This window comes from Amblyraja radiata, chromosome 30 (assembly GCF_010909765.2).
Source record: "Amblyraja radiata isolate CabotCenter1 chromosome 30, sAmbRad1.1.pri, whole genome shotgun sequence".
In the NCBI taxonomy this organism is placed as follows: Eukaryota; Metazoa; Chordata; class Chondrichthyes; order Rajiformes; family Rajidae; genus Amblyraja; species Amblyraja radiata.
Genome location: NC_045985.1, coordinates 5,010,826 through 5,132,674, shown reverse-complemented (window position 1 = coordinate 5,132,674; position 121,849 = coordinate 5,010,826). Strand labels below are relative to the sequence as shown.

Here is a 121,849-nt window from a genome sequence, read left to right as displayed (position 1 = left end):
CCCACACTCCCTCTCCCGATGCCCCGGGCCCCGCACTCCCTCTCCCCGCTGCCCCGGGCCCCGCACTCCCTCTCCCCGCTGCCCCGCACTCCCTCTCCCCGCTGCCCCGGGCCCCACACTCCCTCTCCCGCTGCCCGCATCTCACTCTCCCCGCTGCCCCGGGCCCCGCACTCCCTCTCCCCGCTGCCCGGGCCCCCGCACCCCCTCTCCCCGCTGCCCCGGGCCACGCACACCTTCTCCCCGCTGCCCCGCACTCCTTCTCCCCGCTGCCCCGGGCCCCACACTCCCTCTCCCTGCTTCCCCGGGCCACGCACCCCTTCTCCCCGCTGCCCCGGGCCCCGCACTCTCTCTCCCCGCTGCGGATCCAATCTTTGGCCGGAAGCAAGAGGGCGGGGGCAGGTTGCTAAAATGGGTCATAAAATCGCCCATGAATCCGCCCATGAGCGGACTACACGTTTGCGTGAGAGTAATCCATCTTGCTCCACTGTAGGATCTTTGGGTAGAACCTCAGCAGGTAGTGGCACTTGGCTCTACACTCCGCCTGATGCAGCCACACACAAAGGTGGCCATCAGGATGAGGGCGACGTTGGGCACGCTTTTACCCCCGTTGTCTGCCGACTTGTACATTGTGACCCGTCGCACCCGGTCCATCCTCGACCCCCAGATGAACTTGAAGACGGCCCGGGTGATCCCCGTGGCGTAGGAGGGAGGGACAGGCCACACTTGTGCCAAGTACAGCAGCCCCGAGAGCACCTCACACCTGATGACCAAATTTTTCCCGGTTATGGAGAGGGAGCGTTGCCTCCACAGCTCCAGCTTCCTCCCCACCTCGGCTATCCGCTCCAGCCAATTCTTGTTACTCGACTCAGCCCCCCGAACCAGATCCCCAGCACCTTCAAGAAGTCAGGCTTGATGGTGAAGGGGATGGAAGATCGGTCGGGCCAGTTGCCAAAGAGCATGTTCGAGACGTACCAGGGCCCCATCCCCGACCTCTACCTCCGTTACATTGACGACTGCTTTGGTGCCACCTCCTGCACCCACACACAACTGACTGACTTCATCCACTTCACCACCAACTTCCATCCGGCACTCCAATACACCTGGACGATTTCCGACACTTCCCTACCATTCCTTGACCTCACCATCTCCATCGCAGGGGACAGACTCCTGACCGACATACATTACAAACCCACTGACTCACATGGCTATCTGGACTACATGTCTTCCCACCCTGCCCCCTGTAAAGACTCCATCCCCTACTCCCAATTCCTCCGCCTACGCCGCATCTGTTCCCAGGATGAGACATTTCATACCAGGGCATCGGAAATGTCCTCGTTCTTCAGGGAACGGGGATTCCCCTCCGCCACCATAGATGAGGCTCACACCAGGGTCTCATCCATACCCCGTAACACTGCTCTCTCCCCATCCCCGCACACGCAACAAGGGCAGAGTCCCTCTGGTCCTCACCTTTCACCCCACCAGCCGGCAAATACAACACATAATCCTCCGCCATTTCCGCCACCTCCAACGTGACCCCACCACTCGCCACATCTTCCCATCTCCCCCCATGTCTGCCTTCCGCAAAGACCGCTCCCTCCGCAACTCCCTCGTCAATTCTTCCCTTCCCTCCCGCACCACCCCCTCCCCGGGCACTTTCCGTTGCAACCACAAGAAATGCAACACCTGTCCCTTCACCTCCCCTCTCGACTCCATTCAAGGTCCCAAGCAGTCGTTCCAGGTGCGACAAAGGTTCACCTGTATCTCCTCCAACCTCATCTACTGCATCCGCTGCTCTAGATGTCAGCTGATTTACATCGGAGAAACCAAGCGTAGGTTGGGCGATCGTTTCGCCGAACACCTCCGCTCAGTCCGCAATAACCTACCTGACCTCCCGGTGGCTCAGCACTTCAACTCCACCTCCCATTCCCAATCCGACCTCTCTGTCCTGGGTCTCCTCCATTGCCAGAGTGAGCAACAGCGGAAATTGGAGGAACAGCACCTCATATTCCGTCTGGGGACCTTGCGTCCTTATGGCATTAACATTGAATTCTCCCAATTTGGCTAGCCCGTGCTGTCTCCTCCCCTTCCTTAACCCTCTAGCTTTCTCATCCGCCCGCCCTCGGGCTCCTCCTCCTCCTCCCCTTTTCCTTCTTTCTTTCCCCACCCCCCATCAGTCTGAAGAAGGGTTTCGGCCCGAAACGTCGCCTATTTCCTTCGCTCCATAGATGCTGCTGCACCCGCTGAATTTCCCCAGCAATTTTGTGTACCTGCCAAAGAGCATGGCCTCGCTCTTCCTGCGGTTCACCTTGGCTCCCGTGGCCCATTCAAGGTCGCAGATGCTGATCAATCTGCGGACCGACCTTGGATACGACCAGAAGACGGCGACATCGTCCATGTACAGGGAGGTCTTGACCTGAATGCCCCCACTGCCCGGCAATGTCACTCCTCTTATGCTCGCATCCTTCCTGATGGACTCGGCAAAAGGTTCAATACAGCAGACAAACAAGACAGGAGATAACTGGCGTGGGATACCTTCCGTTGATTTAATTTGAGGAATGTCTCCACCATGCCGTACCGCCCGTCGTCGCTCTCTCCCACTGAACCTCTACCAGTACTCTCACAAGTCAGTACGAGCCAATATTGCAACATCTTATACTGCACTTGTTTGCCGAGAACAGGAACATCGACATATTGTCGCCTTTCATTTCTCGTTTAACACCTGATCTTTATCACATTTGACCGCTTTTCCTCGCTGCTGGCTACATTTGCATTTCTTCCTTAAAAGGAAGCAGCCACTTTGCCGAATTGCTGCCGACTTGCAGTTACTGAGCATCGCCTCTGTGTGGCGCTGCTCCACCACCGACGTTTCATTCACCGAAGTTGGATACAAAATGCTGGAGTAACTCAGCTGGTTAACTCAGGCAACATCTCTGGAGAGAAGGAATACCTGTACTGAGAGTCAGTGGAACGGGAAACGAGAGATATCCTCGTAGTGGCTATCCCTCGAGGTCGAGGATGATGGTTCTGTTGTTTTTATGGAGATATAGGCGGTACATAGAGCAAATGAATGAAAGATTCGCAAAAGCGGGAGGAATCACAGAGGCAGCGAGAGAGGGTGTTGCAGAACTCTCATTGGAGAGAGGAGGATGTCGCGGCGAATCCAATCCATCGCTCCTGCCCGCTCCGTGCCTCGGCACCCCAACAGGACCCACAGAACCAAGGCCCTTAACGCCACCAGTAACGCGAGGTCACAGACTGTGCAACAGGTCTCATCCAGTTAAAACAAGGAACTTGGTTCTTGGTTCTTGGTCCTCCAAAATATTCCAAATGGAAGTTAAACTGGAGGTGGCGGAAGGTGGACTTCAGGGCGACTACGGGCATCAGTCGTTGACGTTCGCAGTCGCCGAAATAAATCGCAAAGTGGGACAGGCCCTTTAAGCAAATAAAGATTCTTGGAAAAGAAGAGCTACCTTAAATTTAGTTGAGTCGGGTTAGGTAACTAGGGTGTTGGGGGGGGGGGGGGGGAGAATGAATTGCTGTACACATCTGTATTAGTAGCTGGTATCTCAAATTGGATCGAATGCCCTCTTCTGCTCCTAATAGGTCTGGTGTAGGTTTGGTATATCGAGCTGACCATGTAACATTTGTAAAAACGGGTCAAATGGTGAGCTTTACTTTTGTCTTCGAGAGGGTTCCAGCCCGACCAGTTAATTCATAAGTTTGGTAACACTCGCTTCTCTCTCATAGGTATTTGCAACAAATCAAACTGCCTGTGCATATTATTAGTAGAAACTAAGAACTGCAAATAAAATGTGTAAGAAGGAACTGCAGATGTTGGTTTACACCGAAGATAGACACAAAATGCGGGAGTAACTCAGCGGTTCAGGCAGCGTCTCTGGTGAAATGGAATAGGTGACATTTCAGGTCGAGATACTTCATCCGGCTGAGAGTCGGGGAAGGGGAAACTAGAGGTATGGGAAGGTGCAGAACAATCAGAGCCTGCGTCGATGATTCAGGATAGGTGGAGCCCATAGTGGACTGGGGACGCGGTGATATCCAAGGAATACAAATGGTGAAATTAGTAAGAGGGTTAGGGTGGAGATGGGGAGAGAGGGGATGCTCTATCATCTTTGGTTTGTACGGTACCTGAAAGGGGGTGGACAAATATAATCGCTGCCTTCAATTCCTTGCGAGTGGTGGCACTGAATGCGGACCTGGGGGTGACATGACCTCCACTTGCATGGAGACAGACAGTCTGAAGGCGGATCTGGGTGGAAAATGCAGCTCTTGCTTACTGCCCCCCACAACCCACTTGCCAGATACAAAACTCGAGGGTTTAGAGGAGGTCACTCGAAAGTCAAGTCAAGTCAAGTCACATTTATTTATATAGCACATTTAAAAAACAACTCTCGTTGGCCAAAGTGCTTTACATTCGTTATAAGAATAGTATAAACAAACAAACTACATATATACATACATGTAGTCCTCGCTCAGTGGACGTCACGAAAGGCTCGGGAGTACAGATAAGTTTTTAGTCTGGACTTAAAGGAGTCGATGGAGGGGGCAGCTCTAATGGGAAGAGGGATGCTGTTCCACAGTCTAGGAGCTGCAACCGCAAAGGCGCGGTCGCCCCTGAGCTTATGCCTGGACCGCGGGATGTTCAGTAACCTGAAGTCGGCCGATCTGAGGGAACTGGAAGTGGTGTGGTGGGTGAGCAGACGTTTAATGTAGGTGGGGGCAAGCCGATTGAGGGTTCTGTAGACATAGAGGAGAAGGGCGAAAGGGAAGAAGTTGCAGACTTGAAGAGTCACCGTCTATCTGGAACGCGGGGGACGCAAGGAGAATCGCTGCTTTCATTTCTTTAGGATTGGTGGCAACAATGGGACCTGCCAGACAGGTCATTTAATTGATCCTGGTCTCCTGGTCCATTCTCACTCCCAGATATTCATCCCCCACCCCCCCCCCTCCTCCTCACCCCCACCCTCGCCCCCCCCCCCCCCCCCCCCACCGAAGAAGGCATTGCTGGAATGAAAGTAATTAACAAACAAAAAACGAGGAATGCCAGAAAGGGCTTTTGTTTTCCTTTTACACAGCGATTGTTTTTGCTTTGGAGAAGAAGAAAAGGCCGGTGCACGCAGAGGTCACAATGTCATTCAAAAGTCAAGGGGATCTCTACTTTAAAGCGAGAATAATGAATTTCTAGAGGGAGATGGTTTGTACAATACTCGAAAGGGGGTGGACAAATATAATCGCTGCCTTCAATTCCTTGCGAGTGGTGGCCCTGAATGCGGACCTGGGGGTGACATGACCTCCACTTACATGGAGACAGACAGTCTGAATGCGGACCTGGGGGAAAATGCAGCTCTTGCTTCCATCGCTACCCCCCCCCCCCCCCCCCCCCCCCCCCCGCAACCCACTTGCCAGATACACAACCAGAACTTCTCCCTTATACCTCTCTCTGCAAGACCAAGTAAATAGAGTCGCTTTTATTATCAGCAATTATGTCACTGTTAAAATGTAGAAGTCGGCTCTCGACCCGAAACATGATCTGTGCATATTCTCCAGAAATGCTGCCTGACCCGCTGAGTTACACCAGCACTTAGTGTCTATCTTTTGTGTAAACCAGCATCTGCCATTCCTTCTTATCTCAACCTTTTGCCTGGCCCGCTGTCTTACTCCATCACTTCGTGTTTTGATTTATAAATCTTAGGACATTTTATAATCAATTAGGGAGTTCAAAACAGTGAAGGAATAGCCTACATATCTGTGGTTGTTAAATATTTAAAATAGGTATGTGCTGTACTCGAAAGGGAAGAAGTTGCAGACGTGTAGAGTCACCGTATATCTGGAGTGGGGGTGGGGAGACAAGGAGAATCGCTGCTTTCATTTCTTTGGGATTGGTGGCCACCAAATGCGGACCTGGGAGAAACACGACCTTCACTTACATGAGAACAATGAGTTTAAGAGTTTAGGATAGTCCCATTTCAGTTTAAGGGAGTCATAGTAACCCCCGCCTAGAACGAGAAGTCACTTGTACTTACATCCCCCCCCCCTCTTCTTTCTCGTGTAACCAGTTCCACAGTTCTCCACATTGTTTGTCTTTTGAGATCACACCTTCCCGAGCCAACAATGGGACCTTCCAGACAGGTCATTTAATTGATCCTGGTCTCCTGGTCTTTTCTCACCCCCAGCTCTTCACCCCCCCCCCCCCTCCCCACCACCACCACCCCACCCAAAGAAGGCATTGCTGGAATGAAAGGAATTGACAAACAAAAAACAAAGAAAGCCATAAAGAGCTTTTGATTTCCTTTCACACAGCGATTGTGAACACTAAGCACACTACAAAAAAGAGCTATTCGTATAGTAAACAATGTAGGATATCATGAACACACCAATATACTGTATTTAAAATTACACACCTTAAAGATTAAGGATCTGGTAGAATTTTAGACTGCACAAATAATTTATAAAGCAAAAAATAAACTGCTACCTGTAAACATACAAAAACTGTTCAAAGACAGAGAGGGGGGTTATAACTTTAGAGGGAAACTAAACTTGAAACAGCATTATGCTCGGACCAATTTAAAAAGTATGTGTATTTCCATTTGTGGGGTGGTTTTGTGGAATGGTCTTGACGAAACGATTAAACAAAGTATGAATATAATGCAATTAAAAAAAATGTACAAAAGATATATCTTTGAAAAGTACAGTAATGGGGAAGGAGAATGTAAATCTCACAGATGTTAATGGTGCTTGTTCTGATTGTTCATTTTTTCTTAATAGCTTGATTGGAGTAGTTTTATTTGAATTGTCTGTTTAGTTTATTTTATTGAATTTTGCATTTGTTAATGGTGAAGAATGGGGGTAGGACTTGACAAGCATAGGCTTCTTCCTATCCCTTTTCGAACGAGTCTAATATGTATTATGTTGAAATTGGCTTTTGATTTTTTAATTTATGTATGTACATATATGTTATGTATATGTGTATGTGTGTATATGTGTATATGTATGTATGTATATATGTACATGTATATGTATGTATGTATGCATGTATGTATGTGTGTATGTATTTATGTATATATATATGTATATATATAATTTTCCTTTTATTTATCCATTTTCATCTTTTCTTTTCTTCTTCTTTTTTTCTTTTTTTTTAATCGTTCGAAATAAAGATAAAGAAAGATATCATTGTTGTGCTTTGGAGAAACAAAAATGCCGGTGCACGCAGAGGTCACAATGTCTTTCAGAAGTCAACGGGATCTCTACTTTAAAGCGAAAATAATGAATTTCCAGAGGGGGGTGGTTTGTACGGTACTCGAAAGGGGGTGGACAAATATAATCGCTGCCTTCAATTCCTTGCGAGTGGTGGCCCTGAATGTGGACCTGGGGGTGACATGACGGCTACTTACATGGAGACAGACAGTCTGAATGCGGACCTGGGGGAAAATGCAGCTCTGCTTACAGCCCCGGCTCCAACGCCCCCTCCCTCCCACTACCCACTTGCCAGATACAAAACCACAACCAAAGATCATTGACCATAACATCTCCCTTGTCCTACTCTCTGCGAGACCAAGTCAACAGAGTGGCTGAAGAAGGGTTTCGGCCGTAACGTTGCCTATTTCCTTCGCTCCATAAATAATGTAGAGAGCATAGGAACTGGTAAAATGACAAGGAGGGGGGGAGGGAGAGGGGGAAGTGTAAGAAATTATTTAAAGTTAGAGAATTCAATGTTTAAAAAAAACCCAAATTAAACTTTATTCAAGGAAGAAAATATGTACAATACCGAAACCCTGCAAGAAATTCGTCCGACATTCTCGGTGGCTATACGTACATTCAATACTGTTTACACAAACTTCACTCCCTCCTCCTTCTTTCTCGTGTAACCAGTTTCACAGTTCTCCACATTGTTTGTCTCTTGAGATCACCTTCCCACATTCAACAATGGGACCTGCCAGATAGGTCATTTAATTGATCAAAAGGGAACTGCAGATGCTGGAATATCGAAGGTACACAACCTTGCTGGGGAAACTCAGCGGATGCAGCAGCATCTATGGAGCGAAGGAAATAGGCGACGTTTCGGGCCGAAACCCTTCTTCAGACTGATGGGGGGTGGGGGGGGAGAAAGAAGGAAAAGGGGAGGAGGGGGAGGAGCCCGAGGGCGGGCAGATGGGAGGGTGGGAGGAGACAGCTAGAGGGTTAAGGAAGGGGAGGAGACAGCAAGGGCTAGCAAAATTGGGAGAATTCAATGTTAATGCCATACGGACGCAAGGTCCCCAGACGGAATATGAGGTGCTGTTCCTCCAATTTCCGCTGTTGCTCACTCTGGCAATGGAGAAGACCCAGGACAGAGAGGTCGGATTGGGAATGGGAGGGGGAGTTGAAGTGCTGAGCCACTGGGAGTTCAGGTAGGTTATTGCGGACTGAGCGGAGGTGTTCGGCGAAACGATCGCCCAACCTACGCTTGGTCTACCCGATGTAAATCAGCTGACATCTAGAGCAGCGGATGCAGTAGATGAGGTTGGAGGAGATACAGGTGAACCTTTGTCGCACCTGGAACGACTGCTTGGGTCCTTGAATGGAGTCGAGGGGGGAGGTGAAGGGACATGTGTTGCATTTCTTGCGGTGCTGTCTCCTCCCACCCTCCCATCTGCCCGCCCTCGGGCTCCTCCTCCTCCTCCCCTTTTCCTTCTTTCTCCCCCCCCCCCACCCCCCATCAGTCTGAAGAAGGGTTTCGGCCCGAAACGTCGCCTATTTCCTTCGCTCCATAGATGCTGCTGCACCCGCTGAGTTTCCCCAGCAATTTTGTGTACCTAGGTCATTTAATTGATCCTGGTCTTCTGGTCTTTTCTCACTGCCAGCTCTTCACCCTCCCCCCTCACCCCCAACCACCACCCCACCCAAAGAAGACATTGCTGGAATGAAAGGAATTGACAAACAAAAAACGACGAATGCCAGAAAGGGCTTTTGATATCCTTTCACACAGCGATTGTTTCTGCTTTGGAGAAACAAAAATGCCGGTGCACGCAGAGGTCACAATGTCGTTCAGAAGTCAATGGGATCTCTACTTTAAAGCAAAAATAATGAATTTCCAGAGGGGGGTGGTTTGTACGGTACTCGAAAAGGCGTGGACAAATATAATCGCTGTCTTCAATTCCTTGCGAGTGGTGGCACTGGTTGTGGACCTGGGGGTGACATGACCTCCACTTACATGGAGACAGACAGTCTGAATGCGGACCTGGGGGAAATTGCAGCTCTTGCTTACAGCCCCGCCCCTCGCAACCCACTTGCCAGGTACACAACCAGAACTTCTCCCTATCCCTCTCTCTGCAAGATCAAGTAAATAGAGTCGCTTCTTCCTATCAGCAATTCTGAAGATCTTTCCTGGTCCGAGAACACTACCACAATTATCAAAAAAGCTCATCAGCGCCTCTACTTCCTGAGAAGATTATGGAGAGTCGGTTTGTCAAGGAAGACTCTCTCTAACTTCTACAGGTGCACAGTCGAGAGCATACTGACCGGTTGCATCGTGGCTTGGTTCGGCAATTTGAGCGCCCTGGAGAGGAAAGGACTACAAAAAGTAGTAAACACTGCCCAGTACATCATCGGCTCTGACCTTCCTTCCATCGAGGGGATTTATAGCAGTCGCTGCCTCAAAAAGGCTGGCAGTATCATCAAAGACCCACACCATCCTGGTCACACTCATCTCCCTGCTACCTTCAGGTAGAAGGTACAGCAGCCTGAAATCTGCAACGTCCAGGTTCAGGAATAGCTACTTCCCCACAGCCATCAGGCTATTAAACCTGGCTCGGACAAATGTCTGATTATTAATAACCACTTTCTGTTATTTTCACTTTACCAGTTTATTTATTCATGTGTGTATATATTTATATCATGGTACATGGTCACATTTATCTGTTTTGTAGTAAATGCCTACTATTTACTGTGTGCTTAAGCAAAGCAAGAATTTCATTGTCCTATACAGGGACACATGACAATAAACTCACTTGAACTTGAACTTGAACTATGTCACTGTCAAAATGTAGAAGTCGGCTCTCGACCCGAAACATGATCTGTGCATATTCTCCAGAAATGCTGCCTGACCCGCTGAGTAACTCCAGCACTTAGTGTCTATCTCTTGTATAAACCAGCATCTGCCCTTCTCTCTTACCTCAACCTGTTGCCTGGCCCGCTGTCTTACTCCGTCACTTTGTGTTTTGATTTATAAATCTTAGGTCATTTTATAATCAGATAGGGAGTTCAAAACAGTGAATAGACAATAGACAATAGGTGCAGGAGTAGGCCATTCGGCCCTTCGAGCCAGCACCGCCATTCAATGTGATCGTGGCTGATCATCCCCAATCAGTACCCCGTTCCTGCCTTCCCCCCATATCCCCTGACTCCGCTATTTTTAAGAGCGTCAGGAACATGTTTTCTGGAGTCGACTAGTTGCTATCAGCAGTTTTTCACTTTCAAAATTTGGATATAAACATTAAGAATTTCACATACAGGAGCAACTCCGCAAATGTTTCAACTTCTGAAATATATTTTCAAGAGATTTTTATAATATTCTCCAATTTCAGGTAGTCCCTGCTTTCTCCCTCCTTCCCCTCCCCTTCCCAACCCTCCCACAGCCCACTGTCTCCGCCTCTTCCTTTCTTCTTCCCGCCCCCCCGCCCCCACCTCCACCCCAACCGAAGATCATAGAGCGGTGCTTTTTCCCAGACGTCAGTCTGAAGAAGGGTCTCGACCTGAAAAGTCTCCCATTCCTTCGCTCCACAGATGCTCCTCGAGGTGTCTGAGGATCGGAAGATGGTGAGATTTACCGGGATCCCGAGGAATCTCCCTGAAACCGGGAAGAGGTTTACAGTGCGGCAGTGTGTGCTGGGATCGGAGGGATTCACATCGGGGAGACATTACTGGGAGGTGGAGGTGGCGGGGAGTCGGGGCTGGGGTCTGGGAGTCGCCGCAGACTCCGTGGAGAGGAAGAGACGGGTCACACTGACCCCGGAGACTGGAGTCTGGTGCATCGGGCGGGCACAGGATGACGAGTTCAGTGCATTCACCTCCCCTCTATCCCGTCTCCCCTCCCGTCCCATCCCCGGGAGGGTGGGAGTTTATCTCAGATACGAGTTCGGGAGAGTTTCATTTTACGACGCGGACACCAAGTCCCATCTCTACCCCTTCACTGGGAATAAATTCACGGAGAAACTTTATCCTTTCTTTGGGCCTTGGGATGAAAACCAGTGGCTGAAAATCTGCTCCGGTTCCGCTCCGGGTGTGTAAAAGGGTCGGGTCCCGGGACCGGCGTCAGGAGCGGGGCTCAGGGGCTGTGAGGCAGAAACCTGGTGGCCTTCAGAGAGCCTTTGCTTTCTCTCTCCATCCCCTTCCCCTTCCCAGTTCTCCCACTAGTCTTACTATCTCCGCCTACATTCAATCTTTGTCTCGCCCACTCCCCTAACATAATCTGAAGAAGGGTTTCAACGCGAAACGTCGCCCATTCCTTCTCTCCAGAGATGCTGCCTCACCCGCTGAGTTACTCCAGCATTTTGCTTCTACCTCCGGTGGACAACAGGTCGGCGCTGAACGAACGACTCCCATTTAATCCCCAAATTCCGCGTCGTGAAACCCCAGTGAGCGCAGAAATAAAACCAGGGGGAATGTAAATGTGGGAAGAGTGAAATAAACAGCAACTGAAATCAGAGCTGTCTGTCTGTCGATCCGTTCATTTTAACGCGTTAACCGCGTCTGGCTGCCGAACATAAATTATTTTCGTGTAAATATAAAGATTGAAACAATCTCCCTTCCCGCGGGTTCAGCAGCAGCCGCGGGCGGCGGGTCCTGAGCTCCGGGCTCCCCCGGGTCCCAGTCATCAGATTGAGAATGGTGTAACGGACATCTGTAAGAATGCGAACACGGGTTATATGTATGAGTGAAATTAGTTATTACTGGACCAAGTGGGATCCGTTTGACCCTGTTGGGCCCCCGTCCCCCAAGGCGGGAGTTGTGGGGTGTGTGGCGTCAGCGTTCACCCCAGGAATGGGGGGAGGGTTGGGTGGGGGGTTTGGGGGGTGGTGGGTGCGATGAGAGTCCCCCCCCCCCGGATCGGCCCTCTCCATTCCCTGCCTTGTGCCCGAACACAAGGATCGTGGGACCAAAATGCAACCAGAACTTGATGAGCAGCCCCTTCAGATATTGGTAGAGGGGCAGCAACCTCGTTACCGTTGGCAACATCCCATTGTGATGTAAAATGTGCCCAACGTTTGTAAGAAGGTGGAATTTATCAGATTGGCACACACACACACACACACACACACACACACACACACACACACACGCTCGCTCTGGCCCCACACACACACACACACACACACACACACACATACACTCACACACACACACACACACACACACACACACACGCACGCACGCACGCACACACACACACACACACACACACACACACACACGCACGCACACACACACCCACACACACACACACACACACACGCACGCACACACTCGCACACACACACACACACACACCTGCACACACACACACACACACACACACACACACACACACACACACACACACACACAGCTACACACACATATCAAAAGTATATTGAATTCTGAAGTTGTACTTTGCCCCGTTATTTGATAATGTGCTGTTGCTCCAGTTTGTGTTCATACAGTAAGCTCATAAGATCGTAAGTTATAGGAGCAAAATTAGGCAATACGTTTCATCATGTCTACTCCGCTACTCATTCCTGGCTATCTATATTTCCCTCTGAATCCCATTCTCATGCTTCACCCCCCCCCCCCCCCCCTATAATCGCTGACACCCTTACCAGTCAAATTACTAATGTTGACCCTGGCTGGAATACTTCATGGCCAGACATGAAGAAGCGGGTGGGGATGAAATGGTGAATGTATAATAGGTACGTGCAAGCTCAGGGTCACTCTTAAAGATAGAACAGGTATCTTGTTCCGCGCAGTCACCCCACAGCATTGTTATTCCACATAGGTAAAGAGAACAGCCATGGGCACTGAATGCAACACAATGAATGGAATAACACGGTGGCGCGGCGCTAGAGTTACTGCCTCACAGCCCCAGAGACTCAGGCTCGACCCTGAGTACGTCATGATCGTGATATCCATGAATTTGCGTCTCTGGGTGTGCCTCTGGATTCCTCGTTCAGTAACATCATCTCTGCCTCGCCACCGCACCTGTTGGTGCCACAGATAGGCCCCTGACCCGCTACGTTCGTCCAGCAGTTTGCATCTGCAGTCCCGTGTGTCTCAACTCGCAGCCGTCTCTGATTGAATACCAATTCTGCCCACCGCCGCCCTAATTCCCCTGTTCCTTATCCTCTCACTCTTAACGTGCACCTACTCTCACATCACCCACCCCCCCCCCCCCCCCCCCCTCACCCCCTCACCCCCTCATCACCCGCACCTATTTCGGATGAGGGGAGACTTGATGGAAGTCTATCGAATTATGAGAGGGGTGGGCAGGTTACACAATCAGAACCTTTTACTGAGGGGGAAATATTTAATAGTACAGAGCATAGCGATAGGGTGAGAGGGGCAAAGTTTAAAGGGGATGTGTGAGGCAGGTTTTCTACCCCAATGATGGTGAGTTTCTGGAACGCGCTGCCAGGGATGGTGGTGGAGGCTGATACGAGACAGGCGGTGAAGAGATGTTTGGATAGGCACGTGAGTATGCAGGTAATTGAAGGATATAGATTATGTTCAAGCAGGTAAGAGTTGGTCTTGGCATCATATTCAGCACAGACACTGTGGGCCGAAGGGCTGCTCCTATGCGTACTGTTCTTTGTTCCATACGGATTGTGTCTTCGTATTGTGTATATTCCTGGATATAACCTGATACTTGAAGAAACCTCCACATCAGCGCTGTAGAATGTATCCTGACTGTTCGCATCATGGCCTGGTGCGGCATTTCCAACGCACACGAGTTGCACTACCGCCTGCACTGGCCATGGTCGTGTTTATATTAAATTGTGTTTTGTATTAATGCCTCGTCTTTGGAGCAGTTTTTAATTTAGTTTTTACTAACTTGCAGGATTTATGTGTAATGTGGTTGTAATTTGCGTTTAATTAATATTGTGTGAAGCACTGACTATGTGTGCGTGTGATGCTGCTGAAACGGCGATGTGGTTTTCATCGCAGTTGTTCATCGCAGTACTTGTACAGATGACAATAAATCCGACTTGATTTCACTCTAAGTTTATATTTAACCATCGTTTTACACCCCAGTTAGTTTCTTTTTTGGCCGTGTCATTTTCTTTCCTGCTCTAAACTGTCCCATAACATTCCCTGCGTTATATTTATATACCGGTCAGTTTAACATCTCACTAAACCCTCCATGGGTATTTGAGGCCAGGACACGTTCACCCTGAAAACCTACAGCAAACCTGGAGACGGCAGCGTGCGCGGCAACGTGCGCGGTACAGAGGGATCACAAGGGATCAGCAGCTCCCAATCAGTGAAAGCAGTTTCAAACCAGGAAGTGGCAGGAGTTAAAATGGCTTCTAAAGAGCAGGTCGTGAATTTAACCGAGGAGGCAATATGTCCCATCTGCCTGGATTTCTTCACCGATCCTGTTATCCTGGAGTGTGGGCACAACTTCTGCCGCTCCTGTATCACACAGAGTTGTGATACAGGAGTTGTGATACAGAGTTTTTCTCCTCCCTGTCCGGGAGGAGAAAAACTCCTGCCCGGAATGTAGAGATGAGTTTACAGACCGCGCCCTCAAAGTTAATCGGGCCTTGGCGAGACTGTCTGAGAAAGCTCGAACACTGAGCCTGAATACGGAAGAGAAGGAAAGTAAACTTCACTGCGAGGAACATCAGGAAGAACTGAAGCTGTTTTGTGAAACTGACAAGAAACTGATCTGCCTGGTTTGTCGAGTTGCGCGGGAACACAAGTCTCACAGCTTCATACCGATTAAAGAAGCTGTTGCAATCTACAAGGTAAAAGCAAACCGACTACGATCACTTGCTTGAATGTATAGTTGAATGTTTATTGTCTAACCCCCTTTCTCTCTGATTCCCAGGATCAGGTTAAATCATCCATACAATCTCTGACAACAAATAAATCAGCCATCCAGGAAATGGAAGAGCAACAGAAGCAGAAGATTTCCCAAGTCCGGGTGAGGCCTTGCTATGTGGCATTTCTGATCGTGTCGTGTAGTTTTGTATTTTGGTTAATGCACTACAGCGTAGCGTGGCAGCAGTTAGTTGCGCTGTTTCACTGCTCCGGTGAATTCGGTTCGACCCTGACTTCTGGTATTGTCCACGTGACGCTTCCATGTCCCCTTCCCCCCGCTCTCTACCCCTCCCCCAGTACAACACTCCCCTTACCCCCCTCCCCCCTCCCGACACACACACTCCCTCCCCTGGTTCAAATCTCCCCCCTCGGTACAACTCTGACCAGGGTGGGTTCCGCCCACATCCCCCAGACATGTTGGTTTAATTGTTTGCTGTAATGAATCTGCCGAAGGCGGGTGATCTGTGAGTCGGTGGGAGTTAATGTGGACGTGAGAGCCATTGTGTTTCAGGGAAATGGGAGGAAATGAGATTAATGGGATTATTCTAAGGAACAGCATAGATATCGATGTGCCAAATGGTCACCTTCTACTTCACAACGAAATAGAATACAGAAATATATTCGATCAATCTTCACCTTTCATTTGACAGGAGCAGTCACAAAGCCTCAAGTCTCACGTCACATCTCAGTTTGCTGAACTGCACCAGATTCTCGTGAAGAAAGAGCAGCGCATTCTCGGAGAGATCAAGGAGGATGAGGAGAAGATTCTAAGTCCAATGGAGAAAAATCTTCAAGACATTCAAGAGAATTTAAACTCTATTGAGGAGGAACTCTCAAAGCTGCAGGGGCGAATGGAACAAACAGACATCGTGTCATTTTTGAAGGTCAGGGGTTATGTTTCAATCTCGTTCAATGAAACTGCAGTCCCAATATTGGGAGCGATATATTTGTGCAAATGTAACTTTTATCAATTCCTATATTTATCCAACATCCCTCGTACAAACATGCTGTGCTATCTCATAATTCATTGTAGACGAAAAAGACCATTCGGCCCATCAAGTCTACTCCGCCATTCAAGCATAGCTGATCTTGCTCACATTTTCAACTACATGCTCCTGCCTTCTCCCCAGGGCCTGATGGTCTGCATCCCAGGGTACTTAAGGAAGTGGCTCTAGAAATCGTGGGCGCATTGGTGATAATTTTCCAATGTTCTATAATTTCAGGATCAGTTGCTGTAGATAGGAGGGTAGCTCATGTTATCCCACTTTTTAAGAAAGGAGGGAGAGAGAAAACAGGTAATTATAGATCAGTTAGCCTGACATCAGTTGTGGGGAAGATGCTGGAGTCAATTATAAAAGATGAAATAGTGGCACATTTGGATAGCAGTAACAGGATCTGTCCGAGTCAGCATGGATATTTACGAAGGGGAAATCATGCCTGACTAATCTTCTGAAATTTTTTGAGGATGTAACTAGGAAAATGGAGATGGGAGAGTCAGTGGATGTAGTGTACCTGCACTTTCAGAAAGCCTTTAAGGTCCCACATGGGAGATTAGTGGGCAAAATTAGAGCACATGGTATTAGGAGTAGTGTACTGACATGGACAGTGAATGTGAGTGGAGGGTGAATGAGTGGGAATTAATGGGCATGTGAAATAGAATAGGGTACAAGGAATTGGATTGTGGGAATAGAAAGGAGGATAATGCAGATTACTTTCACAACATTCCAGTAGCTTTCAGACAAGCCCTGAATTGCCAGGATAATGAAAGCTACGGATTAAATGCAAGCAAATGGGAGCGATGTAGGTAGGTACAGTGGCAAGCATGGGCATTGTGGGCCAAAGGGCCTTTGTCTACACTCCATGTCTCGAGATTGGGTTGCCTATGCGACCTTCCATTTCGTGAAGATATGCAGGAGAATGACATAATCTATTGATCTTCACCTTTCATCTGACAGGATCAGTCACACAACAACTTTCAGTCACAGATCACAACCCAGTTTGCTGAACTGCACCAGATTCTCACTAAAATAGAGCAGCGTTTACTCGTTCCTTCTCTCCAGAGATGCTGCCTAACCCGCTGATTTACTCCACATTCTGATCACTGAATTTCTGACAGGATTTGCTCCAGGCCACTTTGAATTTTACATTTGTGTTTTGGTATCTGCAGAACCGGTGATACATTCTCCATCCACACACAATCTAATCCATCGTTAATCTTAAATCCCTCCAACCAATCATGATTAACAGCTTATTATTGGGTAACATATGATAAGCATTTTTCGACACTGGGCTTGTACTCGCTGGGGTTTAGAGAAATGAGCGGTGACATCATTGAAACTGACTGAAGAATGAAAGGCTTGGATAGAGTGGATGTGGAGAGGCTGTTTCCACTAGTTGGAGAGTCTAGGACAAGAGGTCAGAGCTTCAGAAGTAAAGGACGTTCCTCGAAGAAGATAAGGAGGAATTTTAGTCAGAGGATGGTGAATCTGTGGAATTTATTTTCAACAGATGGCTATGGAGGCCAAGTCAGTGGATATTTTTAAGGCAGATATATTTCGATTCTAGAATACCACGCATGTCAGAGGTTAAGGGGACACGACAGGAGAATGCGGATAGGAGGAGAGAGAGAGATGGGTCAGCCATGATTGAATAATAGAGTAGACTTGATGGGCCGAATGGTATAATACTGTTCCTATCACTTATGACCTCATGACATTGTTCAGCAGAAAATTCAAAACACGTCCAGACTTTCCTGCACATTTCGTCCTCTGAGTTATAGCATAAATGTCACAAAGATTCATCATACCTCCTGCATTGGTTCCATCAGTGTAATGTCCTCTGTGTGACAACGTGAGCGCGAGTCAGAAAATGGAAATTTTCAACAATGTGAAATAACTTGCGTGAAGTTGCTGTTCCCTCCGTCAATTTCTGCTTTATTTATTTCAGGAGGAAGCTGGTCGCAAGAGGAGGTAGGACATGTTCTTCAGTTAAACTCTGCACAGATCTGTAAAGTCACATAAACATGTCGACGCGCAGGTTATAACCGGTTATTTAATATTTGCAGAATTAGTGATGAATCCCAGACATTGTCACTGAGAGATGGTGCCATACTGGATGAAAGATTCAAACACCTCTTCTGGTTGAACGCAGTGTTGAGAGAACCCATTGTTGCGATTCATCAAGGTAAAACATTTGGATTCCTTACTTCTTATGTGGGTGACATATTTAAGTTGTAAATAGATGCAAAGATTGACTGTAATGATGAACTGAAGGGGAACTAAAGTTTTATACCAGCACCAATCTCACCTGTTGGGAAGCTTCACATTCAAGTGGTCAGCTGGAGATGTCAGAACCCTGAACACATCCAACACAGGAGCACAATACAACCAAGACACAGACTGCTAGATGAACTAAAACATCTTAACCCCATCCGCACAGACACGTCACGATACGAGTTTGAATTCTACAAGGTAGCCAGCAAAGTAAACGTGACTTAATTAAATCAGAGGTATTGAAAACTTGTAGGAATTTGATGACCAAGATTGTCATAAAAAATGCGAGTTCCATCAGAGAAGGATATATGTGTCACTGGTCCTGCTTGTCCTGTCAGTGACTACTGACTTTGGTTAACTCAGCTCTGCCCCCTGCTGGAGATACGGACTTCATTGTCATTAATTCTCCACTACATTGAAGCATTGTATGAATGAGTCGTGTCAGACAAACTAGTATTGTCCTCAGCCAGGAATTTTGTCTCAGACGAAAACACCCAGTTACTTGTTCAGTTGATATTAAATGGATTTAACTGAATCCAGTTAGAAATTTGTCCCAAAAAGTTAATCTTCAAGTGGAATTGGTAGTAAAGAAAGCAAAGTCAAGAGGGCTTGTATACAAAAACCTGAACGCAATGCTGAGATTCTATAAGGCGCTGGTAAGACCGCATTTGGAATACTGTGAGCAATTTTGGACACCATAACTGAGATTAAAGGATGTGCTGGCTCTGGAGAAGGGCCTGAGGAGGTTTACAAGAATGATCCCAGGAATGAAGAGGTTAACCTATGATGAGCTTTTGTCGGCACTGGGCCTGTTCTCGCTGGCGTTTAGAAGAATGAGGGGGGACTGCAATGAAACATACAGAATAGTAAAAGGCTTGGATAGAGTGGATGTGGAGAGGACGTTTCCACTAGTGGGAGAGTTTAGGACTAGAGGTCACAGCCTCAGAATTAAAGGACTTTCTTTAGGAAGGAGATGAGGATACATTTTTTGAGTAAAAATATCCACTGACGTAGGCTCCACAGCCTTCTCTGACAAAGAATTTCACAGATTCACCACCATCTCAGTGGATATTTTTAAGGCAGTGATAGATAGATAGATAGATTTTTGATTAGTACAGGTGTCAGAAGTTTTGAGGAGAAGTTTGGAGAATGGATTTAGGAGGGAGAGGTTGATCAGCCATTATTGAATGGCAGAGTTCTTGATAGAAACATAGAAATTAGGTGCAGGAGTAGGCCATTCGGCCTTTCGAGCCTGCACCGCCATTCAATATGATCATGGCTGATCATCCAACTCAGTATCCTGTTCCTGCCATCTCTCCATACCCCCTGATCCCTTTAGCCACAAGGGCCACATCCAACTCCCTCTTAAATATAGCCAATGAACTGGCCTCAACTACCTTCTGCGGGAGAGAATTCCAGAGATTCACCACTGTGTGAAAAAAGTTTTCCTCATCTCGGTCTTAAAAGATTTCCCCATTACCTTAAACTGTGACCCCTTGTTCTGGACTTCCCCAACATTGGGAACAATCTTCCTGCATCTAGCCTGTCCAACCCCTTAAGAATTTTGTACGTTTCTATAAGATCCCCCCTCAACCTTCTAAATTCTAGCGAGTACAAACCGAGTCTATCCAGTCTTTCTTCATGTGAAAGTCCTGACATCCCAGGAATCAGTCTGGCGATCCTTCTCTGCACTCCCTCTATGGCAAGAATGTCTTTCCTCAGATTAGGAGACCAAAACTGTACGCAATACTCCAGGTGTGGTCTCACCAAAACCCTGTACAACTGCAGTAGAACCTCCCTGCTCCTATACTCAAATCCTTTTGCTATGAAGGGCCGAATGGCCTAATTCTACTGCTATCACATGATATTATGACCTTATAAGTATTGAAATGTGGTATCAATATGCTGACCAGGATTGTGACCAACATTAAGGGCGATCTTCAGAGGGAAATTTGTGCCATAACTCGATCTGATTTATTAGTGACTGATGTTTCTGGTGATTCCGTGTTGCCCCCCGTTGGAATCGCTAGGTTCACTGTTATTAACTGTCTATCATGTTGAGGCATTGCTTGAATTAGATTTGTCAGGGAAACTAGCATCCACCTTAGTCTAGACTTTTTCTGGGTGGAAAACACCCAATTATTTGTCCAGACAAAGATCCTCTTACCCACATACACCTGGAAATTGAGATCTTGTGCCGAATTTCTCCCTGTAACGAAAGTCCACCAACACAAGCTACATCCCGATGAATCTTTGTAGGAAGGAAGTGCAGGTACTGGTTTAAATCGAAGGTAGACACAAAATACTGGAGTAACTCAGCGGGACAGGAGGCATCTATGGAGAGATGGAATGGGTGATGTTTCGGGTTGAGACCCTGCTTCAGACTCAATGAATTAATGAATCAGACTCAGACCCGATGAATCTCCTCTGTTCCCTCTCCAGCACAAACACATCCTTCCTTGAGCATGGCGACCTGCACACAATACACCAAGTGAGGCTGACCAGCCTTGATAGCCTTCCACGTGACCCAGAGCACCAACAATTTCCATGTCAGTACAAATTGAGATGAGGAAATCATTTTTTACACAGAGAGTGGTGAATCTCTGGAATTCTCTGCCACAGAAGGTAGTTGAGGCCAGTTCATTGGCTATATTGAAGAGGGAGTTAGATGTTGCCCTTATGGGTAAAGGGATCAGGGGGTATGGAGAGAAAGCCTGGATGGGATACTGAGTTGGATGATCAGCCATGATCATATCGAATGGCGATGCAGGCTCGAAGGGCCGGATGGCCTACTCCTGCACCTATTTTCTATGTTTCTATGTTTCTATGTTTCTAAATGTACTTCGCATGCCTACGGCACAGAAAGTGGTCGTTAATATAGAATAGTATAGAAGCTGGGATGTAATGTTAAAATTGTACAAGGCATTGGTGAGACCAAATCTGGAGTATGGTGTACAATTTTGGTCACCCAATTATAGGAAGGATGTCAACAAAATAGAGAGAGTACAGAGGAGATTTACTAGAATGTTGCCTGGGTTTCAACAACTAAGTTACAGAGATAGGTTGAATAAGTTAGGTCTTTATTCTCTGGAGCGCAGAAGGTTAAGGGGGGACTTGATAGAGGTCTTTAAAATGATGAGAGGGATAGACAGAGTTGATGTGATCAAGCTTTTCCCTTTGAGAATAGGGTAGATTCAAACAAGAGGACATGACTTCAGAATTAAGGGACAGAAGTTTAGGGGTAACATGAGGGGGAACTTCTTTACTCAGAGAGTGGTAGCGGTGTGGAATGAGCTTCCAGTGGAAGTGGTGGCGGCAGGTTCGTTGGTATCATTTAAAAATAAATTGGATAGGCATATGGATGAGAAGGGAATGGAGGGTTATGGTATGAGTGCAGGCAGGTGGGACTAAGGGAAAAAAGTTGTTCGGCACGGACTTGTAGTTCCGAGATGGCCTGTTTCCGTGCTGTAATTGTTATATGGTTATATGGTTATATGGTTAATATATATCATAACCAGCAACAATCCCAGGACAGATCCCTGCTGAAGACCACTGCGTACAGATAGCCACTACCATTCCATATATTTCATTCACAAAACTATCCTGATGCCAATACCCTCTGCCTCCTTAAACCAAGTCAATCTTGGATCCAATTATCCAGCTCATATCGGATATCATATGCCTTCTCTTTCACCACTCGCCCACCATGAGGGAACATGTCCAATGCCCCATGAAAGCCCATATATTGGTTTAGCCTGAGTTGAATGAATTCTGGGTTACAGGTCCAGGATCATTTCCACCCATGAATCTCCTCTCCTTCAGCGACCCTACAATCGCGAGCCTCCACACATTCTGTGTTGCACAAGGGCCATTCAATCCCAACATTTTTCAGTGGTGGAAGCCACCCCACCTTCAGTCTCGCCCTCTGCTGTCTCTCTGTCTCCCTCTCTGTCTCCCTCTCTGTCTCCCTCTCTGTCTCCCTCTCTGTCTCCCTCTCTGTCTCCCTCTCTGTCTCCCTCTCTGTCTCCCTCTCTGTCTCCCTCTCTGTCTCCCTCTCTGTCTCCCTCTCTGTCTCCCTCTCTGTCTCCCTCTCTGTCTCCCTCTCTGTCTCCCTCTCTGTCTCCCTCTCTGTCTCCCTCTCTGTTTCCCTCTCTGTCTCCCTCTCCGTCTCCCTCTCCGTCTCCGTCTCCGTCTCCGTCTCTGTCTCCGTCTCTGTCTCTGGCTCCGTCTCTGTCTCTCACTCTGTCTCTCTCTCTCTCTCTCTCTGTCTCTCTGTCTCTCTCTCTGTCTCTCTCTCTCTGTCTGTCTCTCTCTGTCTCTCTCTGTCTCTCTGTCTCTCTCTGTCTCTCTCTGTCTCTCTCTGTCTCTCTCTGTCTCTCTCTCTCTCTCTCTCTCTCTCTCTCTCTGTCTATGTCTCTCTCTCTCTCTCTCTCTCTCTCTCTCTCTCTCTCAAATTCAATTTTTTTTCAATTTAAAAACTTTATTGGCATGATAAAAAAAACATTGTTATATTGCCAAAGTATAAAACATGACATACATATTTAAAATGCATAAGTATAAATACACGTATACAGTGTATGGATAGATATGTCCCTGTACATAAACTTGCAATAGGCCTATAACCCTTTATTGATTGCTACACGTTCTTGTAGCTGTAAGCAGTACAACACAATAGCAAGTTTAGCAATTCAATATTAATTCTTAGTGTTAGTTAATGTTGATTAATGTGTGCTTACATATGTGCATGTTGGTCATTCACCGTTCTCTCAGGTTATGGCATGCGTATATGTATTGGTGCACCAAGATTGTGACTTATTTCCTTTGCCAAGGATTATTCTTAGTTTTGATGTATCATCTAGTTCTTTAGTCAGGGGTTGCAACACTGAGTTTGTCAAAGTATGCTTTCCTTGTTTTGTCAATCTTTTGGCATATTAGGAGGAAGTGCACTCAGTTTCAACCTCATCTGTAAACAGTGGCCGCATATTCTGTTGTCAAGGTGCCAGAATCTCTTCTGTCTTCCTTATTCAATGACAACTCCTCTCTCCCTCTTGTGTTTGAAGGGGGGCTTTAAAGGAGGGTATCTGGGGGGGGGCTAGATTTAGGTAGATTAAGGTGATTCCAAAAATGTAGTGCTCTTTTCTGGAGAGTTATGTAGCAGTGGGGGATAGAATAGAGGAGAGAAAGAGAGAAAGAGAAGAAAAGAGAGAGAGAAAGAAAAAGAGAAAGGAAGAGAAAAGGAGAAAAGGAAAAGAGAAGAAGCGAGAGAAAGAGAAAGAGAACGAGAACAGAGAAGGAAGAGAAGAGAAAACGAGAGAGAAAGAAGCATAGATCTCTCTCTCTCTCTCTATCTATCTCCTCTCTCTCTCTCTCTCTCTCTCTCTCTCTCTCTCTCTCTCTCTCTCTCTCTCTCTCTCTCTCTCTCTCTCGCTCTCTCTCGCTCTCTCTCGCTCTCTCTCGCTCTCTCTCTCTCTCTCTCTCTCTCGCTCTCTCTCGCTCTCTCTCGCTCTCTCTCGCTCTCTCTCGCTCTCTCTCGCTCTCTCTCGCTCTCTCTCGCTCTCTCTCGCTCTCCCGCTGAAATGTGGAGAAAGGTTTGTGTTGTCCATCCCACGTAATTGGGTGAAACCCCGGGCAAGGTTTCAGTTGTCCGCCCGCCTGTGCCCGAGTCTCCCCCCGACCCCCGGGGACTCTCTGATTCTCTGCTTCTCCCCCCAGTCTCCGTCACCCTGGATGTGGAAACAGCGCATGCGCTGCTCGAGGTGTCTGAGGATCGGAAGAGGGTGAGACGGACCGGGACCGGGAGGCGTCTCCCTGACACCGGGAAGAGGTTTACAGGCTGGTGGTGTGTGCTGGGATCGGAGGGATTCACATCGGGGAGACATTACTGGGAGGTGGAGGTGGCGGGGAGTCAGCGGTGGATTCTGGGAGTCGCCGCAGAGTCTGTGGAGAGGAAGAAACAGTTCACACTGACCCCGGAGACTGGAGTCTGGAGCATCAGGCGGTCGGGTGACGAGTTTGATGCATTCACCTCCCCTCAATCCCCTCTCCCCGCCCGTCCCATCCCCGGGAGGGTGGGAGTTTATCTCAGTTACGAGTCCGGGACAGTTTCATTTTACGACGCGGACACCAAGTCCCATCTCCACACCTTCACTGGGAATAAATTCACGGAGAAACTTTATCCTTTCTTCTGGGCTGGGACGGAAAACCAGTGGCTGAGAATCTGCTCCGGTTCCGCTCCGGATGTGTAAAAGGGTCGGGTCCCGGGACCGGCGTCAGGAGCGGGGCTCAGGGGCTGTGGGGCAGAAACCCGGTGGACAACAGGTCGGCGCTGAACGAACGGCTCCCATTTAATCCCCAAATTCCGCGTCGTGAAACCCCAGTGAGCGCGGAAATAAAACCAGGGGGAATGTAAATGTGGGAAGAGTGAAATAAACAACAACTGAAATCAGAGCTGTCTGTCTGTCGATCCGTTCATTTTAACGCGTTAACCGCGTCCGGCAACGGAACAGAAATTACTTTTGTGAAAATATAAAGATTGAAACAATCTCCCTTCCCGCGGGTTCAGCAGCAGCCGCGGGCGGCGGGTCCTGAGCTCCGGGCTCCCCCGGGTCCTAAAGTCCGCCGACTTAATGGTCTACACTATGTTGCAGCATTTCTACATTCAACACCAGATACGTTTTACTTGGAACTGATGTTTCAAAGAATGGTACACAAAAAAGCTGTAGAAACTCAGCGGGTGCAGCAGCATCTATGGAGCGAAGGAAATAGGCAGCGTTTCGGGCTGAAACCCTTCTTCAGAATGATAGGGGGTGGCGGGGAGAAGGAAGGAAAAAGGAGGAGGAGGAGGAGCCCGAGGGCGGGGGGATGGGAGGAGACAGCCCGAGGGCTAAGGAAGGGGAGGAGACAGCAAGGGCTAACAAAATTGGGAGAATTCGATGTTCATGCCCGCAGGCTGCAGACTCCCCAAGCGGAATATAAGGTGCTGTTCCTCCACTTTCCGGTGTTGCTCGCTCTGGCCATGGAGGAGATCCAGGACAGAGAGGTCGGATTGGGAATGGGAGGGGGAGTTGAAGTGCTGAGCCACCGGCAGGTCAGGTAGGTTCTTGCGGACCGAGCGGAGGTGTTCGGCGAAACGATCGCCCAACCTCCGCTTGGACTCACCGATGTAGATCAGCTGACATCTAGAACAGCGGGTGCAGTAGATGAGGTTGGAGGAGTTGCAGGTGAACCTTTGTCGCACCTGGAACGACTGCTTGGGTCCTTGAATGGAGTCGAGGGGGGAGGTAAAGGGACAGGTGTTGCATTTCTTGCGGTTGCAACGGAAAGTGCCCGGGGAGGGGGTGGTACGGGAGGGAAGGGAAGAATTGACAAGGGAGTTGCGGAGGGAGCGGTCTTTGCGGAAGGCAGGCATGGGGGGAGATGGGAAGATGTGGCGAGTGGTGGGGTCACGTTGGAGGTTGCGAAAATGATGGAGGATTATTTGTTGTATGTGACGGCTGGTGGGGGGGAAAGGTGAGGACTAGGGGGACTCTGTCCTTGTTGCGAGTGCGGGGATGGGGAGAGAGAGAGCAGTGTTGCGAGGTATGGAAGAGACCCTGGTGCGAGCCTCATGTATTTCAAAGAATGGGTGCGTTAGAAATTCCAGGTTCCAGGTGAAAACCCGCAGGAATCAGGCTCCGCCTTCCCGTCTGTAGGATAAGTGGAGCATTGCTTACTCCAGTCGCAGCCAGACCGCTCCCTCGCCTCTCTCCCTCTCTCGGCAACATCATGTCTGTATCAGCGCTGCTTCCTGCTCTCGTTCCCCACTTTAATGCCTCATCTTCCTCACTGCCAGTTTCTAACCAGCTCCCACTTTCACCGCTTGAGCTCCGACTCTTCTCTTCCCTTTCTCCGCTTCTCTGAATCCATGTCAGGGAAAAGGCGAGTGGCCAGAGTCCATTCCCAGCCAGCGGACTCCACCAGCTGCGTTCACTGCGCTTCTTCCTAACCTGCTTCCCGTCAAATTCCCTTTCCATTCTCCTTGTATTTTTGCGCCTGTTGCACCAATGAAGGAAGAGTGATATTTGAGTTACCAGACAGCCATACAAAGCAAAGATCCTAGAGCGGAGCAAGATAGGCTACTCCTGCGAAATGCAATGGGCTGACGTGTAGCACGCTACGGAGGGGATCCTGGGCATTTTTCACCGCCCATTTTAGTAACCGGAGCGTACCCGACCCGACTCGCAGTGTAATCAACGTTGCGGGGCAACAGTTTGTGTGTGTGATATAGGGTTAGATTCATAATTCTGTCAGTTCATACTTCTTGTCAAGAATAACATTTGACTCTGGTAATTGTCTTTTTTAATGCTTTTTTAAATCATTTCTTTTTAAATGGCTCACAAGCAGTGTTTGAGTTGATTTTGTAGTAACCGGAACCGACCCGACTCGCAGGGTAATCAACATTGCGGGGGAAGTTTTTGTGTGTGATATAGGGTTAGATTCATAATCCTGTTAGTTCATAATTCTGTTAATTCTTGTTAAAGAATAAAATATTTATAAACACACATACATGAATGTGGCATAAATGTATATAATCATATAACACACACAATTATATTTCTTCTGATTTTTATATCCAATGATGAACTTTATTTCAGACTAGACAAGGGACATTAAATAAGAAACACTGTAAACCTCCCCGCAACTTCACACACACACACTAGGCCCTATTCCACCCCTCAACCCCATCGCCTCCCCCCACACTACAATGTCTCCCCCCCCCCCCATGCCCCCACACTACAATGTCTCCCCCCCCCCCATGCCCCCACACTACAATGTCTCCCCCCATGCCCCTCTCCCCTCTCCCCGGGCCGCACCCCCTCTCCCCGCTGCCCCGGGCCGCATCCCCTCTCCCCGCCCAAGTCAAAGACCAAAGCGAAGATCCGGGAGCGGAGGCGGAAACAAAGATCCGATCTTTGGCCGGAAGCAAGATGGCGGAGGTTGGTTGCTAAAATGGGTCCATGAATCTGCCCATGACCGTACTACACGTTTGCGTGAGAGTAACCCATCTTGCTCCGCTCTAGGATCTTTGATACAAAGTGAAAAGCAACAAGACACACAGCCACATCAAATAAATTGAACCTAAACATCCACCACAGTGGAATCCACATTCCCCACTGTGACGGAAGGTAATAAAATTCAATCATCTTCCTCCTTTGTTCACCCGTGGTCGGGGCTGTTGAACCCTCCGTGGTTTGAGCTCTTCCATTGGTGATTCTCGGCAAAGGATCGCAGGCTCCGTGATGTTAAAGTCCGCGCCGCACCCGGGGCTTGAAGCTCCGGGCCGGTCTTCAGGAAAGGCCGCACCACTGCACACTGTTAGGCCACAGGGGGAACAGAGATACGATATGGAGCAAAATCGCATCTCAATCGAGGTAAGTGAACGTAAAAAGATTCCCCCGATTCGCCACTCCCTCCACATAAAACAAACCGAGAAAAATTAAAACGTACTTATAAAACATACTTAAAATAATAAAAACTGAGAGGGGACAGACAGACTGTTGGCGAGGCAGCCACTGCGGTGGCGCCACCCGGTGGAATTAGTAAATGTTGATGTGGATAGATTTCTAAATGGGGAGAGAATCCAGAAATCGGCGGTACAATGGGACTTGGGATTGCTGGTGCAGGATTCTCTAAAAGTTAATCTGCAAGTCAAATCAGTCGCAAAGAAAGCAAACTCAATGCTAGCATTTATTTCAACAGGGCTTGTATATAAACACAGGGATGTAATGTCGAGGCTCCATAAAGCGCTGGTAAGACCGCAATTGGAATATTGTGAGCAATTTTAGGCCACCATATCTGAGGAAGGGTGTGCAGGCTCTGGAGAGGGTCCAGAGGAGGTTTACAAGAATGATCCCAGTAATGAGTAGGTTCGCCTATGATGAGCGTTTGTCTGCACTGGGCCTGTACTCGCTGGAGTTTAGAAGAATGATGGGGGGCCTCATTGAAACGTACAGAATAGTGAAAGGCTTGGATAGAGTGAATGTGGAGAGGATGTTTCCACTAGTGGGAGCGTCTCGGACTAGAGGCCATGAGCTCAGAATTAAAGGACGTTCTTTTAGGAAGGAGATGAGGAGAAATTGTGTTAATCATGGAGTAGTGAATCTGTGGAATTCTTTGCCACAGAAGGCTGTGGAGGCCAGGTCAGTGGATATTTTTAAGGTAGAGATAGATAGATTCTTGATTAGTCCGGGTGTCTGAGGTTATGGGGAGAAGGCAGGAGAATGGGGTGAGAAGGGAGAGATAGATCAGCCATGATTGAATGGCGGAATAGATTTGATGGTCCGAATGGCCTCATTCTACTCCTATCACTTATGACCTCATGAGCCAATGGAAGGGAGGTTGATGCTTCATTGTGGTTGATCCAGGAGATATTGTTGGTGATATATACAGCCAAGAACTCAAAGCTCTCGTCCAAAGCCCCCTCGCCAAAACATAGCAAACTGTAAAATCTTGCCAAGACAGTGTAATCAAAATGTAGAGATTTGCACCCTCCCTCTGTTGTAAGGAATACCACTTGTCTGGGATCCCAGCTGGATAACATTCTTGTTATTTTTTTGTTTGGTTCAATAAAATGCAAATAAATGAAAATGGCGCAATGGTAGAGTTATTGTCTCACAGTGCCAGAGACCTGGGTTCCATCCTGACTATAGGTACATGTCTGTACAGAGTTTGTACCTTCTCCCTGTGACCTGCGTGGGTTTTATCCGGGATCTTCGGTTTCCTCCCACACTCCAAACACGTACAGGATTCTAGGTTAATTGGCTTGGTATACAGGTAAAATGTAAAAAAAATTGTCCCCTAGTGTGTGTCGGGTAGCGTTAATGGGCGGGGGTCGATGGTCGGTGCGGACTTGGTGGGCGGAAGGGCCTGTTTCCGTGCTGTATCTGAACTAAACTAAAACATTGATGTTGACTGACGATTCACCTTGTCGTGGTGGAGAAGCTTGTGTGGACCTGAGATCCTGAGAGCGATGCCGCCTGGAGCTATCGATGCTCCTGGTAGGGCCACCCATGGCGGTAAGGTTGAGGGGGAGGTCTCTGACAAAGAGCAATTCAACCAAGACCTCAACGGTGGAACAGGTGGAGGACGATGGCTGACCTTAGTGGAGCGCCACAGTCACAACGGCTGGGAAGGCGGATGAAGGCTGCAGCAGAAAAGAGTCTCCGGTCGTCTTGGACTCCATGCCACTGGATCCTGACCCAGATCTGTCAAGGACCGTGGGGTGTCTGTCTGTGCACCAGTCTCACCACGTTAAACAAAGTCACGCACAGGCGTCCTCCATATAGGGAATAGCACCCTGGAGTCACCCATGGCCAGCCATGACTGAAGGGAGCCTTAGAAGACTGGGGCAGCAGGAAGCATTGATGGAGCAAAGATACTTTTCTGCAGTTGTACATGGCCCTAGTGAGACCACACCTGGAATATTGTGTGCAGTTTTGGTCCCCTAATTTGAGGAAGGACATTCTTGCTATTGGGGGTGTGCAGCGTAGGTTTACAAGGTTAATTCCCGGGATGGCGGGGCTGTCATATGCTGAGAGAATGGAGCAGCTGGGCTTGTACACTCTGGAGTTTAGAAGGATGAGAGGAAATGTTATTGAAACATGTAAGATTCTTAAGGGTTTGGACACGCTAGAGGCTGGAAACACGTTCCCGATGTTGGGGGAGTCCAGAACCAGGGGCCACAGTTTAAGAATAAAGGGTAAGCCATTTAGAACAGACGAGGAAACACTTTTTCACACAGAGAGTTGTGAGTCTGTGGAATTCTCTTCCTCAGAGGGTGGTGGAGGCCGGTTCTCTGGATACTTTCAAGAGAGAGCTAGATAGGGCTCTTAAAGTTAGCGGAGTCAGGGGATATGGGGAGAGGGCAGGAACGGGGTACTGATTGGGGATGTTCAGCCATGATCACATTGAATGGCGGTGCTGGCTCGAAGGGCCGAATGGCCTCCTCCTGCACCTATTGTCAATGGAGTCAATGGCGAGGAGTCTGGTCTGTGTGATGTCATGTTGAATCCTGCATTTACCCTGCTTTATCTGAAGATGGCAGTAAACACTACACAATGTCCGAAGATAGACACAAAAAGCTGGAGTAACTCAGCGGGGACAGGCAGCATCTCTGGAGAGAAGGAATGGGTGACGCTGCGGGTCGAGACCCTTCTTCAGACTGGTTGGGGGAGAAGGGAAAGGAGACATATAGACGGCGATGTGGAGAGATAAAGAACAATGAATGAAAGATATGCAAAAAGTAACGATGATAAAGGCCATTGTTAGCGGTCTGTGGGGTGAGAACGAGAAGCTTGTGCGACTTGTGTGTGGGAGGGTTAGAGAGAGAGAGGGAGGGAGGGAATGCCGGGGCTACTTCAAGTGAGAAAAATCAATATTCAAACCCCACAGACCTTAATATCACACACCATTTCATATTTCATTACTTCCGGCTCTCTGCCCTCTGAAGCTTCCAACCTTATCGTTCCCCAGCCCCGCACGGCCCGATTTTACCTTCTCCCCATAATCCACAAACAGGACTGTCCTGGCAGACCCATTGTTTCTGCTTGTTCGTGTCCCACCGAATTAATTTCCACATACCTCCATCCTATCCCCCCTGGTCCGTTCACTCCCCACCTATGTCCAAGATACCTCACACGCTCTTCGTATCTTCAATGGCTTCCGTTTTCCAGGCCCCACTCCCTCATCTTTACTATGGACGTCCAGTCACTCTACACCTCCATCCCAGCCTATGTGTACTGTGTGTACTGTGCACAATGAAGACAACCAACTCTGAATGTGTGCTGTACCTGTAGATGGCAGTAAACACTACACAATGTGCACTGCACACAATGGGCACAACAAACTCTGGATATGGAACAAATCTGGACAAGGTCCACACATGATATAAGGCACAATGACCACAGTCTACAGCATGAAATCAGCTCCCAATAAATACAATAACGTTCACACAGAAACAAACATATTGAGCATGTTTAAGAAAGAACTGCAGATGTACAGGGTCTTGGTGAGACCACACCTGGAGTATTGCGTACAGTTTTGGTCTCCTAATCTGAGGAAAGACATTCTTGCCGTAGAGGGAGTACAGAGAAGGTTCACCAGACTGATTCCTGGGCTGTCAGGACTTTCATATGAAGAAAGACTGGATAGACTCGGTTTGTACTCGCTAGAATTTAGAAGATTGAGGGGGGATCTTATAGAAACGTACAAAATTCTTAAGGGGTTGGACAGGCTAGATGCAGGAAGATTGTTCCCGATGTTGGGGAAGTCCAGAACAAGGAGTCACAGTTTAAGGATAAAGGGGAAATCTTTTAGGACCGAGATGAGGAAAACTTTTTTCGCACAGAGAGTGGTGAATCTGTGGAATTCTCTTCCGCAGAAGGTAGTTGAGGCCAGTTCATTGGCTATATTTAAGAGGGAGTTAGATGTGGCCCTTGTGGCTAAAGGGATCAGGGGGTATGGAGAGAAGGCAGGTACAGGGTACTGAGTTGGATGATCAGCCATGATCATATTGAATGGCGGTGCAGGCTCGAAGGGCCGAATGACCTACTCCTGCACCTATTTTCTATGTTTCTATGTTTCTATGATGGAAAAATCGAATGTGGACAAAAATGCTGGAGAAACTCAGCGGGTGAGGCAGCATCTATGGAGCGAAGGAATAGGAGACGTTTCGGGTCGAGATCCAGACTGATGAGGGGGGGGGGGGGGTGGGTGGGAAGAAGAAAGGAAGAGGCGGAGAAAGTGGGCTGTGGGAGAGCTGGAAAGGGGAGGGGAAGGAGGAAGAAAGCAAGGATTACCTGAAATTGTAGAAGTCAATGTTCATACCGCTGGGGTGTAAACTACCCAAGCGAAATATGAGGTGCTGCTCCTGCAATTTACGGTGGGACTCACTCTGGCCATGGAGGAGGCCCAGGACAGAAAGGTTAGATACGGAATGGGAGGGGGAGTTGAAGTGCTGAGCCACCGGGAGATCAGGCTGGTTAATGCGAACTGTGCAGAGGTTTTGGGCGAAGTGATCGCCAAGCCTGCACTTGGTCTCACCGATGCAGCTGACACCTAGAGCAGCGGATGCAATAGATGAGGTTGAAGGAGGTGCAGGTGAACCTCTGCCTCACCTGGAAAGACTACTTCTTCATCTTCAGCAGGCTCGACTACTGCAACAGTGTCTTTACAGGTCTCCCTAAAAAGTCGATCAGACAGCTGCAGTTAATTCAGAACGCTGCTGCTCGAGTCCTCACTAAGACCAAAAAAGTAGATCACATTACTCCAGTTCTGAGGTCTTTACACTGGCTTCCTGTCTGTCAAATAATTGATTTCAAAATACTACTGTTGGTTTACAAAGCACTGAATGGTTTAGGGCCAAAATACATTTTTGATCTTCTGCTTAGCTACGAACCACCCAGACCTATCAGGTCGTCTGGGACAGGTCTGCTCTGTGTCCCCAGAGTCAGAACTAAACATGGAGAGGCAGCATTTAGTTTTTATGCACCACATATCTGGAACAAACTCCCAGAAAACTGCAGGTCTGCTGCAACTCTCAGCTCTTTTAAATCTAGACTGAAGACTTTTCTGTTTGCCGCTGCCTTTCAGTAAACAATACAATTTATTAATTACCTATACTGCACTGTAACTTCTATTCCTGGTTTTATTCTATTTTAAATATTTTATTTGGTTGCTTTTAATTTTGTAATTATTTTAGCTGAATAATCTAATAATCGTTTTACATCTAAATGTCATTTCATATGTGTTTCTTTCCAATGCTTTTAATGTTTTATGTAAAGCACTTTGAATTACCTTGTTGTTGAAAGGTGCTATACAAATAAACTTGCCTTGCCTTGCCTTGCCTTACTTGGGTCCTTGGATGGAGTCGAGGGGGGAGGTAAAGTGACACGTATAGCATACTACACACCATTCCTTGAACCTGCTTGTCAAGACTCCAGTACCTTCTTCCTCATTGTAGGAGTGGTTCAATGGTTCTATGGTAGTTTGTACCTGAGTGCATTGAGGTTATTTTTCTGCACACAGATCAGTGACAATCCCTCTCTACATTAGGCATGATCATACCAAGTTTCTTGGTTTCTTGGTCCTCCAAAATATTCCAAATGGAATTTAAACTGGAGGTGGTGGAGGGAGGACTTAAGCCAGAAAGGGTTATTGGGAAGAAAGAGTTACTTTAAATGTAGTTGCATCTGGTTGGGTAACTATAGTTGGGTGGAGATTATTCCATGCTTTAATTGTGCAGGGGAAGAACGAATTGCTGTACACATCTGTCTTTGTAGCTGGGATCACAAATTTGATCGAATGCCCTCGTCTGCTCCTAATTGGTTTGGGTTTGGTGTAGGCCTTGCAGTCTATGTCGAGCTGACCATTTATCATTTTGTAAAAACAGGTCAAACGGTGAGCTTCACGTCTGTCTTGGAGAGGGTTCCACCCCGACCAGAGAATTCAGAGGTTTGGTGACACTCGCTTCTCTCTCATAGGTGTTAGTAACTAATCGAGCTGCCTGTCTTTGGACACGTTCGATGGATGAAATGTGCAAGAGTGTAAGAAAGTCGACCACATTGACTCCATACACCAGAGTCACCATGTTTCAGGCACCATCTTCTACGCATCCACTTCAAGTCTGAAGGGCTGCATGGTGGCTCAGCAGTAGAGTTGCTACCTTACAGCGCCAGGGACTCGTGTTTGATCCTGACTATGGGTGCTGGTCCGTACAGAGTTTGTACCTTCTCTACGTGACCTACTTGGGGTTTTCTCCAGTTTCCTCCCACACTCCAATGACGTACAGGTCTGTAGGCTAATTGGCTTGCTATAATTGTAAACTGTCTCTAGTGTGTGTAGGATAGTGTTAATGTGTGGGGATCACTGGTCACTGCTCACTTGGTGGTCTGATGGGTCTGTTTCATAAGGTCATAAGGAATAGTAGTAGAATTAGGCCATTCGGCCTATCATGTCTACACCATTCAATCATGGCTGATCTATCTCTCCCTCCTAACCCCATTCGCCTGCCTACTCCCCATGACCTCTGACACCCGTACTAATCAAGAATCTATCTCTGCCTTAAAAAATATCCACTGACTTAGCCACCACAGCCTTCTGTGGCAAAGAATTCCACAGATTCACCACCCTCTGACCAAATAAATTTCTCCTCAACTCTTTCCTAAAAGAGCATCCTTTAATTCTGAGGCTGTGACCTCTAGTCGTAGACTCTCCCCCCCCCCCCCCCCCCCCCCCCCCCCCGATGCGGGAGCTGATCGCCTCGACGCAGAGGGCCCGAATGCCTCCGGCTACGGGCGTCAAGATCGTCCCATCAATGGAGGGCTCGAGGCCCCTGACCGAGGAAGAACTAAGGGAAGGGACTTGAACTTTATTTCGCCTTCCATCACAGTGAGGAATGTGTAGGAGTCACTGTGGTGGATGTTCATGTTAAAATGTGTGTTGGGTGATCTGTTAGTTTTTATTTGTATGACTGACTTGGCAAATGAAATTCCTCGTATGTTGCAAAACATACTTGGCGAATAAAGTGCTATTCCCATTCTGATTCTACAGAAATTCCTCCTCTTCTCTTCTCTAAAGGTACATCCTTTTATTCTGAGGCTACACCCTCTGGTTCTAGACTCTCCCACAAGTGGAAACACCCTCTCAGAATCCACTGTTTCCAGGCCTTTAACTATCCAGTAGGTTTCAATGAGGTTTCCCCTCATCCTCGTAAATTTCCTCTGGACCTAGTGAGACCACACCTGGAGTATTGTGTGCACTTTTGGTCCTCAAATTTGAGGAAGCACATTCTTGCTATTGAGGGAGTGCAGCGTAGGTTAACAAGGTTAATTCCTGGGATGGTGGGACTGTCATATGCTGAGAGAATGGAGCAGCTGGGCTTGTATACTCTGGAGTTTAGAAGGATGAGAGGGAATCTTATTGAAACATATAAGATATTAAGGATTTGGACACACTAGAGGCAGGAAACATGTTCCCGATGTCAAGTCAAGTCAAGTCAAGTCAAGTCAAGTTTATTTGTCACATACACATACGAGATGTGCAGTGAAATGAAAGTGGCAATGCTCGCGGTCTTTTGTGCAAAAAGACAAACAACCAAACAACCAAAGAAACTATAAACACAATCATAAACACACACATATTCTTTTACATAATAAATAATGGAAGGAAAAACGTTCAGTAGAGTTAGTCCCTGGTGAGATAGGCGTTTACAGTCCGAATGGCCTCTGGGAAGAAACTCCTTCTCAACCTCTCCGTTCTCACCGCATGGCAACGGAGGCGTTTGCCTGACCGTAGCAGCTGGAACAGTCCGTTGCAGGGGTGGAAGGGGTCTCTCATGATATTGTTGGCTCTGGAGTTGCACCTCCTGATGTATAGTTCCTGCAGGGGGGCAAGTGAAGTTCCCATAGTGCGTTCGGCTAACGCACTACTCTCTGCAGAGCCTTCTTGTCCTTGGCAGAGCAATTCCCAAACCAGATGGTAATGTTCCCGGACAAGATGCTTTCCACCACCGCTGCGTAGAAGCACTGGAGGATCCTCGGAGACACTCTGAATTTCCTCAATTGCCTGAGGTGGTAGAGGCGCTGCCTTGCCTTACTCACGAGTGCTGAGGCGTGTGATGCCCATGTCATATCCTCGGAGATGTGGACTCCCAGATATTTAAAACAGTTCACCCTATCCACTGGATCCCCATTTATCCTCAATGGAGTGTACGTCCTCGGATGATGTGCCCTCCTAAAGTCCATGATCAGCTCCTTTGTTTTTTTGATGTTCAAGAGGAGGCTGTTATCCTGGCACCAGAGTGCTAGACCAGCCACCTCCTCCCGTTAGGCCTTCTCTTCGTGGTCTGATGTTCGGGGAGTCCAGAACCAGGGGCTTTAAGAATAAGGGGTAAGCCATTTAGTATGGAGACAAGGAAACACTTTTTCTCACAGAGAGTTATGAGTCTGTGGAATTCTCTGCCTCAGAGGGCGGTGGAGGCAGGTTGAATGGATACTTTCAAGAGAGAGCTAGATAGGGCTCTTAAAGATAGTCAGGGGATATGGGGAGAAGGCAGGAACGGGGTACTGATTGTGGATGATCTGCCATGATCACAGTGAATGGCGGTGCTGGCTCGAAGGGCCGAATGGCCTACTCCTGTGCCTATTGTCTAGTGTCTATTGACTCGGTAGGCCGAAATGCCTGCCCCATACAACACGATCCCACGTTCTGTGTACCAATCTTATGTAAATAAGAAAGTGTTGTTGAGTGAATTGTGGAAAACAAGCAGAATTACCCTACACACTTTCTTCAGTTTCAGGAGAAGATTTTCCAGTAAAACCTCCCTTCTCTCAGCTCGAGCAGTTTGATAAAAGTTCCCTGCCAACTCATTTCTGAAAACCAGCTCCCCACACACGAGACACTTTCTATACCTGGCCCCCTCTGCTTTACTATTCCTTTCACCTCACTGAACCTGAGAGAGTGGTCCACCTCTTTGTTTCACTCCACCACTCTCTGCACCCACTCTCAGCTACACCTGGCCTCCTGAAAGCACAGCTTCCTGGAAACACAAGGAGAAACAACTAACGTTACTTTCAAGAGTCAGCAGAAATACAGCACAAACATTTCTCTCCGTTTCACTCTCTCCATCACCTCTGGTGCTCTCTACCCATCTTGCCTTCTCAGGTAGACACAAAATGCTGGAGTAACTCAATGGGACAGGCAACATCTGTGTAGAGAAGTAATGGGTGACGTTTCAAGACGAGACCCTTCTTATAGACAATAGACGATAGGTGCAGGAGTAGGCCATTCGACGCTTCTAGACGCTGGGAGTCAATATGATCATGGCTGATCATCCCCAATCAGTTCCCCGCTCCTGCCTTCTCCCCATATCCCCTGACTCCCAATCTAGCTCTCTCTTGAAAGTATCCAGAGAACCGGCCTCCACCGCCCTCTGAGGCAGAGAATTCCACAGACTCACAACTCTCTTTCAAGAGAGAGCTAGATAGGGCTCTTAAAAATAGCCGAGTCAGGGGATATGGGGAGACGGCAGGAATGGGGTACTGATTGGGGCTGATCAGCCATGACCATATTGAATGGCCGAAGGGCCGAATGGCCTACTCCTGCACCTATTGTCTATTGTCTCTGTGTGAAAAAGTGTTTCCTCGTCTCCGTTCTAAATGGCTTACCCCTTATTCTTAAACTGTGGTCCCTGGTTCTGGACTCCCCCAACATCGGGAAAATGTTTCCTGCCTCTAGCGTGTCCAAACCCTTAATAATCTTATATGTTTCAATAACATCTCCTCTCATCCTAAATTCCAGGGAATACTAGCCCAGCCGCTCCATTCTCTCAGCATATGACAGTCCCGGAGGCTGCAGCGAATCATCCAATCAGCTCAGAAAGTTGATGGCTGCAACCTCCCCCCCCCCCCCCCCATTGCCGAACTGTACACTGCAAGGGCCAGGAAGCGAGCGGGTAAGATCATCTCTGACCCCTCTCACCCTGGTCACAAACTCTTTGAATCACTTCCCTCTGGAAGGCGACTCTGGACTGTCAAAGCTGCCACAGCCAGACATAAAAACAGCTTTTTTCCCCACGAGTAGTAGCTCTACTCAATAACCACCCCTCTGTAGCCTCCTTTTGCTCTGGTATTTTATTTAATTCAGATGTTTAATCAGTAATGTTTTATTATTAATGTTTAATGTTTTATGTGTCATTCTTAATAGTCACTATTTGTCATGTTGTCACTTGCGGGCGGAGCACCAAGGCAAATCCCTTGTATGTGAATGTATTTGGCCAATAAACTTATTCATTCATTCATTCATTCATTCATTCATTCATTCATTCGTTCAAGTAGGGCCAGTGGCGGCACATTGACACAGCGGTAGAGCTGCCGCCTCACAGCGCCAGGGACCCGGGTTCCATCCTGAATATGGGTGCTGTCAGTCCAGAAATTTGTACGTTGTCCCTGTGACCACGTGGGTTTCCTCCAGGTGCTCCTGTTTCCTCCCACACTCCGAAGCTGCAGAGGTTTGTTGGTTAATTAGCTGCGGTAAGTTGTGAAATTGTCCCTAGTGTGTGCAGGATAGTGTGGGTGCACAAGGTGATCGCTGGTTGGCGAAGAATCAGTGGACCGAAGGGCCTAGTATCTCTAAAGTCCAAAAGACTAAATCTCCTTTATACTTTACACAATAGACAATAGTTGCAGGAGTAGGCCATTTGGCCCTTCGAGGCCAGCACCGCCATTCAATATGATCACGGCTGATCATCCACAATCAGTACCCCGTTCCTGCTTTCTCCCCATATCCCCTGACTCTGCTATCTTTAAGAGCCCTATCTAGCTCTCTCTTGAAAGTATCCAGAGAACCGGCCTCCACCGCCCTCTGAGGCAGAGAATTCCACAGATTCACAACTCCTCATTTCGTCATCTCTGTTCTAAATGGCTCACCCCTTATTCTTCAACTGTGACCACTGGTTCTGGACTCGACCAAAATCGGCGCAATAGACAATAGACAATAGACAATAGGTGCAGGAGTAGGCCATTCGGCCCTTCGAGCCAGCACCGCAATTCACTGTGATTATGGCTGATCATCCACAAGAACCTGTTTCCTGCCTCTAGCGTGTCCAAACCCTTAATAATCTTATATGTTTCAATAAGATCCCCTCTCGTCCTTCTAAATTTCAGAGTGTACAAGCCCAGCCGCTCCATTCTCTCAGCAAAAATGTGAGGAAAAACAGGAAAGCAGACTATTATCTAAATAGTGGCCGATTAGGAAAAGGTGAGATGCAGCGAGACCTGGGTGTCATGGTACACCAGTCATTGAAAGTAGGCATGCAGGTGCAGCAGGCAGTGAAGAAAGCGAATGGTATGTTAGCTTTCATAGCAAAAGGATTTGAGTATAGGAGCAGGGGGGTTCTACTGCAGTTGTACAGGGTCTTGGTGAGACCACACCTGGAGTATTGCGTACAGTTTTGGTCTCCAAATCTGAGGAAGGACATTATTGCCATAGAGGGAGTGCAGAGAAGGTTCACCAGACTGATCCCTGGGCTATCAGGACTGTCTTATGAAGAAAGACTGGATAGACTTGGTTTATACTCTCTAGAATTTAGGAGATTGAGAGGGGATCTTATAGAAACTTACAACATTCTTAAGGGGCTGGACAGGCTAGATGCAGGAATATTGTTCCCGATGTTGGGTAAGTCCAGGACAAGGGGTCACAGCTTAAGGATAAGGGGGAAATCCTTTAAAACCGAGATGAGAAATACTTTTTTCACACAGAGTGGTGAATCTCTGGAACTCTCTGCCACAGAGGGTAGTTGAGGCCAGTTCATTGGCTATATTTAAGAGGGAGTTAGTTGTGGCCCTTGTGGCTAAAGGGATCAGGGGGTATGGAGAGAAGGCAGGTACAGGATACTGAGTTGGATGATCAGCCATGATCATATTGAATGGCGGTGCAGGCTCGAAGGGCCGAATGGCCTACTCCTGCACCTAATTTCTATGTTTCTATGTTTCTATATGACAGTCCCGCCATCCCGGGAATTAATCTTATAAACACTTTCCTTCCTGATCCTCGCTTAATTATACCAAACACTCCAGTTTATCTGCTGCCAAAGTGTTCCCCTAGCCGGTAAATTTCCAGTTCAGTGGGCGTCCTGAGAAGGTTTCTGTTTATTGGGTTTCCTCTCAGAGTTGTTTCCTTGTTCACCTGCGATGTCTTTCAGAAGAGAGATGATTCATCCTTCCTTCATTCCTCACCTCCCACGGTTGGTGCTAGTACTATTTTGTCTCTTGCCTCTTTGCAGAGACTTCATCATTCTCGTAATTAATCATTCTGTCAGTTTTCATGGTTAGGTTTAATAACCCCACCACTGTAATCCGGTCCTGTCACATTCTTACCTTTTGACATAACTTCCTTTGAAATCAGCAATTGACCTAAATTTCTACTTAACCCTTTGACAGCCAGTTAGTTCCACGTTAAAGTAAAAGAGTCTTTTTTTTAGTTTCAAGATTCAGCGCGGAAACAGGCCCTTAGGCCCAACGAGTCCGCGCCGACCAGCGATCCCCGCACACTGACACTATCCTACACACACTAGGGACAATTTAGCTCTCTCTTGAAAGCATCCAGAGAACCGGCTCCCACTGCCCTCTGAGGCAGAGAATTCCACAGACTCACAACTCTCGGTGTGAAAAAGATTTTCCTTATCTCCGTTCTAAATGGCTTACCCCTTATTCTTAAACTGTGGCCCCTGGTTCTGGACTCCCCCAACATCGGGAACATGTTTGCTGCCTCTAGCATGTCCAAACCCTTGATAATCTTATATGTTTCAATAAGATACCCTCTCATCCTTCTAAATTCCTGCGTACACAAGCCAAGTCGCTCCATTCCATCAACATATGACAGTCCCGCCATCCCGGGAATTAACCTAGTGAACCTACGCTGCACTCACTCAATAGCAAGAATGTCTTCCCTCAAATTTGGAGACCAAAACTGCACACAATACTCCAGGTGTGGTTGAGACCCTTCTTCAGACAGGTAGAAGGGTTTCGACCTGAAACTTCCAGGTGTGGTCTCACTAGGGCCCTGTACAACTGCAGAAGGACCTCTTTGCTCCTATACTCAGCTCCTCTTGTTATGAAGGCCAACAAGCTTTCTTCACTGCCTGCTTCACCAATATCAATATTCTTGGAAGAGGAAAGATGTACCATTCTTTTTCTCATGATGCAACTATCAGAAACCCTTGTCACCGTGTATGTTCACACTTTCCGATGAAACACATATGCAATGCTTGCATTCTTGAACTCAGCTAACACCTCTCCTTTGAAAGTCTATCCGTCCCCCACCCAAGTCGCACCAGTTTTTCTCGTTCTCACCCAACATACTGAGGAAGGGTTTCGACCGAAACGTTGCTATTTCCTTCGCTCCATAGATGCTGCTGCACCCACTGAGTTTCTCCAGCATTTTTGTCTACCTTCGATTTCCCAACATCTGCAGTTCCTTCTTAAACAAACAGCTAACCATGGCCTGTTTCCTTTATCATCGGTACTTTTTTGCACATCTTTCATTCATTGGTCTTTATCTCTCTACAACATCATTGTCTATATCTCTCGTTTTCCATTTTCCCTGACTAGTCTGAAGAAGGGTCACGACCCGACACGTCACCCATTCATTCTCTCCAGAGGTGCTGCCTGTCCCGATGAGTTACTCCAGCTTTTCGTGTCTATCTTCGGTTTAGACAATAGACAATAGACAATAGGTGCAGGAGTAGGCCGTTTGGCCCTTTGAGCCAGCATTGCCATTCAATGTGATCATGGCTGATCATCCACAATCAGTACCCCATTCCTGCCTTCTCCCCATGTTCCTTGACTCCGTTATCTTTAAGAGCTCTATCTAACTCTCCCTTGAAAGCATCCAGAGAACCGGCCTCCACCGCCCTCTGAGGCAGAGAATTCCACAGACTCACAACTCTCTGTGTGAAAAAGTGTTTCCTCGTTTCCGTTCTAAATGGCTTACCCCTTATTCGTAAACTGTGGCCCCAGGTTCTGGACTCCCTCTATATCGGGAACATGTTTCCTGCCTCTAGCGGGTCCAATCCCTTAATAATCTTGTCTGTTTCAATAAGGTCCCCTCTCATCCAGCGTATACAGGCCCAGCCGCTCCATTCTATCAACATATGACAGTCCTGCCATCCTGAGAATTAACCTTGTGAACCTACCCTACACTCCCTCAATAGCAAGAGTGTCCTTCCTCAAATTAGGGGACCAAAACTGCACACAATACTCCAGGTGTGGTCTCACTAGGGCCCTGTACAATTACAGGAGGACCTCTTTGCTCCTATACTCAACTCCTCTTGTTATGAAGGCCACTTTCTTCACTGCCTGCTGTACCTGCATGCTTACTTTTATTAAATGTCACCCATTCATTCTCTGCAGAGGTGCTGCCTATCCCGCTGAGGTACTCTAGCTTTTCGTGTGTATCTTCGGTTTAAAGCCAGCATCTACAGTCCATTCCTATACACAAGGCTTATCGTTTGCCGTTGCCGGGGAGATGGGGAGGGGTGGGGGGAGGAAGAAGACATGATCTCACCAAGGAAATCTAATGCCACCTCATTTCCCCTGAACACATGGGTTTGGTTACTCCGAGGCTGTGCTGTCGCAGGGGAAGTCTATATTTAAAGTCTCTGTCACAACCTCCTCCGTTCGTTGAAGATATTCAGAAAACCCACTGCCAGCCCAGTCACACTCTTCATTTTCCAACTTGTTCCACAATCATCAGTTTCCTCCTGGTAGAGATATCTTCTTGGAAGTCCTGTCCTTGCCCATATGGTTCTATGGTTCAATTATAGACAATAGACAATAGGTGCAGGAGTAGGCCCTTCGGCCCTTCTAGAATTCCCAAAGTCTTTTTACTGGTGATCTCATTTCCCATCGAGTGTCAGAGATGTTTTGATCACCAAAGTGAAACTCCTGAGGTTTGAAAACCTCCTTCTTTTGACCAGTGGTAGCAGAGGATAATAGACAATAGACAATAGACAACAGGTGCAGGAGTAGGCCATTCGGCCTTTCCAGCCAGCACCACCATTCAATGTGATCATGGCTGATCATCCCCAATCAGTACCCGGTTCCTGCCTGCTCCCCATATCCCCTGACTCCGCTATCTTTGAGCCCTATCTAGCTCTCTCTTGAAAGTATCCAGAGAACCGGCCTCCACCGCCCTCTGAGGCAGAGAATTCCACAGACTCGCAAATCTCTGGGTGAAAAAGTGTTTCCTCACCTCCAATGGCTCACCCCTTATTCTTAAACTGCGGCCCCTGGTTCTGGACTCCCCCAACACCGGGAACATGTTTCCCACCTCCAGCATGTCCAAACCCTTAAGGGTTTCGGCCCGAAACGTCACCTATTTCCTTCGCTCCATAGATGCTGCTGCACCCGCTGAGTTTCTCCAGCATTTTTGTGTACCTTAATAATCTAATAATATGTTTCAATAAGATATCCTCTCATCCTTCTATACTCCAGTGTATACAAGCCCAGCCGCTCCATTTTCTTAGCATATGACAGTCCCGCCATTCCGGGAATTAACCTTGTAAACCAAGGAGGATGGGTGGGGGAGAGAGGAGAGGTTGATCATAGGCAAACATTGAGTGTGTCTGCTGGACCTAGTACCAGCTTACCGACAGGATGTTCTGGTCTTTAAGATGTGGTGCATTCGTTCTTGATCCTCTGTTCTGATGGTAAGGTGAGGCAGATGCGTGCAACTTGCAGAATAGTTGCAAGCCACCTCTGCATTTAAGGCACGTCAACAAAAAACTCATCTCTCTGCACTTTTGCTGTGTAATATTGAGCTTGCACCAAATGGGTGTCTGTGCTACACTGTTGATTCACGCGACTACTCTGACCCTTTGTCCATTGATGGCTGGGGAAGAGGTGATAATGAATGGATACAAGCATGTGAACCATGGAACTACTAGGAAGACTAGAGTGAGGGGGGAGGGGAGGGAATTCAAGGTTTAGCTGAAATTCGAAAACATCAACGTGGGTTTTAAGATGCCCCAGCGAAATATGAGGTGTTTTTCCTCCAATTTGCATGTGGCCTCACTCTGACTGTGGAGGAGACCCGGGACAGAAAGGTCAGTACGGGAATGGGAAGGGGAGTTGAAATGTTTCGCAACCGGCAGGTCACAAGGGCTAAGGTGGACTGGGCGTTAAAAAGGAATCTTAGGCAGACAAAAATGCTGGAGAAACTCAGCGGGTGAGGCAGCATCTATGGAGCGAAGGAATAGGCGACGTTTCGGGTCGAGACCCTTCTTCAGCGAAGGAATCTTGGTTCTTCTGACTAGAGAGACTGACTTTCAGTCTGAAGAAGGGTCTCGACCCGAGACGTCACCTATTCCTTTTCACCAGAGATGCTGCCTGACCCGCTGAGCTACTCCAGCCTTTCGTGTCTATCTTGGTTCTCCTGAATTAGTTCATCTGAATTGCCCTTCTGAATTAGTTACGGGCGGTCACGGTGGCGCAGCGGTAGAGTTGCTGCACTTACAGGCTGTAATGCAGCGCCGGAGACCCGGGTTCGATCCCGACTACGGGCGCTGTCTGTACGGAGTTTGTACCTTCTCCCCGTGACCTGCGTGGGCATTCTCCGAGATCTTCTTTTCTCCCACACTCCAAAGACGTACAGGCTTGTAGGTTCACAAAAATGCTGGAGAAACTCAGCGGGTGCAGCAGCATCTATGGAGCGAAGGAAATAGGTAACGTTTCGGGCCGTAGTAACCTTATTCGGCTCGGGCCGAAACGTTACCTATTTCCTTCGCTCCATAGATGCTGCTGCACCCGCTGAGTTTCTCCAGCATTTTTGTGTACCTTCGATTTTCCAGCATCTGCAGTTCCTTCTTGAACACAGGCTTGTAGGTAAATTGACTTGGTAAATGTTTTTAAAAATCGTCCCTAGTGGGTGTAGGAGAGTGTTAGTGTGCGGGGATCGCTGGCCGGCACGGACCCGCTGGGCCGAAGGGCCTGTTTCCGCACTGTATCTCTAAACTAAACGTTTAAAGAGTCAGGACCCTGCCACGAGATGGGAAACAAAAACTCATGAAGATGTGGCAATGGTGTGATCTGAGTGGGGCATTCGGCTCTGCTCATACAGAAAGTAGCATTATTGACTTCCGTGTGACTGCTCAAGGGAACTTGAAAGCTGGAAAATGCAGAAGTGTGACATTTTCCCTTTCCCACTGCAAGCAGTTTGCATTTGGGAATTTCCTTTCATGTTGCACTTCCACGCTCAGTTTCCTTTTTTTTTTTAATGTACTTTAACAAAACTAAATTTATTCAGTTTCGGAACCAGGGGCCACAGTTTAAGAATAAGGGGTTAATGCCATTTAGAACGGAGATGAGGAAACACTTTTTCTCACAGACAGTTGTGAGTCTGGGGAATTCTCTGCCTCAGAGGACGGTGAAGGTCGGTTCTCTGGGTACTTTCAAGAGAGAGCTAGATAGGGCTCTTGAAGAAACCGGAGTCAGGGGATATGGGGAGAAGGCAGGAACAGGGTACTGAATGTGGATGATCAGCCATGATCACATTAATAATAATAATAATAAATTTTATTCATGGGCGCCTTTCAAGAGTCTCAAGGACACCTTACAAAAATTTAGCAGGTAGAGGAAAAACATGTAAGGGGAATGAAATAAATAGTAGAGACATGACTAGTACACAAAGTAAAGACAGAATTCAATTCAAAACACAATATGAGGCAATTCAAGCACAGATGAAAAGGGAGGGGGACGTGGGGCTAAGGATAGGCAGAGGTGAAGAGATGGGTCTTGAGGCGGGACTGGAAGATGGTGAGGGACACGGAATTGCGGATCAGTTGGGGGAGGGAGTTCCAGAGCCTGGGAGCTGCCCTGGAGAAGGCTCTGTCCCCAAAACTGCGGAGGTTGGACTTGTGGATGGAGAGGAGACCGGCTGATGTGGATCTGAGGGACCGTGAGGGTTGGTAGGGGGAGAGGAGGTCAGTGAGATATGGGGGGGCCAGATGGTGGAGGGCTTTGTAGATGAGGACCAGGCTTTTGTAGGTGATCCGGTGGGAGATGGGAAGCCAGTGAAGTTGTTTGAGGACTGGAGTGATGTGATGCCAGGATTTGGTGTGGGTGATGAGTCGGGCGGCTGCGTTCTGGACCAGTTGGAGTCGGTTGAATGGCTGTGCTGGCTTGAGGGGCCGAATGGCCTACTCCTGCACCTATTGCCTATTGTCTATTGTCAATTGTTTTCTATAATAATATTTTCAAAACAAATAAGAACAACACCCACTGCCACAATACAAAAAATTACCAAGTAATCTTATTGCTAAATCTCAAATGACAATTTGAAAAGGTCGGCCTTAGAGCGCCAGAGACCCGGGTTTGAGTCTGTACGGAGTTTGTACATTCTCCGTGTGCCCTGCGTGGGTTTTCTCCAAGTCCTTCGGTTTCCTCCAACACTCTAAAGACATGCAGGTTTGTAGACTAATAGGCTTGGTAAAATTGTGATTTGTCCCTGGTGTGTGTGTAGGATAGTGCTAGTGTGTGGGGATCGATGGTCGGCATGGACTCGGTGGGGCCGAAGGGCCTGTTTCCGTGCTGTATCTCAAGAGTCAAGACTTTCATTGTCATGTGTCCCAGATAGGACAATGAAATTCTTGCTTGCTGCAGCACAACAGAATATGTAAACATAATACAGAACAGGAGATAAAAGTTCAGTGTGTCTATCGACCATAGACCATATATATACACAATAAATAAACAGATAAAGTGCAAAAGGCTGTTATTGTTCAGAGTTTGTTTGTGTTGAGTTTAATAGCCTGATGGCTGTGGGGAAGAGGTTGTTCCTGAACCTGAATATTCCAGATTTCAAGCTCCTGTACCTTCTTCCCGATGGTAGCGGAGAGGTGAGTGTGTGGCCAGGATGGTGTGGGCCTCTGATGATGTTGGCAGCCTTTTTGAGGCAGCGACTGCGATAGATCTCTTCGATGGTGGGGAGGTCAGAGCCAGTGATGGACTGGGCAGTGGCCACAACTTTCTGCAATCTTTTCCGCTCCTGGACGTTCAAGTTAACTCCAGCTGCCTGACTCGCTGAGTCACTCCAGCAATTTGTGTCCTTTTGTGCTAACTCATAGCTCAGCTCGGCTCCTGAGTTAGCATGGAAAGTTGGGCCAGTAAACTATCGTGTTCTATCACGCTAAAACTCACAATTTATATATTAGACAGACGCTACGTAAATTCGAATCACCGTTTGGCTATTTCAATGTCTTGGAGCTTGTGAATCATCGACTCGTTGTGAAATGTGTTTGTGTTGAATTGTGCAATTAGCCATCCAATAAACAATGCAGGATATGACCAATTCATCATCTGCCACAATCGAAGGACAGGAAAAAGACCAGAAACAGTGACCGAGAACAATCCGTTGCTGACTAACGAAACCCCTTCCGACCCAAAACATCACCCATCCTTTTTTTCCAGAGATAAGCCAGGTTTGGAGGAACATGGACCAAATGCATGCAGGTGGGACTAGTGTAGCTGGGGACATGTTGGCCGGTGTGGGCAAGTTGGGCCGGAGGGCCTGTTTCCACGCTGTATCACTCCATGAGATGCTGCCTGCATTGCTCAGTTAATCCAGCCAAATCTCCAGTAAGTAGACAATAGACAATAGACAATAGGTGCAGGAGTAGGCCATTCGGCCCTTCAAGCCAGCACCACCATTCAATGTGATAATGGCTGATCACCCCAAATCAGTACCCCGTTCCTGCCTTCTCCCCATATCCCTGAGTCTACTGACTCAGCTATCTTTAAGAGCCCTATCTAAAGCTCTCTTGAAAGTATCTAGAGAACCGGCCTCCACCGCTCTCCGGGACAGAGAATTCCACAGGATTCTAAATGGCTTACCTCTCATTCTTAAACTGTGGCCCCTGGTTCTGGACTCACCCAACGTCGGGAACATGTTTCCTGCCTCTAGCGTGTCCAAACCCTTAATAATCTTATATGTTTTATAGTACCCACAATTGCAACGAGAAAATCTATGAGGGGAATGAAGAACCAGAGCACATGAGTTTTAAGGTAGGAAGGGCCAAGATTCAACAGGAACCAAGTGTCAACTTTTCATGCAAAGTTTCATTCATTCATCATTGTTGACAACATTAGCGACGCAGTGGTGCTGGTTTCCGACGGGAACGGTGACGGACGCACCACACATCTCTGTCCTCCAGTTCCTGCGGACTTCCGCCACTGGAAGTATAGGATTTTGGCATAGAAACATAGAAAAAAGGTGCAGGAGTAGGCCATTCGGCCCTTCGAGCCTGCACCGCCATTCAATATGATCATGGCTGATCATCCAACTCAGTATCCTGTACCTGAACACATGTGTGTGTGCTTTACCATCATTCCTTACAATGCTGTGTACGACAGTGATCGCAACTTCTACTGACGTGTGGATGGCCGTTGGCTCGCTAGAAGCTCATCCGCCCTTTGACGGGTCTTGTTTTTGGTCCTGCTGGGGGTCCACAGCCCCCTCCTCACCTGGAAAAACCAGGTGGGGGAGACGGTTTCGTCGCCGACAGTCCGACCATGGAGCAGGTAGCACGGGGTTACATGGAACCCGTGGCGTGGGGAACTCCCACTGACCTGACCTGACCTCACACAAAGGGTGGTGGGTATATGGAACAAGCTGAAAGAGGGCGGCACGGTGGCGCAGTGGTAGAGTTGCTGCCTCACAGCGCCAGAGACCCGTGTTCGATCCTGACTACGGATGCTGTCTGTATGGAGTTTGTACGTTCTCCCCGTGACCTCAAGGGTGTCCTACGGGCGCTCTGGTTTCCTCTAATGACGTAAAGGTTTTGTAGGTTAATGTGGCTTTTGTAATTTAAATTGTCCCCAGTGTTAGTGTACGGGGATTACTGGTGGACGCACACTTGGTGGGCCGAATGGCCAGTTGGGGCAGGTGCTTGTAGCTCAGTGTCACTCATGTTATGACTCATGCTTTAGTAGTTACGCCCACTTGCTTTTACAGCGCTGCTCCCTGCCTGTTTCCCCTTGGAATTAGAGAGACGCGCTAGCATGCAGTTATCAATGCTTTGTCGTTAATAAAGTCTTTGGACATTTATCATGGTGTAAGACTTCAGTTATTAATACAGCCGAAACACAACAGTGCTCTAACACATTTGAAAGATACTTGGACAGGTACATGGATGGATAGGAAATATTTGGAGGGATATGGTCCAAACGCAGGCAGCTGGGATCAGCATCTATGGGGCACGTTGTCCGGCACGGGGATGTTGGGCCGAAAGGCCTGTGTCTGTGCTGTATGAATCTACGCCCATGGATAGGAATGGTTTAGCTGGATGTGGGGCAAACGTGAGCAGATGGGACAGGCATAGATGGGGCATCCTGGTTGGCATGGGGAAGTTGGGCCGAAGGGCCTATTTCTGTGCTGGTTGACACTATGACTCTTTGACTTGGTCAACATGGGGAAGTTGGGCCGAAGGGCCTGTTTCTGTGCTGGTTGACACTATGACTTGGTCAACATGGGGAAGTTGGGCCGAAGGGCCTGTTTCTGTGCTGGTTGACACTATGACTTGGTCAACATGGGGAAGTTGGGCCGAAGGGCCTGTTTCCATGCTGTATGATGATGTGACTCTCTGACTCAATGGCCTGAGCAAGTTGGGCCACAGGACCTGTGTCCATTGCTGCAAGACCATATGACTCTATGAGTTGGTCAGCATGGGGAAGTCGGGCCGAAAGTCCTTTTGTCATCCTGTATGACTCTATGACCAATGGGCAGGAAAGGTTGAGAAGGATGTGGGCCAGATGTGGGCAGCTGAGACACGCGTAGGAGGGGCTTGTTGGACGGCATGGGGAAGTCGGGCCGAAGGGCCTGTTTCCGTGCTGTCTGACTCGATGACACGAAATAGCATCAGGTGCCTGAGCAATGGGTCGTTGCGAGGTTTTGCAGCCGCTGAGTTTGCAGAAGAGATATCACCACATGAAACCACATGAACCACAACGTAATGCTCCAGCAAGCTACCAGTGCCGATGCTCGCTTGAGCAAGATGCCAACTAACACTCGATTTTTTTTAAGTTCCGACCACTGTGTCACCTTTATTTTGAGTAATGTTTCCTCATTGTTCAGCAACTACAACTGGTCTTGTTCCAGACTTTACACAGCGTTTTGGATGATGCATTGGTCATATCCTGCATTGATTGCACAACTGACATTGCCTTTTATTTATTGAATGGCTAATATTAGAATTCAACATCAACATCTTTGTGCAGCTGGGTGACTCCCTGATTCTCAAGACCTCAGGCTATCCTGTTTGCAAAGAGTAATTCTAACTTGCAGTAACATGCCACCTTTATGCAACATTAGACAGCTGGGAAATAGGCCCTTCAGCTCATATTGCTAAGGCCAACTCTGGTTAGATCATAAGGTCATCAGATAGGAGTAGGAGTAGAATTAGGCCGTTCAGCCCATCAAATCTATTCCGCCATTCAATCATGCAGATCTATCTCTCCCGCCTAACCCCATTCTCCTGCCTTCTCCCCATAATCTCTGACACCTGTACTAATCAAGAATCTATCCATTTCTGTAGGCCATTCGGCCCTTCGAGCCAGAACCGCCATTCACTGTGATCATGGCTGATCATCCATAATCAGTATCCCGTTCCTGCCTTCTCCCCATATCCCCTGACTCCGCTATCTTTAGAGCCCAATCTAGCTCTCTCTTGAAAGTATCCAGAGAACCGGCCTCCACCGAACTCTGAGGCAGAGAATTCCACAGACTCACAACACTCTCTGTGGAAAAAGTGTTTCCTCATCTCTGTTCTAAATGGCTTACCCCTTATTCTTAAACTGTGGCTCCTGGTTCTGGACTTCCCCAACATCGGGAACCTGTTTCCTGCCTCTAGCGTGTCCAAACCCTTAATAATCTTATATGTTTCAATAAGATGCCCTCTCATCCTTCTCAATTCCACTAATTCTATGTTCTCCCATTTTCGCATCCACTCCCAGCACACGAAGGGCAATTTTAATTGAGAAAATTTAACCTTCAAACCCACACATCTTTGCGATGTGGAAGGAAACCGGAGCACCCGGAGGAAACCCACGCGGTCACGGGGAGAACGCGCAAACTCCACACAGCCAGAATCCGAGCTCAGGGACGGCACAGTGGCGGAGCAGTGGAATTGCTGCCTGACAGCACAGGGAACCAGGGTTCGATTCTGACTGCGGGTGCCGTCTGTACATAGTTTGTACGTTGTCACTGGGACCGTGTGGGTTTTCTCCGGGTGCTCTTGTTTCCTCCCACACTCCAAAGACGTACAGGTTTGTAGCCCACAGCAAGACATAAAAATAATTGTTTTCCACAAGTAGTAGCTCTACTCAATAACTGAAAATCTGTAGCCTCCTTTTGTTCTGGTATTTTATTTAATGCCGATGTTTAATCAATAATGGTTTATTATTAATGTTTAATGTTTTCTGTATCATTCCTAACTGTCACTGTATGTTATGTGTTTAAGAAGGAACTGCAGATGCTGGAAAATCGAAGGTACACAAAAATGCTGGAGAAACTCAGCGGGTGCAGCAGCATCTAGGAGCGAAGGAAATAGGCAATGTTTCAGGCCGAAACCCTCCTTCAGACTGTATGTTATGTTGCCACTTGCGGGCAGAGCAACAAGGCAAATTCCTTGTATGTGAATACTTGGCCAATAAACTTAATAATAATAATAAATTTTATTTATGGGCGCCTTTCATGACTCTCAAGGACACCTTACAAAATTTAGTAAACAGAATACAAAACATGTAAGCGGAATGAAACAAAACAAAAAAATAACGACAAAAAAATAAAAAATAAATAGTAAAGACATCGACAATACACAATTCAAAGACACAATTCAAAGACACAATTCAAAGACACAATTCAAAGAGAGAGCAGCGGCCGCTAATCGCGCCAGCGTTCACTCTCCCTTCCGGCAGCCATCTTGGAAACGGAACAATAAGGATCTTTAACATAGAAACATCCCCCCACAATGGTTACCATTAAGGCACAAAGTCCAGTCCCATCCCCAGTTCACCCATAGTCGGGCCAATTGAGGCCTCCACAGTTGCCTCTACGGAGGCCCGATGTTCCAGGCCATTCTCGCCGGGTGATGTTGCTCCGGCGTCGGGAGAGTCCTCTCAGCGGCTTGGGACACCTGGAACGGCCGCTTCCTTACCGGAGACCGCGGCTTCCGAAGCCGACAAGGCCGCGACGGTTGGAGCTCCACCACTGGCGATCTCATCGAGAGATCCCAGGCTCCAGATGTTGAAGTCAGCGCCGCCGCCCGCGGCTGCCCGCTCCGCAGACCCGCAGCTCCGCGATGTTTTTATCGGCGGTCTTCAGCTCACCGGAGCTCCAGCGCGGCGACCCAGGCAAGGCATCGCCCGCGATAGCGCTCCAGCGCTGTGCCGCCGCCGAAGCCGAGGTGCTGGGCGGTCCCCTCGGGAAAAAGCCGCTCCAGGCCCGCTGGTAGGCCGCGAGGACGGGTCGACGGTGCAGCCCGGAGAAAAGCTGCCTCTCCGACCAGGTAGGGGCCTAGAAAGTAGTTTCCCCCTTACCCCCCCTCCCCCCACATAAAAAAGTCTAGACCTCCTAAAAACAGACACTGAAACTCACTAAAAATTAAAGAAAAAAGTGCAAAAGACGGACAGCCGTGCTCCAACTTAATCATTCATTCATTCATTCATTCACTCATTCATTCATTCATTCATTCATTCATTCATTCATTCATTCATTCATTGTCTTTGGTAAAATATGTCCCACGTGTGTAGCATAGTGCTGGCGTGTGGGCGCGATCGCTGGTCCCACGGACGTGGTGGACCGAAGGAACCGTTATCGCGCCATATCTCTAAAGTCTAAAGTCAGGATTGAACCCGCAATTTCCTTTCTGATGCTGCACAGTGGACCTGCATTCCGTAGAGGCAACTGTGGAGGCCTCAATTGGCCCCACATTCAATGGTGTTTTTATGTGGAGATTTCAATATTGACATACTAAATCCTAATCAACACAACCTTACAGAAGATTTTATTAATACTATGTACAGCATGAGTCTATTTCCTAAAATCACTAGACCGAGTAGAATTACTTCCCATTGCGCTACACTCATTGACAATATATTTAATAATGATGTGGAAAATAAAATAGTAAGTGGATTATTAATTAATGATATAAGTGACCATCTGCCAGTTTTTATAGTTTATGATAATATCCACAGGAACAACAAACCAAACAAATTAATAGAATATAGACGAGTGAGATCGGAGGAAGCTATCAATGCACTAAAAAAGGATCTATTGGCACAAAACTGGGATATAATATACCAAAAAAGAGACATTGATAGTGCTTATGAAACATTTATTGCTATGTTTAAGTCATTATATGATAAAAATTGTCCAATTAAAGAATATAATAGAAAATCAAAATATACTAAATGTCCATGGATTACAAAGGGATTACAAAATGCTTGTAAAAAAAAAATGCCCTATACAGAGATTTTATAAGAGAGAGAACTAAAGATACAGAAAATAAATATAAAAAGTATAAAAATAAATTAACTTACATCATAAGAGAAAGCAAGAAAGATTATTATAAGAAGAAATTAGATGACAATAAAGACAATATAAAAAGAATATGGAGCATACTTAATAGTATTATCAGAAATGGTCCGGGGAGAACAAATTACCCGAAGTATTTTATTGATAAGGATAAGGAAAATTACAATATGGAAGATATAGCTAATAGCTTTAATAATTTTTTTGTAAATATTGGACCAGACCTGGCTAAACAAATCCCTGATTCAGGGACATCTGGAGAAACTCCTGAGAATTTAGTGGAGAGAAATCCCTGCTCTATGTTTCTTACGGCAGTAGAAGAAAAAGAACTGTTGGATATTGTCAAAACATGTAAAAATAAAAAGTCTACCGATTTCAACGACATTGACATGTCGCTAGTTAAGATGGTCATTGAGGGGATCTCCAAACCTTTAACATTCATCTGTAATTTATCCTTCCAAACCGGTACTTTTCCAATTCAAATGAAAATAGCAAAAATAATACCAATATACAAAACTGGGAACAAGCATCATTTTACAAACTATAGACCTGTTTCCTTACTCCCACAATTTTCCAAAATATTAGAAAAAATGTTTAATAATAGATTAGACAAATTTGTAGAAAAGAATAAATTAATCACAGAAAGTCAATATGGATTCAGAACAAATAGATCAACATCACTTGCAATACTAGAATTAATTGAAGACATCACAAACGCCATTGATAAGAAATTATATGCAGCTGGGATATTCATTGACATAAAAAAAGCATTTGATACAATTAATCATGATATTTTATTTAAAAAATTGGAGAGGTATGGAATTAGAGGAATAGTACTGGACTGGATTAAAAGCTACTTAAGTAACAGGCAACAGTTTGTAAATCTGGGTAGTCATAATTCTACATGCTTGGACATTGTGTGTGGTGTACCACAGGGGTCAGTGCTGGGCCCAAAATTATTTATCATGTACATAAATGATATTTGTAATGTGTCCAATGTCTTGAGGCTGGTTTTGTTTGCAGATGATACAAATATTTTTTGTTCTGGGGAAAATTTAAAACAGCTATTGGATAAAATAATAAAAGAAATGGGTAAATTGAAAATATGGTTTGATAGGAATAAAATTTCATTAAATCTGAGTAAAACTAAAATAATGTTATTTGGTAATTGTAGAATAAATACACTAGTAAGTATAAAGATAAATGGGGTGGAAGTTGAAAGAGTGCATGAAAATAAATTTCTTGGGGTTATAATTGACGATAAAATAAGCTGGAAATCACATATTAAACATGTAAAATTAAAATTGTCAAAAAGTATCTCTGTATTATACAAAGCCAAGCAAGCTCTGGATTACAAATCACTCCATATTCTTTATTGTTCATTAATTTTACCCTACTTAAATTATTGTGCAGAAGTCTGGGGTAATAACTATAAAAATTCGATACACTCATTAACCATGATGCAAAAAAGAGCAATTCGTATTATCCATAATGCTAAGTATCTGGGTCATACGAATCCATTATTTTTAGAGTCAAAATTATTAAAATTAGAAGATTTGGTTACATTCAAAACAGCTCAGATAATGTTTAGGGCCAAAAATAAAAATTTACCTGGAAACATTCAAAAATTATTTAACGAGCGTGTGGGGGGTTACAATTTAAGAGGAATATTTAACTTTAAGAAACAAAAAGTCTGTACGACTAGAAAAACCTTTTGTATTTCGGTTTGTGGAGTAGGAGTGTGGAATAAATTGAACGGGGAATTAAAGCAATGCACAAACATGAATCATTTTAAAATGATATATAAAAAAATAATTCTCAAGGGGTACAGGGATGGAGGGGATGGTTGACAAGTGGGCGTTGATGTTTATCTTGCTTTACTATTGTTTACTTATGGTTGGGTACTTCAGATATGAAGTTTGTATGTGCATAATAGTTGTATGTATATATATGTCTGTAGGTATTATGGGAAATTGCCTAGGGTAGTATTATTATTAGTAATGAATTGATTTTTAAATATGGTAGAAGTGTTGGGGAAAAGGGGTGAGATTTAATAAGTTATTCTTCTTCTCACTCCTTTTCGAGCTTGTACAGACACAGAGTTGGACATTGGAACTTTGATTTTGTTCTTTTCATTGCTTTGTAAATATTGATTGTAATGTCCAATTGTTTGATCATTTCGATTTTGTTAATATTAATGTCTTTAATGTCTTTACTTGTTCGGAATAAATAAATAAATAAATAAATAAAATGACAGAGACGCGGGGAGGGGCATTTGAGTTCCTTTCGCAACCTTGGGGACTTTGCAAGGCAACTTTTTATTGTCGATGTTTTAACGGGTAGAAACTCCAGGCATGTGGCTGGGTTCATCAACATTAGGGAGGATATTGGCCAGGACACCAGACGGTGGAAATACCCCAGCTCTCACCACAGAGAAGCAGCCAACTGTGACCCTGGGTGCAGTTTGTTGTGAAGGCACTCCCATGGAGTTATACAGAGAGGGCCAGTGGAGCGTCCCTTGTAGCCAGGGTCTGGAGGGCAAGGAGCACCGCCACTCCACCTAGGGGTCCGTAGAGGGAGGAGTGGCACTGCTGGCAGTGATCGGAGGACTGGTGACGGGATCTAGGGAGTGGGCAGGGCCGAAGATGTCCTGGTTGGGTTGATCCTAGCCCTGGCCAGGCTGGCCATCCACGAGTCAAGAAGGCTTTTCCCGAGCCGAATGCTTGCCCCTTTCCCGGGGTTACGTCCATGCCCGGGTGGTGTTGGAGAGGCTGGTGTTACTTACATAGAAACATAGAATCATGGAAAATAGGTGCAGGACGAGACCTTCGGCCCTTCGAGCCAGCACCGCCATTCATTGTGATCATGGCTGATCGTCCCCTATCAATAACCCCTGCCTGCCTTCTCCCCAAATCCCTTGACTCCACTAGCCCGTAGAGCTCTATCTAACTCTCTCTTAAATCCATCCAGTGACTTGGCCTCCACTGCCCTCTGTGGCAGGGAATTCCATACATTCACAACTCTCTGGGAGAAAAAAGTTTTTCTCACCTCAGTCTTAAATGACCTCCCCTGTATTCTAAGAGTGTGTGTGGCCCCTGGTTCTGGACTCGCCCAACATTGGGAACATTTTTCCTGCATCCAGCTTGTCCAGTCCTTTTATAATTTTATATGTTTCTGTAAGATACCCCCTCATCCTTCTAAACTCCAGTGAATACAAGCCTAGTCTTTTCAATCTTTCCTCATATGACAGTCCCGCCATCCCAGGGATCAATCTCGTGAACCTACGCTGCACTGCCTCAATCACAAGGATGTCCTTCCACTTGTAACATTGTTGTCTGTGATTTAATGTCTAAATAGACAAGAGACAATAGACAATAGGTGCAGGAGTAGGCCATTCGGACCTTCGAGCCAGCACCGCCATTCAATGTGATCATGGTTGAACATCCACAATCTGTACCCCGTTCCTGCCTTCTCCCCATATCCCTTGACTCCACGGTCTTTAAGAGCTCTATCTAACTCTCTCTCGAAAGCATCCAGAGAATTGGCCTCCACTGCCTTCTGAGGCAGAGAATTCCACAGATTCACAACTCTCTGGGTGAAAAAGATTTCCCACATCTCCATTCTAAATGGCCTACCCCTTATTCGTAAACAGTGGCCCCTGGTTCTGGACTCCCCCAAAAGCCAGTTATCAGGGGGCTGGGTGGAGTACCTGCCCCAGAGAGCATCTATGGTGCCAAAGAGGAAATGGTCAAGAGCTTCAAGTTCCTGTGTAAATATCACCAACAAAGTGTCTTGGGTCAACCACAATGAAGCTATGATCAAAAAAGCACCGCAGTGCCCGTACTTCCTCAGAAGACTAAGGAAGTTCGGAATGTCCCCAACGACTCTAACCAGCATCTACAGTCTTGGGAACAGCTCTGCCCCAAGTCCGCAAGAAACTGCTGAGAGTTGTGTATGTAGCCCCGTCCATCACACAGACCAGCCTCCCCAGCCACTGACCCATCTACACTTTTGGTCTCCTAATCTGAGGAAAGACATTCTTGCCAGAGAAGGTTCACCAGACTGATTCCTGGGATGCCAGGACTTTCATATGAAGAAAGACTGGATAGACTCGGCTTGTACTCAATAGAATTTAGAAGATTGAGGGGGGATCTTATAGAAACTTACAAAATTCTTAAGGGGTTGGACAGGCTAGATGCAGGAAGATTATTCCCCATGTTGGGGAAGTCCAGAACTAGGGGTCACAGTTTAAGGATAAGAGGGAAGTCTTTTAGGACCGAGATGAGAAAATCATTTTTTACACAGAGAGTGGTGAATCTGTGGAATTCTCTGCCACAGAAGGTAGTTGAGGCCAGTTCATTGGCTATATTTAAGAGGGAGTTAGATGTGGCCCTTGTGGCTAAATGGATCAGGGGTTATGGAGAGAAGGCAGGGATGGGATACTGAGTTGGATGATCAGCCATGATCATATTGAATGGCGGTGCAGGCTCGAAGGGCCGAATGGCCTACTCCTGCACCTATTTTCTATGTTTCTATGTTTCTCGCTGCCTCGGGAAATTAGCCCAACATAATCAAAGACAATTCCTACCCTGGTCATTCCCTCATCTCTGCTATCCCATCGGGCAAGAGATGCATAACCCGTGATAGCATCTAGATCGAACTTCTTCCCCGGCTGTTATCATTCACGATCACAATCACAATAATACTTTATTAGCCAAGAATGTTTTCCAACCTACGAGGAATTTCATTAGCCAAGTCATTCATACAAATAAAAAGCAACGGAATACACAAAATACATTTTAACATAAACATCCACCACATTGACCCCTCCACGATCCTCATTGTGATGGAAGGTGAACAAAAAGTGCAAATCTGTTCCCTTCTTTGCTCTCGGGGGCCTCCAGCCTTCCGTTGACGGGATGATCTTGACTCCAGTTTGGGCCCTCCACATCGGGGTGATCAGCTCCTGCATCGGGGGGGGATGTCAGCTCCCCCACACCGGCGATCGGACCCCCCGTCAGGACTGGTCGAGCCTCTGATCAAGAGAATGAAGAATTTAATAATGTTTATATGTTTCTATAAGAAACCCTCTCATCCTTCTAAATTCCAGTCAACACCAGACTAGTCGACCCATTCTTTCATCATAGGACAGTCCCGCCATTCCGGGAATTAACCTGGCGAACCTTATGCGGGTTTTCTGATGAAAGACATGAAATGCTGGCCCATCTCAAATGGTCAGGTGGCATTCCTGGACAACATGGTTGGGTGACGTTTTGGGTGGTGACCCATCTTCAGACTCGAGTCAGATGAAAGATCCTGACCTGAAACGTCACCCATCCATGTTGTCCAGATATGCTGCCTGACATGCTGGGGAACACCAGCATTTTGTGTCATACATGTCGTGCTTGCGAATGGCTCGATTGTACTTTTGTATACTATGAGTTGATTTAATCAGATAACACACAAAAAAGAAAGCTGATCACTAAATGCTGGTGCATGTGACAATAGTAAACCAATATCAAACTGAACTAAACAGATGTCAAAACAGTCATGTTTACACCTTGCTGTGAGCAGATCATAGAAACATAGAAACATAGAAAATAGGTGCAGGAGTAGGCCATTCGGCCCTTCGAGTCCGCACCGCCATTCAATATGATCATGGCTGATCATCCAACTCAGTATCCTGTACCTGTCTTCTCTCCATACCCCCTGATCCCTTTAGCCACAAGGGCCACATCTAACTCCCTCTTAAATATAGCCAATGAACTGGCCTCAACTACCTTCTGTGGCAGAGAGTTCCAGAGATTCACCACTCTCTGTGTAAAAAATAATTTTCTCATCTCGGTCCTAAAAGATTTCCCTCTTATCCTTAATCTGTGACCCCTTGTTCTGGACTTCCTCAACGTTGGGAACAATCTTCCTGCATCTAGCCTGTCCAACCCCTTAAGAATTTTGTACGTTTCTATAAGATCCCCCCTCAAACTTCTAAATTCTAGCGAGTACAAACCGAGTCTATCCAGTCTTTCTTCATATGAAAGTCCTGCCATCCCAGGAATCAGTCTGGTGAACCTTCTCTGTACTCCCTCTATGGCAAGAATGTCTTTCCTCAGATCCCATGTCAGATCCCACAGATCTCCATGTTTTAAAGCATTCAGGGGGAACCTTGTGGTCTGAGGCAGAAAATGGCTGATCGCTGCTTAGCCTCCCTTCATGTCCCTCGTTGACGATGGCAAGAAATCACACACAGACACAAAATGCTGACGTAACTCAGCGGGCCAGGCCGGTTCTCTGGAAAGAAGGAATGGGCGACGTTTCAGGTCGAGACCCTTCTTCAGACTGATGTCAGGGGATTGGGAGATACAGAGATAAGGAAATGTAAGGTGTGAAAGCAGGGCAAAGGGAATGGAGACCAAAGAAAATGTAGGATAGATCATTGTTAGCTGGGAGAATGTGACAACAAAGCAATCAGAGATAAAATGTAGTCGGAGACAGTAAGACTGGTCGGAGAACTAGGAAGGGGGATGGAGAGGACAAGAGTACAAGAAGGATGGAGAGAGAGGGAAAGCAAGAGTTACTTGAAGGTAGAGAAGTCAATGTTCATACCAAAGGTTGACACAAAATGCTGAAGTAACTCAGCGGGTGAGGCAGCATCTCTGGAGAGAAGGAATGGGTGACGTTTCGGGTCGAGACCCTTCTTCAGACTCCTGGAGTAACTCAGTGGGTGAGGCAGCAACTCTGGAGAGAAGGAATGGGCGACGTTTCGGGTCGAGACCCTTTTTCAGACTGATCTGAAGAAGGGTCTTCACCCGAAACGTCACCCATTCCTTCTCTGCAGAGATGCTGCCTGTCCCGCTGAGTTACTCCAGCATTTTGTGTCTATCTTGTAACCTCATCGAATCCATGATGCTGCCAGGTTTAGGATGGCCATTCTCTGTCAGATGGCTAACGAGACGGCGAGGTGGAGAAATGTAGAACAAATGAATGAAAGATATGCTAAAAATTACTATGATTGCGTAATCTGGGGATGGTTTGATTGTAATCACGTCTAGTCTTTCCACTGACTGGATAGCTGGTAATTAAAAAGCTTTTCACTGTACCTCGGTACACGGGACAATAAACTAAACTAAACTCAACTAAATCTTGGAGATCAGTCTGAAGAAGGGTCTTGACCCGAAACGTCACCCATTCCTTCTCTGTAGAGATGCTGCCTGTCCCGCTGAGTTACAGGTTGAAAAAATATTCGGTTGAAACCAGCATCTGAGGGCCCTTCCTACACATTCGGCTGAGGTCATCCCTGACTGTGCAGCGGATGCAAGAGTGGAAGGAAGAGAAGGCAGCCACAATATCTGCCTCAGTATCAGATGGTATCTTTCAGGGATTTTGACCTGACCACAATTTCTCGTTTTGACAGCTGGAACACTTGATCACACCACGCTTGGTAATTAATAGCCTCACGAGTGAACACCATACATCATGTTGCTGCAATACTGTCGTGACTATTCACAGGACGATTGCCAAAACACAATCACCCCGCACAGTAATTCGATCCCTGCACACTCGGGACAACTTTAAGGGCCTGTCCCACTGAGGCGACTTTTTTGGCAACAGCCGGAAATAGGCTGGCAACACATGGTCGCGGGCCTTTCCTGGATTGCAACCTTGACATGAAGGGGAGGCTTGTGTACTGCACTGATCCTGAGAGCTACGTCGGTTTAAAAAAAAATTATTATCAAAAAATGTATTCAATTATTTTTTTTTTAAAATAATAATATTTACACTACAATAAAACAAGCCAGAACCCACCACCATAATACAATACAAACATATATCCATAGTAAACTACTATACAACTATGATACAATCCTTATTGAGGATACATTCAACACCCTGCGGAGCCCAGCGGTCCCGGAACTCCCTCAGGGTGCCCGTGTACAGGGCGTATTCCCTTTCTAACCGCACCCGGGCACGGACGTATCCCCGGAAAAGGGCAGACAGCCGGCTCGGGTAGAGCCCTCCACCGCCTGGTGCCTTGACTCGCGGATGGCCAGCTTGGCCAGGCCCAGGAGCAACCCAAACAAGACATCTTCAGCCCTACCCTCTCCCCTACGCACAGGGTGTCCAAAGATGAGGATGGTGGGTGGAAAGTGCAGCCAGAAGGCAAGGAGCAGCCCCTTTAGGTATTCAAACAGTGGCTGCAGCCTCACGCACTCCATGTACACGTGGTACACAGGCTCTTCCAGCCCGCAACAGTGGCAGGCGGCTGGCGAGTCTGTGAACCGCGAGAGAAACAGGTTGCAGGGAACACCTCGGTGCAGTACCCTCCACCCCAGGTCCCCAATGTAGAGGGGGAGAATCCCTGCGTACAGGGTCTGTTGGGAATGCGATGGAGAATGCAAGGGGCCGGGACTGGAGATGAGCTGGCAGGTGGTGCAGGAGGTCACACAGCGAGGGAGGAATGTACCGAACAGTGAAAGGCTCGGACAGAGTGGATGTGGAGAGGATGTTTCCACTAGTGGGAGAGTCTTGGACTAGAGGGCACAGCCTCTGAAATTTAAGGGCGTTCCTTTAGGTAGGAGATGAGAAGGAATTTCTTTAGTCAGAGGGTGGTGAATCTGTGGAATTCTTTGCCACAGAAGACTGTGGAGGCCAAGTCAATGGATATTTTTAAAACAGAGACAGATAGTTTCTTGATTAGTATGGGTGTCAGGGGTTATTGGGAGAAGGCAGGAGAATGGGGTTAGATAGAAGAGATATGATTGAATGGTGGAGTAGACTTGATGGGCCGAATGGCCGAATTCTACTCCTATCCCCTTTGTCCAAGGGTGGTGGGTATATGGAACGAGCTGCCGGGAGAGGTAGTTGATACAGGTATTATCACTACATTATAAAAACAATTGACTAGGTACATGGATAGAATAAATATAATTTAGTTTATGTCATCTGTACCAAGATACAGTGAAAGGCGTTTTTTTGTTGGATCCAATCCAATCGGGAGAAATTATTATTACAGTCAAGCCGTCCAAAGTTTACAGAAACAGGATAAAGAAATAACATTTAGTGCAAGATAAAGTCCGATTAGAGATAGTCCGCAGGCCTCCAATGAGGTAGATGGGAGGTCAGGACTGTTCTCTAGTTGGTGATAGGATGGTTCAGTTGCCTGATAACAGCCGGGAAGAAACTGTCCCTGAATCAGGAGGTGGGCGTTTTCACACTTCTGTACCCCTTGCCTGATGGGATAGGGGAGAAGATATCAAATCATATCATATATTGTCGTGAATTTTCTTTGACTTAGTAAAGGGCCTGTCCCACTGTCACGACTTAATTCAAAAATTCTGCCGAGTTTAAAGGACCTAAATTAATAAGATCAAGATCGTGCTAATCTACGAACTCCTACGACCTTCCACGACTATGTTCACGAACTCCTACGAACATGTCTACGAATTCCCACGACTATTTCGATGCCCTCCTTACGAGTAAAAAGTTGCAATTTCTTTCATCCCGACCATTTTCTTACTCGTGGACATTTTTTACCGGGCTGGAAAAAACGTCCCGACTTACCTGATGCCACGAGTACCCACGGCTGGCATGACGGGCCTCTACGATATATCTACGGACTCCTACGACCTCCTACGGACTCGTTACGAACATTCTGCGAGTTTGAATCAAGGGGAAAACTCGTGAATGAATTCGTGAATGACTCGTGAAAGTGGGACAGGCCCTCATTCATCTGAAAAGGTGGATGATTTTGGGTTTGTGATGAATGACATCTTCGATTAAATTCAATACAATTTGGGCAGCGCAGGTCAGTAACAGACGGGTGTAATGAATGTGACCAGATAGACGATGCCTCTCTGACCCACTGCCTTCCCTGTCCATTGTTCGATTTAAATCTTTTTATTTGAATTTCACAGCAATTTGCATACTTACAATGATAACAGACAGTGACAGTCAAGGCATAATTGTGCAACAGTATGTAAGCGACCCTCAAAGCCCTTACCCTTACCCACCTTCAACCCACCCGAATCAGGTCGGAACCAAACGGGGACAAACAACACTCACATACATACACATCCACACAAATATGGTAAGATAAACGAAACAAAAAGCAAATTTAAATTTTTTTAAATAAATAAATAAATACATAAATAAATAGATAGATAGATAAATGAATAAATAAATAAAGTGGGTCACTAATAACAGTAAATAAGTAAGTAATTAATTAAATAAGTGTGGGGAGGGCGTTTAATGGAACCGGGAACCCCCCCGGGCGATGTTACAACTGTCCCGCGGTTCAAACACCGCGGCCCGGGGTGGTCGAAGCTGCCGCTCACCAGTCCTGCTGACGCAGCTGCTGGCCCGCGGCCGAACCCCGGACTCAGGCCACCGCCGCCAGAACACCGTGCAAGCCACCGGAGCATCGTTCCAGCCCCGAGGGTATCGCCTCAGCGCAGAAGGAGAAGAGGAGGGAAGAGACTGGAGACCTAAGACTTTTGCCTCCATCACAGTGAGGAGATGTTGGGTGGACTCACTGTGGTGGATGTTAATATGTGTTTATTGTTGTTTTTTATTGTATTGTATTGTATGTATGACTGCTTCAATTTCGTTCAGACTTCGGTCTGAATGACAATAAAGGCTATCTAATCTAATCTAATCTAATTAAGGGGAGAGCAGCTGCGGTAGAGCAGTACAATGGTGGAGAGCACTCAGTCCTCTTCCGAGTCCGGGGACAAGTTGAGAGAGTTAACAAGTTCCAAGAAAGGGTTCCATGTATCTAGGAATGTCTTGGTAGAGCCTTTGAGAGAGAACCTAAGTTTTTCAAGCTTTAAATTGTAAAGCACCTCCTTAATCCAGCGGGCGTGTGTCCCTGTCCATTGTTAACCGATCCACTCCCTCTAGTTAACCTGGTGGAATGTTCAGCTGCCAGCCTCTGTGCCAAACAGAGGAATTATCAGCTATCGAAGAACTGGGTGAAACATTAACTCGAACAACTCTTAACCTGATTCTGGACACAAAGGAAAGGCCAATTCCTTACGGGCTATCTCCGTCTCCTTGGCAACTGTGAGGAGGAAAGGAAACCCACAGGCCGTAAGCCGTAAGGACAGAGTGAGCAAGGTTAAACACCGTTTCCAAAGCCAATTCTTTCGTCATGTTCCTCCAGGGTTTGGTTCATAATCATAATAATACTTTATTAGCCAAGTATGTTTTGCAACATACGAGGAATTTAATTTGCCGTACAGTCATACCAATAAAAAGCAACAGAACACACAAAATACATTTTAACATGAACATCCACCACAGTGACTCCTCCACATTCCTCACTGTGATGGAAGGCGAAAAAAAATGCAATCTCTTCCCTTGTTCTCCCGGGGTTGGGACGATCTTTCTCCCGTAGCCGGAGGCAGGCCTCCTCGTGGGGGCGAGCAAGCTCCTGCATCGGGTGGGGGGGGGGGGGGAATCTCGGCTCCCCCGCGCCGGGCGATCTAACCCGGGTCGGGGCTAGTCAAAACGAGACTGCGAGCTCCTCGATGGTGAAATCCGCGGGCGTCAATCCCAGGCAAGGGATCGGCTCCGATGGTAAGCCAACGTCCCCGCGGTGGCGCTCAGACTCAGTCACGAGCGAGGCCTCCAGCTCCACGATGTTAGGCCGCAGAGCGACCGGAGATACGACCCTGACAACAATCGCAAGCCGGCAATGTAAGAGATTGGAAAAAAGTTTCTCATTGTGATACTACTGATTGTTCTCTGGATGCTTTCAAGAGAGAGCTTGATAGGGCTCTTAAAGATAGTGGAGTCAGGGGATATGGGGAGAAGGCAGGAACGGGGTACTGATTGTGGATGATCAGCCATGATCACATTGAATGGCGTGCTGGCTCGAAGGGCCGAATGGCCCACTCCTGCACCTATTGTCTATTGTCTACTGAGTCTGAAAAACGTGACAACCAAGTTCAAGAACAGCTTCTTCTCAACAACTATCAGGCTCTGGAACACGATGAAACACTGCCTAAACAATGAACTGTGCAGGAAGGAACTGCAGATGCTGGTTTAAACCGAAGATAGACACAAACAGCAGGAGTAACTCAGCGGGACAGGCAGCATCTCTGGAGAGAAGGACCGGGTGACGATTCGGGACGAGACCCTTCTTCTGACTGAAAGTCACGGGAAAGGGAAATGAAAGATATGGATGATGATATAGAAAATAGACAATAGACAATAGGTGCAGGAGTAGGCCATTCGGCCCTTCGAGCCAGCACCGCCATTCAATGTGATCATGGCTGATCATCCACAATCAGTACCCCGTTCCTGCCTTCTCCCCATATCTCCTGACTCCGTTATCTTTAAGAGGCCTATCTAACTCTCTCTTGAAAGCATCCAGAGAATTGGCCTCCACTGCCCTCTGAGGCAGCGAATTCCACAGACTCACAACTCTCTGGATGAAAAAGGTTTTCCTCATCTCCGTTCTAAATGGACTACCCCTTCTTCTTAAACTGTGACCCCTGGTTCTGGACTCCCCCAACATCGGGAACAAGTTTCCTGCCTCTTGCGTGTCCAAACCCTTAAAAATCTTATATGTTTCAATAAGATAGCCTCTCTAAATCCTTCTAAATTCCAGTGTATACAAGCCCAGCCGCTCCATTCTCTTAACATAGATAGATAAAGAACAATGAATGAAAGAATGAATGAATTAAGAACTGTGTATGTCTTTGGTTGCACTAAAGGGCCTGTCCCACTTGGCAATTTTTTTCGGCGACTGCCTGCATCATTGGCTGACGTATCAGGTCACCGAAAAATTTGGGGCGTGATGCGGCGTGATGATGTATTGATGCGTGTTGTTGTTTCAATACGCTGGATTTTGAAATGTTCAAATTCTTTTGGCGACGCTGATATGACGCCGGCAGTCGCCAAAAAAAATCGCCAAGTGGGACAGGCCCTGAAACTTTGGGCTTAATTACGCTAGCTTTAGAAAATGAAAAACTTTTGATTCTTGAACCCAGCCCGATGGAATTTCCCATTAGTTGCTTGTCTTGAGGTTTTCCCATTTCCACACTCCCAGGAATCTTTCATTCTCATTGTGATTAGTCAATTTCTTGTTTTGATGACCAAATTAAGTCATTTGCAGCAACCTTCGATAACATCACTGTAAATGGTATCATGGAAACAACACAGGAACTGTGAACTTGCTGAGAGAATGGAGCGGCTGGGCTTGTATACTCTGGACTTTGGAAGGGCGGGAGGGGATCTTATTGAAATGTATAAGATTATTAAGGGTTTGGTCAAGCTAGAGGCAGGAAACATGTTCCCGATGTTGGGGGAGTCCAGAACCAGGGGCCACACAGTTTAAGAATAAGGGGTAAGCCATTTAGAACGGAGACGAGGAATCACCTTTTCACACAGAGAGTTGTGAGTCTGTGGAGTTCTCTGCCTCAGGGGGTGGTGGAGGCTGGTTCTCTGGATGCTTTCAAGAGAGAGTTAGATAGAGCTCTCATGGATAGCGGTGTTTAGGGATATGGAGAGAAGGCAGGAACGGGGTACTGATTGTGGATGATCAGCCATGAATGGCAGTGTTGGCTTGAAGGGCCCAATGGCCTACTCCTGCACCTATTGTCTATTGTCTATAGTTATACGGTAAGTTTCTATGAGATTGCCCCTCATCCAGAGCCACCGATTCTTCCTCCCACCCTTCCTGGCTCAATGCCTTGCCCCGAGCGCAGGCTACAAGATGCCAGCTTTGAAATAGGCATCGATTACGACGGGCAATTTTCCACCGAACACTTTCATCGTAGGCCAGGCCTAACCTCATGAATCACAATCACGATCACAACCACAATAATACTTTATTAGCCAAGTAGGTTTTGCAACATACGAGGAATTTCATTAGCCAGGTCAGTCAAACAAATAAAAAGCAACAGAACACACAAAATACATTTTAACATAAACATCCACCACAGTGACTCCTCCACATTCCTCACTGTGATGGAAGGAGAAAAAAAGTTCAATCTCTTCCCTTCTTTGTTCTCCCGCGGTCGGGGGCCTCGAGCCCTCCGTTGATGGGACGATCTTGAGTCCCGTAGCCGGCGGCGTTTGGGGCCTCTGCGTCGGGGCGATCAGCTCGTGCATCGGGAGGTGGGGGGATGTCAGCTCCCCCGCGCCGGGCGATCTCACCCCGGGGCGGGGCTGCTCGAGATTCTGCATCGTTGGAGCTCCCGACTCGGCCTCTCCCGAGACTGCGAGCTCTCGATAGTAAAGTCCGCAGGCCACGGTTGGAGCGTCGATCCCAGGCAAGGGATCGGCTCCGATATTAAGTCCACGCCCCGCGGTGGGCCTCATAGTAAGTCCGAGGAGGCCTCCAGCTCCATCGATGTTAGGCCGCAGAGCGACCGGAGATACGACCTGAAAAACGTCGCATCTCCGGCAAGGTAAGAGATTGAAAAAAAGTTTCCCCGGTCCCCGATCCCCACCCCCTCCCCCCACATAAAAAACGGGGAACATTTCCACAAACTTTTGAAACACACTAAAAAATAAAAATAAAAGATGAAAAACCAGAAGACAGACTGTTGGCGGGGCAGCCAATCCTGCAGCGCAGATGCTGCAAATCCGAAATAAAATCCGGTGGATAAAGATGTGACCTGATGCCTCTACTGATCACTGAGGGTGACATAGGCTGTGTTGTTTGTATTTTCACCAGCGTGTGTTATTATAATTTATCACCCATTGAGTTCCTTATAACCATATAACCATATAACAATTACAGCACGGAAACAGGCCATCTCGACCCTTCTAGTCCGTGCCGAACACGTATTCTCCCCTAGTCCCATATACCTGCGCTCAGACCATAACCCTCCATTCCTTTCCCGTCCATATAACTATCCAATTTATTTTTAAATGATAAAAACGAACCTGCCTCCACCACCTTCACTGGAAGCTCATTCCACACAGCCACCACTCTCTGAGTAAAGAAGTTCCCCCTCATGTTACCCCTAAACTTCTGTCCCTTAATTCTCAAGTCATGTCCCCTTGTTTGAATCTTCCCTACTCTCAGTGGGAAAAGCTTATCCACGTCAACTCTGTCTATCCCTCTCATCATTTTAAAGACCTCTATCAAGTCCCCCCTTAACCTTCTGCGCTCCAAAGAATAAAGCCCTAACTTGTTCAACCTTTCTCTGTAACTTAGTTGCTGAAACCCAGGCAACATTGTTCCCTATTTATGCACTGATGGTTCTCTCTCTTTGTTCAGTGAAGCATTTCCACATGTTGAGCCTTGTTCACTTAATTATCAGGAATCTAGTCATAGTTTTTTTGTGTTTTTGAAGGCAGCGCGGTGGTGCAGCAGTAGAGTTGCAGCCTTGCATTGGCAGAGACCTGGGTTCGATCCTGACTACTGATGCTGTCTGTACAGAGTTTGTACGTTCCACCCGTGACTGGGTGAGTTTTCTCTGGGTTTGTAGGTTAATTGTAGGGTTTGCGGAACCGTGGCGGTGGCAGCGGAGACCCGACTCGGCCTCGGAGCTGTGGCGGCGGCAGCGACCACCCGCGGAGTTTGAACCGGCCCGTTCGCGGAGCACGGTTGAGCCGCGGGGATTTACCATCACCCGGTGGGGTCACAACATCTGGATTGCCTCGGCGCAGAGGGAGAACAAAGAGGGAAGAGACAGAGACTTTAAGATTTTGCCTTCCACCACAGTGAGGAGGTGTTTGGTGAACTCACTGTGGTGGATGTTAGATTTGTGTTGATTGTGTGTTTTTGTCATTTTTTTATTATATGTATGACTGCAGGGAAACGAAATTTCGTTCAGACCGAAAGGTCTGAATGACAATAAAGGAATCTAATCTAATCTAATCTGATCTAATTAATTGGTTTCTGCTAATTGCAAATTGTCCCTGGTGTGTAGGATCAGAGAGAGTACAGAGGAGATTTACTAGAATGTTGCCTGGGTTTCAACAACTAAGTTACAGAGATAGGTTGAATAAGTTAGGTCTTTATTCTCTGGAGCGCAGAAGGTTAAGGGGGAACTTGATAGAGGTCTTTAAAATGATGAGAGGGATAGACAGAGTTGATGTGATCAAGCTTTTCCCTTTGAGAATAGGGAAGATTCAAACAAGAGGACATTACTTCAGAATTAAGGGACAGAAGTTTAGGGGTAACATGAGGGGGAACTTCTTTACTCAGAGAGTGGTAGCGGTGTGGAATGAGCTTCCAGTGGAAGTGGTGGCGGCAGGTTCGTTGGTATCATTTAAAAATAAATTGGATAGGCATATGGATGAGAAGGGAATGGAGGGTTATGGTATGAGTGCAGGCAGGTGGGACTAAGGGAAAAAAAGTTGTTCGGCACGGACTTGTAGGGCCGAGATGGCCTGTTTCCGTGCTGTAATTGTTATATGGTTATATGGTTATATCATGCTGGTATATGAGGCGATTGCTGGTTGATATGAACTTGGTGGGCTGAAGGGCCTGTTTCCACGAGGTATCTTGAAAGTCTAAAGAGTTTAACTTTTTCCGGGGCTACGTCCGAGCCCGGGTGCTACTAGAAAAGGACTATGTGCTGTCCACGGGCGCCCTGGGGGATTTCCGGAACCGCTGGGCACCGAGGGGGGTTGCATGTATCCTGGACAAGGATTGTAATATAGTGATTTAGTAGTTTACTTAGTATATTTGTTTGTCTTGTGCTATGGTGGTGGGTTCTGTTTTGTTTCATTGGGTTGTAACTATTATTTTAATATTTGAATAAATATTTATGATTTAAAAAAAGTCTAACTTTCTCCTGTGTTTCCCATGTGCTTTTGAGATTGTTACGGAGATGTATTAATGTTTTAAATTGCCTAATTCAGGGGTTCCCAACCCTTTTTCGTCCCGTTTACCCCCGGCAACTTTAATAAGATAAGATAAGATAAGATAAATACTTTATTAATCCCCTTATTCAGGGGAAATTCTGATGTCCATGCAGCACACTAATAAAAATACAACACAGTATTCAAAGAAATTCAACACCAAAACATCCCCCCACAGTGATTCCCACTGTGGGGGGAGGCACAAAGTCCAGTCCCCATCCCCTTGTCCCCTTGACCACCTAATAGCACGTAACAATGTTATTTCACTTATTTATGAACAACTAATAATAATAATAATAATAATAAATTTTATTTATGGGCGCCTTTCAAGAGTCTCAAGGACACCGTACAAAAATTTAGCAAGTAGAGGAAAAACATGTAAGCGGAATGAAATAAATAGTAGAGACATGACTAGTACACAAAGTAAAGACAGAATTCAATTCAAAACACAATATGAGGCAATTCAAGCACAGATGAAAAGGGAGGGGGACGTGGGGCTAAGGATAGGCAGAGGTGAAGAGATGGGTCTTGAGGCGGGACTGGAAGATGGTGAGGGACACGGAATTGCGGATCAGTTGGGGGAGGGAGTTCCAGAGCCTGGGAGCTGCCCTGGAGAAGGCTCTGTCCCCAAAACTGCGGAGGTTGGACTTGTGGATGGAGAGGAGACCGGCTGATGTGGATCTGAGGGACCGTGAGGGTTGGTAGGGGGAGAGGAGGTCAGTGAGATATGGGGGGGCCAGATGGTGGAGGGCTTTGTAGGTGAGGATTAGGGTTTTGTAGGTGATCCGGTGGGAGATGGGAAGCCAGTGAAGTTGTTTGAGGACTGGAGTGATGTGATGCCAGGATTTGGTGTGGATGATGAGTCGGACGGCTGCGTTCTGGACCAGTTGGAGTCGATTGATGTAGGTGGAGCTGATGCCAAGGAGAAGTGAGTTGCAGTAGTCCAGTCGGGAGGAGATGAAGGCATGGAGGAGCCTTTCAGCAGCGGGAGGTGTGAGAGAGGGTCTGATTTTGGCGATGTTGCGGAGGTGAAAGAAGGAGGTTTTAATGACATGGCGAATGTGAGGCTCAAGGGAGAGGGTGGAATCAAAGATCATGCCAAGGTTGCGGGCCTGGGGAGATGGGGAGACAGTGGTGCCGTCGATGGTGAGAGTGGGGTTATTGATTTTGCTGAGTGTGGATTTGGAGCCTATGAGGAGGAATTCTGTTTTATCGCTGTTGAGTTTGAGGAAGTTATGTTGCATCCAGGTTTTTATAGCTGACAAACTGGAGTTGGTATGGGAGAGGACTAATGATAGACAGATACCGGTATACCAGAACCAAACACAGTCAGTCAATGAGAAAATATATGTACAAATCCAGAATCAACAGGTTTACCCCCTAGCTCTGCAGAAAATTCTCAAGTGGAGAATGTAGATTCAAAATCCGTATGCTCCGGACTCAAAGAGAGTGGCTCTGCATCAGAAAAAAACACGAATAAAACCAGTACTTCCACAGTTTCAAATAATCCAACTGCTTCACCTGGTACGTCCCCTGAGAAATCTTCTGGAGAAGGTTTCAAATTTCGTAAGATAAAATATACAGAAAAAGCATTCAATTCTGGGATCTGGAGAACTCCACAGGATGCCCTGCAATCCCACGTGGTTGAACATGTGGCAGAAGAGCCAAGCAATCCCATTCATCCGACAGCAGATCCTCAAGAAAGTGAAGAGGAGAAAATTGAGGAGAAAAAAGAGGAGACAATTGAACAGCTGGAAGAGCAGCTGCTTGAGGACCTTAGTCATGTAGACCCCATAGTTATTACGCACCCATTGCGTGAAAAAGAAGAAGTTTCCTTTGTTTCAAGAACAGGAAAAACAAATGATTTCACCAAGTTGAAGGGTTGGAAGCAAAAACTTCAGGGTCTACTATTTCCAAGGTTGAAGGGTGGGAAGCGACAACATTCAGGATCTTCTATTTCCAAGCAGAATCAAACAAGTGCAGTTACAGAGAAAGGTTGAACAAGTTAGGGCTTTATTCTTTGGAGCGCAGAAGGTTAAGGGGGGACTTGATAGAGGTTTTTAAAATGATGAGAGGGATAGACAGAGTTGACGTGGAAAAGCTTTTCCCACTGAGAGTAGGGAAGATTCAAACAAGGGGACATGACTTGAGAATTAAGGGACTGAAGTTTAGGGGTAACATGAGGGGGAACTTCTTTACTCAGAGAGTGGTAGCTGTGTGGAATGAGCTTCCAGTGAAGGTGGTGGAGGCAGGTTCGTTTTTATCATTTAAAAATAAATTGGATAGTTATATGGATGGGAAAGGAATGGAGGGTTATGGTCTGAGCGCAGGTATATGGGACTAGGGGAGACTATGTGTTCGGCACGGACTAGAGGGGTCGAGATGGCCTGTTTCCGTGCTGTAATTGTTATATGGTTATATGGTTATATGGTAGGCGAAAGGTTGGGAACCCTTGGCCTAAGTGTGCTTGCTTGCCAATTTGGAGGCGGAGCAAGTGACTAACGAGGCTATGGATTATATCAAAGATAGACACAAAAAGCTGGAGTAACTCAGCGGGACAGGCAGCATTTCTGGAGAGTAAGGAATGGGTGACATTTTGGGTCATGACCCTTCTTCCTGTCCCGCTGAGTTACTCTAGCTTCTGATCGGGGTTCAAATGTAAAAAATTTACAAGATATCAGTTTGGTGTGGAAAGGGTTGAGTAGTCCTCAAAAAATGTCTAATTTGTAAATATCTAAAAAAATTTGAGTTAGGTAAATTAGGAAAATAGACTATAAACAATAGATAGTAGGTGCCATTCGGCCCCTCGAGCCAGCACCGCCATTCACTGTGATCATGGCTGATCATCCACATTCAGTAGCCCGTTCTTGCCCTCTCCTCATATCCCCTGACTCTGCTATCTTTAAGAGCTCTATGTAACTCTCTCTTCAAAGCATCCAGAGAATTGGCCTCCACCGCCCTCTGAGGCAGAGAATTCCACAGATTCACAATTCTCTGGGTGAAAAAGATTTTCCTCGTCCCCATTCTAAATGGTCTACCCCTTGTTCTTAAACTGTGGCCCCTGGTCCTGGACTCCCCCAACATCGGGAACATGTTTCCTGCCTCTAGCGTGTCAAATCGCTTTAATAAACTTAAATGCTTCAATAAGATCTCCTCTCATCCTTCTAAATTCCAGTGTGTACAAGCCCAGCCGCTCCATTCTATCAACATATGACAGTCCCGCCATCCCTGGGATTAACCTTGTAAACCTACGCTGGGCTCCCTCAATAGCAAGAATGTCCTTCCTCAAATTTGGTGAGCAAAACTGCACACAATACTCCAGGTGTGGTCTCACTCGGGCCCTGTACAAGTGCAGAAAGAATTAGTTGTGTCTATCTTCGGTTTAAACCAGCATCTGCAGTTCCTTCTTGCACAAATAATGATATCAGTCTTTGTAACACGAGGGTTTGACTGCAGGGATGAGGAAGTTGTATTGTAATCATAGAGAGTAGAGAGGAAACCACACCCAGAGTGTTGTGAGCGGACTTCACTCCTTGCCTTATACAGGATGCTGCTACCTTAGAGGAAGTGCAAAGGTTCACTGGCCTAGCTGCAGTGTGGGCAGGTTCGCTGTAAGTGAAGACTGTGAATTGCCGCTCTAGTGGGCTGAGAACGGATGTGTAAGTGAGATAACACAGAACCAGTGTGAATGGGTGATTGGTGCCGGCTGAAGGGTCTGTTTCCATGTGGTATTTCTAAACTAAACTAAAACTGAATGGAGTCAGGCAGAAGAAGAGGAGATAGACACAAAAAGCTGGAGCAACTCAGAGGGACCGGCAGCATCTCTGGAGGGAAGGAATGGGTGGCGTTCATGGTCGAGAGCCTTCTTCAGACAGGAAGAAGGGACTCGTCCCGAAACGTCACCATTTGTGTGATGCTGGTTTATACAATAGACCAGTGGTTCTTAACCTGGGGGTCATGACCCCCTATGTGGGTTGTTTGGGGCTTTGGCGGGGGTCATGAACGGGACACAAATAACACATCAATTTGTTGAGCCCATGTTTAGGAACCTAACAAAGGTACACACCACATACAGTTCTTTGTTCGCGTATGCGCGTACTAGGGCCAAAACAGCTAAGAACCACTGCAATAGACGATAGACAATAGGTGCAGGAGTAGGCCATACGGCCCTTCGAGCCAGCACCGCCATTCAATGTGATCATGGCAGATCATCCACAATCCAAAATCCTGCCATCTTCCCATAGCCCCTGACTACACAATTTTCTAGCTCTCTCTTGAAAGTTTCCAGACAACCGGCCTCCACCGCCCTCTGAGGCAGAGAATTCCACAGACTCACAACTCTCTGTGTGACAAACTGCTTCCTCATCACCATTCTATACGGCTTACCCCTTATTCTTAAACTGTGGCCCCAGGTTCTGGACTCCCCCTACATCGGGAACATATTTCCTGCCTCTAGCGTGTCCAAACCCTGAATAAACTTAAATGCTTCAATAAGTTACCCTCTCATCCTTTAAATTCCAGAGTATACAAGCCCAGCCACTCTATTCTCTCAGCAGTGGACCTACGCTGAACTCCCTCAATAGCAAGAATGTTCTTTCTCAAATTTGGGGACCAAAACTGCACACAATACTCCAGGAGTGGTCTCACTAGGGCCATGTTCAACTGCAGAATGACTTCTTTGCTGCAACTCCCCTCGTTATGAAGGCCAACATGCCATTCGCTTTCTTCACTGCCTGCTATACCTGCATGCTTACTTTCATTGACTGATCAAAAAGGACCACCAGATCCCGTTGTACTTCCCCTTTCCCCAACTTGACACTATCTTTTTCACAGAGAGTTGTGAGTCTGTGGAATTCTCTGCCTCAGATAGTGGTGGAGGCCGGTTCTCTGGATACTTTCAAGAGAGAGCTAGATAGGGCTCTTAAAGATAACGGAGTCAGGGGATATGGGGAGAAGGCAGACACGGGATACTGATTGTGGATGATCAGCCATGATCGCATTGAATGGTGGTGCTGGCTCAAAGGGCTGAATGGCCTGCTCCTGCACCTATTGTCTATTGTCTATTGTCTATTTAGATGTCAAACTGGAAGTCAGTGTAAAGACCTCAAAACTGGAGTGATGTGATCCACTTTCTTGGTCTTAGAGAGGACTCGTGCTGGTTTAAGGTGTTTTACCTACAGGGAGATGTTGAAAATACTATTTTTCTCTAAAACGCTGGGGGTTGTGGGGAGCTCAGGTAGAAGTATATAAAGCTGGCAGAGGCATCAGTCGGGTGGATGGTCAGAAACTTTTTTCCAAGGGTGGAAAATAAAATTCTTGAGGGCACAGCACTAAATATAAATCCCATTATCCTGTGATATACACACTGTGGATGGCCTCATTGTAATACTCATACTCATGCTTACTTTATTAGCCAAGTATGGATTGCAACACACGAGGAATCTGATTTGCCACACAGTCATTCTAATAAAAAAAGCAACAGAACACCCAAAATACATTTTAACATAAACATCCACCACAATGGAGCAGCTGGGCTTGTACACTCTGGAGTTTAGAAGGATGAGAGGGTTTTTATTGAAACATATAAGATTATTAAGGGTTACACACTAGAGGCAGGAAACATGTTCGCGATGTTGGGGGAGCCCAGAACCAGTGGCCACACAGTTTAAGAATAAGGGGTAAGCCATTTAGAACGGAGATGACGAAACACTTTTTCACACAGAGAGTTGCGAGTCTGCGGAATTCTCTGCCTCAGAGGGCGGTGGAGGCCGGTTCTCTGGATACTTTCAAGAGAGAGTTAGATAGAGCTCTTAAAGATAGTGGAGTCAGGGGATATGGGGAGAAGGCAGGAACGGGGTACTGATTGTGGATGATCAGCCATCCAGTGTTCAGTGTTAGCTGTGAGGAGGATGCTCGGAGGCTGCAAGGTGACTTGGATAGGCTGGGCGAGTGGGCAAATGCATGGCAGATGCAGTATAATGTGGATAAATGTGAGGTTATCAACTTTGGTGGCAAAAACAGGAAAGTAGACTATTATCTGAATGGTGCCCGATTAGGAAAAGGGGAGATGCAACGAGACCTGGGTGTCATGGTACACCAGTCATTAAAAGTAGGCATGCAGGTGCAGCAGGCAGTGAAGAAGGCGAATGGTATGTTAGCATTCATAGCAAAATGATTTGAGTATAGGAGCAGGGAGGTTCTACTGCAGTTGTACAGGGTCTTGGTGAGACCACACCTGGAGTATTGCGTACAGTTTTGGTCTCCTAATCTGAGGAAAGACATTCTTGCCATAGAGGGAGTACAGAGAAGGTTCACCAGACTGATTCCTGGGATGTCAGGACTTTCATATGAAGAAAGACTGGATAGACTCGGTTTGTACTCGTTAGAATTTAGAAGATTGAGAGGGGATCTTATAGAAACGTACAAAATTCTTAAGGGATTGGACAGGCTAGATGCAGGAAGATTGTTCCCGATGTTTGGGAAGTCCAGAATAAGGGGTCACAGATTAAGGATAAGGGGGAAATCTTTTAGGACCGAGATGAGGAAAACATTTTTCACACAGAGAGTGGTGAATCTCTGGAATTCTCTGCCACAGAAGGTAGTTGAGGCCAGTTCATTGGCTATATTTAAGAGGGAGTTAGATGTGGCCCTTGTGGCTAAAGGGATCAAGGGGTATGGAGAGAAGGCAGGGATGGGATACTGAGTTGAATGATCAGCCATGATCATATTGAATGGCGGTGCAGGCTCGAAGGGCCGAATGGCCTACTCCTGCACCTATTTTCTATGTTTCTATGTTTCTATGATCACATTGAATGGTGGTGCTGGTCGAAGGGCCGAATGGTCTACTCCTGCACCTATTGTCTATTGTCTATTGTCTATTGTCTATCTCTTCTTGGCCATCTCCATCCCTCCATCCCCATCCACTCCCACTCCTCTGCATGCACTCCCTCTCACTTGGGCCATTCACAACGGCCAATGCATAGATTACACAAGTGTGCCCGAATTAATAATTTCCTGGGTTATGTTAATGTCCTGGCATCACATCACTCCAGTCCTCAAACAACTTCACTGGCTTCCCATCTCCCACCGGATCACCTACAAAATCCTAATCCTCACCTACAAAGCCCTCCACCATCTGCCCCCCCCCCCCATATCTCACTGACCTCCTCTCCCCCTACCAACCCTCACGGTCCCTCAGATCCACATCAGCCGGTCTCCTCTCCATCCACAAGTCCAACCTCCGCAGTTTTGGGGACAGAGCCTTCTCCAGGGCAGCTCCCAGGCTCTGGAACTCCCTCCCCCAACTGATCCGCAATTCCGTGTCCCTCACCATCTTCCAGTCCCGCCTCAAGACCCATCTCTTCACCTCTGCCTATCCTTAGCCCCACGTCCCCCTCCCTTTTCATCTGTGCATTAATTGCCTCATATTGTGTTTTGAATTGAATTCTGTCTTTAATTTGTGTACTAATCATGTCTCTACTATTTATTTCATTCCCCTTACATGTTTTTCCTCTACTTGCTAAATGTTTTAAGGTGTCCTTGAGACTCTTGAAAGGCGCCCATAAATAAAATTTATTTTTATTATTATTATCCTGCTAGTTTCAATGTTCGGATTTCTTTGTTATCAACTCCACCACAGCCAACAATGGACCATTGTGGGCTCCTTGGCCATCGGTTCTGCACCTTTTCATCCCTCCAGATTACCTCTCCCCTGATTCTCAGTCTGAGGACAAGGCTCGACCTGAAACGTCACCTCTTCCTTCTCTCCAGCGACGCTGAAGTCCCGTCACCCCTTTGCTCCACATGGAAAACAACTCCTAGCATCCATCCACCCAGCCAACTGAGACAAAAGCACACTGGATAGCCAGCAAGTGGTCACAGGAGTGGAAGGCAACCTCATCTCCATTACACAGCTACATCTCTTCACCAGATAAAAGTTGTCCAGGGTCTGACCTCCCGAGAGGAGCATGTGTGAAGCTCAACAGACTTGGTACTGGAGTTGGACGTTTCAATGCCAGCGTGTGGAGATGGGGGCTCCGCCAGAGCCCAGCCTGTGAATGCGGAGCAGAACAACAGATGATAGACAATAGACAATACACAATAGGTGCAAGAGTAGGCCATTCAGCCCTTTGAGCCAGCACCGCCATTCAATGTGATCATGGCTGATCATCCCCAATCAGTACCCCGTTCCTGCCTTCTCCCCATATCCCCTGACTCCGCTATCTTTAAGAGCCCTATCTAGCTCTCTCTTGAAAGCATCCAGAGAACCGGCCTCCACCGCCCTCTGAGAATTCCACAGACTCACCACTTTCTGTGAGAAAAAGTGTTTCCTCGTCTCCGTTCTAAATGGCTTACTCCTTAACCAGTCAACCATGTCATGTCTGGGTGCCCGCTCTACCACCCACCAAACGGAGCTGTGTCAGGGCCTGGCAGACAGACATTGACGCCAACAGAGACAACATCCTGGCTACTCAACACCCGGTTTGAGATCTAACTATTACTTTGGTTTATGTTTCATTCGCAAGAAGAAGAGAAGAGCGATGCTGCCTGACCCGCTGAGTTACTCCAGCACTTTGTGTCTATCTTCGGTGTTAACCAGCATCTGCAGTTCCCCTCCTGTACATTCCAGTCTGCTCGCACTGCTTGTTGGAGAGATAAGAAAGGAATTTTCATGTGGCAACAAATAGAAGTGCCGGCTGGTCTCAAGTCACCAAAATACTGCATAAACAGGTTAAACTTCTTCTGAGACCGTGTCTCCGGTGCAGCGTAGGTTCACGAGATTGATCCCTGGGATGGCGGGACTGTCAAATGAGGAAAGATTGAAAAGACTAGGCTTGTATTCACTGGAGTTTAGAAGGATGAAGGGTAATCTTATAGAAACATATAAAATTATAAAAGGACTGGATAAGCTAGATGCAGGAAAAATGTTCCCAATGTTGGGCGAGTCCAGAACCAGGGGCCACACACAGTCTCAGAATAAAGGGGAGGCCATTTAAGACTGAGGTGAGAAAAAACTTTTCCACCCAGAGAGTTGTGAATTTGTGGAATTCCCCGCCACAGAGGGCAGTGGAGGCCAAATCACCAGATGGATTTAAGAGAGAGTTAGATAGAGCTCTAGGGGCTAGTGGAGTCAGGGGATATGGGGAGAAGGCAGGCACGGGTTATTGATTGGGGACGGTCAGCCATGATCACAATGAATGGCGGTGCTGGTTCGAAGGGCCGAATGGCCTCCTCCTGCATCTATTTTCTATGTTTCTATGTTTCTATGTTTCTATGTTTCATAGAAACAGCTGAGTTCAGGCAAGAGTGAACGAGACTTGCGGTGGTGGGGGGGTTTGATGGGCAAGGAAGTGAGAATAGAAATGGGAAAGATACAGGTGGCACAGAGGTGCAATGGTAGAGCAGTAGAGTTTGTGCAGTCATAGTCAAAGAGTGATACATGGATACATAGAATATAGGCGCAGGAGTAGGCCATTCGTCCCTTCAAGCCAGCACCGCCATTCAATATGATCATGGCTGATCATCCACAATCAGTACCCCTTTCCTGCTATTTCTTCATACCCCTTCATTCCTTTAGCCCTTAGAGCTAAATCTAACTCTCTTTCTTTGAAACATCCAGTGAATTGGCCTCAACTGCCTTCTGTGGCAGAAAATTCCACAGATTTACAATTCACTGGGTTAATCGATAATATTTTATTATTAATGTTTAATGTTTTATGAGTCATTCCTAACTGTCGCTGTGTGTCACGTTGTCACTTGCGGGCGGAGCGCCAAGGCAAATTCCTTGTATGTGAATACTTGGCCAATAAAATTGTTCACTCATTCATCCATTCATAGGTTAATTGGCATTGGTAAAATTGTAAATTGTCCTTAGTGTTAGTGTACGGGGTGATCACTGGTCAGCGTGGACTCTGTTCGGCAGAAGGGTCTGTTTCCGCGCTGTACCTCTGGAGTCTAAAGAATGTGGATTGGTGTGGATGTGTAGTAATGGGTTAGTCAGTTTTGATGTCCTTGTTTGGATTCACAATTAACTTGGGATGATTCACAATATGATAAAGGATGCGATTAGCTTTTGAACTGGGAGTGTTCCACAGAGTAAGGCAGAAGTAACAACATAGAATATTGAACAGTCCAGCACTAGAACAGGCCCTTTGGCTAATAATATCTGTGCCGAACATCACTCCAAGACACTCTTAACGGCCTGTCCCACTTGGCAATTTTTTCGGCGACTGCCGGCGTCATATCAGGGTCGGCAAAAGATTTTGAATATATTAAAATTCAGCGGCGACGAAATAAATGTTACAATGCGTGAAAAAAAAACGCGCCTCAATTCATCATCACGCCATGTCACGCCGCGTCACGCCGTATCGTACTGCAAATTTTTCAATTACCTGATACGTCAGTAAATGATGCCGGCAGTCGCCGAAAGAAATCGCCAAGTGGGACAGGCCCTTAACACATTTCAAAACTGTTACAGGCAATCAAGAGCGGAACTCACTATCAAAACATGGAGGGGACGGGACACACAATTTTTTGGCGGCCATGCGCGCATGCGCACACTCACACACACGCGCGCGAGGCTTCGGAGGCTCAATCCAGCGCTAGAAGCGGAGATTTTAAAATTGAGATTACAAAAACCCTCTCAAAACATGGGGGGGTCGTGTCCCCTCTGCCCCCCCCCTCCCCCTCCCCCCCCCCCCCGGGTTTTCCGCCCCTCCAGGGAATGTTGGATTGCTTACAAGATGCATGTCTCTCCCGAATACGGAGTCATACGGTCATAAGGTCATAAGTGATAGGAGTAGAATTAGGCCATTCGGCCCATCAAGTCTACTCCACCATTCAATTATGGCCGATCTATCTCTCCCTCCCAATCCCATTCTCCTGCCTTCGCCCCATAACCCCCGACACCCGTAATAATCAAAAATCTATCTATCTCTGCCTTAGAAATATCCACTGAAATGATGCGACCCTTGAAAAAACACTGCGCGTCCATACGGCATCACGCCGGGTCACGTTGCGTGTTTTTCAGTGACCTGATACGTCAGTCAATGATGCCGGCAGTCGCTGAAAAAATCGCTAAGTGGGACAGGCCCTTTATCTGCATGCATGTAATTCATACCCCTCCGTTCCATGCCTATCCAAAAGTCTCTTAAACGCCACTATCGTATCTGCCTCCACCACCACCCCCGCAACACAATCCAGGAGCCCACCACCTTATGTGCCATTGCAGGTACAAACCCAGGCCTCTGACGTGGCTCTACCAGCTGCGCTACTGTGCAGTCAGACTGACTTCTTCGAGAGTTAAGAGGGGAGGGGGGTCGATAGGGGTGGGATTTAACATAGAAACATAGAAACATAGAAAGTAGGTGCGAGAGTAGACCACCAGGTCCGTCGAGCCCGCACCGCCATTCGCTCATGGCTGAACACTAAACAGACACACTTACCCACAAACAGTAGACACAAGACACAGAACACAAGACACTACCCTCCCCTTTATACCGCTATCACCCCTTTCCACCCCAAAAACCTCGTGATCTCCTGGGAGAGGCAAAAAGCCGGATAAAAACCCAGGTCCAATTCGGGAAAAAAATCCGGGAAATTCCTCTCCGACCCCAATCCAGGCGATCGACACTTGTCCAGGATATCACTCAGGTCTTACTATACTAACCATACCTAGGTCCATATCCCTGCCCTCTCCCCGTAGCCCCTTATCCCCTTGGCAGCTAAAAAACCATCTATTTTAGTCTTAAATATATTTAAAGTTTCTGCTTCCACTGCTCCCTGGGGCAGTGAATTCCATAAATTAACCACCCTCTGGGTGAAGAAGTTCTTCCTCATCTCCGTTTTAAAAGAGCCCCCCCTTATTCTGCAACTATGTCCCCTAGTTCTAGTTTCCCCGATCATTGGGAACATCCTCGGTGCATCCACCCGATCAAGGCCCCTCACGATCTTATATGTTTCAATGAGATCGCCTCTCATTCTTCTAAACTCCAAAGAGTAGAGTTCCAGCCTACTTAACCTTTCCTCATATGTCAATCCCCTCATTGCAGGAATTAATCTTGTAAACCTTCGCTGCACTGCCTCCAGGGCTAGTACATCCTTTCTTAAGTATGGACCCCAGAACTGTACACAGTATTCCAAATGTGGTCTCACTAATACTGTGTACAGCTGCAGCAAGACCTCCGTGTTTTTATACTCAATCCCCCTAGCAATAAAGGCCAAAACTCCATTGGCCTTCCTGATTGCTTGCTGCACCTGCATACTAACTTTTAGTGATTCATGTACTAATACCCCTAGATCCCTTTGCGTTGCATTACAACGCAGCTCCTCCTCATTTAGAAAATAACTTGCCCTATCATTTTTTTTCCCAAAGTGAATGACTTCACATTTATTAGTATTAAACTTCATCTGCCAAGTTGTTGCCCACTCACCTAGCTTATCTATATCCTTTTGCAGACTCTTCCTATCCTCCTCATCCCCTACTTTTCCTCCCATTTTTGTATCGTCCGCAAATTTTGATATATTACACTTGGTTCCCTCCTCCAAATTTGTCTCCATCACACTGAGTTTGAACAATTTACAAGCCTTTATGTTTTTTAAACCATAAAAGAAGGGAAGTGGTAAGATAGACACAAAATGCTGGAGTAACTCAGTGGGACAGGCAGCATCACTGGAGCGAAGGAATGAATGGGTGACGTTTCAGGTCGAGACAGCTTCTTCAGACTCGACACGAAACGCCACATGCTGCCTCACCCACTGAGTTTCTCCAGCATTTTTGTCAACCTTCGATTTTCCAGCATCTGCAGTTCTTTCTTAAACATGTCTTTAAACCATATCGGGTGGTGTCAAATTATAGCTGCTATTGGTGTTGAAGGGCTGTTCAAGCCACTCTGTAAACGAGTCTTTGATTGCTAATGCATGGGATGGCAGATGGCACTAACTTTGAAAGCTTACAAGCCTTTTAAATTTTCACAGTGGATAATAGCATCGTAGGCCAAAATGACCAATTAGTTTAAGGTAAGCATTAGTCATCGATGCATCATCCGCCTTGCATGACATTGCAATATTGATAAACACAGACATACTTTGCACATCATTCAATTGATTCGTTCTCTGCAGGTGATGACACAACCCATTGGATGTAAACAGATCCGACAAAGGAACACATTGCATGGGCCAGATTGTGGACAAAAGGGGAAGGGAAAGAAGGAAGTTTGTGGAATGTGCAAGAGACCTCGTGGGAATTCCCAAAAAGTCATTTTACTGGTGATCTCATTTCCCATCGAGTGTCAGAGATGTTTTGATCACCAAAGTGAAACTCCTGAGGTTTGAAAACCTCCTTCTTTTGACCAGTGGTAGCAGAGGATAATAGACAATAGACAATAGGTGCAGGAGGAGGCCATTCGGCCTTTCAAGCCAGCACCACCATTCAATGTGATCATGGCTGATTATCCCCAATCAGTACCCCGTTCCTGCCTTCTCCCCATATCCCCTGACTCAGCTATCTTTGAGCCCTATCTAGCTCTCTCTTGAAAGTATCCAGAGAACCAGCCTCCACCGCCCTCTGAGGCAGGAAATTCCACAGACTCACAATTCTCTGTGTGACAAAGTGTTTCATTGTTTCCGTTCTAAATGGCTTACCCCTTATTCTTAAATAGTGGTCCCCGGTTCTGGACTCCCCCAACATCGGGAACATGTTTCCTGCCTCTAGTGTGTCCAAATCCTTAATAATCTTATATGTTTCAATAAGATCACCTCTCATCCTAAACTCCAGAGTATACAAGCCCAGCCGTTCCATTCTCTCAGCATATGACAGTCCCGCCATCCTGGGAATTAACCTTGTAAATCTACACTGCACTCCCTTAATAGCAAGAAGGTCCTTTGCTCAAATTAGGGGACCAAAACTGCACACAATACCCCAGGTGTAGTCTCACTAGGGCCCTGTACAACTGCAGAAGGACATCTTTGCTCCTATAATCATCTCCTCTTGACTCAGGAACAAGGTTCAGAAAAGATTTACGAGGATGTTGCCAGGACTAGAGGATGTGAGCTTTAGAGAGAGGTTGAGTAGGCTGGGTCTCTATTCCTTGGAGCACAGGAGGATGAGGGTTGATCATATAGAGGTGTATAAAATCATGAAAGGAATAGATCGGGTAGATGCACAGAGTCTTTTACCCAGAGTAGGGGAATCGGGGACCAGAGGACATAGGTTCAAGGTGAAGGGGAAAAGATTTAATAGGAATCTGAGGGATAACCTTTTCACACAAGGGTGGTACGTGTATGAAACAAGTTGCCAGAGGAGGTAGTTGAGGCTGGGACTATCCCAACATTTAAGAATCAACTAGACAGGTACATGGATTTTCTGTGTTTTACTTGTATCTTGCTTTAATAAAGGGTTACTTTTGTTCTTCAAGATGTGATTTTTCCATTCATTGATCCGATTCCTTGAATCCTACATATATTTTGTTCTATATTGCTGTTTGTACGGAGTTTGCACGTTCTCCCTGGGACTGTGTGAGTTTCCTCTGGGGCTTCTGGTTTCATCCCACATCCCGAAGATGTGCAGGTTTGTAAGTTACTTGGCCCCTGTAAGTTGCCCATAGTGTATAGGGAGTAGATGAGAAAATGGCATAACATGGCAATAGTGTGAGGGTGATTGCTGGTCGGCATGGACCTGGTGGGCCGATGGGCCTGTTTCCACAAGGTGTCACTAAACGAGCATAGTTAGAGATAGGATGGAAATAGGCCCACCAAAGATAAAATGGTAATGGGACAACATGGAACTAATATCGGTGATCAATGGATGAAGAGAGTTTTATTGTCACGAGTCCCAGACAGGACAATGAAATTCTTACGTGCTGCAGAACAACTGAATATGTAAACATCGTACTTGCGGTGTGGACTCTCCAAGACAGACGCGAATCTCACCGTTTGACCTGTTTTTACAACATGTTAAATGGTCAGCTCGACATAGATTACAAGACCTACACAAAACCCAAACCAATTAGGAGCAGACGTGGGCATTCGATCCAATTTGCGATCCCAGCTACAAAGACAGATGTGTACAGCAATCCGTTCTTCCCCCGCACAATTAAAGCATGGAATAATCTCCACCCAACTATAGTTACCCAACCAGATGCAACTAAATTTAAAGTAGCTCTTTCTTCCCAATAACCATTTTCTGGCTTAAGTCCTCCCTTCACCCCCTCCAGTTTAAATTCCATTTAGAATATTTTGGAGCACCAAGAAACCAAGAACCAAGAACCAAGACTCGATGGGCCGAAGGGCCTGCTTCCACACTGTATCTGCAAACTAATCTAAACTAGTTTAGCCTACATATGCAGCCCATTTCATTTTAGAGTCATAGAGAGTTAAGAGCCATACAGAGTGGAATTAGGTCTTTCAGCCCAACTTATCCGCCACAACCAATATTTTCCATCTGTCAACAGACAATAGACAATAGGCAATAGGTGCAAGAGTAGGCCATTCCGTACATAGTCGCATCTGCCAGCTTTTGCCCCGTATACCTCTTATCCTATCCATGTACCTGTCCAAATGTTTCTTGAACGTTGCGATAATACCTGCCTCAACTACCTCCTCCGGCAGCTCATTTCATGCTCCCAAGTTCCTGGCATATTTGCTCTTCTGGTTCCTGTTCCCGGGATGGCGGGACTGTCATATGTTGAGGGAATGGAGCGACTGGGATTGTACACTCTGGAGTTTAGAAGGATGAGAGGGGATCTTATTGAGACATATAAGATTATTAAGTGTTTGGACACGCTAGGGGCAGGAAACATGTTTCCGATGTTGCGGGAGTCAAGAACCAGGGGCCACACACAGTTTAAGAATAAGGGTAAGCCATTTAGAACGGAGATGAGGAAACACTTTTTCACAGAGAGAGTTGTGAGTCTGTGGAATTCTCTGCCTCAGAGGGCGGTGGAGGCCGGTTCTCTGGATACTTTCAAGAGAGAACTAGATAGGGTTGTTAAAGATAGCGGAGTCAGGGGATATGGGGAGAAGGCAGGAACGGGGTACTGATTGGGGATGATCAGCCATGATCACATTGAATGGCGGTGCTGGCTCGAAGGGCCGAATGGCCTACTCCTGCACCTATTGTCTATTGTCTGTAGACTGTTTGGGGGCCTGTAGCACACTCCCTATAAGGTGATCATCCCTTTCTTGGTCAGGCAAACTTTTATTAAGCATCACAGAGTACGTTTCCTCTCAATATTCTCGATCAAATGTGTGTCACACCTTGTAATAACTCTCAAGAAATTGTAATTGCTAGTGTATGATTTTCACAAGTGGAAGAAGTGAATGGAATCAGACTGTGAGTGACAGGAACAGGTTCTTCCCCACTGTTATCTGACTATTGAATATTCTCCTGTCAGCTAGGTCTAGTCCCGACTCCAAGCGCAGGCTCGGCGATCGTTTCACTCTACACCTCCGCTCAGTCTGCCTAAACCTACCTGATCTCCCGGTTGCTCAACACTTCAACTCCCCCCTCCCATTTCCACACTCACCTTTCTGTCCTGGGCCTCCTCCATTGTCTGAGTGAGGCCCAGCGCAAATTGGAGGAACAGCACCTCATATTTCGCTTGCACCCCCAGCGGTATGAACATTGACTTCTCGAACTTCAAGTAGCCCTTGCTTTCCCTCTCTCCCTCCATCCCCTTCCCCTTCCCAGTTCTCCCAACAGTCGCACTGTCTCCGACTACATTCTATCTCAGTCCCGCCCACTCCCCTGGCAACAGTCTGAAGAAGGGTCTCGACCCAAAACATCAGCCATCCCTTCTCTCCAGAGGTGCTGCCTGTCTACCACATGATCACCTGTTGTTCTTAGAGATACAAGTTATTATATAAATGCGACCTAGTTAAAGAGGTCAAAGGGACTTTTGACACTTTGGCCTTCATCTGTTAGCGTATTGAGTGTAGAGGTTGGGAGGTCATGTTGCAGTTGTATAAGGCGTTGGTGAGACCGCATTTAGAATATTGTGTTCAGTTCTGGGCACCATGTTATCGGAAAGATATTGTCAAGCTTGAAAGGGTTCAGAGAAGATTTACGAGGATGTTGCCAGGACTAGAGGATGTGAGCTGTAGGGAGAGGTTGAGTAGGCTGGGTCTCTATTCCATGGAGCGCAGGAGGATGAGGGGAGATCTTATAGAGGTGTACAAAATCATGAAAGGAATAGATCGGGAAGATTCACAGAGTCTCTTGCCCAGAGTAGGGGAATCGGGGACCAGAGGACATAAGTTCAAGGTGAAGGGGGAAAAGATTTAATAGGAATCTGAGGGGTAACCTTTTCACACAAAGGGTGGTGGGTGCATGGAACAAGCTGCCAGAGGAGTTAGTTGAGGTTGGGACTATCCCAACGTTTAAGAAACAGTCAGACAGGTACATGGATTTTCTGTTTTAGTTGTATCTTGCTTTTCTAAACAGTTCTTGGTTTCCTGGTCCTCCAAAAATATTCCAAATGGAATTTAAACTGGAGGTGGTGGAGGGAGGACTTAAGCAAAAAAGGGTTCTTGGGAAAAAAGAGCTACCTTAAATTTAGTTGCGTCTGGTTGAGTAACTATGACAGGGTGAAGATTATTCCATGCTTTAATTGTGCGGGGGAAGAATGAATTGCTGTACACATCTGTCTTGGTAGCTGGAATCTCAAATTGGATCGAATGCCTTCGTCTGCTCCTAATAGGTTTGGGTTTGGTGTGGGTTTGGTCATTTATGTCGAGCTGACCATTTAACATTTTGTAAACACAGGTCAAACGGTGAGCTTCACGTCTGTCTTGGAGAGGGTTCTGCCCCGACCAGTGAATTCAGAAGTTTGGTAACACTCGCTTCTCTCTCATAGGTATTAGTAACAAATTTGTGCTCTTCAAGATGTGCTTTCTCCATTCATTGATCTGAATCCTTGAATCCTGCATATATTTTGGTGCTAAATGCTTAGCGTTTTTTAGCCAGAGCAGCAGAATCAGGAACCAGATGACATAGGTTTACAGTGAAGAGGGAAGAGCTTAATAGGAACCTGAGTGTCAACTTTTTTACACAAAGGGCGGGACAATAGACAATAGACAATAGGTCCAGGACCAGGGGCCACAGTTTAACAATAAGGGGTAAGCCATTTAGAAACATAGACACATAGAAACATAGAAAATAGGTGCAAGAGTAGGCCATTCGGCCCTTCGAGCCTGCACCACCATTCAATATGATCATGGCTGATCATCCAACTCAGTATCCTGTACCTGCCTTCTCTCCATACCCCCTGATCCCTTTAGCCACAAGGGCCACATCTAACTCCCTCTTAAATATAGCCAATGAACTGGCCTCAAATACCTTCTGTGGCAGAGAATTCCACAGATTCACCACTCTCTGTGTGAAAAATGTTTTCCTCACCTCGGTCCTAAAAGATTTCCCCCTTATCCTTAAACTGTGACCCCTTGTTCTGGACTTCCCCAACATCGGGAACAATCTTCCTGCATCTAGCCTGTCCAACCCCTTAAGAATTTTGTAAGTTTCTATAAGATCTCCCCTCAATCGTCTAAACTCTAGCGAGTACAAACCGAGTCTATCCAGTCTTTCTTCATATGAAAAAGAACGGAGATGAGGAAACACTTTATCACACAGAGAGTTGTGAGTCTGTGGAATTCACTGCCTCAGAGGGCGGTGGAGGCCGGTTCTCTGGATACTTTCATGAGAGAGCTAGATAGGGCTCTTAAAGATAGCGGAGTCAGGGATATGGGGAGAAGGCAGGAACGGGGTACTGATTGTGGATGATCAGCCATAATCACATTGAATGGCGGTGCTGCCTCGAAGGGCCGAATGGCCTACTCCTGCACTTATTGTCTATTGTCTATTGTCTGTTGCCTGTTTGGGGGCCTGTAGTGTACTACCTAGAAGGTGATCATCCCTTTTTTGATCCACTTTGGTCAGGCAAACTTTTATTAAGCATCACAGAGTACATTTCCTCTCAATATTCTCGATCAAATGTGTGTCACACCGTGTAACAACTCTCTTTGATGCCGGAACTATCACTAATTATTCTGGAAATTGTAATTGCTAGTGTATGATTTTCACAAGTGGAAGAAGTGAATGGAATCAGACGGTGAGTGACTCAGGAACAGGTTCTTCCCCACTTATCTGACTATTGAATATTCTCCTGTCAGCTAGGTCTAGTCCCGACTCCAAGCGGTGGAGGCCGGTTCTCTGGACACTTTCAAGAGAGAGCTAGATAGGGCTCTTAAAGATAGCGGAGTCAGGGGATATGGGGAGAAGGCAGGAACGTGGTACTGATTGGGGATGATCAGCCATGATCACATTGAATGGTGATTGGATTGGATTGGATTGGCTTCAATTTATTGTCATTGCACTTTTCAGTACAACAAAATGGTTTAGCCTGCAGTCATAACATAGTATAAATAACAAAACAAACACTCAACACAGTTTAAAGTCCCAAAGTCATTGTCTCGTCCCTCCTTGCTCTCCCTCTGCGCTGAGGCAATCCAGGCCTCTGATGTTGTGACCCCGCCGGGTGATGGTAATAAGTCCCACGGCTGTATCCGTGCTCTGCAAACGGGCCGGTTCAAACTCCGCGGCCCGGAGCGGTCGAAGCTGCCGAAGCTGCCGCCCTCCAGCCCAGCGGACGCAGCTGTAGTTGCGGGAGCTCCGGAAAAACAGGTCACCAACCTGGGACCTGCGAGCTCCCGATGATGTCGTCCACTGGCCCGCGGCCGAGCCTCCGAGGCTCCAAAGTCGGGTCGGAAGTTGGGTCGCCCGCAACCACAGCCCCGAAGTCGGCCAGACTCGCGTTGGCAAGTCCTGGCTCTGCCTCCGCAGCCTCGAGGTCGGTCCCAGTTGGAGGCCGCGAGCTCCGCGATAGGCCTCAGCGCACACGGACACGGAGACGGGGGATACGGCAGGAAAGGTCGCATCCCCCCCCGAAGGAAGAGTCAAGAAACATACCACACCACCCCACCCCCCCCCCCCCCCCCCCCCCACACACAACTAAATAAACCGAAATAAACTGTAAAAACAGGACAAGAGAAAACAAAAAACAGAAAAGACAAACGGACTGCAGGTGAGCCGCAGCTGCAAGGCAACGCCGCCACTTCCGGTGCTGGCTCAAAGGGCCGAATGGCCTCCACACCTGCACCTATTGTCTATTGAGTTTCTCCAGCACTTTGTGTCTATCCATCCGCCTCTACCTCCCTGAACCACATGTGCCCCTCCCCCACCCACCTACGTTCTCGGGGCAGTTCACAGTGGTCAATTAACCCACAAACCAGCAAGTCTTTGAGCAGTGGCAGGAAATTCGAGCACCCTGGGGAAATCCACATGGTCACATGGAAATAAAATTCATGCAGACAGCACCCGAGGACAGGAACACAACTTGGGTTGCTCGTGGTTGTGTTGAGTTAGGTTGAGTTGAGTTTATTGTCACGTGTACCGAGGTACAATAAAAAGCTTTCGTTGTATGCTAACCAGTCAGCGGAAAGACAATACATGATTACAATCGAGCCGTCCACAGTTTACAGGAACATGATGAAGGGAATAATGTCAATAACGTTTAGTACAAGGTAACATCCGCTCAAAGATGGACATAGGGTCTCCAATGAGGTAAATAGTACCTCAAGACCCATCTCTAGTTGGTCTGAAGAAGGGTTTCGGCCCGAAACGTTGCCTATTTCCTTCGCTCCATAGATGCTGCTGCACCCGCTGAGTTTCTCCAGCATTTTTGTGTACCTTTGGTGATAGGTTTGTGTTTTGGTTGCCTGATAACAACTGGGAAGAAACTGTCCCTGAATCTGGAGGTGTGCGTTTTCGCACTTCTGTACATTTTGCCCGATGGGAGAGGGGAGAAGAGGGAGTGACTGGGGGTGAGGCTGGTCCTTGATGATGCTGCTGGCCTTGCCGAGGCAGCGTGAGGTGTAGATGGAGTCAATGGAAGGGAGGTTGGTTTGTGTGATGGTCTGGGTCCACGTTTGTCTGCAACTTCTGGTGGTAAGGGAGTGTTTTTAGAAGTTCCTTAAAATAAAATAATTCAGCATTTATACTGCTTTTAGTTCCGAGATACAGCGCGGAAGCTGGCCCTTTAGCCCACTGAGCCTGCGCCGACCAGCGATCCCCGTACACACTAATACTGTCGCCGAGAAAAGTCTCCAAGTCGGACAGGAGCTGCAGCAGCTGAGAGTTAACGATCTGCCTTGCAAAGCCTTATCTAAGTTGTCATCAAGAGATAAGATTCACATTTCACAGTGAGAAGAAGTGAATCAGGTTTTGGGGGGGATATTATTTCAACCCTGGGAAATCCCAGTGAGATGAGAAACCCTGGGAAGCAGCAAGGAAGAGAGTGTGGGTGGTGTACCAAGTGCTCACTTCCCCTGTTTACCTGGAACACACAGCAAAAGGCTCCACATCAGCATAGATTTCAAGCCCTCGCTTGTACACTATGGAATTTAGAAGGTGGGAGGGGATCTTATTGAAACATATTGTTCCCGATGTTGGGGAAGTCCAGAACAAGGGGTCACAGTTTAAGGATAAAGGGGAAATCTTTTAGGACCAAGATGAGAAAAACATTTTTCACACAGAGAGTGGTGAATCTCTGGAATTCTCTGCCACAGAAAGTAGTTGAGGCCAGTTCATTGGCTATATTTAAAAGGGAGTTATATGTGGCCCTTGTGACTAAAGGATCAGGGAGTATGGAGAGAAGGCAGGTACAGGATACTGAGTTGGATGATCAGCCATGATCATATTAAATGGCGGTGCAGGCTCGAAGGGCCGAATGGCCTCTACTCCTGCACCTATTGTCTATTGTCTATTGAGTTTCTCCAGCACTTTGTGTCTATCCATCCGCCTCTACCTCCCTGAACCACATGTGCCCCTCCCCCACCCACCTACGTTCTCGGGGCAGTTCACAGTGGTCAATTATCCCACAAACCAGCAAGTCTTTGAGCAGTGGCAGGAAATTCGAGCACCCTGGGGAAATCCACATGGTCACATGGAAATAAAATTCATGCAGACAGCACCCGAGGACAGGAACACAACTTGGGTTGCTCGAGGTTGTGTTGAGTTAGGTTGAGTTGAGTTTATTGTCACGTGTACCGAGGTACAATAAAAAGCTTTCGTTGTATGCTAACCAGTCAGCGGAAAGACAATACATGATTACAACTGAGCCGTCCACAGTTTACAGGAACATGATGAAGGGAATAATGTCAATAATGTTTTGTACAAGGTAACATCCGCTCAAAGATGGACATAGGGTCTCCAATGAGGTAAATAGTACCTCAAGACCTATCTCTAGTTGGTCTGAAGAAGGGTTTTGGCCCGAAACATTGCCTATTTCCTTCGCTCCATAGATGCTGCTGCACCCGCTGAGTTTCTCCAGCATTTTTGTGTACCTTTGGTGATAGGTTTGTGTTTTGGTTGCCTGATAACAACTGGGAAGAAACTGTCCCTGAATCTGGAGGTGTGCGTTTTCGCACTTCTGTACATTTTGCCCGATGGGAGAGGGGAGAAGAGGGAGTGACTGGGGGTGAGGCTGGTCCTTGATGATGCTGCTGGCCTTGCCGAGGCAGCGTGAGGTGTAGATGGAGTCAATGGAAGGGAGGTTGGTTTGTGTGATGGTCTGGGTCCACGTTTGTCTGCAACTTCTGGTGGTAAGGGAGTGTTTTTAGAAGTTCCTTAAAATAAAATAATTCAGCATTTATACTGCTTTTAGTTCCGAGATACAGCGCGGAAGCTGGCCCTTTAGCCCACTGAGCCTGCGCCGACCAGCGATCCCCGTACACACTAATACTGTCGCCGAGAAAAGTCTCCAAGTCGGACAGGGGCTGCAGCAGCTGAGAGTTAACGATCTGCCTTGCAAAGCCTTATCTAAGTTGTCATCAAGAGATAAGATTCACATTTCACAGTGAGAAGAAGTGAATCAGGTTTTGGGGGGGATATTATTTCAACCCTGGGAAATCCCAGTGAGATGAGAAACCCTGGGAAGCAGCAAGGAAGAGAGTGTGGGTGGTGTACCAAGTGCTCACTTCCTCTGTTTACCTGTAACACACAGCAAAAGGCTCCACATCAGTATAGATTTCAAGCCCTTGCTTGTACACTATGGAATTTAGAAGGTGGGAGGGGATCTTATTGAAACATATTGTTCCCGATGTTGGGGAAGTCCAGAACAAGGGGTCACAGTTTAAGGATAAAGGGGAAATCTTTTAGGACCAATATGAGAAAAACATTTTTCACACAGAGAGTGGTGAATCTCTGGAATTCTCTGCCACAGAATGTAGTTGAGGCCAGTTCATTGGCTATATTTAAAATGGAGTTATATGTGGCCCTTGTGACTAAAGGGATCAGGGAGTATGGAGAGAAGGCAGGTACAGGATACTGAGTTGGATGATCAGCCATGATCATATTGAATGGCGGTGCAAGCTCGAAGGGCCGAATGGCCTCTACTCCTGCACCTATTGTCTAGTTTTCTATATAAGATTATTAACGGTTTGGACACGCTAGAGGCACGAAACATGTTCCCGATGTTGTGGGAGTCCAGAACCAGGGGGCACAGTTTAAGAATAAGGGGTAAGCCATATAGAACAGAGATGAGGAAAAACTTTATCACACAGAGAGTTGTGAGTCTGAGGAATTCTCCGCCTCGAAGGCGGAGGAGGCCGGTTCTCCGGATGCATTCAATAGCTAGTTAGATAGAGCTCTTAAAGATAGTAGAGTTAAGGGCCTGTCCCACTTACGCGACCTTTACAGGCAACTGCCGCGACCCATGATAGGACTCGGAATTTTCAACATGTTGAAAATTCCGCGGTGACCAGAAAGACGATACGACTCTTTGGAGATCTCTCACGACCATAGGTGATCTCTCACGACCATACAGGCGACCCCTGGCGACATGTCGCAGGTGACCTCTCACGACCATAGGAGACCTTTCATGACATCTCATGACCATAGGAGACCTCTCACGACCTCTCACGGCCCACCACAGGTCGCGGCAGTTGCCTGTAAAGGTCGCGTAAGTGGGACAGGCCCTTAAGGGAATATGGGGAGAAGGCAGGAACGGGGTACTGATTGTGGATGATCAGCCATGATCACATTGAATGGCGGTTCTGGCTTGAAGGGCCGAATGGCCTACTCCTGCACCTGTCTATTGTCTATTGACTGGGTTCCTCTGTCAAATGTAAATAGTGCCGGGGGCTAAATCTGCGGTCTAAACGTCTCATTAAATTGTTCCTTTTTTGGATGTTGCTGTTCGAGGTATAATTTGGGAAAGGCATGATGATGATTCTTCTTTCCCTTATTGTGAAAAAACCGCAATTAGTAACATCCATCGAAGGAAAAATGCATTCACTGAGTTGATTCAGACCATGTCAGTGATATAAATAAAACCTGTGGGAAATGCAAAATGTTGACAGACATTTTCTTGGCTAAAGTCCATCAGACTCAATTATTTAATACAATCATTACACAAGTTGTAATTAGAGGAAGCCTGCCAATTTAAGGAAGCGCTGGGTATACGGACATATTGTGGCATCAAGGGCATTAATTGCCTTTGTGCTGTTGGAGAAAGTAGGAGGACTTTCAATGCCTGAAGATTGGTGTCAAGTCAAGTCAAGTCACATTTATTTATACAGCACATTTAAAAAACAACGCTTAAAATGTGGATTGCAAATATGTTGGACACCGCTCATCTTGAGGAAATGCGATTCCTCCTAATGGATAAATCAGACCAATTCATAACGAGTTGGTCTCCATTCGTCGTTTTTTGGGAATTGTAAAAAATAACTGTTTTAGGACTGGACGAGGGTTGGTCAAGATTATAAATAATGATCTCCTTTTCTTTTTTTTTTATTTTATTTTCTCTATTTTCTCTCTCAACTTTCTTTATTTACTCGTTTTCTTTTTTCACACACTATATATTTCACATCTTTCTATCCTTTACTATCTAACTTATTTTTCTTATTCTAATCTTTTTTCAATGTAACAAAAAAAAAAAGAAGTTGTACATAAAATGTATTATGAAAATATGTATTAGGCACTTTGGTGCCATATGACTGTACTTACTTCTAATAAAATAAAATATAAAAAAAACAAAAAACAACTCTTGTTGGCCAAAGTGCTTTACATTTGTTATAAGAATAGTATAAACAAATAAACTACATACATAATAATAATAATAATAATAATAACTTTATTTATAGAGCACTTTAAAAACAACCACTGTTGCAACAAAGTGCTGTACATGACTAATCATGGACAAAAAATTATGACAAGACAATAAAAACATAAAAAAGAGAGTAAAAACAATAAAAAACATTAAAAACACTAAAACAGGAGCAAAGTCTCATGCAGGGTCAAAAGCCAAGGAATAGAAAAGGGTTTTAAGACTGGTTTTGAAGATGGACAGTGAGGGGGCCTGTCTGACGTGCAACGGCAGAGTGTTCCATAATGTCGGAGCAGCAACAGAGAAGGCTCTATCCCCTCTGAGCTTCCGCTTAGACCTCGGTACCTCCAGGAGCAGCTGATCAGCTGACCTGAGGCACCGGGCAGGAGCGTAGGGACGAAGCATCTCAGAGAGGTAAGGCGGGGCGAGACCATTTAAAGATTTAAAAACAAATCAAAGAATCTTAAAATGAACTCCAAAGTACACCGGCAGCCAGTGGAGAGATGCCAGAATTGGCGATATGTGCTCCCTCTTTCGAGTTCCAGTTAAGAGGCGAGCAGCAGCATTCTGAACCAACTGGAGACGAGCCAGGGAAAATCGAGTAACTCCAAAATAGAGTGCGTTACAGTAATCCAGCCTAGACGTGATGAAGGCATGGATTACTGTTTCAAAATGCTGCCGCTCAAGAATGGGCTTCACCTTTGCCAGCTGCCTTAGGTGAAAGAAGCTGGACTTAACCACCGCGCCTATTTGATGATCTAATTTAAAATCACTGTCCATCTTAAAACCCAAGTTTAAAACTGTTGGCTAAATATATACATATAGCCCTCGCTCAGTGGACGTCAGGAAAGGCTTGGGAGTATAGATAAGTTTTTAGTCTGGACTTAAAGGAGTCGATGGAGGGGGCAGTTCTGATGGGAAGAGGGATGCTGTTCCACAGTCTAGGAGCTGTAACCGCAAAGGCCCGGTCGCCCCTGAGCTTATGCCTAGACCGCGGAATATTCAGCAACCCCAAGTCGGCCGATCTGAGGGGCCTGGAGATGGAGTGATGGGTGAGAAGACTTTTAATGTAGGTGGGGGCAAGCCCATTGAGGGCTTTGTTGACATAGAGGAGAATCTTGAAATGTATACGGAACCGCACAGGGAGCCAGTGGAGAGAGGCCAGGATCGGGGTGATGTGGTGTAGCGGTAGAGTTTCCACCTTACAGCGCCGTTAGCGTCCCGGGTTCGATCCCCGCCACGGGTTCTTTCTGCACGGAGTTTGTACCTTCTCCCCGTGACCCGTGTGGGTTTTCTCCGAGATCTTTGGTTTCCTCCCACACTCCAAAGACTTACAGGGCTTGCTAGGGTTAATTGGCTTGGTGTATGTGTAATAGGATAGTGTTAGTTTGTGGGGATGGCTGGTCAGAATGGGCTCGGTGGGCCGAAGGGCCTGTTTCCAAGTGGTATACTTGGACTTCCAAAAGGCTTTTGACAAGGTGCCACATAAGAGACTATTGCTAAAAATAAAAAATTATGGGATTGGGGGTAATATATTAGCATGGGTAGAGGATTGGCTAACAAATAGGAAGCAGAGAGTGGGGATAAATGGTTCATACTCGGGATGGCAACCGGTAACTAGCGGGGTTCCGCAAGGGTCGGTGCTGGGACCCCAGTTGTTCACAATTTATATAAATGATTTGGAGGAGGGAACCAAGTGTAATATATCAAAATTTGCGGACGATACAAAAATGGGAGGAAAAGTAGGGGATGAGGAGGATAGGAAGAGTCTGCAAAAGGATATAGATAAGCTAGGTGAGTGGGCAACAACTTGGCAGATGAAATTTAATACTAATAAATGTGAAGTCATTCACTTTGGGAAAAAAAATGATAGGGCAAGTTATTTTCTAAATGAGGAGGAGCTGCGTTGTAATGCAACGCAAAGGGATCTAGGGGTATTAGTACATGAATCACTAAAGGTTAGTATGCAGGTGCAGCAAGCAATCAGGAAGGCCAATGGAGTTTTGGCCTTTATTGCTAGGGGGATTGAGTATAAAAACACGGAGGTCTTGCTGCAGCTGTACACAGTATTAGTGAGACCACATTTGGAATACTGTGTACAGTTCTGGGGTCCATACTTAAGAAAGGATGTACTAGCCCTGGAGGCAGTGCAGCGAAGGTTTACAAGATTAATTCCTGCAATGAGGGGATTGACATATGAGGAAAGGTTAAGTAGGCTGGAACTCTACTCTTTGGAGTTTAGAAGAATGAGAGGCGATCTCATTGAAACATATAAGATCGTGAGGGGCCTTGATCGGGTGGATGCACCGAGGATGTTCCCAATGATCGGGGAAACTAGAACTAGAGGACATAGTTGCAGAATAAGGGGGGGCTCTTTTAAAACTGAGATGAGGAAGAACTTCTTCACCCAGAGGGTGGTTAATTTATGGAATTCACTGCCCCAGGGAGCAGTGGAAGCAGAAACTTTAAATATATTTAAGACTAAAATAGATGGTTTTTTAGCTGCCAAGGGGATAAGGGGCTACGGGGAGAGGGCAGGGATATGGACCTAGGTATGGTTAGTATAGTAAGACCTGAGTGATCTCCTGGACAAGTGTCGATCGCCTGGATTGGGGTCGGAGAGGAATTTCCCGGATTTTTTTCCCGAATTGGACCTGGGTTTTTATCCGGTTTTTTGCCTCCCCCAGGAGATCACGAGGTTCTTGGGGTGGAGAGGGGAGATAGCGGTATAAAGGGGAGGGTAGTGTCTTGTGTTCTGTGTCTTGTGTCTACTGTTTGTGGGTAAGTGTGTCTGTTTAGTGTTCAGCCATGAGCGAATGGCGGTGCGGGCTCGACGGACCTGGTGGTCTACTCTCGCACCTACTTTCTATGTTTCTATGTTTCCGTGCTGTGTCTCTAAACTAAACTAAAAGTACAGAACAGGAACAGGAACAGGCCAACATTTTCTGTGCCAAACATGATGCCAAGATAAATTAATCTCACCCGCCAGCACATGATCCATAGTCTTCCATTCCCTGCTGATGCACATGCCTATCTAAAAGCCTCTTAAACACCATCACCACTTCTGGCAATGTGTTCCACGCATCTACCACTCTGTGTGAAATATCTTGGCCCTCGCATCTCCTTTAAACTTTTCCCGCTGTGTTTGTGCATGGGATTGGGAAGATTGGTCGGCATGGGCAAGTTGGGCCGAAGGGCCTGTTTTCATGCCGTACGACTCTTATGAATTTTCATAAAGGTTTCGAGGGATATGGGCCAAACGCAGGTAGGTGGGACGAGTGTAGATGGGATAGGCATAAAAAGCTGGAGTAACTCAGTGGGTCAGACAGCATATCTGTTGAAAAGGAACAGCATGGCTAAGCCATTTTCATGGTCTGATTTTCACCCAAGTGCCTGTTGTATGCTATATTAACGTATAAAATTCTTTAAGGGATTGTACACGCTAGATGCAGGAAACATGTTCCCAATGTTCGGGGTGTCCAGAACCAGGTGTCACGGTTACGAATTAGGGGTAGGCCATTTAGGACTGGGATGAGGACAAACCTTTTCACCCAGAGAGTTGTGAATTTGTGGAATCCTCTGCCTCAGAAGGCAGTGGAGGCCGATTCACTCGATGCATTCAAGAGGGAGTTCGATATAATGTAGATCTTAGGGCTAATGGAATCAAGGGATGTGGGGAGAAGGCAGGAACGGGGTACTGATTTTGGATGTGTAGGAAGGAGCTGCAGACAATAGACAATAGGTGCAGGAGGAGGCCGTTCGGCCCTTCGAGCCAGCACCACCATTCAATGTGATCATGGCTGATCATCCACAATCAGTACCCTGTTCCAGCCTTCTCCCCATATACCCTGGCTCCGCTATCTTTAAGAGATCCTATCTAGCTCTCTCTTGAAAGCATCCAGAGAACCGGCCTCCACCGCCCACTGAGGCAGAGAATTCCACGGACTCACAACTCACTGTGTGAAAAAGTTTGCCCTCATCTCAGTCTTAAATGGCTTTCCACTAATTCTTAAACCAAGGCAGAGAAATCCACATACTCACAACTCACTGTGTGAAAAAGTGTTTCCTCATCTCCGTTCTAAATGGCTTACCCCCTTATTCTCAAAGCAGATGCTGGTTGAAACCGAAGATAGACACAAAAAAGCTGGGGTAACTCAGCGGGACAGGCAGCATCTCTGGAGAGAAGGAATGGGTGACGTTTCGGGTCGAGACCCTTCTTCAGCCTGTTCCCGTTGAGTTACTCCAGCTTTTTCGGTCTACTGATTGTGGATGATCAGCCGTGATCAAATTGAATTGGAAGATTCAAACAAGAGGACATGATTTGAGAATTAAGGGACAAAAGTTTAGGGGTAACATGAGGGGGAACTTCTTTACTCGGGGAGTGGTAGCTGTGTGGAATGGGCTTCCAGTGGAAGTGGTGGAGGCAGGTTCGATTTTATCATTTAAAAATAAATTGGATAGGTATATGGACGGGAAAGGAAAGGAGGGTTATGGTCTGAGTGCAGGTAGATGGCACTAGGTGAGAGTAAGTGTTCGGCACGGACTAGAAGGGCCGAGATGGCCTGTTTCCATGCTGTAATTGTTATATGGTTATATAATAATAATAATAATGGATGGGATTTATATAGCGCCTTTCTAATACTCAAGGCGCTTTAAATGGTTATATGGTTATATGAATGGCGGTGTTGTCTCGAAGGGCCGAATGGCCTACCCCAGCGCCCATTTTCTATGTTTCTATGACTTGCAGTATCATCAAAGACCCACACCATCCTGGCCACACACTCATCTCCCCGCTACCGTCAGGTAGAAGGTACAGGAGCCTGAAGACTGCAACGACCAGGTTCAGGAATAGCTACTTCCCCACAGCTTTCAGGCTATTAAACCTGTCTCGGACAAAACTCTGATTATTAATAACACACTATCTGTTATTTGCACTTAATCAGTTTATTTATTCATGTGTGTATATATTTATATTACAGTACACTGATCTGTTTTGTAGTCAATGCCTACTATGTTCTGGTGTGCTGAAGCAAAGCAAGAATTTCATTGTCCTATCAGGGACACATGACAATAAACTCACTTGAACTGGAGAAGTCTATCTGTCTCAATGCTGTTTCTGGGAACTACCTGTAGCTATGTGTCAGTGTGCAGTCACGCCTCTCAGAACCACTGTATACCTTTTCCGTCTAGGTAATGGGATGAAGGCAGCGTTTCTCTTTCACGCCGCGGATGAAACTGAATTTCCGGCGTAAATCTAAAAGCCGGGTCGTCCTCCTCCCGCGGAGTTTCGCTTTCGGGTGACTTTGGCTGGGTTTTTTTTTTCCGATGGAGTGATTTCGGGGTATTTCCCTCCTCGTTACATCACTGTTGTGTGTGTGTCGCGGCGGAGGAGGCGGCGGCTTCATATAGGGGCCGCCTCACTGGAGACACACATACACACCGCACACACACATCAATCTCAGAGCAACATCAGCCAGTAGCTGCAACAATCAGACACCATGATCAAGTCAAGTCCGCTGGACCCAGAGAAGGGAGCGATTGTCGTTATCCGTGAAGCAAACTCGAGGAGGAGGCACCTCTGGCCGGCTCTCTGCGCCCTGGCCGTTCTTGGCTTGTTGGCCGTCACTTCATACCTGGTTCTCGTGCAAATAAGACAGGTAAGCGGCTGGGGGGAGAATGGGACTCGTTTGTGTTTGAGAAGCAAGTGGCAAGATACAAAGATAGACACAACATGCTGGAGTAACTCAGCGGGACAGGCAGCAGCTCTGGAGAGGAGGAATGGGCGACGTTTCGGGTCGGGACAACTTCTTCAGACTTTTCACACAGAGAGTGGTGAATCTCTGGAACTCCCTGCCACAGAGGGTAGTCGAGGCCAGTTCATTGGCTATATTTAAGAGGGAGTTAGATGTGGCCCTTGTGGCTAAGGGGATCAGAGGGTATGGAGAGAAGGCAGGTACAGGATACTGAGTTGGATGATCAGCCATGATCATATTGAATGGCGGTGCAGGCTCGAAGGGCCGAATGGCCTACTCCTGCACCTAATTTCTATGTTTCTATGAAGTAGATAAAAATGCTGGAGAAACTCAGCGGGTGAGGCAGCATCTCTGGAGAGAAGGAATGTCATATGAGGAAAAATTGAAAAGACCAGGCTTGTATTCACTGGAGTTTAGAAGGATGAGGGGAGATCTTATAGAAACATATACAATTATAAAAGGACTGGACAAGCTAGATGCAGGAAAAATGTTCCCAATGTTGGGCGAGTCCAGAACCAGGGGCCACAGTCTTAGAAAAAGGGGGGGGGGGGGTATTTAAGACAGAGGTGAGGAAAAAAAATTTCACCCAGAGAGTTGTGTATTTGTGGAATCCCCTGCCACAGATGGCAGTGGAGGCCAAATCACTGGATGGATTTAAGAGAGAGTTAGATAGAGCTCAAGGGGGTAGTGGAGTCAAGTCTAGTGAATGTAGGGGTTACCTAAAGTTAAAGAAGAATCAAAGTGCTGGAGTAACTCAGCGGGTCAGCCTGCAACTGTGGAGGACAATCACAGGCGAAGTTTTGGGTCTGAAGAATGGTCCCGACCTCATCAATCTCTAAGGGTCAAGTCAAGACATAGTCACAAAGAACTGCAGATGCTGGCTTACCAAAAGAAAAAGACACAGAGTGCTGGAACAGCATCTCTGGAGAGAAGGAACGGGTGCCGTTTCGGGACGAGAACCTTCTTCAGACACTTTGTGTGTGTGTGTGTGTTTGTGTGTTTTTTTGGTAAAACTGCATGTGCTGCTCCTCGTGTTGGCGCAGTCAGTCCCATTTGGGATAAAACCATCCGTTCACTTTCACCCCCCTAACTCTCTCCCTCTTCATCCTTGCAGAATGGCAGCGATTCACAGTTGCAGTTGGAGGATGCGACCTCAGTGGACAACGGTGAGTGTCTTGGCCCCCCTCTCCTCCGTCCGGCTCCCGGCTCGCAAATACCCCCCTCCTTCCGTCCCACTCCCATCCCTCACGCCCACATATGGCTTTCTTGGCTGATACCTGTCAGGGTCAGAGTTGGACCTCTTTAACTTTCTCCCTCTCTACTCTCTCTTGCACACACACACACACACACACTGTCTCTCTCTCTCTCTCTCTCTCTCTCTCTCTCTCTCTCTCTCTCTCTCTCTCTCTCTCTCTCTCACACACACACACACACACACACACACACACACACACACACACACATTATCAAGTCAAGCCAAGAGAGTTTATTGTCATGTGTCCCAGATAGGACAATGAAATTCTTGCTTTGCTTCAGCACAACAGAATATTGTAGGCATAAATACATTGTCTCTCTCTGTCTATCTCTCTCACTCTCTCTCTCACTCTCTCACACACACACACACTCTCTCTCTCTCTCTCTCTCTCTCACACACACATTATCTCCCTCACACTTTCTTTCTCTCCCTCCCCCTCTCCCTCTCTCCCTCACTCCTCTTATGTAGTCACCCTGAGTGTAGTTTCTCAGTACTGACCAGGACATTCTTTCTGCAGCGTTGCCTCATCTCATGAAACAGATTGGAGACGACCCCAGAGGAAGGATTGCAGCTCATCTCGTCGGTAAGAGACTCACTCACTCCCCTCATCGCCATTAATTGCTTGGGGAGAAACATGGGGAGTGTAGGCTACTGCTTAGCCTTGACAGCGTGGGCCATAGTAACATAGACAATAGGTGCAGGAGTAGGCCATTTGGCCCTTCGAGCCTGGACCGTCATTCAATGTGATCATGGCTGATCATCCACAATCAGTACCCCATTCCTGCCTTCTCCCCATATCCCCTGACTCCGCTATCTTTAAGAGCCCTATCTAATACTCTCTCTTGAAAGCCTCCAGGGAATCAGCCTCCTGAGGCAGAGAAATCCACAGACTCACAACTCTCTGGGTAAAAAAGTATTTCCTCGTCTCCGTTCTAAATGGCTTACCCCTTATTCTTAAACTGTGTGGCCCCTGGTTCTGGACTCCCCCAACAACAGGAACATGTTTCCTGCCTCCAGCGTGTCCAAGCCCTTAATAATCTTACATGTGTCAACTTGATGGGCCGAAGGGCCTGTTTCCGTGCTGCATCTCTAAAGTAAATGTGTAGGAAGAAACGGCAGATGCTGGTTTAAACCAAAGCTAAGACACAGAGTGCTGGAGTAACTCAGCGGGTCAGGCAGCATCTCTGGACTGGATGGAAGGAATGGGTGGCATTTCCGGGCCGAGGCCCTTCTTCAGGCTGAGGGTCGGGGATAGGGGCTGGTGGTGACTGGTGATGGTAGCTGCCTTCATTTTGTGCTGACATTGACCCCCCTGTCTCCCTCTGATTCACAGCATCAACAAACAAACCAGAAAAGGAGTTGATCTGGGAGAAAACGGTCCTGCCAAGTAACGTGGTGGGAATGGATTTTGTGAACAATGGCCTTGTCATCAAGACCCGTGGCTTCTACTTTGTCTACACCCAGGTGGTCTTTTACGGCAGGGATTGCCCGGATCATGCCATCTACCTGAGTCACAACATCACCTCCAGGGCGGAGGGCAGCCAAGATACCAACCTGCTCCTGAAGGCCATGAAGTCTGCCTGCCACTTCCGCCAGCACCCGCAGCTGTGGTACAAGACCTCCTACCAGGGGGGTGTGTTCGAGTTTGACGTGGGAGACCAGATCTACTCCATGGTCAATGAGTGGATGCTGGACTATGTGGACAAATCCTCGGGGAAAACCTTCTTTGGTATGTTTGCCTTGTGAGAAGCCAGGTGGATGGGCAAGGATGAGGGATTTTATTCACTGCGAGATGCATGACTGGACTTTGATGGGGCATGTTGTCCTAAATTACATTAATTGCACTTTCAGGTTTGTTACTGTGTTTGAAGTACTCATGTATGTTTACAGTTTGGCGGGTGGCACTGACAGCAATTCTTCTATACATCTCCTTCATCTCTTTCACTCTCTCTCTCTCTTTCTCCCTCTCGTTCCTTCCCATCCCCTCCCCCTCCCTCTCTTTCTCTCTCTCCACCTCCTATCCTTCCATCACTCCCCTTCTGCCCCGTTCACACTCTCCCTCCGTACATCTCGTACATCTCTCCTTCACTCTCTCCCTCTCTCTCTCCCCTCTCCCTCTCTCCCTCTCTCCCCGTGGATTCAGGATGTGGTACTAAGCTGTCAGATGTGTTCGGGCATTACTGGAATACCTATGTGGTAAACCCCAGCTCTGTTGAACAGCTTCTACAAATGTTGAACAGCCTCAACAAGGTGCCAATGGCAATCTACCTGTAATCCACCTTGAGGACCTGTAATCCACCTGTAATCTATCTGCCTACTTGTCGGTGATTAATTGTATTGTCCTTATTGTCAAAGAGAGGAATTTGATGGGAGATTTTTGAATAAGCCCACATTTCCTTTGAAAGAAATAACTGATATAATTTATATTGAATTTGTGTTTAAATGTATTGATCTTATAGAAACAGGTACTCCCGAGGGAGAATGCCAGCAGACAATCCCAAGAGCTAATAAGCAAGGCACCAGGTCTGATATTCAGACTGTTTAGCTTAATGACCAGTTATTGATCCCTTGAAGGGTCTAATCAATGCATTGTCTCTCTCTGTAAAACACACAATGATGGAGTAACTCAGCAGATCTGGAGGACATGGGTGAAGCCACGTTTTGGGGCGAGGACCTTCTCCAGATTCAGTCTCGATGTTGGATCCCATCTGCTCGAGGACCTTCTCCAGATTCGGTCTCTATGGGCAGGTTTCTGCAAAGGCGCTGAGCTCCCTGAATGGTGAGCGGACCCAGTCAGTCGACTTGCTTTCCAAATGGCTAATTTTGGTCATCATTCAGGGGGAAAGATGCAACTTTTCCACGTTGCAACTTGTTGCCACCCAGCCCACTAAGAATACTTATTCCATGAATGCTATGAGTCAGCTGCCCACTCAAAAAAAAAACAGTCCACATTGGGTAATTTGGCCCGGGTTTTTTTTCTTCAATGGGATGTGAGCTGCTCGCATCCATGCTTCTGGAACGTCGGGAGTCCTTCCCGAATTCCGGCAATTCCAATCCTCCCACCACGTTCTTGCAGAAACCTGAGACCTTCATCACCAATCTGCCGGCAATGATCCTGGGGGGGGGGACATGTCCCATTTCACCCAGGGGGAACGTATTCAACCCAGAGCACTCCACTGTTAGACATTAACTCTGGCAGTTGCCAGAGGAAAGAATTAGATAGAAAATTGTTGCATCTGTTTTAGAGATGTCTATAAATGTCAAAATCTCTCTCAAGAGATGTCATACTGATATAATTTATTATTTAAATGTATTTATTTAATATTTCATTTATATTATTATTATTATTATTATTATTATTATTATTATTATTATTATTATTATTATTACTGTTATTTATATAATTATTCATGGTCAGGATGTTGGAAAAAAAAGTTAATAAAAGTATTTTAAGAGCAAAATATTTTTAGTTCTCTTATTTCAATAGACAATAGACAATTGGTACAGGAGTAGGCCATTCGGCCCTTCGAGCCAGCACGGCCATTCAATGTGATCATGGCTGATCATCCACAATCAGTACCCCGTTCCTGCCTTCTCCCCATATCCCTTGACTCTTTAAGAGCCCTATCAAACTCTCTCTTGAAATGTGGATTTCATGTGGATTTGTATGTTTGTTCCTTATAACTGATTTCTGTTGAGGGGGTTATTATAGTCTGGGGAAGGTACAAAGTGTTGGAGTAACTCTGCAGGTCAGGCAGCATCTCTGGAGAGTAGAGGGTGGCATGGTGGCGCAGCGGTAGAGTTGCTGCCTTACAGCGCCAGAGAGCCGGGTGTGATCCTGACTACGGGTGCTGTCTGTACGTTCTCCCCGTGACCTGCGTGGGTTTTCTCCGAGATCTTCGGTTTCCTCCCACACTCCAAAGACGCATTGGTTTGGTTGGTTAATTGGCTTGGCAAAGAATTGTCCCTCGTGTGTGTGTAGGATACTGTTGATGTCAAAAGTCAAAGACAATTTTATTTCATCACATGATGAAAGTGCAGTGAAGTGAAGGTGCAGTGAAGTGAATTTGCCAGCAGCGATACACTTAAAAAGAACACATAATACACAGTAGCATTTAACGCAGAGTTCTTCACAGTGGTAGAAGGCAACAAAGTTCAGCCAGTCCGCCTTGTTCACCAGTGGTCGGGGCCATGAGCCCCCCATAGTCGTGGGGATCGTTGGTCGGTGCAGCCTCGGTGGGCCGAAGGGCCTGTTTCCGCGCTGTATCTCGAAACTAAACGAAGCGACAAGCAACATGCAGCTCCGTGTTTCTATGTTATGGTCTGAGATTGAGTTTAGTGCAGTGGATGATACAAGGTTCTCACTCAACATGGAAACAGGCCTTTCAGCCCAACTTGCCCACACCAACCTACATTAGTCGCACTCTTCTCCCTCTCTAACCCCACCCCCTCTCTCTACCCTCCCTCTCTACCCCCTCCCCTTCCTTCTCCCCCCTGCCTCTTCCTCTCTAGCCCACTCTTTACCCCTCCCTCCCTCTCTACCACCCCTCCCTCCCTCTCTACCCCCCATCCTCCTCCCTCTACCCTCCCTCACTACCCCTCCCCCTCCTTCTCCCCCCTGCCTCTCACTGTCTACCCCCCTCTCTACCACCCCTCCATCTCTACCCCCATCCCCCTCCCTCTACTCTCACTCTCCCCTCCATCTCCCTCTCCCTCTCTATCCCCTCCCCATCCCTCCCTCTCTACCCTCCCCCCCCCTCTCTACCTCCCTCTCTAGGATGAGGAGAAATGAGCCACGCCTGCGCAGTTGGGGGCTATGCGTGAGTGGTGCAAAATTGCGTCGGGGGAACGCCTTGCGTTGGGGGAATGGGTGAGTGGTGGAATCTTGCATTGGGGGAGCAAACACAACGGGTCTGCACTTGGTCTAGTATCCCTCTAAACCTATCCTATCCGTGTACATTTCCAAATGTTTCTGAAACATTATGATAATACCTGTCTCAACCATATCCTCCATTCTGCAAATACCCTTTGTGTAAAAAAAAGTAGCCCCTCAGGTTCCTATTAAATCTTTCCCCACTCTCCTCATGTCTTCTTGTCCTTGATTCCCCAACTCTGGATAGAATGTTCTACGCATCTATTCCTCTCATGGACTTAAGCTCCTCTAAAAGATCATCCTTCATCCTCCTGTGCTCCAAGGAATGCAGTCCTAGCCTTTCATCAGAGGGTGGTGAATCTGTGGAATTCTTTGCCACAGACGGCTGTGGAGGCCAAGTCAATGGATATTTTTAAGGCAGAGATCGATAGATTCTTGATCAGCGTGGGTGTCAGAGGTTATGGGGAGAAGGCAGGAGAATGGGGTTGAGAGGGAGAGATAGATCAGCCATGATTAAATGGTGGTAGACTTGATGGGCCGAATGGCCTAATTCCACATGACCTTATGCTCTCTACCTCCTCATATAGCTCAGGCCCTCGAGGCCTGCCAACATCCTCATTAATCTTCTCAGCTTCATTTCCTGCTCGACAGTAGCATTTCATCTCAGCGACTCTCTCTCCCTCTGTAGGCAAGGCAGTGGCTAACAAAGGCTCATGGAAATCTGTCAGGTTCGGCAATTCTTGCAAAGAACGTCCGGCTAAGTTATTCTGAATCCAAGCAGACTTCCTCATCTTGAGGCGTTGAGATATTTTGGGGACTTTTGAAAAGGAACTCATGAAACCAAATATAATTAGAAAGAGATGTGTTCGCGTGGGAAACACTTCCTATTTTGCAACAGGTGGGAAAGTTATTGGGAGTTTTGGCACTTCAGTTATCACAAGGCCTATGAAATGGCGGAACTGACATATAATGAAACAATGGGTCGACTGGGGCTTGTATTCACCGGAATTTAGAAGGATGAGAGGGGATCTTCAAGGGTCAAGAGTGTTTTATTGTCATATGGCCTGGATGGGTCATATGACAATTTGGAAGGGGTAGGATAGGGACCCACAATCCCATTTATATCAACGGGTGGAAAGGGTCAAGAACTTCAAATTCCTGGGTGTGGATATTTCCGAAGATCTTTCCTGGTCCCAGCACACTGATGCAGTTATAAACAAGGCACATCAGCGCCTCTACTTCCTGTGAAGATTACAGAGTCGGTAGGTCAAGGAGGACTCTCAAAAATCTACAGGTGCACAGTAGAGAGCATGCTGACCGGTTGCATCGTGGCTTGGTTCGGCAACTTGAGGAGGTCCAGGAGTGGAAAAGACTGCAGAAAGTTGTAACCACTGCCCAGTCCATCATCGGCTCTGACCTCCCCACCATCGAGGGGATTTATCGCAGTCGCTGCCTCAAAAAGGCTGGCAGCATCATCAAAGACCCACACCATCCTGGCCACACACTCATCTCCCCGTTGCCATTGGGAAGAAGGTACAGGAGTCTGAAATCTGCAACATCCAGGTTCAGGAATAGCTGCTTCCCCACAGCCATCAGGCTATTAAACTCAACATCAAACTAACTCTGAACAATAATAGCCTATTGCACTTTATCTGTTTATTTATTGTGTACATATATGGTCTATGGTAGAGAAACATAGAAACATAGAAACATAGAAATTAGGTGCAGGAGTAGGCCATTCAGCCCTTCGAGCCAACACCGCCATTCAATATGATCATGGCTGATCATCCAACTCAGTATCCCATACCTGCCTTCTCTCCATACCCTCTGATCCCCTTAGCCACAAGGGCCACATCTAACTCCCTCTTAAATATAGCCAATGAACTGGCCTCGACTACCCTCTGTGGCAGGGAGTTCCAGAGATTCACCACTCTCTGTGTGAAAAAAGTTCTTCTCATCTCGGTTTTAAAGGATTTCCCCCTTATCCTTAAGCTGTGACCCCTTGTCCTGGACTTCCCCAACATCGGGAGCAATCTTCCTGCATCTAGCCTGTCCAACCCCTTAAGAATTTTGTAAGTTTCTATAAGATCCCCTCTCAATCTCCTAAATTCTAGCGAGTACAAGCCAAGTCTATCCAGTCTTTCTTCATAAGACAGTCCTGACATCCCAGGAATCAGTCTGGTGAACCTTCTCTGCACTCCCTCTATGGCAATAATGTCCTTCCTCAGATTTGGAGACCAAAACTGTACGCAATACTCCAGGTGTGGTCTCACCAAGACCCTGTACAACTGCAGTAGAACCTCCCTGCTCCTATACTCAAATCCTTTTGCTATGAAAGCTAACATACCATTCGCTTTCTTCACTGCCTGCTGCACCTGCATGCCCACTTTCAATGACTGGTGTACCATGACACCCAGGTCTCGCTGCATCTCCCCTGTATATAGACACACTGAACTTTTATCTCCTATTCTGTACTATGTTTACATATTGTGATGTGCTGCAGCAAGCAAGAATTTCATTGTCCTATCTGGGACACATGACAATGAAACTCTCTTGTCTTGTCAAAAAATTATTTCTTGCTGCAGCACATCAGAATTTGTGAATATGAAACATTACATAATGGGGGTAAAAAAAGAAAAAGTTCAATAAATAACAAATATAGTGCAAATAACAAATAATAATAGTCTTTTCGCTTTCAGAGCTCAGAGCTTATTCATTGTTGTGTTTAATAGCCTGATGCCTGTGGGGAAGTAGCTGTTCCTGAACCTGGTCGCGTATTATTTAAAACATATACATTTTTTAAAGGATTGGACAAGCTAGTTGCAGGGAAAATGTTCCCGATGTTGGGGGAGTCCAGAACACGGGCCACAGTTTAAGAATAAGGGGTAGGCCATTTAGAACTGAGTTGAGAAAAAAAAAATTTCACCCAGAGAGTTGTGAGTCTGTGGAATTCTCTGCCTCGGAGGGCGGTGGAGGCCGGTTCTCTGGATGCTTTTAAGAAAGAGCTAGATAGGGCTCTTGAAGATAGTGGAGTCAGGGGATATGGGGAGAAGGCAGGAACGGGGTACTGATTGGGGATGATCAGCCATGATCACATTGAATGGCGGTGCTGGCTCGAAGGGCTGAATAGCCTACTCCTGCACCTATTTTTCTATGTTTCTATATTTTTCCTATGAAACTACATCTGAGATACTGTGTCTGATGAAGGATAACATTGCAAGAGGGAAGCGCAGCAAACTTGGCGTGTACTCTCTGGAGTTTAGAAGTTTAGTTTAGTTAAGTTTAGAGAGAGGCAGTTTGAAAAAAGGCCCTTCAGCCACTGAGTCCACGCCGACCAGTGATCACCCATTTACTAATTCTTTAATAACAACTGGAGGTAATTTCCATAATTAATTCTGCTTGCAGGGATCCGAAGGCAAGCAGCAACTCAGGCACTATCTTGTCGTGCCATGGACCCAGATCACCTCCTCCATCAGGCTATCAGCAGAGAGCGGAGGCCACCCCGACTGAAGTCCCGTCACCCCTTTGCTCCACATGGAAAACAACTCCTAGCATCCATCCATCCAGCCAACTGAGACAAAAGCACACTGGATAGCCACCAAGTGGTCACAGGAATGGAAGGCAACCTCATCTCCATTACACAGCTACATCTCTTCACCAGATAAAAGCAGTCCAGGGTCTGAGCTCCCCAGAGGAGCGTGGATGGGTGAAGCTCAACAGACTTGGTACTGGAGTTGGACGTTTCAATTCCAGCGTGTGGAGATGGGGGCTCCCTCCGCCCGAGCCCAGCCTGTGAATGTGGAGCAGAACAACAGACAGCCAACCATGTCATCTCTGGGTGCCCGCTCTACCACCCACCAAATGGAGCTGTGTCAGGGCCTGGCAGACATTGACGCCAACAGAGACAACAACCTGGCTGCTCAACACCCGGCTTGAGATCTAAAACTATTCCTTTGGTTTATGTCTCATTCGCAAGAAGAAGAAGAAGAAAAAGGAGAAGAATCCAATATACCTACAAACCCGCACGTCTTTGGAATTTGGAAGGAAACCAGAGCACCTGGAGAAAACCCATGGGGTTACAGGGAGAACGTGCAAACTCCACATGGACAGCGCCAGTGGTCAGGATCGAACCTTGGCGCTGTGAGGCAGCAACTCTGCCATTGCGCCACCGTGCCGCCCTTAAAAGTCCAGAGTGTTTTATTGTCGTGTGTCCCAGATAGGGCAATGAAATTCTTGCTTGCTGCAGCATAACAGAATATGTAAACATAGTACATCACGGGAGAAAAAAATGTTCGTGTGTGTATACACATGCACACATACTCAATAAATAAACACATATAGTCCAATAATAATTATAATAGTCTGTTGTAGTTCAGAGCTTATCTGTGAGAGAACCTTTTCATATCTCTTGTTTCACCTCTTCCCTGACTCTCAGTCTGAAGAAGGTTCTCCGCCTGAAGCATCACCGAGAGATGCGGCCTGACCCGTTGAGTTACTCCAGCTTTTAGTGTCTCTCCACGGGTCTGGCATTTCACTTTCGTTTCCAGACCCAAAATGACTCTCCAAACCCCCCTTTACTAACCCCCTAACCCCCCACCACACCACCTCCAGGTCCCTCAGATCGGCCGACCTGGGGTTGCTGAACATCCCCGCACGTCTAGCCTACAGAGATGAAGTCCAAAAACTGACCGTCTGGTGTACCAAAAACAACCTGGTACTAAACCCATCAAAGACAAAAGAACTTGTCGTTGACTTTAGGAGGAAGAGGAGAGAGGAACCTGCTCCCTTGTACATCAAAGGAGACATGGTGGAGAGAGTCAACGACTTTAGGTTCCTGGGAATAAACATCTCCCAGGACCTCAAATGGCAAATGAACACCGTCACTCTCTTGAAGAAGTCTCATCAGCGGCTGTATTTCCTGAGGTCTCTACGGAGAGCTAACGTCTCACAGCCACTGCTGCTGTCCTTCTACCGATGCGCCGTGGAGAGTATCCTCACCTACGGAATCCTGGTGTGGTTTGCCAGCTGTACTGTGGCTGAGAGGAGGGCGCTGCAGGGAATTATAAAAACTGCGCAGCGCATTACAACCGCTAACCTGCCCTCCTTGGATGACATATACAAGGCCCGATGCTTGCGCAGGGCCATAAATATCAAGAAGGACACATCCCACCCTGCCAACCACCTTTTTACTCTGCTACCCTCGGGGAGGCGACTCAGGTCTCTGCAGGCTCGCACCGGTAGACTAAAAAATAGTTTCTACCCATGTGCGGTAAAAGAGCTTAACTCCAATAGTGAACGCTGGGAAGCAAGAAGTAACTTCGAGGAATACCGCTAAATTCTTTTAAAAAATTTTAAAAATGTATCTATTATTTTACTATTAACTGTACATATGTGTATTGGTTGTCGTGTTGTATTTCTTTTCACGGAGGAGAAGCAAATGGAATTTCGTTGCTCAGTTTTGTGCAATGACAATAAACATATTCTATTCTATTCTATTCTACTCTATAAGCTCAGGGGCGACCGCGCCTTTGCGGTTGCAGCTCCTCCTAGACTGTGGAACAACATCCCTCTTCCCATCAGATCTGCCCCCTCCATCGACTCCTTTAAGTCGAGGCTTAAAACTGATCTTTATTCCCAAGCCTTTCTTGACGTCCTCTGAGGGAGGGCTATATGTATGTAGTGATGTTTGTACTTAATCTATGAACCACTGTAATATAACGTTAGTACCTCCACCAATCTAAAGCCCTTTGGTCAATGAGAGTTGTTTTTTTAAATGTGCTATAGAAATAAAATTGACTTGACTTGACTTTACTACAGTGATGCTTAAGAAACATTTAGACAGGTCCGTGGACAGGAGAGTGTGCAAGGAGGAACTGCTCATGCTTGTTTAAACCAAAGATGGACACAAAATGCTGCAGTAACTCATCGGGACAGGCAGCATCTCTGGAGTGAAGGAATGGGTGACGTTTCACGTCGAGACCCTTCTTCAGGCATAGGATGAGTTTAATAATAATAATAATAATAATAATACATTTTATTTGCGGGCGCCTTTCAAAGTCTCAAGGACACCTTACAGAAATTAACAAGAGTAAAAAAAAACATATAGTCGGAGTAAAATAAATAATAAGGACATGACTTGAGAATTAAGGGACTGAAGTTTAGGGGTAACATGAGGGGGAACTTCTTTACTCAGAGAGTGGTAGCTGTGTGGAATGAGCTTCCAGTGAAGGTGGTGGAGGCAGGTTCGTTTTTATCATTTAAAAATAAATTGGATAGTTATATGGATGGGAAAGGAATGGAGGGTTATGGTCTGAGCGCAGGTATATGGGACTAGGGGAGATTATGTGTTCGGCACGGACTAGAAGGGTCGAGATGGCCTGTTTCCGTGCTGTAAATTGTTATATGGTTATATGGTTATATGGTTATCACCAATACACAAATTAAAGACAGAATTCGCTCCAAAGACAAAAAATCAAAAACACAATGTGAAGAGAGAGCAGCGGCAGCTAAACCGCGCCAGCGTCCACTCTCCCTTCCGACAGCCATCTTGGACACAGACCAAGACATTCACTTACACACAAAAAATCATCCCCCCACAATGATTACCACTGTGGAGGAAGGGACAATGTCCAGTCCCCATCCCCAGTTCTCCCAAAGTCAGGCCTATTGAGGCCTCCGCTATTGCCTCTACGGAGGCCCGATGTTCCTGGCCGTTCTGGCCGGGTGCTGTTGCCCCAGCGTCGGGAGAGTCCTTTCAGCGGCTGGGCTGGGCCACCTGGAACGGCCGCTTCCTAACTGGAGGCAGGCGGGATAAGTGTAGAATGAGCAAGATGGGCCGAAGGGCCCGTTTCCACGCTGTGTGAAGCTATGACTCTATGGCTCTGATCTGTCTCCTTTGACCAGTTTACTATCCATTTCCTTTCCGCTCTTTGACACACCCGTCACTAGCCCCCTCCTGTTAAATGTGAACTTCCCCTTTCCCTCACTAATTTGGCTCTGCATTGGGTCCACACCCCACCCCAAGGAAGGGCTAAAATAAACTGGGTGTCAGCTAAAATGGAGTTGTCAGCTAACAGCCATATGCATGCATTTCAGCTTATAGAACAGGACTGGGCTTGCTTAGATGTTTGGCATAATGCATGAGCTAACTAAGGATTTTCCCCGTTGGATTGCAACCTTGTTGTGGTCGGGGAGCTTGTGTGTCTCAGTGACCCCAAGAGCTATGCCAGCGGGAGATTCGTCTGCTGTTGAGGTCTCCCGTGCTGGACAGGTCGCTGTCCTACATACCAGGAGGCATAATAGGCAGTAAGTAAGTAAGTAAGTAAAGATCCAGTAGATCACAAGGCCACCTGCAAAGGGGTAAACATTAGTTTAGTTTAGTTTGGTGTCACGTAGGGTTGCCAACTGTCCCGTATTAGCTGGGACATCCCATATATTGGGCTAAATACTGGGGTAGAGTGCTGACATGGATAGAAAATTGATTGGCAAACAGGAAACAAAGAGTAGGGATTAACGGGTCCCTGTCAGAATGGCAGGCAGTGACGAGTGGGGTATCGCAAGGCTCGGTGCTGGGACCAGCGGTGACTAGTGGGGAACCGCAAGGCTCGGTGCTGGGACCAGCAGTGACTAGTGGGGTACCGCAAGGCTCGGTGCTGGGACCAGCAGTGACTAGTGGGGTACCGCATGGCTCGGCGCTGGGACCAGCAGTGACTAGTGGGGTACCGCAAGGCTCGGTGCTGGGACCAGCAGTGACTAGTGGGGTACCGCAAGGCTCGGTGCTGGGACCAGCAGTGACTAGTGGGGTACCGCAAGGCTCGGTGCTGGGACCAGCAGTGACTAGTGGGGTACCGCAAGGCTCGGTGCTGGGACCAGCGGTGACTAGTGGGGTACCGCAAGGCTCGGTGCTGGGACCAGCAGTGACTAGTGGGGTACCGCAAGGCTCGGTGCTGGGACCAGCAGTGACTAGTGGGGTACCGCATGGCTCGGCGCTGGGACCAGCAGTGACTAGTGGGGTACCGCAAGGCTCGGTGCTGGGACCAGCAGTGACTAGTGGGGTACCGCAAGGCTCGGTGCTGGGACCAGCAGTGACTAGTGGGGTACCGCAAGGCTCGGTGCTGGGACCAGCAGTGACTAGTGGGGTACCGCAAGGCTCGGTGCTGGGACCAGCGGTGACTAGTGGGGTACCGCAAGGCTCGGTGCTGGGACCAGCAGTGACTAGTGGGGTACCGCATGGCTTGGTGCTGGAGACCGCAGCTATTTATAATATACATCAATGATTTAGATGAAGGGATTAAAAGTAACATTAGCAAATTTGCTGATGACACAAAGCTGAGTGGCAGTGTGAACTAAGAGGAGGATGCTATGAGAATGTAGGGTGACTCGGACAAGCTAACTTAGAAGATCCGGGAACTAATGATCGACGGTCGGTATGGACTCGGTGGGACGAAGGGCCTGTTTTCACGCTGTATCTTTCAAACAATTGATCAATCTCTGCATATTCTGACCGGCAGAACCAACTGTTGGAAACATTCCCCTTATTGCCACAAGGTCTGGAAAGAGGACCCTAGTGAGACCACACCTGGAGTATTGTGTGCAGTTTTGGTCCCCTAATTTGAGGAAGGACATTCTTGCTATTGAGGGAGTGCAGCGTAGGTTCACAAGGTTAACTCCCGGGATGGCAGGACTGTCATATGCTGAGAGAATGGAGCGGCTGGGCTTGTATACTCTGGAATTTAGAAGGATGAGAGGGCATTTCATTGAAACATATAAGATTATTAAGGGTTTGGACACACTAGAGGCAGGATGTTCCCGATGTTGGGGGAGTCCAGAACTAGGGACCAGTTTAAGAATAAGGGGTAAGCCATTCAGAACTGAAATGAGGAAACACCTTTTCACACACAGAGTTGTGAGTCTGTGGAATTTTCTGCCTCTTAGAAGGCCGGTTCTCTGGATACTTTCAAGAGAGAGCTAGTAGGCCTCCTAAAGATTGCGGAGTCAGGGGATTATGGGGAGAAGGCAGGAACGGGGTACTGATTGGGGATGATCAGCCATGATCACATTGAATGGCGGTGCTGGCTCGAAGGGCCGGATAGCCAACTCCTGTACCTATTGTCTATTGTCTATTGTCTAAACCGACGATAGACACAAAAAGCTGGAGTAACTCATCGGGGGAAGGCAGCATCTCTGGAGAGAAGGAATGGGTGATGTTTCAGGTCGAGACTCTTCTTCAGAGGCTCAGTGGTGTAGCGGTAGAGTTGCTGCCTTACATAGTCATAGATAGAGTCATAGATTAATACAGCGTGAGAACAGGCCCTTCGGCCCAATTCGCCCACACGGTCCAACAATGTCCCAGCTACCCTTGTCCCACTTGCCTGCACTTGGTCCATATCCCTGCAAACCTGTCCTATCCATGTACCTGTCCAACTGTTTCTTAAATGATGGGATAGTCCCAGCCTCAACTACCTCCTCTGGCAGCTTGTTCCATACACCCACCACCTTCTGCGTGAAAAGGTTACCCCTCGGATTCCTATTAAATCTTTTCCCCTTCACCTTGAACCTATGTCCAGAGCAAGAGAAGGCTCTTTAGAGAGAGAGCTGTGACAAATAAAATTGACTATTGGGTTCTTAAAGATAGGGCTCTTAAAGATAGCGGAGTCAGGGGAAATGGGGAGAAGGCAGGAATGGGGTACTGATTGTGGATGATCAGCCATGATCACATTGAATGGCGGTGCTGGCTTGAAGGGCCGTATGGCCTACTCCTGCACCTATTGTCTATTGTCTGTTGTGTCCTCTGGTGCTCGATTCCCCGACTCTCGGTAAAAGACTCTGTGCATCTACCCGATCTATTCCTCTCATGATTTTGTACAGCACCAGCAACCCTGTATTCAATGCTGACCATGGGTGCTGTCTGTAGGGAGTTTGTACGTTCTTCTTGTGGCCGTGTGGGTTTTCTCCGGGCGCTCCGGTTTCCTCCCACACTCCAGACGTGCGGGTTTGTAGGTTATTACTCTTATGCTTATTGTTTCAGAGTGTGTAGGATCGAACTGGTGTACGGGTCGGCACGGACTCAGTGGGCCGAAGGGCCTGTTTCCATGCTATATCTCAAAACTAAACCACACAATAGAAACATAGAAACATAGAAATTAGGTGCATGAGTAGGCCATTCGGCCCTTCGAGCCTGCACCGCCATTCAATATGATCATGGCTGATCATCCAACTCAGTATCCCGTACCTGCCTTCTCTCCATACCCTCTGATCCCCTTAGCCACAAGGGCCACATCTAACTCCCTCTTAAATATAGCCAATGAACTGGCCTCGACTACCCTCTGTGGCAGGGAGTTCCAGAGATTCACCACTCTCTGTGTGAAAAAAGTTCTTCTCATCTCGGTTTTAAAGGATTTCCCCCTTATCCTTAAGCTGTGACCCCTTGTCCTGGACTTCCCCAACATCGGGAGCAATCTTCCTGCATCTAGCCTGTCCAACCCCTTAAGAATTTTGTAAGTTTCTATAAGATCCCCTCTCAATCTCCTAAATTCTAGAGAGTATAAACCAAGTCTATCCAGTCTTTCTTCATAAGACAGTCCTGACATCCCAGGAATCAGTCTGGTGAACCTTCTCTGCATTCCCTCTATGGCAATAATGTCCTTCCTCAGATTTGGAGACCAAAACTGTACGCAATACTCCAGGTGTAGTCTCACCAAGACCCTGTACAACTGCAGTAGAACCTCCCTGCTCCTATACTCAAATCCTTTTGCTATGAAAGCTAACATACCATTCGCTTTCTTCACTGCCTGCTGCACCTGCATGCCCACTTTCAATGACTGGTGTACCATGACACCCAGGTCTCGCTGCATCTCCCCTTTTCCTAGTCAGTCAATACACCCACCCATCATAAAAACCCCAGCAAATGTAACTAGTCACACCATACTCAACACCTCCACATTGGAATATCCTTTCCTTTCACTTTGAAGGTTGTTTCATGACCACATTGACCACAAATTTGACACTCATGTTTTCTGGAGGGGACTGCCTTTGACCACTGCGTCCATCTGAACTTTGGTCGTTTCATCCCCTGTCATCTTTCCGATCGATTCTTTTTCTTCCCACTCTCTCCCAAATATTATTCCAAGTCACCGAAGGAAAAGATTCAATAGAAATCTGAAGGGCGACTGCGTCACACTAAGAGTGGTGGGTGTATGGAATGAGCTGTCAGAGGAGGTAGTTGATCAAGGCAGGGACTATCGCAACGTTTAAGAAACACTAGACAATAGACAATCGGTGCAGGAGGAGGCCATTCGGCCCTTCGAGCCAGCACCGCCATTCAATGTGATCATGGCTGATCATTCCCAATCAGTACCCCGTTCCTGCCTTCTCCCCATATCCCCTGACTCCACTATCTTTAAGAGCCCTATCTAGCTCTCTGATGGAAAAATTTATGTAACTATTTCCTTGTGTATTCTATCTGTGTCTGCACAAGATTGTTTACCGAAACTGCCTGGGGCACAAGTAATTGACAGGTCTCGTTCAAGAGATTAAGAGTCTATCACAGAACTTGCAGAACAGCTAATCTTGCTCTGGTGTAACTTTCCACAGCTAAATGTTATTTCCTTTGAATTCTGAGTGTCCTTGTTCATTACCATTTGTCTGGATGCTTTTTTGTCTAAATCAATGTATAAAAGAGATGGTTTTCAGCATTAGCTCAGAGAGGACTCCCACAGACACTTGGGCTGTGTGTGACTCTCTCTCTCAATAAAGTTCGTTCAGTTTCTAGCTCCGTTTTTGTAATAGTCTTTGTTGGAAAATTTCTAACACTCTCTCTTGAAAGTATCCAGAGAACCGGCCTCCACCGCCCTCTGAGGCAGTGAATTCCACAGACTCACAACTCTCTGGGTGAAAAAAGTGTTTCCTCGTCTCCGTTCTAAATGGCTTACCCCTTATTCTTAAACTGTGTTAAACTATTTAATCTGAGGAATTGGGGTGCCAGGTACCTGGAGAAGCGCCAACCCCAGCTCAACTCTGCCTGCACCCGCCGGGACAACTGACAGCTGGAGCAAGTGTCTCTCTCCCCACCCCCCCCCCCCCCCCCCCCCCCCCCCGCGCAGGCTGCATGTCTGGGGTCTGCCACCGCCCCGCCTGCCCTGGACAGGGACGGGCCCCCCGGGAGGGGACGGGGACCCAGCAGCAACTCAACAGCACCAGAGATCCCGTTCCGACCCCGAACGTAAAGCAGGCCTACCCACAACGCCGCACCACAGCTGCCGAGAATGTTTATAGCGAGTGACCTATGACCTGGGCATGCTCAGTTGGAATACCGAACTCACTTATTTTTGGCTGGGGAAGGTGATCTCAAGAGGGATTAACTGAGGAGAGCTGTGGAACTGTTTAAGAAAGAACTGCAGATGCTGGAAAAATCGAAGGTAGACAAAAATGCTGGAGAAACTCAGCGGGTGAGGCAGCATCTATGGAGCGAAGGAAATAGGTGACGTTTCGGGTCGGGACCCATCTTCAGACTGCTGTGGAACTGGTAAACGACAAGGGTGGAGGAAGGGGGCAAGGGGGCCATGCCGTCGCCGTTCCTCCAGCACTTTGGTGGGTTTTTTTTGCTCAATATGTCAATGGCCTGCAGCTTGTTGTCTGCACTGTTGTTGCAGTTCCGCTTGCGACCAGACGGTGGTGATCGCGAGCCGTACCAGGGTCGGTGCAGTTTCTCGCCTCCTGGAGACCAGGGAGAGAGTGAAGAAACCGAACGTTGCCACTCCTAGCCAAGTTGGTCGTTTAAATAAAGAAGATAGCAGAGGACAGGGCGGGGTTGGAGATTGCAACCTTCACGCGGTTCGACGAATGCAATCCACGATCAAATAAAGATCAAATAGAACAAGTTGTCCTACAACTTTAGGCCGTGCACGCCATACGCAAGAAGAATAAGATCTCATAATGGAGATGTCAAAGAATCGAGGAGCTAGCCTTAAGGTTGGCGGGGAGAAGTTTAAAGGATAGACACTCAACTCGGCGGGCCAGGCAGCATCTCTGGAGAGCAGGAATGGGTGATGTTTCGGGACGAGAACCTTCTTCAGACGTTTAAAGATGTGCCGGCTAAGATTTTACTGAAAGCAGAAAGGGGTGGGTTCCTGGAATGCGCTGCCTGGGGTGGCCGTTGAAGCATACAATAGTGGTGTTCTACATAGGCACAAATAATATGCAGGGAATGGAGGGATATGGATCATGTGGATCATGATGATTAACTTGGCGTCATGTCCAGTACAAACATTGTGGGCCGAAGGGCCTGTTCCTGTGCTGTACTAACCCACGCTCTATGTTCTAGTATCTTGTGGATGATAAATGCAATAAAGCAACATCTAAATTCAAATTGGATGACATTTTTAATTTTAGTTACATACATATTATTCCTCAAAGGATAGAAAAACACGGCTTCAAACATAATGCATATACTTATACGGTTAAACTGCAAATGGCTGCAAATGAATAAAATACAAATCATTATTAGGATCCCTCTTTTATAAATGCAGAGTGACAGTAAGCATGTAAATCTTAAATTTTCAATGAAAAAATATTGCTGAATTTCAATACCAGCGATTTTCTGGCAGAGAAAGACTTGTGTCAATTTGACATACCATATAATTTTGAAATTAAAAATCTGTATAAGATTCATATTTTAAATTGATTTTTTTAATGTTTAATTGTATTAAAAAGAAATGTAGTAAGCAGAATAATTGAATATTCGCTGCTCCTGAGAGCAGAGAATTCAAAAGTATTATATTCACAGAGTGCAAAAATTGACTCTCAGATCTAAACAGTCTGATACAAAGACTTAACCCCAACCCCCTCATCTTCACCACAGGCAGAATAAACATCCACTTAGTAACATCAACCAAACACCCTAAATACTTGAAATAATAGCACCCCCCCAGTTCTCTAAAGTTTCGCTAAGATAACGTTAAGGTGACCGGTTTCCTCCCACATTCCAAAGACGTACAGGTTTGTGGCTAAATGGTTGAAGAAAGAACTGCAGATGCTGGAAAAATCAAAGGTGGACAAAATGCCGGAAGAACTCAGCGGGTGAGGCAGCATCTACGGAATGAAGGAATAGGTGACGTTTCGAGTCGAGACCCTTCTTCAGACTGATGAAGTGTCTCGACCCGAAACGTCACCTATTCCTTTGTTCTATAGATGCTGCCTCACCGGCTGAGTTTCTCCAGCATTTTTGACTACCTTTGGCCAAATGGCTTGGTAGGATTGTAAATTATCCCTAGTGTGTGCTGAGAGATTGGAGCAGCTGGGCTTGTACACTCTGGAGTTTAGAAGGATGAGAGGGTATCTCATTGAAATATATAAGATTGTTAAGGGTTTGGACACGCTAGAGGCAGGAAACATGTTCCCGATGTTGGCGGGGGTCCAGAACCAGGGGCCACAGTTTAAGAATAAGGGCTAAGCCATTTAGAACGGAGAGGAGGAAACACTTTTTCACACAGAGAGTTGTGAGTTTGTGGAATTCCCTGCCT

General features: G+C 46.9%; 2 protein-coding genes across 2 annotated transcripts; both read left to right on the top strand.

The window, feature by feature from the left end:
* The first annotated feature begins 13,638 nt into the window (after positions 1-13,638).
* On the top strand, positions 13,639-72,289 carry LOC116989917 (nuclear factor 7, brain-like). Its single transcript, XM_033047471.1, has 8 exons — positions 13,639-13,734; positions 14,730-14,999; positions 15,083-15,178; positions 15,726-15,959; positions 18,022-18,044; positions 18,140-18,258; positions 24,060-24,124; positions 71,912-72,289. Exons 1-8 carry the CDS (start codon positions 13,639-13,641, stop codon positions 72,287-72,289), a joined length of 1,281 nt encoding a protein of 426 aa, XP_032903362.1.
* A 28,590-nt stretch (positions 72,290-100,879) lies between these two features.
* LOC116989796 (tumor necrosis factor-like) lies at positions 100,880-104,402 on the top strand. Its single transcript, XM_033047378.1, has 4 exons — positions 100,880-101,106; positions 102,317-102,368; positions 102,975-103,040; positions 103,791-104,402. The coding sequence occupies exons 1-4, from the start codon at positions 100,948-100,950 to the stop codon at positions 104,201-104,203; spliced, it is 690 nt and encodes a 229-aa protein (XP_032903269.1). The 5' UTR covers positions 100,880-100,947; the 3' UTR covers positions 104,204-104,402.
* Positions 104,403-121,849: the final 17,447 nt, after the last annotated feature.

Excerpts from the sequence above, each read along its gene's own strand:
- LOC116989917 (XM_033047471.1), top strand. The coding sequence starts at position 13,639 with ATGGTGAGTTTCTGGAACGCGCTGCCAGGGATGGTGGTGGAGGCTGAT. Across the intron at positions 15,000-15,082 it reads AAGCTGTTGCAATCTACAAG|GATCAGGTTAAATCATCCAT; the intron begins GTAAAAGCAAAC and ends TCTGATTCCCAG. Across the intron at positions 15,960-18,021 it reads ACATCGTGTCATTTTTGAAG|GAGGAAGCTGGTCGCAAGAG; the intron begins GTCAGGGGTTAT and ends TATTTATTTCAG.
- LOC116989796 (XM_033047378.1), top strand. The coding sequence starts at position 100,948 with ATGATCAAGTCAAGTCCGCTGGACCCAGAGAAGGGAGCGATTGTCGTT. Across the intron at positions 101,107-102,316 it reads TTCTCGTGCAAATAAGACAG|AATGGCAGCGATTCACAGTT; the intron begins GTAAGCGGCTGG and ends TCATCCTTGCAG. Across the intron at positions 102,369-102,974 it reads TGCGACCTCAGTGGACAACG|CGTTGCCTCATCTCATGAAA; the intron begins GTGAGTGTCTTG and ends TTCTTTCTGCAG.